General features: G+C 42.7%; 2 long non-coding RNA genes across 3 annotated transcripts; both read right to left on the minus strand.

The window, feature by feature from the left end:
• Positions 1 to 4,559: 4,559 nt before the first annotated feature.
• LOC133273474 (uncharacterized) lies at positions 4,560 to 66,424 on the minus strand. The gene is made up of 2 exons (XR_009744834.1): positions 65,926 to 66,424; positions 4,560 to 4,770 (listed from the first exon to the last, which is right to left on the minus strand). It is a non-coding gene; the product is annotated as an uncharacterized LOC133273474 (long non-coding RNA).
• A 26,824-nt stretch (positions 66,425 to 93,248) lies between these two features.
• On the minus strand, positions 93,249 to 108,423 carry LOC133269042 (uncharacterized). 2 transcript variants are annotated; one of them, XR_009743321.1, is made up of 4 exons: positions 108,277 to 108,423; positions 95,331 to 95,401; positions 94,369 to 94,565; positions 93,249 to 93,389 (listed from the first exon to the last, which is right to left on the minus strand). It is a non-coding gene; the product is annotated as an uncharacterized LOC133269042 (long non-coding RNA). The 2 variants fall into 2 exon arrangements; XR_009743287.1 differs by lacking the exon at positions 108,277 to 108,423 and having other exon boundaries at positions 95,331 to 95,586.
• Between the last annotated feature and the right edge of the window lie 35,756 nt (positions 108,424 to 144,179).

The following is a 144,179-nucleotide window of genomic DNA, read 5'->3' on the forward strand; positions in this document are numbered from 1 at the left end:
CCGAAAACATCGGCTTCACCAACGCTGTTCTCAAAACTAGAAGTCAAAACACAGCACTGCACCAGTTAACACAAAGGAAAAAACATGACTGCTACTGCTGAACCCAGGACAGCCCTGCAGAGAGGAACAAACTCAGACCAGACGTTTAAGTCACAGCCTGAGTAAGTATCCCAAAACCAGGCTTAGATGTAAGCTTAAGGCACGTCTTAGATGTAAGCTTCAGGAATGGCTTAGATGTATTTTGACTCACCCTCCATCTAACAGGCCATCATCAGACAGAAGACTATATGTAGTACACACAGTGAGCCCAGTCTTGTACAAGGCATGAGGTTGCTCAGTTTTACAGACATGATAATTGTGATTACTAAAACAAAATGGAGAAAAGATACATTTAAAAAACCTCAAACCTCAGCACCAGCAAGGAAAAGACTCCAATTCCCCGGTAACAGAGTAAATTAAAGCAATGCATTCTCAAAGAAAGCAAGATTTACAGCAATTTCAGAGTGTATTCTTTGCACAGCTAGACTGAAATGGGATTTCTGCTATTGATTTCAGGAATACCAGAACTTGAATTCTGAACTCAAATCATTTAAAAGGAGTAAAAAGTGTCTCACAGTAATTTTTATAAGGTCATGGAAGTGACAGATGAGCTCACCTTTCCTCTTTGATGTTAGAAAATGGAATCCTTTTTGGTCCAGTTTTCCATCCTGCATTAAGTTCTTCCAAATCCTTTTGCACCTTATGTAGGAACAGTGTTTCATTCCTGGGCTCTTTTAATAAGAATTATTTTATGGATTCCTACAAGACTGTATAAATTATCAAAAAGAATATCACAGAGAAAACATATTCTCAAATAGATGCTGTCCACAGTGGAGAAAGATACTCGAAATGGAAACCTTTTAAGTGCTACATACAAATGTCTTCAAAGAGGACACCCCAGAAATGTGCCTGGTTTTGAAAAACATGAACATCTTCAAAGCAGACACCTCTTTCTGTGAGGAATTCCTCAAAGGGGCATTCCTCCAGAGTGAGAATCTTTGAAATCTCTTAACTGATAGGAAAACTTTGAAAGCAATAAACCATTCCTAACGTTGAAGGCAATATTCCCTTGGCAGAGTATAGGGTGTTCTTAAAGGCAGAAATGACTGCAGCATTGTTAACTACATAGGTGATCAGGCCTTGCTTCTCTTACAAGAAGGAATAAAGAGTTTAAAACACTTTTATCATAATCACAAAGCTATTAAACTACATAATGACAGTCTTTTTTAGCAATAAAAAGCATTGGTGGCAGGATCTTTCAGCAGCAGACAAGCAGTTTCACGCACACTGCTGACTTGAAAACAGCTTCTTCAGTTTTAAAGATATAACTAAGAAAGGCCATGGACTGGAGCTTGTCGGGAGCATTTCTGTGAATTACATTCCCATGGAGTAATACTTTCTTGTAAAAGTAAGACTTTTAACAAAAGATGGCAGCTTCACAGTATATTTTCCAGTTCAGAATAGTATGTTGTCTGGAATCTGGACTGTATTTCCAGGATGGGAATCCCATTTCCAGTTTTTTTCTAACTAGCACAGTCCATGGAATCATTTCTAACTAAAAGCTTCGCAGGAAAGTGATGTAGAAGCATGGATGTGACAATAAAGAGCTTATATATGTCTATAGGTTAGAAAGGAAACAATGAAGAAACTATTTGTTCATTGTGCCATGCTGAAACATCATGGCCTTTAAAGAGGGCTGCTGTTGAGGAAGCAGCAATGCAAGGAGATGAATCTATAGTACCATTTAAAGAGGCTGACTGCTGTGCCACTAGTTATTCAACCGAGGGCAAGCCAGAATGATTTTTGGGTCAAGACATTAAAGTATGTAGCAGTGTGGAGAGATAGGCTCTTTTGAATTGAGACATTCAGAACTTAGAAGATAAAATACCTATATGACCACCTGAGTGGCCACCTTCTCTCCTACCTACGAGGGTCATGGAAGCCGTGTTCTAGTCAGCTTCTTTTCCTGGCTGTGTGAACCTACAGTGGTATCAAGCACCTTCACACAGTTTCTACACTCAGCAGTAAATGGGATATCAGACACCCTTAGGACAATGAAGCCAAGCTGATGCATTGTGACATTCTGGGTTTTAATTGCTATACATACTGTCCCCACTTTTCTGTTTTTTCTAGCAGCAGTTTAACTGGAGTATTAAATACTCTAGCTGAAATTATTCTTTCAGATCTACTCAAGGGAGTAGATCTGAAAGAATCTGGTTTAGCATATCAGTTTCACAGAACTGTGATTCCTCCAGCATGCAGGAGTGGGAAGTTCAGTATCTTTACATAGGAGGCAAATTTGACCCAAATGGCATTCCCTAAATAACAGAGTTCTTGAATAAGAACTGGGATCTAGAAAAACAGACAACCACAAAAAGTAGTTAAAGCCAAAGCTTTAAAACCCTCACTTATGGCAAAGTAGGGACAACAGTTCGTGGGCACCTAAGTAGTTTTCCTTGTCGAACCTAACTCTTCTTGGCTTTGTAATTTGGAAATGATAGAAAAATCCAAATGTTTCTGATGTTGCAAATACTCCTCTTTAGACTGAATGGTATCTTCTATTTGAAAATTGTAATTTGCCCTATCAGCCATGTAGCATAAACAGTTTATGTCATAATAAAAAGCACATCAACTCTGGAAATCTGAAATGGGTGCTGAACAGAAAAGCAACGTATTAGAGATGGAAGTCAGAAATAATCCTGTTCTTAAATTCATTATGTTTCCAGAATGGATATTATTTCCTCAAAACCCTTCAGTTCGAAGTCCCCCAAACTAATATACTTTATAATTTTGAGAGTAATCTTCTGCGTAGTCTGCTGTCCTTGAGTAGTGCTGATGTAGCTGAAGAACAAGAGCAGCTTGTCACACTGCATTTTGAAGTGTCTGCTTGCAAACTTCAGAGGGTTTCTGGCCACGTGTGACATAATATCTCATTAACCTTTTGCAATATCTGCATTGTGAGAATAAACAGCAGCTAGCATTTCAACTCCCCTCATGAACAGCAGCAACCTTTAACAAATGGCATCAACAGGATGAGATGCGCTCCGGTGCTGTGTTGACCCACCAAGACTTGGACCACAGCAATTGTCTTTATGTCAAATTTACATGTCTATGTTTTTTACTTATTTTTTAGTTCAGCTATCAGTCCAATATTGTGCTTGTGGTCTAACGTAGTGATTTAGCAGAGGTAAAATACCAGTTTTGTCCTTTTAAAATCATAATCTACAACCATTGTAGGCACAGAGCACGTAAAGTAGAAGTTATCATCCTGTATAAGCAATCAAAACACTGCCTTGCTGCAGTCCTGATGTGGGCTTTCAAAGGGATTGGAGTGTCAGGGTGGTCATGTCCCTCCTGCTTTCTGCACCAGGGCAGGCAGCCACGGGGCACAGGAACCTCGCTGGTGTGATTGAGAAGAGATCAAGGCCACTGATACATGTGAGTGCTCATCAGGATGAAGAGGGTATTTGGAGACACAAAATATCTCACAGCTCCAGCCCAACCTGAGGCAATGCAGCTCCTTCCAATTAAAGCCATGCACTGCTGAACAAAATATGGCTCTGCATAAGCATGCTCCCAAGAGCTGCACAGACTCTTTACATATCTCTAGACCCCCTTTTCAGCTGTGTATTGCTATTTGAGTTCAGACACGAATTGTCCTGCACTGATTTGCTTTCTTTATTGTGTTTCTAATTCAAAATATTGCTGAGATCATCCCAGACTTGAAGCTTAGGGACCACCAGACCTAAACCTTAAAATCTCTGACTTTTGATTGTCCAACAGTGCTAAAGGTGTGTTCCTAATGGTAGAGAAACAGCAGGTACACATGCTCAGTTGAAAAGGAAAAGGTTTAGTATACAACATATTCAGACAACACGTATTCTTAGTACTGGCAAACAGTAGATTAAAACACAAGGTTATCGTAATAGTGCCCAAGGTACATCTGCTCCTCAGTTTGCTCTTTACTTGCAGCGTGTCTCCTCAGCCTGTCACGGTTGGAATTAGATGCGACACCCTATACAATGCCCTGTTTAAAACTGTACTCAGCTGGACAATACATTTACAGTGCAGGTTGAGAGTAACAAAATCACAAAGCCAACAACAGCTTTAGAACCAATTTTCATACTCTTCAATTTCAGTTGGGTTTGCTGTATGTTTTTCTCACAAGGACACAAGGAAAACAAAGCAGGCTGTGGTTCCCCAGAATGAACAACTTAATAGCATTCATGTGTTAGGCTTACCCTTCTTGAGACAAACTAGTCTGAGTATTAGCTAAAGTTAAGGTGTTCAGGCACATACAGCTAAGGTTTAATTGGAGCACTATTTTGGAGAGGTTTGCAACAAGAAGAAGGTTGGACTTGATGATCTTAAAGGTCTTTTCCAACCTAGTTGATTCTCTAAGATATGAAGGTATAGTAACACACTGCACTTAGATGTCAGAAGCACCTTTCACCCAAAGATCATAAATTCTGTACCAGTATGAATTAAGTCTCACAAGTCCTCTATAAGACATAGGATAATTGTGATTACATGTTTTTATTGTTGGACAAACTGATTCATTTCAAAGCACAGAGCAGCAGCATGGTAGCAGAGGAAATAAAGGAGATTTAGAGTTGAGTCCCGTGCCTCTCATTTTAACCACAATGACACCTTCAAAACCGTGGTAATACTCACTGTGTAATACAGTGAGATTCTTTCGTAACAGGACAGTCATACCTCTGAATTTCGTATCTGCAACAATAAAAGATGCCAGAAAGAAGCAAGTTAAAAGTGCAGATTTTATGGGACTTACAAGAAGTACATTTTGAATCTCCAAGTATTCAAGAATGCTTAGATTCTGATCGGCTCCAGACTCCTTCCTTTGCAGTGGTATTACCCTCTATAAGCTCAGCTTCCAGTGAAAAATATGATGATCCCAACTGCCGTGGTCAGAAAGGTAATTTATAAAGCATTTCACTCCTGGAGGTACAGACAGCCTAACGTATTAGATGTCTGATGTGTGAGCTGCCTTCCTAAATTGAAGCTGAAATATCAGCTTAGCGATACAAGTCTCAAGATTTTTAACTGGTTTAGAGACTATCAGAGTATCTCTAAATCACAGGACATGAAGTCAAACACCCCAAATCTATTATGATCCTCAAATGGATGATTACTATCATGCGTAGTGTCTATCAAGAGCCAATAATAAGCCACAAGCATTAATCTCTGTTATAGGCTTGTATAAAGTATGACACATTTATAGATTCAGTGCAGATTTGGACATTGCCTTAACAAGAAAGTATATCACTTCTCAACAGTCAAGGATTTTTAAGTAGTCTCATTAAGTACAAGGGATTTTGATGCCAAGTCTCCTAAAGGGAAATAAGCATCTCCAAAAAAAAAGGTAGGAGCTCTTAATCATCCCAAAGAAATTTGAAATTACCTCCTAGATTAGCTAAGAATCAATAATACATGAGGCAAAGCAGAGGGGAGAGAAGATTTGATTTGGAATGACCTGCTGAGCACTCCACAAGGAAAAGAGGGAAGGAAAAGAAGCCAGTTGGTGGCTCTCCTGCAGCCTGGGGACCGAGGGAGGGCATTTCCTTACAGCTTGGCTTCGTTAGGCACTCACAGCCTACCAGCTGCATGTAGAGCAGAGAAGATAAGAAGGACAAGCTACTCAATTTGATTTTCAGGTACTGGCCATTGTAACTTGGTCTAATTTAGATTCTGTAAAGGAATATTTCACTTTAACGTGACTTCAGTTAGAAGTAATTTTTTCAAGGTTAGTGGACAAAATCACACCATCCCAGCTCCATAGCTTTAATAATCCATAAATCCAGGTTACTTGGAACTCTTCCACACTGCCCACTCTCCATTTCCCCCAGTATTGAAAGGCAACCTGCATAGTTTAGGCAACGGTGATGCCAAAACTACCTTTGGACGACCTGCATGAGCCGTGCAGGCAGCAGAATGTATAGTAAGGAGAGAGGAGTGTTGGAGAAGAGCTATGTTCTGGTTTATTCTCTACATTTGCAATTGTCATAGCTTGTTAATGAAAGCATGCAGATTTTAATGGAGCTGAAAGGACAGCGTAGTGTAGAATTTCCAGCAGAGCAGCACCAACTGCACAGATCTGACTGCAGAACTTAAGTTATTCTTAATTCTGGATACATAGGACCTTTGTTAAATGTCACAAGAGCGAATGTAGTTGGAAGACAGGGAAAGCTGCTCTTAGATCCTGGTTTTTATTTAATATAAGTGTAATTGGACTAGGAAAGATTCTAACATGGCTCATAACTGAAAAACATAATACACTGTATTAATTCAGCCTTCATTTAAATGTTAAGAACTAGAAAACGACACTGCTGGAAAGACCAAGAAGGAAAGCAACTACAGAAACTCTTCTGTGAAGCTGTTAAATGTATGCAATGGGATTTCTGATCAGATGAGGGGGAAAGCTGGGCAGGAGAAACTTTCCCCAGGTTTTTTCTTTCCCAGCCTGGTAAAGCTGCCAGAAGAAATTCCAGGCGAGTGGAATGCTGACCATAGCCGTGATGCAGCAAGCTTTTAGTTACATACCTATGCCCTGAGTCACACTCTGTGGCAGTCTTTCACATTACTGCCTTGCCCTGGCCTACAGCCTTATAAAGAAAGAAGCAGTGCTTAAGTAGATCACCAACAGAGGCATGACATTAAGAGGGTCAGTCCCTGGCTTCTTGTGTACCCAGACTACCACAGGTCTTTTTCTCTAAAAAAGAACAAAATAGCATGTATAAATACTGTATCAGAATCAACAGAATGAGTGCGCATGGATGAGGACATAAGCAAATAGAGAAACATTGCTTTTGCCTTTTTCTTCTATGTATTTTTAAACACATCAGTCCTGATAATGTATAAGAAGCCAGGGTATTAGAAGCATTAGAGGCAGTGTGTGTGACCCAGTCCAGGTCTGAGAGATGCAGCCACCCCTGCTCTATGGCCATGGTTTTGCATATCGAGCCAGCTTTAGTTTATTTCAATGTTCTGCCAAGACAGATGCTCCTCTCTCTCAACAAGCTGGAATTATGCATATTAGAAGCCTTTCAAATGTAGAAAGTGGGATTTACTGGTAGCACATGTGGCGTATTTCTTTAAACATCGTTTATTCCAGCTTCTATACCTAAAAATAAGGGTTTTTTTCCCCCTTTAACCAAATTAAAGGATGGCAATGTGTTGCTGACTGTTGAGGTGAGGCCTTCATTACCAAAGCTTCAGTCAGTTTACTCAGGACACCATACTGTTTGAAAGGGCAGCTTGCTGGAGCTGTGCTGTGGTACTTGTGGTACTGCTATGACAGATCTAGCTCGCAGACAACTACTCCTTCCTTTAAGTAGCAGCAACTTTCTCACCTGCCTCAAGCAATTCTTTCGGATGTCACACATCAGAACACAGCTTTTCTTTGTCTGCCCTAATAGGTAGCAAAGAGTTCAGAGTTTTGAGGTTCAGAAGCTGATGTAGTCTTATTCTGACCTTTCTCAACATGCTGAATGCCCTCCAGTGCTCCGCACTGGAGTATAGCAAGCACAGCAGAATCCCCATCAATCTCATGATGAGAGGCAGTACGGTTGAGCTACACTGCAGCTAAAGAACATTGCTACTGTATATTAAAATCTGCTGTTGCAGCCCATTTGCTGCAATGGTAGTTCCTCGAGAGCTGCAGTCAGCCTTGCTGAATATTCAGCAGCAGCTCCATGGTCCTCATCACTGCCAGTTCACTGGCAGCATTTAATATCTTTTAATTAAAGGCAAGCAGTAATAAAAATACGCCTTAACCAAATGTTAGCCATAAAATCCCATTTCATTTTCTTCCTTTTATTTGGGTTGAGAAAGCCATTGTCATCCCTGTGGCTTGACGTACCTTTTCTAGCTATTGTTTTCTCTGCTTAGGATGTAGATCTTGGAGAGTGACACATAGCATTACACTTGCAAGCCTGCATAGCTAGCAGCTCCTTGCTTCCCTGGGGTTAGAAACATCAACTAATGCTGGGTGCTAAATCCATGTCATAGATCATTGTAATGCTTTGGTTTTATTTATACTGCTGTTCTCCTAGCCCTTGACAGAGGTACATATCATTACCATCACTTGGTAGCTGAAGGAATTGAGACAGGATAAGCTATTGTGACTGCCCCACTGTCCCAGCACAGGGATTTAGAGGAATGGAGCTTTTATCGTACTATTTCAAGCTTCTTGGAGTCAAAATCAAGACAAAACATATGTTATACTTCCAAGTCACTGGGAGATTTTTCAGTGGCCTGCTGCTCAGAGGTATGACAAATCTCAGACAGAAGAATAAGATTAAGAAGGCGAATGAAGGGTATATGAAGTGAATAACAAACAGAAAATGTCCATAGATTTAGAAATGAGTTAGAAGACCTAAGAAAGTTATTCACATCATCTGTTTTAAACAACTTCCTGCATCCAAATTAGGTGTGATGCAGCTTGTTTCACCTTTCATCCACTGTTGGACTCTTATGGCCTCTTATGCAAACAGAGCAGCACCCCCCCATTCCCATGACCACCAGGTAATGAGAAATATTCCCATTATGAGAAAGACACATTTGGTCTTACTACCAGTAGATGGTAATGAAAGGGCAATCTAAGTTATACATCTAATGTCAGACACTTCAGTATTAATGACAGGCTGCAAAAATACTTCTGAAAAACTCTGACTTGCTGCCTGTATGCAGTCACATCAATCATTCTGGTTTACACGCGAGCTGCATAAGGTTAAGATGTGCTTTATCTGCTGTGCACTGGCCATGCAGACAGCAAAAGTGTGGAGACAGAGCCACAATTTCTTACTCTTAAGGAATCTCAGCTACAAGCAAAAGAGAGGGAACCTCAGAGCTGGCACTGGATAGAGAACTGATCTCAGCCCAGGATGGGTTGGTTGAGTGACTCATGCAGCAGGGCTCAGATATCCCAGACACAAACGTTACTAAATAGTCAACAAAATGGAACTTGCAGTGCACAATAGCTGATAGTTACTGCTTCAGAGCTGGATGCTGTTGCATGAAGAGAAGCTGAAATTACTCTTTGTGATAAAGGTAATGGTGTACAGTTCGTAACTTAGTTATAACAACACCTCAAGCATTTCTACAAAACTTAATTTAATATTCCATCTCATTAAAAACCTTATTATAGAAACCACTTACAGGCTTTACAAAAGCATTTTCGTATTATTAGGGAAGGATCTTTATAAAGAACAATTTGAATGCAAAACACACATGTAGAATAAGTTGCTTATAGTGAAACTAGCTAAATGAAATTGGCTGTCAGCAAACCTCCCAACAAGTTTCCTCATCTGAGTTACAAATGGACTGTGCTTTTGTGTACTCAGACCTTTTTCTAATAGAAAGAGTGTGCCAGAGAATTCAAGCAATTGAGATAATAATACAAGCATTGGCCATAATCCCTCTCTGAGGACCTAAATATCCCAGAGCAGGCAATGATGAGCATGTGCAGTTGATTAGAACAAGTGGTGTAACTCACATCCATAGAAATTTCTCTCTCAAGCTATAACAGTTCTTTAAGAGTGGAAATGAGAAACAATATTGAATCTTAGGGGAAGGCTGTACTGCAGTTGTGCTGGAAATGAAGTTTTGATCTAGTTAGAAAGCTATTTGTTATGTTTGGCTACTAAATAAGCTACTGTTTTATTATTTTTATTGACTACCATATTGTGACATTGGGTGGTGATAGACCAGTGGAATTATTCATTCAAAGAATGAGCTAAAAGTGATCTTGTTTCATCTATGCAACTGATTTTCAAATGAGGCAATAGACTAAAACAGTGATTAATGAATGGTTTATCATCAGAATAGAAACCAAGAAGGGTTTACATCATCAGGATTCTTCCCTGACATTATTTGTAGTTGCTGTTCATAGCACATCACTTTTAGAAGCCTGTAATACTTCCATCTTCTATAACATTTTTATACTGGTGTTTTAAATTTGGGGCAGGAACAGATTCAAGTAGGCAACATATGAAATCACAGTAAACGACAAAATTTGTTGTTTTCAATAATGCTTACAATGTTAATCTGCAGATCCCCCTCTTAATGAATTTGTAGTGTTTTCTACGGACAAAATAAATGCAAAAGGTCACATTATTATCCCCTAAAACTGCTGTGGAGTCATCAGAGAATACCACAGCCTGTATTTTACATTTGCTTGTGAACAGGCCACTTGGGCTGGAGAGAAGGAAGAGATCCTGCTCCATCTCCCAAGCATGTGTGCCAGGGAAGAGTTCAATGGAGCTGAGGAACAATTCCTTCCCCACAGGGTGCTCAGGCATTGGAACAGGCTGCCCAGGGCAGTGCTGCAGTCACCATCCCTGCAAGTGTTCACACACTGTGGAGACGAGGCCTCAGTGCCATGAGTCAGTGGTGGCCTTGGCAGGCCTGGAGTAAGGGTTGGTCTTAAAGGTCTTTCCAACCTGGCTGATTCTATGATTCAATGATATATGGTTATTAATGCCCACTGATGATGAAAACACCATACCAGAGCCAGGCAGTGCGATAGTCGCCCTTTCCCTAGGTAAACCCCAGGCAAAACCAGACCAGGCTGGGCTGCACTGGTTTGAAACCAGCTTTAGAAAGTCAAACTTTGTATTTCATACACTATGCTATTTCATCATCCTCTAGTGCATTTGCTCACAATCTTTCCTTTCGTCGCAGCAATAGGTCTCATTTACAAGCAGGGAGGACATAAAGAGAACAGGGTATTTTTCCTGTTCTTTTCAATATCTGTTCCATTGATGCTGCCCTTGTGGGCTTTCTACTGCTGTACCTCACTCCCAATGCAAATGTCATCATGAGGTAAAAATAAACTTTAAGACTACCTAACAAAGTAGTTTTGTTTGCCTTTAGCAATTTAATATAGCTTCAGCATAAAAGTTTGCCCACATGTGGATGAAAAAGCTTCAGTGCATCTGTGTGGGCACTACGGAGCTGACTTTTCTCTCTTCTGGGCCCATGGGCTGAAATGATTTAAAGGTGCCTGATCATCTTTTAAGTACATAGCCACAAAGTTCAGCTGGTGCTTTGTGATTACATCTTGGCTCGAAAGCCAGGAAGCCGAAGTGGTGACACTGAGCCTACAACTCAAGTGCCTTTAGCACTTCTTTTGTATGGAGACTGTTGACACAGAGACAACAAAAGATGGTAGAAAATTCATCGTAGTCACACACTTTCGTAATGTAATTTGGTCATTGTGGCCACGCTGCTCCATTTTTGGCAATGCTTGATAGTTCAGCAAAATAACAAATGGCAATTCATTATCAGGACTTAGCGATGTGAACCAAAAGCAGATTAACATGTTGGGTTTTTCAGGCAGTTGGGTTATCTCAGGAAGACAACAGCAGGTTCTGAGGCAGAGGCTGAACTTTTCCACCGTATCAGCTGTGCCATCAAATAGGCTGTCATGATCCTGGTTCTTACTGTTCCGTGCCAACAAAACTGGCTTTCTATCACTTCTAAGAGTTCCGTAACAGGATGTTATTCACTGCTAATGTATTTTGGTTCATCTAAATGCAGAAAGAACCTGTGACAGGTCATAGTGTATCACTCTTTTATTTTTAGTCCGTGTCCATAATTTACCGTATTCGTGGCTACAAGGGCTCCACAACTGATTCAGGGCTGTGATAGAGGCTCAAATCAACTTAGAAAAAGAGCATTAGCATTATGATCTGTCCAAAGTACAAACCAGAAAACTCAGATTCAATTTAGCAGCTGAGAGTAGGCTGGAGATGCTTCACCTGCTCCTAATAATGGCACGAGCGCAACACGACCAGATACGTTAGATAAGGGTTTCCTGGTTTAATGGTGAGCATAAATAAAGAGGAGCGGTGCTCTGCTGATGCAAAATGACATAGCTTGTTGCAATAATGGAGCTGCAATGATCTAGCAGAGTGTCTGGAGACAGTTTAAAGATACAGTTTTCATGGAACTTGGCAGGACCACTCCAATCCGTGAGATCAGACAGAGCTGGCAAATAGTCAGAAACAACATTTTGCCTGTCAAAATCCAAAGCTTCCATTTCTGGGGTTTCTGGAAAGCAAAGAGTGGGCAGATGGGTTCTGTTTGCTCCTCCTTTAATTCTACCAGCTAGAGAGCCAGCCAGTGGACTTAAGAGTTCCTGCATCTTGACATGACAGTTAATCTTTTCTTCTTTCATGACACTGATATATTAAATATTGGCGATTGGGTTTTATTTACTGCTCTCACTTCCTGCAATCCAATCAGATGAGTCTTCCCAGCTGCCCTTAAAGCAGAGCAAATCTCCTCTTCTAAACCATTCGTAAACAAATCCTCAGTGTTCACTGTCAGATCTAAGCTGGGAGGTCTTTTATGTGAGCACAAGCAGATCACTGTCAACAGACAAGTATCACTTGTCAAGAAACCCTAGGATAAAGTCCTACCATCCAGCAGTGCATTCCAGGTATGTAGATGAAATGGTGCAACAGGGAAGCTACAATATATAATTTATAATTACCACATTTCTCTCCTCCTCAAAATTGTCTTCTTTCCATAAAATCAGACCATTTCCTAATCAAGCTACTGTTCTGCTTCAAAAAATAAGATGCAAAGTATCCTAAACAGTAATGAATAGCTTAAAGTCTTGCTTTGCATATTCATAATGCTCTGGCTCTGAGGATATCAGATCATGCTTCATAAACTTTAATTGAGCTGCCTATATCCCTATGACATAGGAAAAGATTGCTTCCTGTGTTTTATAGCTAAGGAAATACAGAGGCAAATCCTGCCCGCGAGCAAATGGTCACAGAGAGGCTCCTCACTGCCTTACCAGCACAGTGCTACTCTAAAGCAGTACTCCAAACTTACGTTATAGGTAAGGAACAAGAGGAAGATACTCCAGCTTTCAATACCAAGGAGCCAGGTTCTTCTCCGGAGGAAGCAAACAGTACCATTGTGGTACCTGCCTCAGTCTGAAGGACAGGGGTTCCCTCCATGTTTCTCCATGTTCGTTACCAGGCAGCTTGCTCATGGCTACAGATGCACCTCTGGCCTTCAGTAACTTAAAAATTCCCATTCCATACTTTTCAAGTCATCCCCAGGGCAAGTGAAATAAGGAATATATATGGAAGCTAATTCTGCTGTCTGGAAATGAAGAGTTCTTGGGTGAGCCGATGACTACAGCTTTTACTTTACATAGCTTCACATTTCAGATGTTTAAAGTGTTTTCAGAGGCTGTTACCATAAGCACAGGCAAACGACATGTTCATGGTTTTCCAGTTTTCTAGGTTAACTCATGACCTCCATTGTTCTTATTGTGGTTGTTCTCATGGCTCTGCCTTGTGGCAACCTACAGACACCCACTCCAGAGCTCTGGCATTATGCACATGCAAACGTGCAGTAGACACCTCATATGTGAAATGCAGCCACTGCAAATAGAGAAATCATTTCCAAACAGCAGAAGGGAATACCACAATTAGCTGTTGACAGGCTTAAATGCACATGAAGTATCCCTCAGTGGTCACCCTGCTCTCTGCTCTCCAAGACATTATTATCAACCAAGTCCTACTTCCACATCATGAACCCTCATGTCATTTACAGGAGGACAGGACAAGGCTGTCTATGAAACAAGCTGCCCAAGTCACCATTCATCATTCACATTTTAGTACCACGTAAGCTGAGCACCGCACACAGAAAAGAATGATCATGCACCACATGATGGCATTAAGTGGCCATAAGAAACAAGTAATGGCTTCGGTGTGACAACAGCATTGTTCTATTTGAGTCAAAGCAGAAGTCTTGAACAGGTATAATCAAGAGTAACAAGACAAGTGTGACAAACAGCAGGACACAAAGCATTTTACTGGGGGAAAAAAAAGGGCATGATTTGATTAGTAGTCATTTTCAAGACAAATGACTGTCAGTGGTTGTAGCTGCCTCTCATGGAAAGGCATTTAAAACCGTTTTTACTAAATTAACATTGGTTTTGTTTCCCTGTTTTGTATTGCTGGCTCCAGACATGTGGGGCAGCATCCTCGCTTCTCCAGCAAGTACTTTTGTTCCCTTTTGGTTAAGCTATGGAGAAACAAAAGGTCCGAACCTCACAGGGGAAATTACCTGCCTTCCCATTCCATTCATTGCTAGCCTAGAGCTGCATTGAACTGTCTCCCTTTGGACCCTGGGAGTGTTCCCACAACAGAAACAGCAGCAATGTGACACATTTTTGTGCACATTATACCCAGTAGCACCCCCAAATTACTGTGTGACAGCCATAGCCCAGCCTCCCCACACCGAGGGGATAGAGGAAAGGATCTGAACAAGCATAAACTTGCCACATTTCCCCCATTCCTAAGGAAGAACTACATCTGAAACTGGCTTTCTAGGATTCTAGGACCTGTTTATTCTGCCATTATTAGAGATCTATACCTCTTCAATGGGGAAATGTCTATGAATGGGCAGAGTAATATTTTAGCTTCAAATAAATCACTTGGAATTCCAGTTTGTCCTGAGTTGGAATCAAACAATTGGAACTCAATCCAGAGTTCCCCAAGGCCACATACTGTCAGTCTGGAGCAGTATCTCTGACTGAAGAAGCGGAAGCCACCAGGTCAGGTATGGTCTCTAGGTCACTCATTGTGGCACAAGACTTCCTAACCTGCGGAGCCAGGTGCTTCTTGTTGCTACCGATCTCATTTTATCAGCATGTGCATGACAAGCAGCAAAGCAAATGAACTTTTAAGGAACAAAGATACTTTTTTAATGCAAATGCTCCCAGTCCCTCAGAATAAAGATAAGGAAATATGGAAAATATAGGCTATATAAGCAGAATTGTTCCGACACAAAGGAACATTTAGCAAGACTTTCCAGAAGGCAGCTGCAGCTTTGTGAAGTCAGCAGGCCTGAGATGACAACATCCACTGTTTATTACTTACAATTAGTGGTTTCTCTCTCCAACTTCAGTGGCCATATTACTATGTGGGAACCCAGCACGGTTATCCTCATTTATGGATAGCTGAAAACTATCTTCTCCTAGAGATTATAATCCAACATCAGTTTGTGTGTCTGTATATGTATAGTTAAAGATCACAGAAGCATAGAATGGCTTGGGTTGGAAAGGACCTGAAGATCATCTGGTCCAACACTCCTCCTGATGCATCCCAGGACACTCCACTCTTGTCCCTCCTGGCTCAAGGGCCAGCTCATGGTCAACTCATCATCCACCAATACACCCATGTCCTCTCCAGCTGAACTGCTCTCTAGTGGGTCACCCCTAAACTGTGCTGGTACTTGGGGTTCTTCCTCCCCAGGTGCACTTGCTCTCGTTGAAGCTCATTAGGTTTCTCTCCACCCAGTTCTCCAGCCTACATTGTTCCGTCTACAGGGAAATCTTTCCTGCTCTGATGACAAGCCAGGCTGGGACCAGGATGCCCCCAGTACTAGTGCAGTCTCTGCAGCTGACACTGAACACCATGAAACAGTTGTGCTCCTTTTTGACAGTGATTCCTGTGCTTAGTTAGAAAACATCAGAGATGGTGTGTGATGAAAGGCCACGATCTTGTGACAGGTAGATCATTATTGCAGCAGCTAATTACCCTTTGCTGATTCGTGGACGAGATTAGCATCAATGAAGCTGAGGAAATCTATCAGGAACAAAAAGGGACACAAAAGACAAACAATGGCAATTAAATCCCTTGGTTAAACAGAGCAGGGAGAAGCTGACAGAAGGCAGGGTGCTTCCTCTGCCCTGGGCAGAGAAGAGGAAAGATATCAGTAAATAACAGCTTCTTTGGATCTGGGTACTGCACAGACAAAATCCCTAAAAGGATTTGAACATATATGCTTAGAGATAATTCCATACGTACAGATTCAGGTTTGAAGACAGCAACATGGGGTGACATTGTTAGAAGCTCTCTGCAGTGATAAACTTCACTTGTATCGAGGTCAATGGGATTGCTTTCTACATGGCTTAAGTGGGAACTGAACTAGGTCAGTGCCAAAGTGCTTTTGGAAATCACCTGTGTGGTAAGCAATCAGGTACAGTGTGCTCCTTGCCTTTAGTGACAGCTTAGGGACATCGAACTCCATGAAGTCCCTCTTGATGACAAAGACACTATTATGTCTACAAAGCCAAGGGAATTGTGTGTGTGAGTACAAAAAAAACCCAAACCCAACCTAATAAAACCCCCATTTGAACTGTACTTAATAGGTTACAAAATTCCATATTGGAAATTTTACGAAGAGATGGAATATATCTATTTCAGTCTCCTCTTTAGGAATTCCCTGCCCAATTAGGAAAAAAGAGCACCTAAGGACAAGACTGAAACAGCCATCTTTCAGTAGAGCAATAATTCCCCATTTGCAGTGGGGAATTATTAACCACTAAAAAGTCAGGCAAGGTTTGGAATGGAAGAGTTCCCAAATCCTTCCCCCTAGCAATAACATCCCAGCAATGCTATATCAGAGTAACAGATAGGGAATGAGGAAAATCCTCAGGAAAAAAAGGATGATTTATGAAAAGATTAGACACACAAGTGTGTGTTGAATATGCATGCACAATTGCATGCTTAATTTGCACACCCAATTATTGCCATTGTGCATAAAATTGAATAATTACCCATGAAAATAACTGATTATGGTTATTTACTCCCATAATTACTTGATTTGCACATACAATCATGGTAATTAGGCACACAAATTAGTCATCACACAATTGCATGCCTAACCTTATTAAGAATCTGAATCAATGCGTTTAGTTTAAATTGCCTTTGTCCAATTCTGGTGTACTATGATTTTGGTTATAGCTGGGTTTGGAAGTGATGTATGGAGTGGAGAGCAGCTTCCCAGTGCGTCTCTACCCTGGTGCCACCCTTCAGGCACCTCAGCTCATACACAAATGATGAAGGAACTGACATAAAAAGGGGGGAAAATAAAAATGCAACAAGAATTTGGGAACAGCAGTTTTCAAGGAGTTACTCTGGATTCAGGAATGAAGTCAATGCAAACAAAAGTCTCAGGCATTTGCGGGGAGGAAATGAAAAGTAATAAAGAAGAAAGAATACTTGAAGGATGCTTGTCAACATTGGGAGTTGTAAGTACTGCGGTCAGTTAGCAGAATACATCTGAAAATCCAGAGAAACTATTCCTTTGCTTTTAGAGGAAAAGAGAACCAAGAATGGAGATGTAGAATGCTACTCTCCCAGAAAGAAAAGCCAATTTCAGCTCCCAGATTTGTGATTTCACTTATTAGCCTCAACGTCTTCCCCTTGTAGATGTCCTGTCTCCAGGTGCAGGAGGTGAGGATACCTTTATTAACTTTCCTATAAATCCCATTTTGCTAGGAAACATAATAAAAGCCTGGGGAATTAGTCAATAAAATAGTGCTGCTTCTCTATCACTTAATAAATGCCGGGGTCCTGCGGTTAGAACTTGGTATGCTCTAATTAAAAAGAACAAATATGAGAAGAATACCGGCAACTTGAAATATTGAACTGCTTCGGGTTGGTTTTGGAGCCTTCTCCAGTACAATTCCCTAATAATTGGACCAGATGGACAAGGAAAAAAAACACCTAAAAAACAGCATAAGGGTTTAAACTAAGTCTATTATTATACAGACAGACTCGTGCATGACAGATCTGTGAATTTCCCACCATAAATCACTAAAAGCCCTACTAGGTCTCTGCACATAAGCTATGTTTTTTCCCCCTACCAGTTTTGAGTTAATGCCAAGGTAGTTAATGCTGGAAGAAATATAGGGGTTAAACCATTTTATCCTGAATGTATCTTTTTCTTTGCTGTTCTTAATTATGTGTCTTAATTTAGTTCTTGCGTAATGCACTTTAGAATGAATTGTATTTCTTGTAATTGCTTTATTATTACTTGACATTAGACCTTATGTTAAGCAATCAAAATGGTATGGCAGGATGAAAAGGACGGAAGATCATCAAGATACAGTGAACATGAGTTTGCATCTTCAAAGCAAATCACACAGCCCCTGACTGCCAGGAATGTTATGGGATTCACAGTCTGCTTTTTCTAGATTGCATCCTATCGAAGAAAAGAAGAGAGAAAGAGGGGAGGAAAGAAGGAAAAGAGGAAAAAGGGAAAGAGAAAGGGAAAAGGAAAGAACCAAAAAGAAATGCCTGAGTGAGCAGCATTTGGGTCGTGTTACCTTGTGCCAGAGTTTTGCTCTGAGTAACTGCAGGTGGAATCTGTTGCCAGCTTGACCCTTCCCTGCTGCTTTGCAATGAACCCCACCACATCTGGGGAGACACGTGCTAACGCCAAAGCCACATGCTGCTGTGCGTGCACGTTTGAAATGCCCTCAGCAATCAATGGCAGAAATGCCTTAATAAAACTGGTTAATGCCATGATACAAGAGCTCACCCCAAATCCTTCAAATACCAGGTGTCCAGGAAAATATAGTACCTTTTCAACACAGGCCCATTAGTATCTTCCAGGCAGAAAGAACCTTAAGACTCCCCTATCTTAAATCCTAGGGACAGCCATTTAATAGAAATAATTCAGGACTTCCAAAGTACATGTTAACACCTTTTGCTACTTTAATTCTTTCACAAGGCTATTCTTATCCATCACAAATAAATGATGATTTATAATGTCATTGCAACCAGTCTGAAGTTAAGACACCAAAGACAAACCCAACCCCAGGAGGTGTTTTGACTTCCAGCCGTTCACTCTGCAGTGCGTGGTCCTGCAGTAGCCTGACCACATAGTAATCTGATGTGCTGATCAAGTGCTAGTCCCATGATTTATTTACATGCATAAGGCTACTTTATAGACATAAAAAAGCTGTATATTTCATGCTGCTAAGGGATATTTGTTTAGTTGATGTAATATTTTCCATAATGATTTCTGATTACCAAAATGCATAGTACAACTGGTAATCAGTGCCCCTTTCAAAGCAAATGCTGCTGCTGAGTACCTCCTATGAGTTTAATCACAGTGTGCAATTCACACCGTAATGTGTTATAATTGCCCCCTACAAAGTTGGTCCTGTTTCATTTTAATATCAGTGGACTAACTACTGAAACTCAACATGGGTTCCTTGAATGCTGCATTCTTCATTGAGAATTTTACATGCACAATTATGCTCAAATAAGGGTACTATTAAAAATGCGAGGACGTTTTGAGAAATGCATTGGGGTTTTTAATAGCTCTAAAATCATAGCGGTACCTTGAAAAGTTCACCCTGTTGGGACACTTCACTCTGAGATCCAGTCTGATTGCCATTTCCTTCTGGGAATTGTACTTACTCTTTTGGGGAATCAGGGAAAGGGACATACTGATGCAGTAGAAAGCTTTGTGTTTGGTCGTTTTCTAACATCAGGCAGTTCATCCTCATTTTCATGCACCTACGAACATCATTCCCACTGAGATGAGATGATAACTCTTATGTTATTGCTGGAAGTACCCAGGGATATAAGCTGCAGAAGAACAATGTATTTAGAGCCAAGGAGCTGAAAGAGCAACCGGAGATGGAGCACAAAACTTACTTGCTGCCACTGTCTATGGAATCCACCCCCAATGTTGATAGCAAATAGTGTCCTTCACATGGTAATGTAGTTAATGAAATTATTCATTATAAAGACCCTTTGGGCTACTTGTGACTTCTTTGTGAGCCAGGCTTTTCTGACTAAAGCTATGTGCTCCTCAGAAGCTTTCCCCCACCAGTTCCCATTGGCCAAAGTGGCTCCTCATCTGCCCACTTGGCCTGCCCATGACACAAGGCACTTTTGGGGTGAAAGGGGAGCCTCGCTTCATCACAGCCCACAGGGAGATGTTTCCAGGAGCCATCTCCTGGTCTAGTGTGAGGTGTCCCTACCCATGGCAGGGGGTTGGCACTACATGATCTTAAGGTCCTTTCCAACCCAAACCACTCTGTGGTCCCATAACCTTCCTGGCTGCTTGAGACTGGCCCTTTCACTGTTCCTTCACTGGGTGAGCAAAGGTTTTAACCTGATGAGAAGCAAAGGACAGAGCATCCTCATCAAGCCGGGTCACCAGAACACGAATTGCTGCCTATTTAACTGGCTTCATGACTGAAGCCCTGCATAAGAGGTTGCATCAGCTTCCCACCAGCTGCCAGTTCAGCTTGGGTGCTCAAAGACACCAGGAGACACAGGTCATCAGCGCTAGGAATGCCTCTTGCCCCACTGATACGAGGCCTGCTATGAGGGATATGGTCACCTTAATTACAGTGAGTGCATCAATCAGAGCTGCTGGTGACATTACCAAGGGGAGCCACGGCCGGGACTGAAGCATTCCTTAATACAACTGATGAACTGTTCCCTTACTTTATATCTGCCCCTGGCCTCCCAAAGGGAATCACCTGCATGCTGCCTTCTTCCACAGCAGCTGTGCTGCTGAGCCAGAGCTCCCATCTCCTCATGAACTGCAGCTCCTCATGCTCCCCTAATGAGGGTTCACGCCAGAGACACACCAGCCCCCAGCTGCTCATTGTTGCAACGTTGCCCACAAGCATTTGGGGTGTTTCCAGCCTCTCTTGGCTTCTGGAACCAGAACGTGGTTCCTTTTTCATGCACAAAGGTAACCTAGAACATGTAGAGAGAGGCACAACTGCCCCAAACTTTGGAGCAGGCAATGGCAATGGTTAGGAAGGAGAGAACAGAGGAACCACAGATGCTATCTTCTGCTTCCCTGCTACCTCCATTGTCTCTTGAAACCTACCACACCCCCAGGCATCTCTTGTGAGATGGGTTAGGGGTGCAGTCCCAGGGCAATGGTTGGACTTGATGATCTTAAAGGTCTTTTCCACCTGGTTGAGTCCATGATTCTTTGAGCCTTCATTGTTCAACTTCTAAGAGGCAAAATGACCAGATTCCAGGTACCAGGTGGTACCCAAAACAGGCTAACCCCAAATTCAGCCTGGGATGTGTGACATGAGTCCTTGCCCTGCCCCTCACATGATGTTTTCCTTCTATCTATTACGTCTCCTCTCTTCTCCTTTTGTCCTGTTGAGCCATGTCTCTTTATCTCCTTGCTCTGCAACACTGAGCAGCCAAACATAGTAGTTTGAAGCAGCAAACTCAACTCAAATTCCTTCTAGTAGTTTTTTTTCCCTGTTTCCTCTCTATTTTTGCTCAGGATTTTTGTTGTATAAAGAGGGAGAAGAAGACAGAACTTGTGCAACCAAACATTGCACTCCAAACCATTTCAATCAGTTACGGCTGCCTTGAAGTAGGATAGGGAACTAGATGTCCATTTATTCTTAAAGTTAAAAATCCATCTGGTATGTAAAACACCCCGTGCTTTTTCTAACCTGTAACAGAAGAGAACTGGATGGAACGGGATGATCTTAAGGTCCTTTCCAATCCAAACCATTCTGTGCTTCTTTGAGAATAGCATTAATCAAAAAAGAGGATGCAGCACTGATAAAGCACAGAACTGCCCTTGAGTGTATCAAGTTTTACTATTAGCAGGGTTTTCTCCTGGGCTGAATCTCAGCCCTTCATTGTACCAGCACACCATGCAGAGCGGATATGACTTCTTCTGTCATGGAAGGTGCTTTGCCACTTCAGGTGTGCTTGGGGTGGAAGGGAACTGAGCAGCACACTGTACACATACAAGGGAAATGCATAAAGAGGATGTTTACATGATCATTGACTCTAAGACCTTTCACCCTTGCAGCCTCTAATAAGGTGGAACCACACAAACACACTGCTGTTCTATGTTCAGAAAGCATTAATTCAAGATGAAACCGCAGATTTCAGACCCAGGGACCATTTCAGATGCGAACCTCATGACAGATCTCCCTGAGCTGCTCTAACCATTGTCAAGGAGCACTCGTGTTCTCACAAGTAATTAAGGTAGAAATTCTTAGGTATAACATGCCAAGGTCCCCTGAAGATTAATCCCTGAGCTGCATTGTTTGGAAGGGGGGAAGAACAGAGAGGGGCAAAGTCAACGTGAGTAGGAACTACTCAAAAGCAGTGCGGAGTAAAGCTACAGTGGATTCCTTCACAGTTGAACTCAACTGCTTGACACATGAAAACTCTAATTGACAATTCTGGAGCGAAGTGTAAATTTGTCAGGGAAGGAAAAAAGAAACGCAACAAGTTTTTGGGGGGCTTTGTTTCTTTTTTCTCTTTGCACATCATCGCGAGCGCTGTTGTGATTGGGATCTATTACTTCTGAATATTGCATGAAGCTGACAAGCACTTGTCATTTAAAGACCACATGGAGGCATTTAGTTTTCCATTTAGACATAATAACACATTATGCAAATCAGCTTGCCAAGGAAAGCTGGAGGCTTTACATGAAATAAACTGTCAAACACCAGTTGCTAATAAATGAACATTTCTTTATAGATTGTCTTAATTTGAGCAACTGGAAAACAAGCGTGGCCGTGCGGATAGGCAATCCTTCAGTAGGAAACGCTGTGGCTCGTGCAGAGCAGAAACATGCCAGAAAATTCATGTTCTTTGCCTTGATGAAGTGAAACAGAGAGAACTTTAATCAACCCTGTGAAATATTTACACTCTATTGCACAAAACAGGGAAGGTTTTGAGTTTGGTTCCCCGAATCATAAACGATGCAAGGACACTCCAGGCTAATGTGGTAATGAGGGAAGCAAAGTGGAGTAGTAGTCCCAGTCTTCCATATGCAGGGTAAGCAGACAGCTCAGATATGCTTTCTTAGAACCACAAAATCAAATAGGTTGAAAAAGACCTTTAAGACCCTCAAGTCCAACCATTACATGGCATTTCATGCCCATTCACCAAAGGCAGACATAGACAGACCTCTGCAAACAACTCTTATTGACAAATGGACCATTATGGCAGCAAAAGCAAATTAAGAACTTAAAACCTGAAGGTTGCCAGGATGAAATAAGGGGTTTTGGTCGAATGAATAGTTTCTCCTTGGCTTGATAACTTAATATACAAACTGTGTATTTATTATACAGTTATAATTTTATATATAACATATATATTATTTATAGATAAGGCCTTATATATAATATATAGATAATATGTAATAAATTATATATAAATATATAATATATAAATAAAATATATAATATAAATTATACAGGTGGGAGAAGGGCTCTAGCTTTGAGCTGTCCTGTGCCATGGTAAAATACTCCACCATTCAAGGAGAAAAAAGAGGCTCAGAATGCCAAAGCCTGCTGGGGAAGGATGTGCCAGGAGGAAAGGTTCACCCACCCCATCCATTCTCTAAGCAAACCTAGCAGGTCTTAAAACAGAGCAGTAAAAACAAGCCATCCATCCAAGCTACCCCAAACAAACCCAAATCCATGAGCGATCACGCTCTCCTCCTGCAAATCAAAAGCTTAATGAAGGATATTGATTTACCAATTCACTCTGTGTAAAAATAGCCTAATTGCTTTACATATTTAATATTGCTTTGAAGAGAAACTCAAGCCAAGGTGTAATTCCCAGTGGTTAATTTACTATGTCGCTCCTTGTTTCTATTTTTTAATGACACGAGTAGCAAAGTTGTTTCTAAATTGGCACCTTTTCATCCTTTAGGAAACTACACCCTAAAGTAATATTCTGTCAGAAATCCGCTCTTAATTGGGCTAATCAAGTAGTATTTCCACTTTCGGAAGGAAGGATTATAGTCTCATTTACTGAGAAGTTCATATGACAGTTGCAGACATTTATATTTGAGTAGCTGGTTTGGGATCTGTCCAAAGCTCTCCTTTTTTTTGCTTCTTTTAATTAATATTTCAGGCATCCAGGAGAGTTTCTTCTTTTTTGGAAGCTGAATGGAAGGGTTTGATTTGCACTGGGCATTTTGCCATTGTGAGGGAAAAAAAAAACAGTCAAACCCCTCAGAATGAATTAATAAAGTTTTGCTTTGCACCTAACCCAAAGTTTTCTCCATGTAAGGGATAATGCGAGTCAAAGGAGGTGATCCTGTCCCTTTACTCTACTCTTGTGAGACCTCAGTTGGAGTATTGTGTGCAGTGCTGGTGTCCTCAACATAAAAAGGACATGGAACTGCTGGAACAAGTCCAGAGGAGGCCACGAGGATGATCACGGGGCTGGAGCACCTCCCATATGGAGACAGGCTGAGAACATTGGAGCTTCTCAGCCTTGGAGAAGAGAAGCTGCATGAAGACCTCAGAGCAGCTTCCAGTGTCTGAAGGGGGCTACAAGGATGCGGGAGAGGGACTCTTCATCAGGGACTGTAGCAATAGGACAAGGGGTGCTGGGTTCACACTGAAACAGGGGCAGTTCAGGTTAGATCTAAGGCAGAAGCTCTTCCCTGTGAGGGTGCTGAGGCACTGGCACAGGGTGCCCAGAGAAGCTGTGGCTGCCCCATCCGTGGCAGTGTTCAAGGCCAGGTTGGACACAGGGCTTGGAGCAAGCTGCTCTAGTGTGAGGTGTCCCTGCCCATGGCAGGGGTTGGAACTGGATGAGCTTAAGGTCCTTTCCAATCAAAACCAGTCTGGGATTCTATGGTTCTATGAAACTTGAGAGAAGTGTACAGCACTGCTGGTGTTAGGAGTGAAACCAAAACCTAAACCCAAAGCAAACTCCCTTTCCTAGCAGATATTCCCCTGCTCGTTTTATTCATGCCACAGCTGATTTCAGACAACTGCCAGCGGCCTCAGTAACCCTAATTCTCTGTATTGTGCAAATACTGCAGTGTTGCTATGGGCTTATATGCAGAACAGAGCTAATGTTATCAACTCTGATCAATTAACAGAGAGCAGGTCCTAACAGTGAGCATCGTTTGGTACAGTCTTAGCACTACTCAACAAAACTGCTTTTGAATTTGGGAATTAGTAATGAAATGCGGTAACAGAACTGAACTCCTGATTCTCATACTGGAATCAGACAAGGGCACCAGGATAGATTCTTATTAGGGTATTATTTCCTTGCTCTCCTCTTGACACAGTCAATCTTTCTTGCAGGGTCTGCATTGATAAATAACTACCTGTGGCAAGAGATGCATAAAAAGGCTGCATGAGAGCTCTCATACAGCAGGCAGCCCTTTAAAAAACAAAGATGGAATCCCTAATCCAAGCCTTGCCATTCACAATGCTGCTGAAATAACCCCCGAAAGCACTGTCAAAAGGCACAAGAACTATGCGTCAAGCAAGAAGCATTCGACTTCCAGATGATCCTGTTTCAACTACGAGGGCGTCTCTGTAGCAAAGATTAAAGGGAGAGCACCTGTTCCTGAATACTGTTGACTTCTACAACTACCAGTCAGCAATTTGGCTTGTTTTTCATGGTCAAGAATGTATTCTTAAGGTGCAGCCCTTTAAAGAATGTGCCAAATTCCTCCTGTGTTTAGCCCTTAGAAAACATACGGGGAGGGGGAACCCCCAAACCCAAAACACCAATTTTTTTCACAGTCTAAACGATAACAAAGTGCCTCCAGGCTTCATTTTAATGAGAAACGCTAGCGTTGCACTGCAGAAGGCTTGAGATGGGCAACGCACCCCCCAGCAGGTTAATTATCATTTAGGGGGCAGAAACTATGTGTATTTTATAACACTGCTTGTAGACAATAAATATTCTGTTAATCAATGCAAGAGCTGCATTTCCTCCAAGGTACCATTAACCTATAAATACGTGTGCCACGTACACTTAGGAGGGATGGGAAATGAAAGAGCCCTTCCTCCCTCAACTACAAGCAAGATTCTCCTCCCTTAAAGCTAGCAGTGGCTGTTTGATTCCTGTTTTAGGCTAGGGTTTTGCTTTTAGATTGAGACTAGAAGAAGGGTTTATTTTAGGTTGAGATTAGCATAGGGGTTTCTTGTGCTAACAGAGACTTCAGCAGGCACAGAGTATGACACCCACTAGCCCTGCACGTGTCTGCAGGACAGATTTATCACCATTGGCATGCCATGTAAATGATGGCTTCAATCCCTGCCGGGACAGTCATTGACTTTCATGAAGGTTTTATGGATCACCAAGTCTAGGGGTGTCTCCCAGTATCTCTTCCCAGCTTCTGGCTGACATTTGCAAGGCAAAGCTCTCTCTTTGCCCTCAATGCAGCAGTTCTCTGCTGGAGAAGGCAGCACTTCCCTGCCTCCAGCAAACCCAGTTCGCAGCTGACACTCTGATGGCTGCAGCCTTCAGAATGGAGGTGATAAGAGACGGGGAATTTCAGCAATGCAGCAACTTGATTCATAACCTCACTGAGCGTATTTGATAACTACAGCCTAATTTCTGGTTGTAATTCAGAGGAGGACTGCACTGTTTTACAAGATAAATGTATTAATCCCTATTCTTGTGTGGTGGGGATCTAGGAGATTAACTACATTGCTGAATGCGTGAATTTGGCTGTGACCAAAACCTGATGTGAATACCAACTATATGAACAATTTCTAAGTATCTTTTGTTAGGGAATGAGCTCCAGATAGATGCCCACAATATCTGAACAGTCAGTGCCACATTGTTCACACCCCAAATAACACTGACTTTACTACAACTTCTTTCCTTTCTAACTCTTGCATATTTTAGCCAGTTCTATGTTCTAGCCTTCCCTGATTCACCGTGCTTGGAGCGCTAAGGCTCACGGTCAGATCCTTTGGAAACCACACACTCATGATGAAAAAGGCTTGGTACAGTCCTTTGAATAAGACAGCTTGTTTAAAGTAATACTTTGATAGCTTTCACCAGTGAAGTAGCTCTTGTGAAGGGGAAACATCTTCACTATAGCAGTCACAAGAGTGCAGAAGTGTACTGCTTCCTCCTACTATTTCAAATCAGCTGAAGGCCTGCCACCCAGGATACACTGCTTTTAATATCCCAGTATTATATACCAGACAAAGTATTTTATTCCCTGGAACCAGCAATATTTGATGCTACTGGAAAGTTGTTAATTCTATATTAAATTATATTGTGCACCTTCTGCATTTTTCATGTGTGCAGGTTGATACTGGTTCCTCTGAACAGATTAGCTACTTAGAAATGTTCAGGTAATCCATGCAAATAAATTGCAGTAAGGTTGTTTATTATACCTTCTTCTTCTTTTTTCCTCCCACCTGCTATGGGTACGTGGTGTGATTTTTCATTCCTAAGCAAGTTTTACAAGCAAGTGGAAAAAGGGAGTAAGTAATGCATGTTTAAATGAAATCATAGAATCATGGAATCAACCAGGTTGGAAAAGACCTTTAAGCTCATCCAGTCCACCCATTCCCAGCACTGCCAAGGCCACCACTAACCCATGGCACTGAGGCCTCGTCTCCACGGTGTGTGAACACTTGCAGGGACGGTGACTCCAGCCCTGCCCTGGGCAGCCTGTTCCAATGCCTGAGCACCCTCTGGGGAAGGAATTGTTCCTCAGCTCCATCTAAACCTGCCCTGGTGCAGCTTGAGGCCGTTTCCTCTTGTCCTATCTCTTCTTCCATACTGCTCTAGAGCCTCTGTCTCCACAGCAGAGTAACCACCTCCACCACTGAGCTTTTCAGGCAGGAACATGAAAAGCTGCTCTGTTCAAAGGAGGAGAACTTGAACCATTGTTATTATTAATTTTAGAATAATGAAGTGAGAGGCTGTGAGGCGATCATTTTCTCAGCAGGCCCCCAGAACCTTTCAGCTCTTTGAAATGGTTTACTATGCCCATATGTTTGGCTACAGCTGAGTCCGACTATAAAAGTATGACATCTTTTAATTACATTTTAATGAAAGCTGTAACTAATCCAATAGCTCATTTTTTGTACCTTGTGGGAGAAAGAAAAGCTTAACAAGAACCTTGGAATCCTTGCTTTTGGAGTGTGTGTGGATGCAGGATAGAGAAATAGAGATGCGGGATGCTGGTTATGCCAAATTCCCACCAAAAGTCTACAGCATGGGATTTCATTTGCCAATGACCACTAAGAACATCTACAATTAAGCATATATATATGCTGTGGTGCACTTCAGTAGTGCTTCCCTCCATTCACCAGCTTTCTCAAACAGTAAAGAAAGCAAAGACATGTAAAAGGGGCACACGGTCTAGAAGCGTGTCCAGCCTGATGGACTGCCCACTGACTGCATTGAGCTTTGAATCACATCTTTACAGAGCCATCTCCTGTTGAGAGCTTTTACAATTCCTTCCTCAACACAGGGAGCAGGATCATTTCGGCTATTACATACACGGAAAAAAAGGGGTTTAAGCCCTCAATAGCCATAATTTCCCCCATCTCTGAAAACTCACATCTCTTACGTTCATCAACACACTGACTTTTACATCTTGCTTGCCTGCCCTTACAGCAAATACAGTCGTAATATTCATAATTGCTGCACACAAATAAGTGAACTGTATCTTGTGGCTTCAGCCTGAGACTTGGAGAGCTCAAGCACTGTCTGCAATGGGATACATCAAGTAGCAGGATCCAAAAAAGAACCCTTCCCAAAAAAAAAACATCAACAAAGAAAAAAAAAAAAAGCATGCAATTTCAACTACTGGGGAAGAAAAAAAAAAAGAAAAAAAAAGTGCTTCAGAAGGGAAATCAAGCATTTGGTGGGCATAGTTTGGCCCCTAGTGGATAGTAATTCTCATTGTCATGTTGAATTGGTAGCCTTTGCTTAAGCAAAAGGCAGGGCAGAACAACCTGAGAAACTAAATTACTTCTCAGCTTTGGAGATGAAGCTTGCTTCAAGCCAGACCCAGGATGAATTTGCAATCTACTGACAGGGCTGGGAACTAAACAATGTTTGCCTCTTCAGCAGCACTGCCAATACATTCAAAAGCCACACTCAGAAAATGAATCCTCCTCTTTCCTGTTAAGCTACAACATATTCATCTGAAGGGAAAGGTCAGTGAATATTTTTCTCTTCTCTTGCTAATTAAGAGGCGAGTAATTAATTTGCCAAGAATCTGGGTCCTTGCATTTCTCATGTTGAGCAGAAGGCTCCAACAAATACACTTGATGGACCTACGATCATGGCACCTCTGTGGATGACTCCCATCGTTCACCCCAGTGAAAACAATGCAGTTTGCTTGCAATTATAGACTCCTATTGATCTCAAATTTTCACCAGACATACTTGAATCTCTTGGGATCTGAGCATTTGTAGATCCCTATCAGTCTTGCAGTGAAGAAACAGAAGTGGCAATATAATTGGCACACTGGAGCAATAAGACTCTCCCATTCTGCTTTCAGTTTAGTCCCTTGCTGCAATTTCTTGACAGTAGATTTCTTCTTAGTGTTAATGGCTTCATATAAGGTTCTCAAGGACCAGAATAAAAAGAAGTCTGTGTATATGGTCTTTTTAAACTTAATAACCACAGTTTTAATGGGAATACCATATCCAGAGTTGACTGTACTGCAAAACGTTGGCTTTGTTTGGTTTTGGTTTTCACTAGTGACACCCGCTAACGTTTTGTGTGTTTCTGCGCTGCTCAGTCATGGTATCTAGTGCACATTTGATCAAAGCATTTCACATCAGGAAAGCTTGCTCGTAACAACTGCATATTTGTACTATTAAAATACGGCGTACATAGCCTCAAGCCATTGCAAAGTGATATTTGTGCAGACTACAGTAAAACCAAGGTGATGCATATGTAATCTCCCCCTGTAAGGTGAAAAGGGAAAGTGCATCAGCAGTATTTCTGTTTAGAGCAGCTCTTTTTGCACAGAATTAATTCTGGCCCTCCTCTGCACTACCTGCTCTCCAATCTGAACCGCTAACACAGGGGAGGAAGGTTGAAATGCGTGAAATCATAGAAAACAAAGCATTTACACATGGAAATAGAAGCAAATCCATTCCTATTTGCAAGCAGAAAGTGGCATAATGTTGATTGTTGATGTAGGGGCTTCCCTACACATAGCAGGTAACCTGGTAGAACAAGACTGGTTTTACATGAGGTAAGCAAAGCCGTGCTTTTAGCATCTCTGCAGAGCAACACTATTTAATTCATGGTGAAGATTTACATCAGGAAAAGAAAGTCTGACTTCAAAGGACAAGCAAATGCTCATTCAGCTCAGACTATTTGGAGGCTTAGCAACTCAGAAACATCTTGGAGAGGAAATCCATATCCATAATCCATATCCAAAAAATAACATTTGAACTGCAGTGTAGTTGTACTTTGTTGCTTAACCAGGTAGTATCCGAACCGGACTACAACCTAAAGAGACTATGTTTAATCAAAGCATCTTTTCTTATAAAGCAAACCCATCTGAGCAAACATGCAAGAGATGCGTCTTATCTACTAGAGACAGAGGGAACACAGGTACCCTTTGAGATTGTGTGGTTCTCAGTGGACAGCAAGATGCCGATTCGTGTGAACAGATTATAAACTCAAGACTGCATTTAAGTATTTGGAAAGACTTAGCACCCATTGTGGGCACTACTACAACTGAAATAAATGTTAAGTGCTTAAATGTATCCATAGCAATGAGACTCATTACAAGTATAATGATCTAAAGGGACAAGCAAACCAAGTTTTTTAAGCTGAAGAAGTGCCTTACACTACACATGGGAATACAGAGAGAAAAGCAGTTCAGGCAGACATACCTTTCTTCAGACAAGAAATGCTTCCAAGTTTGCTTTCTCTCTGAAATGACATAAATACACCTCCTCCCAAACCTCATCTGGCTTAAGTGTGGCTGAGCACTTGAAGAAGAAGCTGGTCCAAAATAAAGGTGCAAGATAGTTAAAGTAAGTACAAAATAGTAAGTGAGCTCCTTCAGAATGCTCAGGATGGTGATAAAGAGCTGTAAGAGGAACACGTGCCTTGATTCTTTAATTTCATTGAAAAATTACAGGTACAGAAACTTCCCTGCAGTCACCTTGACAAACTGCTAATGACAGCCTTATTTACTGCTTGGGCTGGTACAGAAGCCATTCCAAGTTTCAAACAAGCAATGGATTAACAATTTGTTAAAGATACCATTCCAATGACTGGATTGAAACCCTCTAAAAAGTATTTCCTTGAAGCCCATATGTGAAAGCCCATCCAGGTCAGAAAAACAGGTTCAAAGGCTATGAGTTTAATGGTGATTTCCAAAATAGATCAGAAAAGTTTTCACATGAAAGCATAAGGAAACTTTCTCATTAGAAAGAGGAGCCATAAAAAAAAAAATCACAGAAACCAATATTAATGGTAATGTGTTATCAGAAGGAATACACAGGGCTACACCAAAGAACAGGATCAGATAGCTGTGTGTTTAACCTGTCCTGAACACCAAACTGGTATCACAGGCTTCATAGGAAAGAGCATCAACGTACATCATCCGCCAACCTTAGTTCATGCTCTCCTCACACAAGAAATACAAAATCATAGAATGGTTTGGGTTGGAAAGGAACTTAAGAGCATCCAGTTCCAACCCCCTGCCATGGAGGTCCACACTAGACCATGTCTCCCAAGGCTCTCCCCAGCCTGGCCTCAAACACTGCCAGGAATGGAGCATTTACCACTTCCTTGGGCAACCTGTAAAGATCAGAATCACAAAGGCACCTCTTACTGAAGCATCAAAGACCTTCAGAACAGTAACTGATTTATAGAAACAAAAGGATTTTTTATAAAAATCAAACTATTTTGGACTTGGTCTTTTTAAAGAGAGCCCATTTAGAATTTCCTTGCTACAGCCAAAAGTGAGGAAGGTACTTCCAGTAAAAGAGCCCAGTAGCAATCCTTGATTTCATCAAGTGACCCCTGCCTTAGGAAACGCAGGTAGTCGATACAAATGTTATTTTAAAACGAACCTTGTGATCACAACACAGCAAAATCATTGAAGTGCTTGGGCTAAGTGAGGACAATGTCCTACCAGCACACGGACATAGGTTCAAGACTCTTCAAAGGGAAACACTGTGGCTGAATGACCTACTGCAATGTGAGCCATGCCAAATCAGCAATGGGCGTGACGCGGCAGCAGAACCAGCAGCTCGCAGCTCAAAACTCAGATGAAAAATCTCAGTGATGAATCAGATGGAGAGTAAAGGCTCAGCATGGAGACAGATAGCGCAGGAGCTGGGAACAGGGTTCAGAGGAAGCAAGAGGCTAAAACCAGTCAATAGCAGATTTGTTTCATCTGCAATTATTCATCTCTGAAAAACAAGGATGAAAGAGTTGCTCCTTAAGAAATCCCAGCTACAATAGTCCATTAAGGCATGACTGTTACTTAATGCTGTAACTTACAACTTGGGTCAACCTCATTTGTAGCCAAACACAGAACAAGACCAAAGGATGCTGCAGGAATAGTAGCAAGCATCAAAAGCTGTAGCTATGCATCGTTACCAATATACATTTCCCTGCACACGTTTTGTGCTCAGGATACTGATCTAGAAACTTGTGTCTTTGGGGTCCTACAGCCAGCTATTTTCTCTCAGAAGTATAGCCCAGAGTAATAAACTATATTTCTCTCTATATAAGCCTGAGTGAATATCTGTTTTGAATGAAAAGCATGGCATGACCAACACCTTTGGTCAAGAGGTGCAACCAACCTCATGCTAAGTTTGAAATGACACACCACATTCAGCCCTTCTCCATAAAGATTAATCTCATCATGTAATGCCCTGAAGGTGAAACCTTGTTTAAAATATACTCAATCTTCAAGGCAAAGCATACTCAAACGGAGCTGCTTTCGTTGCAATAACGTTTGCGTGCAGGCAAAGAGATGCACTTGCCTGACTGGCGATAGGCAAAGCGCGACAGAATCCCAGGTTCTAATTCTAAGCACAACAGTACAGGGCAACAACATTGTCCTGACAACAACAGTACAGGACAACAACATTGTCAATCTGCAATCTGATTTAAAACAGAATAAAACATCCAATTGAAAGCCTTTCTGGGTGCTGTGCCCGACTGACTTCACATGGGCTCCTAAAAACTCATTTTACAGTCATATTTTCCTCTCCTAAAGATATTTCCCTGCTCTGGTGTGGTAATACACACACAGGAGAAAATGGAACTGCTTAGTTATAAGGATGCTGTTGTCACTGTACGAAGCACATACATTTTAAGAAGCAGAAGGTAAATATCCTCTAATCTCTTTCACTTACAGTTGCCTCACAGATTTAACTACAGTGTACTTCAGACAGAAGCCAATTTCACATTGTTTAGCCAACCTATTACATATATTAATCTGCATATTTGTATATGCAAGATATACATGTGTTTATACACAGAAATACATACACAGACCCTCAAGTTGCACACTAAAACAACGTGATGGGGTGTGTGCTATGTGGTCTTGGTGCTATAGCCTGAACTCTTGCTCAGGAATAAAGCTCATGATATTCCATTTTCATTCCTATCCTTAAGTGGTCTTACTTGTGCTTTACCTTTCAAAACCCAGTGAAATAAAGAATGTACCGTAGGACTCAGTTCCTACATTTGCTCTCAATTCTGCTTGTCTGTGATAACATGCTATTAAAGAACTGCAGCAGCAGCACTTTAACACAGCAAAGTTATAGGAGTTTGAATGGAGATCTTTATGAAGTACAAAAATGATCTGTATGAAAATTTCATCATTCTAAAAATGGTAGAAGCCAAATGATGGAACCATCTGAAATACAGGAGATCCGTTACTTCCCAACCCCCTCTCCCTCGTAAGCAATCACAGGATCTTCCCCATACAAAAGGTTTTGCCCATAAATGTTTCAATTTGATATCTCACATCTCTCTTTATGCAAAGACGACTCCCATGAAATTAACTCCTTTCCGTTTGCTGCCGCCGTGACAACTCCAGTAATTGCTTTCATGGGGTAAGCAAGACTCAGAAAGCATGAATATTCCTTTGTGAGATTGAGCAATTACACATCACTGGAAGGCTCGTGTCGCATGAGCACCAGCACCATGGGGATGGGCTTTGCGAAAGGCTGTTTGGAAGGCAACCGGCAGCCTTTCTAGCCAGGAATCCACCTTCTTCTTTGCTCGCGCTCCAGACTAGCAAGGAGGGCATGGTAACACACAGACACCAGGTAACTTAAGCACTCCAGATAGAAGAAGAATGGATTTGCATCACTGTATTAAAGAAAAGGCTTGAAAATCAGAACTGTTTTAATACCTCCAAGCCAAAAAGGCTACTGCCGCCTCTGATGTCTCTCCCAGTACGGCAATGCCTGGATCGCCTCAGAATTAAATATACCTTGATATTTGAACTGCTCAGGCTTCAGAGCTTCAGCCTCTGGCATTTCATAATACTTGGGTAATAGATGAACAATCTTCTTTTATGAAAGAAAAGAAGGTGTGTGGGGGAGAATGCAGAGGAAACAGTAGCTGTGAAATGGAATCCAGTTTCAGACACCAGCTCTCATTAATCTTGCTGATGAATAGGATCTTTATAGAAAGAGACCCTGCAGCCGAGGGAACCATAAAGGGAAAGAGTATGGAAAGTGAAGCAGCAGTTTCTTGTACGAGTTCTTCTGTGCTTTAAACGAAGTGTCTTTTGTGAAGGCCTGGGTCAAAAAAGAAAAGAATCCCAGCAATTCCTGCTTTCCAAGGAAAACACACATGGAAGGAACTGATGCTCCTTTTGCTGCAAGCCTTTTCTGGTGAAGGGATGAGATCAAGAATACAGCCAAAAAAGGAATGGAAACGCACTGTTCGGCAATTAGTTTGTGACATTCTACCCTATATATAGTGCCTATTTGGCAAGGCCTCCTGCAGTTCTCTGTTTTTCATTGCAAGTGGCTTATCTCAGCCCTGACATCTTGCAGATGTTAGTAGCTTTGATTCCCCCCCCACCCCCCCCATGTTGCAAATGAGTTGGCATGGAAACAACTCTTTTCTGGCAACATGACATATGATTCAAGGCAAAATGCATTTAACACAGATGAATAGTTCAGGAATATGCCTATAACAAAAAGTCATCTTGAAAGCTGCTTTGCATTTGTTGGTGTTTATGACAACTTTTTCAAGACAGTCTGAAAAAAGGGATGAAATCAACTGTTTAAGACTTAGGTACCAATGATGAATTTCCCACTGCTCAATGCTCCATCCTTTACTTCATCCTCAATAGATTTGTTTTAATAACAAGAGGAAGATATCAAGAAGGAAAACATTGTGAAAGGTTATTTTCGTATTCTTTTCAACAATCTTTGTTGCACTGGTTGTTACAGTTACAGATGGTTATGTTAGCCCTGAATTAACTCTGGACCCATCAGAGGCAATCAGAGAGTGCTGCTGCTCCCAGAGGGTGACCAGAACAGCACTTATTGGAAGCACATCCATGACTCAGCTTCACTTAGCCCTGCCTTCAAGACCCCTTGGCCAACCAAACGTGCTTGTGAGCACATTCAGGGCAGCAGCACTTGCTGGAGGCTGTTTATGGGGGCATGAGCAGGACCCCTCCATGTCCCTCCCCAGCCACTGTCATCACTGCAACTGGAGCAAGTTGGGATGAAGCAGCTCCCTTTAAGTCTGTCACTCCAGCTCCAAACTGATCTTGACCTTTGGAAAAGGGTCTGACTGTCCTTTCCATCACCTGAAAAAGGCTTGGGGAAGCTCTCCTCTTTGGAACAAGAGCAGAACCCACACTTCATATGGCTAGAGCCCAGGAAGGAAAAGCAAGGGGAGAAAGGATGCCATCAGCTGCTCCCTCCACCAGACCCTCTTGCTGCAGGTTTGCCTTCAAAGTTCAACAGAAGACCACACTTCTTAAGTCTCCAGCACAGTCCAAAGCCCCCACAGATACCTGCACACGAGTGCTAAATGCTGCTTGTGCCTGCTATGGAGCATTTGTGACATTTGTGCTGGTAACTACGCAGTGCCATCAGGTGTGCACTAAAACACAGTTCTCATGCCAAAAAGTTCTGTTTGTAAACCATAAAACTGGCTGTGAAGGGCTGCATAGCTCTCAGATAATGGGGAAGAAAGCAAGCTGTGAGAAGCTTCATGTTTTGCAGTCAGTGCTGGACATGAGAACAAACCTTCCAGTGCTCAGTGCTTGTCCAATTCCAATCTGAACTTCAAACCTCATCTGAAGTGTCCTTACTATTGAAGGAATACCTTGAGTTATTGTTACTTGCTTGTTCTACTGGCAAGAACTCACCTCAGTAATTTAGAGGAGCCTGCATTCAATAAAATTAGCATTTAAATGAATGCAATTAAGAAATGCCTCAAACTGAGCATGCAAGAAAGGGGGATAGTTGACTTGTCTGTTAGAAAGCTCCAGAGCGTTACTGCATGGAAAGGGAAACCCTCTGGGGATACTGTAGTGAGGGCAGCAAGAACCAGGTCCTGCAGGTCCCATTATCCAACTGGGATCTCTCAGCTTTCAGATCAGTTTGCATAGGTACACAACAAAACCATGTAACAAGCGTGGATTGGAGCACCTTTTGCGCACTTGACTTCCATAGTGTGGAATAACCCAAGAATAAGGAATCTGAACAGACTCCATTCATTGTACTGCTATGTGAAGATAACTCCTACCCCCTCAAATAAACGCCTCCATTTGGGATGATCAATTGTCCATTACAGAAAGCTCAAGTGGGTTTTTGTGTGCTGTTTTGATTATGTTGGCGTTAACATGGGGTTACATTTACTACTGGCATTTCAGCCTTATTCCTGCCATCGGCTGTGCAGTACAGGAAGAAATTCACTAGAGTGAGCTTATCATCACAAGTATTTTAATTTATTAAATAAATGACCTAATTGCTTGCCTGAGATCTATTTTTCTTCTATTTCTTGACCCTATTGAGAGTTAATCAGTTTCTTGGTGCTAATTAGATGTCAGCATTAGTAGCCTGCTAATACATAAGAGATAATGACACCATCATGCAAGACACAGTGTCCAACACACGACCCTGTTTCCTTAAATTATCCCCTAAGGATCCATTGGGAAGCCTAAAGGCTTTGTAGTTCTACAGCAGCAGTTTCCTTCTGCATGTGGATAGAGGTACAAATTTGACACCCAAGTGGAAAACCGGACACATGATACAGGGTTTGAAGGGGAACACTAGTGCCTGTTCTTGTCCCACCTTATACACATAGCGTGCAGCGTTTTCTCAGTGTGAAAACAAGGGCAAAAAGAAAGCTTAAATAACACTTCAGTATTTCAGTTTTATAGACTAACAAGCTGCTGGCAGGGAATTAAAACATGCAGCTTTACTTTACTGCTCAAATCCCACCTGTAGGCTGAGGGAGAGACAGAGAGCACCGAGTGCAAGCATCTCTTCCATCTGCAGAGCTGAGAAATTCTAGCCCAGCAAAGCCAGGTTTCACAGAGGCTTCCCATAAGACTACCTGCAACAGGCTGGTCACCTTCTCCCCGGGAGAAGGGAGGTTCTTACATGCAGGTAAGTTACAAGGAAGCTCCTCATTTACAGCCTTATACAATCACCCAAACTGGGTGCACCCTCTTGGCTCAGGGTCTGATGCATTTGCATGGATGCTTGCACTTTCCCAGCCTTTTCCCATCCCGGCTTTCACCCTGAGCTGTGTTCTCTCCCAGGTGGGTACAATGAACTCAGAGTTGCAGTGAGGCCATAGATGCAAGACATGCACTCAACTACAGTTTGGAAGTGCTCAGCAAGTGCAGTAGAAGTGTATTTCTGGGATCCTGGAACAAAAACATCACAAAGGTTAGCAAGCCTCCTAAAGAAAGTGGTAGGTGTAGACAAGTGGTCTGTGCAGTGGTGGGACTGACCACCCAGAGGGTGACCTGCCACCAATGGGGTCCCCCAGGGATCAATATGGGGCTCAACCCTGTTTAATATCTTCATAAATGATCTGGAAGATGGGATCAAGCATACCCTGACCAAGTCTACCAATGGCACCAAACTGAGAGGGAAAGTGGATACTTGAGAAGGGAGAGCCACGCTGCAGGATGATGGGTTATATCAGCAAGGGCATCACCAGCAGCCATAAGGAAATCATCATCCCACTCGGCTCATGTCAGGCAGCGCCTGGAACACTGTGATCAGTTTTGGTCCTTGCTATACAAAACAGATGTGAATGGGCTGGAGAGGGTCCACAGAAAGGCCCCAGGGATGATCAAAGGATGGGAAACTGTGAGGAAAGGCTGAGAGAGCTGGGCTTGGTCAGCCTGGAGAAAAGAAGGCTCAGGGGAGACCTTATCACCATGTTTCACTATTTAAAGGGTGGCTACAAAGAAGATGGAGACTCCCTTTTTACAGGGAGTCACATGGAAAAGACAAGGGGTGATCGGCACAAGTTATCCTGGGGAGATTCTGGTTGGACACAAGGAAAGTTTTTCTCAGTGAGAGCAATCAGCCATTGGAATGCTCTCCCCAGGGAAGTGGTGGATTCCCCAATACTGGACACTCTTAAGATTGGGCTGGACAGGGTGCTGAGTCATGCAACCTAGAAAGGCTGGACCAGACGATCCTTGAGGCCTCTTCCAACCTGGTTCCTCTGAAACATCCTCCACCATTAAACATCATCTGAGTTATTCAAACAGGCTCTCGTGTCTCTGCAAGTAGACTGAGGGGGAGTGAGAACAGAGCAGCTGCTAATCTTACTCTCTGCTGGGATTAGATTAGCTTTCCACAGTGAAGCTGGGTGCCATTCACTCATGGCACTAAAGGCACATTCATTCACGGCACTCAGCTTCACTGTGGAAAGCTAACCTAATCCCTTGGTGTCAGCACAAGTTACCTTATCCACTAGGAAATCCTTTCTGATGGAGAGGAAGACCTCCAGCCTTTCCAATATGAATGCAGTGAATACACCAGCAAGAATACCTGCCCGCATAGAGCTGGAGCTTCTGGATCAACACAAGCTCTTGACAAGTGTTAAGCACATCAACAAAACAAGTTCCTGCCATCTGGCAGTTCCAGGATGGCAAAAACCTTCCCAAGTAGAGTTGGCTTTAAACATAAATACATGGAAGGCAGGAAGCTGAGTGGGGGCAGGCAGGGAAATTGCCATCTTTCCATGCTGACTTGCTCTCGTGGCCAGTTCTGCACCTGGAAGTCACTAAATGCATTTGCTGTTTGATACTTTTAAATGGTGTTATGCCTGAGAGGTGTTAATGGCCCATCCATTAGTTGTGACCCAGACTTCACAACTTCACCCTGACTTCATTAGAGCAATTGTGGGGGTTAATGCGCTCTGCTTTTATCTGGCAGTTAAACCTCTGCGGTTCATTTGCGTCAAAGCTGCTGTGCAAAGGAAGGGTCGCCTTTGAAGGACCATGGTCCTAGAGAAGGATCTTTGAACTAGGGACAATTCCTGAGGGGAAGGCTGGAATAGGGAGAGTTCGGTGTGTGGAAAGCAGCAGAACTCCATAAGAATGCAGCTCCTGGATGTGGTTGCATCTATCAGAGAGCAACAGGGCCTCTGCAAGAGTCCTTCTGAAGAGTCAGGTTTGTCTGTTCGACAAACAAATAGCACAAAGACACTGCCACTGTCTCCTGCAGCGGTGAAGAAGGTCCAATGTCAGCATCAGGGCAGAAAGCTGGAAGGAATCTGGAATTTATGGGCTAAACCAACTGTAACCTCGAGGCACTATGCAGCTTTCAAAATTCAGAGTTCACGGCATGCAGAACATGAGGCTGGCCAGCACATCCCCTAGCAGACCGGTAACATTGTGAGGATCTCCTTGCACCACCCCTTATGATCCATGGGAAGATGCATTACAAATCACAGCATGATCCTTGGGGTGCAGAATGCTGAGCTTGCCTACCTCATAAAGGCAAACACCCCAAAATGGGAGAGGAAGGAAATGGGTCATCTGGCTCATTTATGGGTATCCAGGGAATCTGTGCCTACACACAGCCTCTCAAACATCCCTACTACAACAAACTGCACTATCGGAGGAAGAAAACTGTGCTCTTGATCACAGAATTTACGCGTGACTAACATAAAATTACCACTTAAAACATACCCAGATCCCAGCGTCCAGCCCACAGCTATTTTCATGGGGTGGGAAGCAGTGATTGAACCAATCACAATGTATCTGGATCTCCATCACACCCTGGGTATAGACAGATGTCACAGAATCACAGATGGGTTTGGCTTTAACCATGGGGAGCAAAGGGAGCAACGTATCCCTGTGAGAGGAGCCAGGAGCACATCCACACACTGGGGGCAGGCATGTGGCTGCAGCTTTGTAGGCTGACAAGGGGCCTGGAACTCCACTCACTTCACTCTTATCCCACACACACACATCAAGAGGGTACTTGAATATAACCAGATCAAGCTTTACTACTGCTGTGTATGCAAGACACTGATTTACACATGGCAGCGGTGGAAATATGTATACAACTTCCAGAACAATTCAAAGAATTCAATTCCACTTGCAAGACTAAAGCTGGGGGGCCAAGAATTAGATCATGGCCTAAAGTTGAACATCCCTCCAGAAAGGGACAGAAAAAGCAGTCCACATGCTTATTTATGTGCTCTTAAGTGAACTCTATCAACAGGTTTGGGGTTCAATAACCCAAAAGCAACTCGCCCATGGTAACTCAAAGCCCCTTGCTCAAGGGAGATCTCCTTGAGGCTGAGAGTTGGGGTCTGACTCTGCACAGATATCCCAAACTGCTCCCTGGGAGACTTACACCAGACTCCTGCTGCTCCAGTACAGCAAGAAAGAGATTTTCCATAGCAAAATGAGGGAGGGGGATTAAACCTAAACCTCTTCCTGCTTAGGGAGAAAGTTTTTGAGCTGTGCATGGAAACTTGCTGTTTGATATTGCTAGCAAGATGCCCAAAATGCAGCATTACCCTCAAGTACATCACAGGATTCCAGACCCTGCGTCGCTCTGCTATGAATTATTCTCTGTAAATAACTACTATATTTCACCAAAAGGAAAACCTGAAATAAAAAACCGTATTTGCCAAAAGCCATGGAAGGGGAAAAAAGCAACAAATATCCCAAAATTTAGATAGGTAAAATTAACCCAAATAGCAATAGATGAGTAATTAGCAAGCTCTTGTTCTTGCTAGTGGGCTGAATAGGTGATAAGCGAACCAATAAATGCCTGACCTTTTTAAGTCATATTTCTAGCCTAGGAAAGTCATGGCTATTAACTGCTACCAGGGTGCCACGGGATTCATGTTCAGAGGTATCCTTTTCACTTTGTTGTTGTAGCCTCTCATCTTTTACTGACATTACACACCACTCATCATGATCAGTGTCAGAAGCTATAATAGCATCTGCTGCAGTGGCAGCTTCTGCTGGATGAAGAGTCTCCCTCTTTACCTTAAGAAATGTCAATCATTCCCCACGCTCAGCATTCAGACTTGCTCATCAGTAACAAAGCTGAAGCTACACCAAACATCGGCTTGGAATAAACACCAGACTGAGATCACTGGAAATGAGTGACAGCTTATAAACCACGTGCCTGAGAACACATGAAGGAAGGGAACAGTCCCTGTCCTGCGCTGCTTCCAATGTCTCACTGTCATTTGAAATAGCTCCTACCAAAGGGGGACAAAAAACTTGATTTGTGACATGCAGAGACCTTACAGGTAGATTTGGGTAGGGAACCGTACAGGGTCCCCCAATCTCCTTTCTGCTTGTAAGGAGAGGAAGGATCAGAAGTTAAGGAAAATTCAGCTCATTTAACTATTAAACACCCAAGTAACCCATTAAGTTTTCCTCCTGGAATAGCTGATATTCATTATTCTCAGCATCCCTATCCCCTTAAGAGCTTTATTTGTTTGCTCTCTGTGGAGTGTGCCCAATAGCATCAGTCTGAGATGTGCCTGTATAACTACTATTTGGGTAGGTACAGCTCACCTCACTGCTGAGGAGTGACAAGCAAGGGACCTGAGGGTGATAAGCCACATGCATATAATAGTTATTTCTAAAAGCAAACCAAGTGGAACAGATCAATACGGGCACAAGAGAAAACAGCATCTGCAGAAGTGAAAAATGGGGCAATCTGTTATTTCAAGGGAAATACAACTTGCCTCTGTGGGATGGTGCCTATTACTCTGCGCTAGTGGCAGGCGGTGTGCTCCATCTTGCAGCTTTGCCTGCTGCTCTCATGCCATCACATACTCCTGGACCAAGGGTACCAGTTTGGACTGCCATCCCCTCCAGCTCTTGGGGGACGTAAGCACAGCTCAGCTGCACCAGCACTTCCTCCTGCCCAGGGACACGGCCCTGCTGTCACACTGGGTCTCTCTCTTCAGAGAGAAGAGTATGAACATACGAATCACAGCTTGAAAAAGGAAGAAATCTCAGGCAGTTAAGTGAGGAGGAAAACGGAAAGTATTTACATGTTTCTGCCTCTCGTGCCCGAACTTTTCAATCAAAAGCTTACCATTGTTATCAAATGTTTTCCTTCACCTCTGCTGGGTATCAAGATCTGTTGTCTCACAGGCAAGCCTGGAGAGGGACACGCTTCCTTAAAGCTGTGTTCAATTTACATCCTCTTTTGCTCTGATACGGATTAATCAGGCACTTCCTCAGTGGCTGCCTTCACTTCCCGTTAATTAGCATTCGTTATGCCATCCTGAAGCACATGTTGATGCCACCTCAGCCACCTCAGCAAGGAGGGTTTTGCTCAGGGCTGGGTGGCAGCCCAGTGGGAGAGGAACCCATCTACTGAGCCTGGAGGACCTGGAGCTTTCAGCACAAAGCTTTTCTGCTTGGTGGCATCCAGGACCCAAGTACCCAGCTGAGCCCAAGTGCCCATCAGGGACCTGCCTAATGCAGTCCCACTGCCACGAGGCTCTAACAGCATCTTAGAGCACAGGAGCTGGGCCCAAGGAGATGCCTCTTCCAGGCACACCAGACCTTAGCAGCAACAACAGGATAAGAGATCGTCTTTGCTTGGCTTTGTTTTTAAGAGAGGTGTACTTCATGATAATATTTCCTGTAATAACCATTTATTTCAAAGCTTCCCGAGCTATTCATGTGCTATGCTCAATGCTTCTTTCCCCTTTACTTTTAGCATCAAGCCTGATAAAAATGCTTTGGAGCTCACTGTGAAGTATCATTTCTCTTCAATAATAAAAAGAAAACTGATTTTTTTTTTGCCCTTTGTAAGAAAAAAAAGCATAGGCCTCTTTCCAAATAGAGAAGGCAAGAAATCTCTAGAAAGTATTTCTTATAGCATCCTCCACAAGGAAAGCTTATCTCTCATTCCTCTGCAAACACCAGCAGGACCATAGCTTACTAGTGCCGAATCAGCTTCACTGGAGTTCTAGTTCCTTATGCATTCCTCCCAAGAGGGAATAAGATACCTCCAAATACAGAGCAGAGATATACACCAGGCTCTCAGACAGGCTTAGATGACAATGTTTTTTAATGGGAAAGAAAGGGGATGCTTCTCACTTTCACAAAGATACTTCTTCTATTTCAAACAGCAGCTTTTGAGAAAAAATACCAAACTATACCCATAGATCTTTTCATCCTATTTGAAGACTGTTTCACCTTTCACTCATTAAGCACATTAACTACAGTACTTGCACAGGTGAAAAGTGTCAATATTAGCCCCTAACAGAGGTACTTACTTGCTGCATGGGTAGGAAGAGCTGCTCTTTCCCAGCTCTCTCAGCTCAGAAACAGCATGTTGAATTACAGTCACATCTCCCAAACTTGCCTTGACCTTTTTTGCCTCCAGAAACATCCTTACCCATTCCTAGCTCATAGCAGGGGAGGAAGAAGAGGAAAGGTTGAGTGGGGCAGGGCAGGAGGTCAGTAGCTCAGCGGCTCCAGCTGTGCATAATTCTTTGCTCTTCCTACACAGCTGTTTCTGGATCATTTCTTCACCCCCCCTACTCCATTTTCCTTTGAACAGGGCTCCTGGTAGGTATCTTATTGACAAACTGATCACATCCATTGCTTATCCAAGCCCTAAGGTCTGGAGGGAGCAGGAGACAGGGCTAGAAGGACAGCCTCATTTAAAGTTCCGCTCCTCTGCTTGACAAAAGTCAGCCTTGACACAATGGGAAGAACATTAATCCACAAAACGGATCAAGAAAAGCTCCATGTCAAAGCCAGCAGATGCCACGTAACCTACTGCTACCTCTTGGGAATGTCATTCCCAGGAAAACCTAGTGCAGAAAAGGCTCAGGAGTCCACAGACAGAAGCTGATGTCACGCTAAAATGCAATGCTGGGTTTTATTGATAGGGGGATTCAGTGAGTGTTTTCTGCTTTCAACAAAAAGCCTAGCTTTTAAAATGTTCCTGCTTTTGAGTGGCAACTGGACTGGATGTGCTCTGAAGGGCTCTGAATGTCTGATGCAGGGCAGGCTGAAATCTGTGCCATTCATTAAAGTGGAAATCTGTGCAATTCATTAAAGTGGATGGAAATTCCAAATCACCATTTTTCAGTTGTTGTCTGGAAGGAGGATTTGGACAGGAAGGCTTGCCTCCAGGGCCATGACTCAAACTCAGGGTGCTCAGCCCTTTACATCAGTGATACAGGATTACATTGTCTACTGATCTTCATTGAGCTCTTGAAAAACATGTGCAAACACTCCATTTCTCCTACAGAAGTTGCCAAGGATCAAACTAACCCTCAGCAGCTTCTCTATGGAACTCACCTAGTCCCACAGCTGTAGATTGTCCTGGTTTGGGTGCCTGTGGAATGCTTGGTGTTCTCAGCTGAGCTTGCGGCCAGGAGTAAGGAAGTGGTGAAAATCCTTGTTTCCTAAAGGTTAGCACTGTAGTTTTGAGAATGACTGCATGGAGAAGTGCTGCTTTTAGCAAATAAATGGCAAGATTGGGGGTGATACAGACAAGGCTGGCACAGAGCAAGTTGTGTGTTATCACTACCTGTGATTTGTTGCATCTCTTTAACTAAGCAATGGAGAGACATGAAAAGCAGTGTTGCTCAAAACAAGGGGTACAGATGAAGATAGTCAAATGTGAGATCATCTTAAAATAAAAAGGGAAGCAAAATCCAAACCAGTGTAGAATGGCAATATAGTTTATGAACAAAGAAAAGCGTAAGTTAGTCAATTCTGTGTTTTCTCCTTTTTGCTTGCCAGTACATCACTTTGCACTTCCGAATCCAGAGTTCTGGGGTAACAAATTGAAGTTTTGCTTTGTGAAAATTTTCATTGTCTATTTTCTATTTATGTTTTAGCAATATTGGAAAGTATAAAATAAGTCTTTTAGGCTATATTAGACAGAAGAACATAGTCACAGCAAAAAAATAACATTAGCAAAATTAGTCATTTTCAGTGAAAGAGATTTCCAGGTCAGGGATTACTTGCTGAAGAAATGCTAGTTGAAGATGCAGCATTATAAATGGTCTTCTCTCAGGCACGGGTACCAGTGGTCAAATAATTAATTTCTTAGCAAGAAATATAATGGTCTATTTTAGCAAAAAGAAAGATTAGATGCACATTAATCAAACATTTCAGAGACATATAAACATGCATATAGCATCCAGGAGTATCCCATTACCCTCATTCGGAAGATATATGTAATCAATATTTCAAATAGACCTACTTAGTTTCCTATCATTGACATTTAAGTATTCCCCCCATACATAAAATAGGCAGGGCTTTCAAAGGCAGCATCAGTAATGTTCTGAAGTGCTGCTTGACCAAATAGAGTCAGGTTTTCTGTACTCTTCAAGCCAACCAGGCCAAAGATGAAACCAATGTGATCTCCCACCAAAAGGTAGAAGACAGTAAGACGAACTAACTTGTTATCAGAGCTCTGTTTGAAGAGCATTGACTTGAAATAGCATTAATTATTCACCTTTTTGTGGCTGAGGAGAACTTCTAAAGCACTGGTTTTCCCCTTCCCCAGCAGCTCACCCTTGAAAAAGGTTAAAATCTATTTGGTGGAAACCAGTCTATTAGAGGCAATGATTTGTGCTGTGCTTGGAAACAGCAAGAGGCATTTGCAAACATCAGTCTTTTCACTCTGTTTGCATCAAGTAAATATGTTTTCATTTGATACCCATTTGCTTGTTTCCAAAAGAGCTCTAGGGAAAAGGAGAGCTCATGGCAACGTTTACCTGGTGCTCTGAGAGCTGCCTCCTGTTATCCCATCCTTCTTGCAGGAGGAGGACTGGTTTAAGGTAGAAGATGAGCTCATCTCTGGATATCAATGAATGCAACCCCAGTGGTCTCTGAGCTTCAGGATGTATTATATTCCTTTCATACAAAGCCATAGGCTGAAACTCAAATATTCATTATTTTTGCAAAACCTCACATCAAATGGTGCATCTTTCAAGAACAGCACTGGAAGCGGTATGTAAGGGAAAAAAATGTGCTTTTGAAACCAGTCCCTTCTAACCATTTCTAATAGCCACCAGTTGCAAGTGTAAAGAAGATACCCTACTATGAAGCTGTCTCACCAGGGTCAGAGTGCTTTCACTTATTTATTTATTAGGATATATGAAATCAGGGTTTGCACAGCTGTCACAAAAAAGAAGCGTGTGAAGAAATCCAGACATCCTTCCATTAATTCCATGCATTCCCTCAGGCTTACACAACCTGTACCTCAACGCCTTTAATATGGTGGCTCTGTGTCAAGGAGCACATTTCTAAGCTCAGTCTATGGGCTTATTCGTAGAAGGATGGAAGCTGGCTTCAGCCCAGCCTTGGCAGGGGGGGTGACTTCATGCAGCCGTAGAAGGGATGAGTCACCTAATTTCCTTGAAGCAAATGTAGATTCCTCCTGACAGCACTTGGACGTTTCTGAGCCCAGAGTTTACCAATGGACAGCTTGTGTTTGCATAGAAACAGAAAAACAGAGGAGCAACTGCCCTGGAAGTAGTGAAATTGTTCTAAGGCCTGGAGACAAAGGGGTGCTCTGGAGGGACTCTTCATCAGGGACTGTAGCGACTGGACAAGGGGTGCTGGGTTCACACTGAAACAGGGGAAGTTCAGGTTAGATCTAAGGCAGAAGCTCTTCCCTGTGAGGGTGCTGAGGCGCTGGCACAGGGTGCCCAGAGAAGCTGTGGCTGCCCCATCCCTGGCAGTGTTCAAGGCCAGGTTGGACACAGGGGCTTGGAGCAACCTGCTCTAGTGTGAGGTGTCCCTGCCCGTGGTAGGGGTTGGAACTGGACGATCTTAAGGTCATTTCCAACCATTCTATGATTCTAAGCTTGTGTGACAACCTTTGCACATACAGAGAGGACAGGCAGGAAAAGCTTCTTTCAGTCCAGTTGCTTCTCTTGGATGCCCTCAGTAACAAAACCACCCAAATGAGAGGCAGTGGGCTGCTTACCTGACTTGTTTGTGTGGAACAGGCAATCTTTTGGGATCAAAAGAATTCTTTGGCCCCTTGCAGATGCAGGCAGTCAATGGACGCTGCATTTTGCCTCTGGATGATCTTCACCCCACACATTAGCTCTGAAAGGGCCAATAAACAAGGGAGAATAAGCTGAGACTTCTCAGTTGCTAAGGCAATGAATTAATCAGCATGTATGTGTTCAGCATATTCACATGATCCTGCCAAGGCCTACAGTTTTAGGTCTCCTGCTATATTTTTGCCAGCATGAGAGAAGGGAGCAGAGGAATTGGCAGAGAACAAAGTGTCAGTGGTTAGTGCTGTAATAAAAATCCTGGAAGGAGAAAGCAGCACCTACTGCATGCACCGCATTCATGGATGATGTGGTGTTACAGCATGCCAGCAAAACATGGCTCTTTGCCACCGTTCTTTGTAAGGGCTTCATTTAGCCTAATTATTGGGTATAAAATCCTCTTGTCCAGAAAGAGACGATTTCCCCTCCCAGAGGTGTGAATCCAGCCTTAAACTGCATTCAGCGCATTTGATCAGATTGACAGAGCCTGAACCAACTCCGCAGCTGACAAGACATTGCTTCACTTAAATCACTGCATTTCCATCCACCTCAGGGTTCTTTAACACCTTCTCGGAGTAAGATGCGAACCAGCCAAGCAGCACCAACACCAAACCCAACAGCACCACTGCACGCTTTAGAGGGCTGAGGCTAGGTGCAGCAGAGCTGATGTGCTTAGGTGAACCCTTGGGCTGTAACCGTTTTTGATGCTGATCAGGCAGTCCCACTTAATGGCTGTAAATTCAATACTGGGTTTTGGGGTTTAGTTCAGCATCCATTCCCACTTACCCACTTAAACACCAGAGACAGGCTCTTTCTTATAGTCCTCTATGACATGTCTGCAGTAAGTCCCTGCGCTTTCCTTAGGACCACAGTCTCAGGAACACTTAATGGACAGCAGTTTGCACTGTTCCCTTCCTAAGCCATCGTGCTTCCTCTTCTTTGCTCCTCCTCTCTCTCATGTATAGACACATCACTGTGCAGAGGCACCCAGCAAAACCCGTAGTACATACTGCTGGGTGCTTTTACACAGGCAGCTGCTGCATTGGCTATTGGCACATCTGGAGCTGTGAGCCCGGTTTTTACCCCAGTTGCAGCCTGGCTTTGTGTGAATTTAAATCTCCTTATCAATAAAGTGAAGGTAATGCCACTCCAGCACACTGCACACTGCAGGAGAATGAAGTGGATAAAGTGTCTGAGATGTCAGACAAAACATATATAAACCCAAAACATCCTTATAGAAAGCTCTGATAGCTGAGTGTCAGAAAACCAACAGGGAGAAAGGTATTACAGACCTATCAGAGAGACCGGGTCTGATCCTGAACACCAGTGCTTATGGAAAATCTGTTTAATCCCAGAGGAGAGCCCTGGGAGGGAGGTGCTCCCCAGGTTGATCCTGCTCACCCCTGCATTACCCACTTGAGAAGACCATGTGCCTGGGGGATGTGATTAAAAACTAATTGCAGTTTATTTGCCAGTCCCCATAATAATAAATTTTTATTATATTATTAGCCATATTTATTATATTATTTAAATAGATGACAATAAATATTTATTAATTACTAGCCAGACCCCATAGCATGCAGGCCTGGTCTGCACCCACAGCCATTCTTAGCATTCATGGTCACACCAAAGATGCTCCACGGCCAGCCCCGCACACCTCCAACCGCAGCAGTGATGGGATGCACAGCCACAGCTCTGCTGCCCTCCCTCTGCTCGCCTTCAGTTCATACAGCCCTCCCTCTGCTCACACCCTGGCTGCAAGAGCACGGGGACAGGGACAAGGGTGTTAATTTAAACCTGAAAGTCGTTCAGCTTTAGCAGGTTGAAGCAAAGGAACAGCAGGGCTGTGCCTGACACATAGCTGAAGCTGTAGCTCTCTCTACAGGCTTCACGTACAGTAGCTGTGCAGTCACAGCCAGACCAGCATCACCACAAAGCACACCCTGCAGGGTTGGTTACGAGTGTCTGCTGGGTGCATGAGCTCCATGCCAGGCCTGTGGAGGATGTGACCATCCTATGGGGAAAGTGGGCGAGCATGAGTGGGGTTGCCCATTGCAGAAGACCTCATCCTTGCTGCAGCCCTGCTTAAGGTACCATTGAGCTCAGACTTGGCCAGCATCACAGCACAAGCACCAGGGAGCTCCAAGCTGAGGGGCTTGAGCACATTCCTAAGTCCCAAGCACATACATGTGCTCGTGCCTGTACATGGTTCAGGGCCACTATTCCCAGGGCATGGAGCTGCACAGGAGCTCTGCATCCTCCAGATGTCCATGGCTGCATCTGGAATGATGCAGCCTTTTGATTGTAATAACCATTTTGATTCCCTTTTCCTAATAATTTCTTGATAACAACGCAATTGGATCATTCCTTAAGGTCATTTCACATAGATTTATTTGCAACATTACCTGCATATTTGGACTTAGGGGGAACAAATATTTTATTTCCTCGGGTTTTATTGCCCCATTATTTATACATTTCTCTTTAAATCCTGTAAACACTTCTTTTTTTTTTCCCCATTTCCCTGCAGAGTTTCTCTTTCTCTTTGGCAAACATTGATTTTTTTTTTTTCTTCTTCATGTTTTTTCCAGTGAACCTTGAAATTAAAATGTCCCTTTTTTTTTGATGTTTAATTTCGGGGGTTTTTTGTGCACCGGCCTCATTGTCAGCACAGCAAGAGCAAGGTGCTTTGTTAGATTACCGATGCTTCAAAGCTACTGAAAGGAAGAGTTGACCACATTTTGGCACGCGCGCATAGCTCCTTCATGAGCTGCAATCCTCTTTAAAACACAAACCCAATCCAGAGTTCTCAGCATTTTCCGGAAGCATTTTGGTTTTTTTAGTATTTCAGAATCGATTTTTACCAAATTATCCCATTTTTAAGAAGTGTGGAATTCTTTGTCCTCTTAGTGGACAAATCGCATGTACAGAATCAGCTCTTTACAGCACCAGCAAGGTTTGCAGCAGGGAGAATAGCTTTTATTAAACCAGCTGATATAGCTGGGGAAAAAGGAAAAGCTTTCAGACAGCCCTAAAAGCATTTGGGGTGTTTTTTCCTTCCAACTATATCAATTGTTCTAATAAGAAATACCAGCGCCCCCTGCAAACCTTGCCTCTCTCCTACCCTTCTACCGTCAGCTACAGTAACACTATCGCCAGCAGAAAAATCACTGCATTTGTATAGCAAAGAAACCATATTGCTGTTTTTCCAAGGGTTTTTCATCAGAACTACTGCCTGTTCCCCTTCCTGCAGCACAGACCTTGTTTCTTAGGAGTATTTTTAGGAAAGAATCTTTTTTATGACAATTACTTTGTCACTGTCATTTTATCTGCTGTAGCAGAAGAATTCTCTCCTGCACACTCTTGACTAACAATGCTTTTGCCTTTTGCTAAGTAGCCAGGGCACTACAGGTGATGAAATCAAAGCTTAAATGATAGTAGGGTAAAGTGTTTGGACCTAGGAACATGGGTGTGTTTGTATGCTTGGTGGGCCTGATGTGGCATCAGAAAGTTAGGGAAACCTTCCAAATACTCAACTAAAATGAGATCCTTGCTTTAGCAAGGGTTTGCTTCAGCTTTGTGGCCTAGGGTTATACATTATGCTAAGCAAGTGTGACTGTTCAGAGGCTAAAGAGCAAGCAGTGTTTAAAACAGCAGGAGTCACTTTTTCATAAAAAAAAGGGTTGGGGAAGTCTTTAAAAATGGATTGTTCTAGGCCATAAGAAACTATGAACTGCAAAAGTTTAATAGATGAAATGATACTCGTCTACTGCCACCCTTGTAATAACAATCGTTGCTGAATCCATTATTCAGGGGTCTTGCTATATTGACAATTCCATTTCCTCAAAAAGACTTCAGTTATTTCCCCCGTCTGTTTAACTTATGGTAATTAATTATAGATTTACAAGTGGTACACAGCCAGAGGTACCTGCAACCACTGTGCTGCTGGTGAGAGGGAAAAGTGCCTGTCTGCAGCCCCAAGTATGAGCAGGAAAAGTCATGCCATGAACTGACTCAGGGTCCACGTCAGAGTGCAGGTGATGGTAACCAACCTCATTGCACAACTGGCATTCAAGGAAGGGCAACCTTGCCTCCAGGTTGCTGCACTTAGGTCCAAATCCGGTTCTTGCGGAGCCTCTGACCTGCAAATCTGATCTATTTACCTCCAAACTGTGTTTCTTATTCAATGAATAGCAGTGAACAGACAAGATTTTAAGTATAGTAACAAACATTCAAGCATCCATGTGCCAGAGATACCCTCCGTGTGATAAAAAAAAAGACTTCTTTGTGACTTATTCCCCCCCGCAAAAGGTATTATGCTAAAAGAGAGCTGGTTTGTTTGTTTGCTTGTTTCACAAGCATCAGTTCCCCAACAGGAAGACAAATGGATTCAGTGATACTGTGGTTCTGCAAAAGGACTCATCTTGCACTGCCTACGTCAGCAGCTTCTGTGAGCAGAATGAAGGGCTGCACATTCACTCCTATCCACGCCTGCCACAGCTGGTACCCAAAAAGGCACAGACGTGCTAAGAAGGGGCTGTTACGCTGCTTTAATTACAATTTATTCCTTTTTTTAACAGTACAAACTTATCAGCTCTAACAAAAGATGTTTAAGAAACAAACCTTGTCAAAATAACATGAATTAAGAGCATTCACCCTTTTGTAGAGTGTGAAGAAGAAGTGTGTAATGTGATAATGAATTCTGTAATGCATTAGCCACGCTTCAAACGTGAGTACCACTTCCTCCATAACTTGCTGAAGTTTTGTCATTCTCGTTGAATCCCCAGTTTGATTGCCATTTCAGCAATTCGGCTATTATCCTGCAGGATGTTTTCTCTGTGCAGAAGCCTGTTAAAGCTGCATGAAATCCATATGAAACCCACAGGTGTGCTACCATAGGGCTTTGCTCTATTACTTGGCACAGCCTTGTGCTGGAGAAGGTGTGGAGCACCTTCTGCTCACCAGGATCCTGCTGTGGCTTGGGCTGTCCCTATGCATTATAAGTCCTGTCCCAGGAGCTGGGGTTAAATCAGTTTGTGCTCCCAAGTCAGCACAAGCTGGGACTCCCTGAGAGCTCACCAAAGGCCGTGATGTGGGCTTTGCTCCCAATGACCCGTTATCTGCATTCCCAAGCCGTTGCTTGCTTTCCACATATCAGACACCTTCCACAGTGCCAGAAAATTCAGTCCAGGCAGAAATATTACCAAATCCACCCATACACACATTGATAGTTGGACCCAGCTTCCTCCTTGCCCTTTATGATCTGGGCACCAGCTCAATCCCAGCATCCCTCTAGAAGTTCAACCTTGCAGCTCATTGCCTTTGTTTTCACAACTACCTCACCCTCTGCCTGACAACCCACTCCACACCCATCATTTTGGCCCCTCACAATCACATCCATGACTTGCTCCCCTGAAGGAACAGCTGACACAACAGTTCTTTCCTTTTCCCCAGGACAGCCTTCCCATTTACCCCCAGTTCACAACCTTACGCTTGCCCCTAGTGATTGCAGCACCAATCTCAATATTCCTTTCAAATATAAGAGCTGCAGAAGACAGCCACAAATCCAACAAATTTGGGATTTCTTCTTGCAGCAAATGAGCACCCAGCACTTCCTCCATGGAGCGAAATCTTTCCTTGGGGATCTCAACTCACAGACCCAGCTTGAGAGCTCAGGTCCTCATGGCTGAGCGCATGCATGTCCGAGGGATGCTCTGGAACACAAGAAGTGTTTGCTGCATTCACCACAGTCAAACCCAACTGAAGTGTGAAGGAGCTGAGCTGTTTGCAATCCAGCTCATACAGGGCTACCGGCATCTTCAACCTGTGTGCGTTCTGATTCTGATCGAAATTCCCCCCCGCTATTTAGGAACAGAGAGAGGCACAAGGAGGTCAGTACCACTGTGGAGGGCTGGCTTTAGAGTTTTGGCATCAGAAACATGAATGAGGAGGGAAACAAAGGCTGGAGGAGACGTATGGGGAAGATATATCTGAGGTAAGGAAGGAAAAGGGTTGGACAGATATCCAGGGGAACATTGGCCTCTGCCCCACTCTCCCATCAAGATGAAGGAGTACAGCACACACAAGAAGAATTTTTCCTAAAGCAATACAACCCTGTTATCACTGGAGCATGTCAGTGTGGGATACAGAGATTCAGGCTACTCAAAAAGAAGGGAAATGAGGCTCTTTCCCAGCCCCACAAGCCTATTCCTGGTACCCTACTTCAATGTGTCATGCACACGGGTATGCCTCACCTGCAGTGGGAACCAGCAGAAGGGAGGAGGGCTGCAGTCTTTAGTTAAGGGGGATGATAGAACACACGGATCTGTGGAGGCTGGAGCTCCAAATCCTGTTTTCTTATTTCCAAGCAGGATTTGGAGCTCCAGCCTCCACAGCTAACTTGCACCGCAGCCATCCCCATCCCCACAGCAGCCAAATTCAAGGAAATGCAACAGCAGAATCACACCACTTGTGTTCATTCATGGGGAGCAGAACCAAAATGTAAGCTCCAAACTCAAGATTAAAGAATGTTTTTAGAGTGACAAAGAGACAGGAGCACTTGTGCCCAGAAAACACTAAGCTGTTTGAATACCAGTGTTTGTGGGGGATCCACTATGCCATTGGAAGAGCTGTTCAGGAATGGCAAGAGTAATACCAGCACCGAAACAGTCCAATCTGCCATCATATTTCCTATCAGAGGTCTCACTGGAACTGCCAGCATTTTAATAAAGCATATGGTAAATTTTTAGTTAATAATAGAAAAAGCATTTCTTAAAGTTAGGAACACAGCTGCCCATTTCTTCATCTCATCTCTGGGTGCAGTGAGCATTTCATCCACGTTCTCACTGACCTTCTCAATGGAACGTGGCATTCTTCACTAGCAACACATGTCCCCAGTTTACCGTGCTGTTTAGTGGCAATTAAAGCAGTAATTGCTTGGAGGTTGAGGTGTGTTTTCTAAAGGTTCAGTATTGATAGCTATGGTATGTTTTGATTTGCTGGTGTAGAGATGCTACAATTGGTAGCTACCATTGTGCTACCATAGCTACAATGGTGCTACCATTGTGCTTCATATACCAACGTGAAAAGACAGATCTATTACCTATAGTATGAGTTAGGTGAACATTCAACCATCTCCGCAGCTCTGCTGCTCACAGAAGAAAACTTTCCCTACCTCATATGTGAAAACTGGTATTCAGCTTCCCTGAAAATCACAGCACAAAAAGTGCTGGTCTGTTATTTGTACGCTTTATAAACTGACTATAGGAAGAACTGAGATGACTGTCACTAGTGACATGTGTGATTTAGTACCACTAGTGAAAAACAGCTGGAATGGCCGGGATAAACTCCTCAATTCTCGTGTTTTGGACAGAACCAGAATGGGAGCAAAGCAGAACTCCTGCAGCATCTCTGCAATGATCACGGTGGGGGGGGGAAACAAAGGAGCAGAAAGAAAGGAAACACTCCCCCACTCCCCTCCTATCAAACTTCTGAATGGATCCATTTCTCAGCCCAGTCTTAGAGAAACCAGCCATGTGTGTAGCATGCCTGTGAAGAGTCACAAGACACCCTTATATTCCCCATTCCATCACCGACTCTCACTCTGCATAAGGCAGCTTCTGGGATCTCACTCCACACCAGCCCCTTCTCTGCTCACAAGGTCATAATGCACTGACCTCACATCCCACAAACCCCCAAGCATCCCAAAGCTCAGCACTGAATCTTCTTCCTTGCAAACTCCAGCCTAGGGGGAAGCACTGGGAGTGCATGACTCCTGCTGACCTTTAGAAAAGCTCCCCCCACATTGCTGCTGCTTGCACTGAAAATAGTCATTCCCCTCTCCCTGATTTATGCTTCCCTCTGCCAGAGCAGCAGATGCATCCCAGAGTACTGAAGAAAGGACAAGCCTGAAAAGCACAATAAACTTCCACGATGTGACATCCATAGGCTCAGAAGGGCTCCTCTCTTTGAGTGTGCAGCGTGCCAGCATCTTCACATCCTTTTGAGAAGCAAACAATGATTAAGCTTTGCTCACAGTGCATCTCCAACACTGAATTTACACCTGGGTGAAAAGGAAGCTGCTGGGTTTATGAAGGGGTCCTGTGTGTTATCATTTCTCCTGCAGCAGTGTGGTTTGGATTGAGGGTCCCCAGTGCTGGGGAGGATCAGACGTGAAAGCAGGCTGCCAGAGGAGAGACAGAGGAGAGCTGAAGCATAAGCCAAGAGATATCAGAACGCAGCGAGAAAGGAACAAGGTGACAGTAGCTCGGAGTGTAAATCAGTGACTGTAACTCAGCCAACAGCATGCAGGTCACCTGCTCCGGGCACCAGCACAGCCATTCCCTCTTTTCCCAGGCACAGGGATGTGCAATGCTGTCTGCTTCGGTTGTTCCTCATGGGGCCCTTAAAAGCTGAGTTAAGTCTCACATACAGCCCTCTGCTTCCTTTAAATAGTCAATGGGATCTGATTTGCCAGGGATACATCTGTATAAAGCAAAGTTTAGCACAGCCCATGTTAATAACTACCATTACGATCACACTGTAGTACCCAAATGCTGTACAAGTGAAAGGCTATTTCCGTAAGAGCCTGCAAGTTAGATACATGTATTTTCTCATTAACAATTAGACATTAGTCTCAACCCCATCCCTGGCAGTGTTCAAGGCCAGGTTGGACACAGGGGCTTGGAGCAACCTGCTCTAGTGTGAGGTGTCCCTGCCTGTGGCAGGGGATTGGAACTGGATGAGCTTTAAGGTCCCTTCTGACCCAAACCACTCTGGGGTTCTATAATGTTAAAGCTGATGCAGACAGAGCAGAGCAGCGGTGACCCTGTGCTTGGGGAGGGCTCCCAAAGTCGGCACACTTGGGAAGGTGAGCTCTGTACCCCTGACCCTGGAACAGGCCACTTCTTAGACACTGCCTTTGTCACGTTAACAGAGAGACGTGGCCAGCCAACCCGATGCTCAGTGTGACAAGGGCAGGCTGGGTCTGGTGCTGTGCCAGGTATTTCAGTCCCAGCCCATCTCCATTTAAAAACAGAAATAAGAACCACTGTTCATGACTTTACATTCATAAATACTCTCACAATGTCAAGGGATGGGGGGGGGGGGGGGGGGGGGCAGTGTTCATCAATTCATTAGATCTGCTCCCATGAATTATTTATATGCAGTGCTAAAAATGGTTCTGAAACATTACAAGAATTCAATATCAGTTTTCACAGTGGGATTTCATCATTTTAGCACTGGAGCATAATAGCCTAATGCGCTACTAATACGCTATGGTGCTAATAGGCTACAATGAGAGTTCTCTCTAATATGCAAACATTCCATGTTGCATTATTATTTCTTTTAAGTTAATATGATCTGGTGATAATATGATGAAATGAATTAGCTTCCTAGCATTGTTTGCATGAGTTGCACATATTAAAAGAATATTTCCCCCCACTTCCCCCTTGAATTCACTTGGAATGAGCTTGAAAATTTAGCCTGTAGTTATTCTTATGCTAATGAGGCTGTTTAGTAGGAAACACTCCCGCTGTTGCTTAGCCAGCTGAAGAAAGAATGTCACCTCTTGCTGGATAAGACTTTTCCTGTCCTGTTTTGAAAGACTCTGTCCTCATAAATACGTTTGCTTTCACATTTCCCACCAGCTCATGGACTCATTGCATATTTATGATAAATCCCCATGTCACTTCTACATAGAAATACAGAATCACCTTGGTTGGAAAAGCCCTTTAAGCTCATCCAGCCCAACCCTTACCCCAGCACTGCCAAGGCCACCACTAACCCATGGCACTGAGGCCTCGTCTCCACGGTGTGTGAGCACTTGCAGGGACGGTGACTCCAGCCCTGCCCTGGGCAGCCTGTTCCAATGCCTGAGCACCCTCTGGGGAAGGAATTGTTCCTCAGCTCTATCCAAACCTCCCCTGGTGCAGCCTGAGGCCGTTTCCTCTTGTCCTTTTATAAGGGGACACAGCTTCCAGGGAGGTGGAATCATGTGCTAGCAGCCCTGATGACCACCAGCTGTGGAGGTGACCACAGAGACAGTTATCACTGCTTTCCTGCTCTGGGACATGCAGGGAAGAGCTTGATAGCAAGCCCATACCCAAGGTCCAGAATAAATCACAGTACTCTCCTCCCAGCCTTGTGACATCTTCCCAAAGCCAAATTGAACACTGGATGTGCAAGCTGGGATGGCTGGCATGGGACTTGACTTGGCCCTTTTCAGAGGGACTCCCAGGACTCCCAGTGCTCCTTAATAAATAGGCACTGAAATGCTGAGCTTTTCTATTTGGGGATGTTGTAGGATTCCCATACAGGATGACGCAGGAAGGCATTAAAGCAGCTAACATTTGCTACTCTCCCCCCAACTTCCCTATGGAAAAGGAGAACATCCCACGAGATGGCTGAGAGCAAAATCCCCACATCCACTTTACCCTCAACGCAGATCCAGCTTGACTGCATCTGAATTCAGATCCTATGACCTTTAATTCGCATGAAGTTACCCAAGAACTTTCTACCCGTGAGGTTAAGCAGCACATGTACAGCACTGAAAATGTCTCAAATGTTACAGGGCTTTAAAATGTCATAAATAAGAGTCCAAAATTTCTTTAATTATCAGATTTCCAAAGCTACTCTACATAATTCCCTGTATAATCCAATCTGAAACTCAGGAGACACTCATGCAGATGACATTTCCTCTCTGTTTTGAATGGGGATTATTCTTTAAGAGGATACAGAACCTGGAAATATTTCAATAGGTCTGATATTTAAAGCATTTTTAATGGCATTTATGTTTTAATCTTCTTACTGAAGAACTTTAAAGAGAGCTGCAAGGAATTCAACAGTGGAAAAAAATAATTACGCATTAGTTAATAAAATAAAACGCAGAAGCAATGGGTCAGTTGATTCATGAAGAGGATGAAAACAGGAATGAATGTCAGGGCACCCTGGGGCACCGTGCCTTCTATTCTCTGGGATTAAGGAGCTGCAGTGCTCACACCATCCCGACGCCTTGAATGCTTTCTACTGCTTATGGACTTTGATTTCACTGCTGGCAACGGGGTGATGGGAAAGCAATGAGCCAAGCTCACTAGATACCTTCTGAATGACCAGATTAAAGGAGTTTCTGTCTGGCAGAGAGCAGAGGCAGCTGAATAATTCTCCCACCTTTCATTCTGTGCTTTCTAGCGCAATGCAGCGCGGTCCAAGTCCTCTCCGGGGATGACCACTCACATGAAACAAATCTCACAGGAGAATACACTGAAGAAACACACAAACCTGTTTGTTTTCCCATCTTTGGAGTTTTAGAAACAAAGCCTGAGTTTGTTTGCCCAAGCTGAGCCCTGCTGCCTTGGTCCTGCCCAGAGCCGGGTACTCAAATGCTGGTGCTTGGCTTCCTAAACTCTACGTACATTCATTTGCTTCTTCAGTCCCGAAAGAGCCTGCAAACAGCCCCCTGCTTGTTTTTCTTCTCACACTCTGCCTACCCTCAGGAACAAGGGGCTACTTCGTTAGGAGTGAAGTTATTAATTAGCAGTGAACCTGTTTAACCCACATGTTCTTTCATGCAGCTTCATAATGAATCCCAAACAACCTCAGGTTGCAACATGACTACTGGTTTCCTAGATTAGAACAGATACTAGTTCTGCTGAAATCAGAAGCAATATCTAGCAAAAACATCTTTCCAAAGGACCCATACATCTGCTGCAACATCCCACCGAGGGCTGGGTGTACTCCACAGTAAGGAATACCACGTACAGCATTTCTGCAGCTTTCCTGTGTGGTCCAGTCAAACTGACACGACTACTTTTATCTGCCAGTGGGAACAAATAGGTTTTATACAATTTAAGCACAGTAAGCCTGGCCATTATTTTACTCTGAAAAAAAAAAAACAAAACACAAAGATTTCTTAGTGTTACCATTACCATTGCTCCATTGCTTGTGGAAAACAATTCCAACTATCAGGAAATAATTATGAACAAAGCCCACTTAATTATACAAGACACCTCAGCTGCCCTAATTAAGGACCAGTTCAATACTGTTCACTTAGTAATTTTTGCTTTAATTGTGAATAGATTTAGAAGCCTAGCTGATCAACAAATAATGAGAATTGGGGAACCAGAAGGAATCTGATTAATACAATTATTCACCAATTATTTATTTCCTCTCCTTTATATCAGTCTTCCTTCTGCCTTAGAACAGGATTAGGAGAATAAGGATTGCACTGACTGGTTTCAGCACGAGTGTCCCTTCCTCTTACAAACACCCTATAGTCCCAAGACTGTGGATTAAAGCTTTATTCATGCAATCATGATAAAATGGGGGAACGATTCAAAGTCAAGAAAACACCAAGTCCCTGATGCAGCAACAAGTCACATGCAGGTAGATTCCTGGACCTATACAAGTTTTACGGACTTTGCTGCAAATACCCACCTTGCACAAATACGATGTTTATGGACTTTGTGCTCAGAGGAGAGAAACGGCCAAGGCTGGAAGAAGACAAAGAGACAAGAGTGACACTGGCAGAAGAAGAGTCTCAGGTTTGAATGCCTACAGGTGAGCCCCAGCAAATCCTAGTGCGTCACCACCAGGTCAACAATGGATGAGTGCCATCCACCAGGAAAATAACTTTACATGTGCTTTAAATTACAGCCTGCTCGCCCCATGTTTTAATATGAAACTGAAGCAATTTACTTCCTTTTTAATGGATTATAGAAGGAACTCAACCACAATGCTTCCACCCTCGGAGGATCAATAACTTTAACATGCTTATAAATTATTAATACTCTGCTCACAAAATTAACCACCTCCAAATAGACATAATTGCTCAACACAGCACAGAAGAAAACACGTGTAAGGAAGTAGAATGTTCCTTTGCATTTTTAGAAGGTTTTAGTAGCTTGCTAGTGTAGCTGAAAAGCTACACTGTTTATTATTCAATATAGTACATTAATTGCAATTTACTTATTAATTTTTCTTCTTTTGGCAGCACCATAAAGAGACTTGGCGTATGACTGTTTAATCAGTCAAAAGTCCATACCATGAGGACTGTCTCATTATATTCCTCCTAGAAATGAGTCTCTTTTCTAGACGGGAAGGCTTTAGATAAGAAGAAGGGGCTGAGCTGATTTAGGAGTCAGCATAAATCAGTACTATTCAAAATGGGTGCAGGCAACATCACACAATATTCCCAGTGCTAACACCACAGTGCTCCTGCTGACATCTCTTCACCAGTGTTGCTAAGTATCATGAAGAGGACATACGTCTTGCTGCTAATTAATATCGTGGGCTATATTCACTTAGCTGCGTTTCATTAGCTGAATTAACAAATTAGATGATGATCTTCCAAAATGTGTCTCGTTTTTAAAAGTTGGTTCTCATTTTCTGAAGGAAGAGGAAATACAGAGATCTCAAATCTCTGCCTGGGGACCACAAACTTTCACTGTAGCTATGAATCCCATTTTCTTTTTCCACGTGCTGTTCCATTGTGTTCTGATAAGCCTGAATTAGGATCCCTTCACTGAAAAAACGACAGCATCAAACTGTAAAGCCTAGATATTCCTTTTAAAACTTCAACTAACCCAGAACAAATGTGCTCCCACCGAGAGAACAGTAGCTCAGAGCATCACTTTGTGTCTTGGAGGCTCAAGTGATACTCCAGGCAGTGCTCTCCTTTCTACCTTCTAGCTCTATAGGAGGAAAAGGACTAGTGAGGGGCAGACGCACTCATAAAACATTGTCTTATGAAAACTAATGTTTGATAAATACATTCTTATCTACATAATAGGCCAATTATTTGATCAAATATATTTAAGCCAAAATTACTGTATTTATTGGCACTGGTAAAACCAAAACACAATGAAAATCTTACTTGGTCTTTTACATGGCTAATCAAGGGCTGAGCAGATCCACAGTTGCTACCAGTGGTTGAGTTCTGTTTGGAAGCTGTTTGTACTGAACCAGCAGCAGCCTCATTTCTAACTTCCATAAGGATATGAACACCTTTGCTGAAGCTAACCCTGAGAAGTTCAAGCCAGATACACTGACCTGGAGTTTTGCTTGGTTTTGGTTTTTGTGGGTTTGTTTCTCTGTTTATTTTGGCATTTTTTTGTTGATGTTGGTTTTGTGGTGATGGTTTTGTTGTTGGTTTTTTTTATCAGAAGTACCAGAAAGGTTTAAACTATGGCACCACAAAATTACTTCCAGGTTTTCCCATTGCCTACTACAAGCTATCCTTAAAGAGAGACTCTGTCCTTTCACGGATCCCTTCAGCTTCCCTTTACTTCCTTACTTTGTGCCAGTGCTGGAAAATCTTAGACCAAGCTAACTTCAAAGTGTTCTCTGTCTCTTTAAAACCATTTAATTAAGAAGGATGAATGTATATATGAAAACAAACGCTGGATTTCAGCAACCTCTTGTGTAGCCTAGGAAAATAGCAGGAAGAATAACGTATAATTAACCAGATTTATTTCTCCAACTCAAATACGTTAACAATCTTCCTCATTACAAATTTCAATAGATGCTGCAATGCTACAGTGTGTAAACTTATACATTTATGGTTTCAAAGTCTGGAGGCAGAATAAACAGGCAGATAGTGCAGGCAGACTTACAAGCAAGAAACTCGTGTGAATGCTAAGAAAGTAGCTGCCTTCATACAATTAAAGTTCAAGGTTGCATCTATAATGGGTTTTTCAGCTGTATTTGGAAGTAGACTTAAATTGTTACTCACCTCTAACCTTGTTGGAGATCCGTGGTATCAAGTATGTAAAGCAGAACATATTGCAAGAACAGACTGAAAGGGTTAGAATACATTTACTGAAGGAAAAGAGTCTTGTAGCTAGAGAGAATATTGTGCAGGAAACCTCAGGGGTTTGGAAAAGCTGCTTTTTGGAGAGGTACATTGCTCTTGCACCATCTGAATTCTCCTTTGGAGATGTAGTAACGGTCATCTACCAGCTTTATAAAGATATTTATTTTCCATCCAGCCAAGAAATTAAGCAGGAAGGAGGCTGAATTTTCAGACTTGGTTAGTTATGAAATGGGTCCTTGTGTTTCCATCCAACCCTGGTAAGTGTACGGGAAAGATTTTCCTTCTGTAATTCAGAGACTTGGTTTGGTTTTTGCTGTGATTACCAATGGGTGTTCTCAGTAACAGCCTCTGGGCCCAGAAATGCAGCAAATTCATCCAGGCATCTTTAGGAGCTCCTGTGGAACAGGGATATGATTGGAGTTGTTTTTGCTTTGATTACAGGATGTTTCTCCCACTGTTCATCAAATAGAAAACATGTGGGAGTTCTAAGTGGAGAGGAGAGAGCGATCAAGATCCTGCCCTCTTTCAGCACTCACAGAAAAGGAGGTAGAAAAGAGGAAAAGCAGCAGGAAAAAGGCAAATGCCAGCAGGCCAAACTAGTCATTTAGAATGGCACAAACTAAACAAGAAAAGAGAAAGAGGGTAATATTAAGTAATGGCATAATGTCCAAATATTTGCAAAGTTTGCTTCCAAGTCCCTGGCAAAGTCTTGTTTCCCATTACAGAATAATGCCAGGGCACGACACAATGATTCAGCCATGGTCCTCTCTGTCTCTTTTCACTCATGAAATGCTTCTGGGGCAGCTCTGCAAATTCCACTGCCCAAGTATTCCCTTCCAGGAGAGGCTGAAATGGCAGCTCTTGAGATTTGCAAAATGTCATTTAAAAACCACATTTCCACCCTACTCTGCTCTTTTCATGTAGAGGCTCTGAAAAGGGATGGAGATACTGAAATCTCCTAAAGGGCTCTCCTCACAACGTTCCCAAGAAAGCCAGCCTAATGCTACCCCTCTGGACCTTTCACACCGTACCCATCACATTGCTTTTAAACACTTCCAAAGCTCTTGAGTACTTCATGACCACAGATCTTTATAAGCCTTACTGGATGCTGATCTTTTGAAAGTAAGAGGTCAAACCTTTTGAGAGGCTCTTCTTCCTAAGGAAGCTCTGGTCACGCAAATCACAGACCTGGCAGAGCCAGTCAGATGGAAGTTCACCAAAGAAACCCTGCAGCTTTAAGTACTTTAGTGATATGACAGTGTTATCATTGTGAACTGATAGTTGACTGCAACCCTTATTGGCTTAAGAGTTTCATCACAAAGAATAGTGTTTGGCTTTATATATATATGCACACACACACATGAAGCTTCAGGTTCCTGAATTCACAAACTGTAAACTACATTAAATACACAGTAAATTGACTGATGATGAGCGGTGCTCTTCTAGGCTAATTTCTTTTCTAAACCATGATATGAAAATTCCTGCTAATGGGCTCGTGACAAGACTAAACAGGGGTAACAGCAGATTTAATCAAGAAAACAAATGGGATTCATTAAAAGCTGGCAATTGGCAGATAATCTTTGGAGAGTTCTCACCTCAATCTACATGTCCCCATCGAAAAGAAAAGAAACAAATTAGAAATCTTCAGCTGTTTTTATCTCAGGTTGTTGAGACAATTCAAAGGAAATTCAGAGTGCAAAAATAATAGACACAGTCAACTTGGAACTCCCTGTTCCATGGGTTAGAATATATATCCTCTTCCCAACTCCTTTTATACTCTCTACCACAGCATTCAGAGTAAAACGTTAACTAGAGTTTTCTTCTCACAGTTGAGAAGGCAAATGAGCTATAGGTTTCACATCTAACTGGACCACATAGCTTAAGATGATGCTGTGGTGTTAAAAGTATTTCTCAGCAAATAATACCGAGGAAATATATATTCCTTATATAGATCCTTTACATACAAAGAGGTATATATACATACATGTATCTAATATGTTTATATACATATATGTATATAATATGTTTATATACATATTATATACAAAACCTCCAAAGCCTATCTATATATATAGAAGTTGACTACAGAGACATCCACACACCTACCCTGCTTTGCACTTTTGCAAGCTGAAAAGGGTAGAAATGAAAGTAAATGCCATTTCAATTTTCAGAAATGATCTATCTACAGTGAATGAAGCCAATTCCCTAAACACAAACATCTCCAAAATTCGGTTTCAATCCTGCAGTTCAGCCTTCCATTAGAAGGAGGAAAACTTAGAACTTGATTATCGCTTTCCTCCAAAAGCTCCTACTTTATTAAGCTACACATACAGTTACCAGCTAAGCAGATAACTACCCCAAACCAGTAACTAATATTCCTTTAGTCAATGTCAAATGAACAAACAAAGCCGTAAAGCAACTTTTGATACACAGCACACACATGTCCAGCCTTGAAACACACATCATCTGGTGTCCCTGAAACGTATGTAACCTACCTGTGCTCTCAATGACGAGCTCCCTGATGCCAATGAAAGACTTCTGATGACTTGGCTATGTTTAGCATCACAAGTTAAGTATATTCAACCCATTCTACAATTCCCCCTCTTTGCAGACACTTCTGCTTTTTGCCAACATCTCAAGCACAACTATTCTAACCCGGGATTATCTACCTTCTCTTTTCTGCACTTGCAGAAAACCCTGCTCCTGGTTTATTTGCTCTCATTTAGTCCACTAGCACTTTGCTCTGCAGAAGCTTATTTACTTTCCCCACCATCTCCTAATTAGGGAAGTCATATTGTTTTCTCATTATGTTCTTCTAGCTCTGGTCTGAGCAAGGCATATTATCTGTTCAAGTGGCCAAATTCTTTTCAGGTGGCTGCACCCTCTACAGTGTAGCCTTACACAGCATCTAAGGCAATTTGAGCATTATCTGACTGCTAATTAATGTCCTATAATAATTCTGACCTTTAAAAATTGTCTTCTAGCACTGCTGTTTCAGAAGCCTGCTGTGCACTTGCTTTCTCTGTGTTTATGTGAAGTGTTTCCACCTACAACTTCTGCTGTCAGAGAAGCCCCAGCTCACTTAAGCATTGCTGACGGAGGTTGGAAATAGACCTGGCTGCCATTCTGAAGTTTGGGTTGAGTGTTGTTTTGTTCCACTGTTTGCTTTTAAGGCTTGATTATCTGAGTTACTCGTGCAGAAAATATGCAGAGAGGAGCTGTTTGCAGTATCAATGTGCCACATCCACACGAGCCTGTCCCCTCCAAGCTACTAAATCCAAATGTGTGGATCAAGAGCAGGAAAGGTAATGCCCATCTGAAGGCAACGGGTGAGTGACAGAGGGTCCCTGCCTGAGTTCATGCAGTGCATGAGAACCACCATGAACATCCCCACCTTTCAGGGATAGATAGCCTTGATGCACAAATTCAGGACACATCTATGGGACATACATAGTCCTCAAATGCTAAGAGACAGCCCTTCTGCTTCATGTGACAACATACATAATCCTTCTGTGGAGTCTATTATTGACTCTCCATCTAGTCAGTGTCCTTCCCTGATGAATATTAACAATATGATGGCTGTAGGTGTATTACTTGAGTATAAAATGAGAAGCTTCCTTTGCAGTAGTCATTTGGGAAGCACAGGTGTGCATGCAGCAGCTCATGCTCCTGTAATCACAAAGACACCCAATAAACTAACCAGCTTTATCAGAAACCTGCTTTGATTTTTGAGATGAACCCAGAAAAGGGAAACCTGCCAAATCAGAAACCCCGTATACCAGTGCTCACTGGGATCCCAGCCTGAAGGACAGGCTGTGTTTACTCCTTACTTTGCATTCTCAATACTCTAAAATAGGTTCCAGAATAAGAAGTTGCAGTATCTCAGTAGGTTTTGCATGTAGCCCATTTAGCTGAGTGCTGAATAGCTCATAGCATGAACAGATTTACCCCACCCCTTGTTTACACATGGGCAACACTAAACAGAAGAGTGAAGTCCCTTACTGAAGCTGGGAGCTCGTATGTGGCTGGGAGCTGGGAGAAGGCAGCAGGCATCAGCGTTGCTGTACCCTGAGGCAGGTCCAGAGAGGACATTGCATGTGGCCTCTCAGCTGACCAAAGAGCTGCTGGCAGCTGTCAGGTCCTTTTAAGCCCATCAGATAACATTTCCCCTTATAATCACCAGCTGTGGGGAGGTCTTTCCAGACAATATAACAGCTGGAGCCAACGTTTTCACACATTGCAGAAAAGAAGCACAGAAGACTGGCATAAGGGATGGCTGCAGGGGAAAAATGACTGCTTGCAAGAAACTGTGACAAGAGACCATCCCAGTGATGAAGTTTTAATGCATTTGTATTGTCAAGGTCATAAACTTGGAAAGAGATGTAAACTTTGCTTGCAGTTACACAAAAAATAGCAGAGGTTTTACTTCTCTCTTAAGACTTCCATAAGCACAGTGAGGATTTTCCTGTAGTCCTGCAAAGGCAGCTTTTATGAACTCGACATCGGTGTTTCCTGTTGTGCAGTGGGGCTTTCCAAAGGTTTTCTTGTCACATCACTAGCATTTAGTGAATAATCTGAGGCATGTTCTGCACTTGTCAAAAATCTACCTGTATGATGCAGCACGAGACTGAATAAAGGTGTCCATAAGAGAGCAGCTACAACTGTATTCACCTGAAAACAGAGAGGGCACATGAGCAGAAAGAGAAATATTCCAAACCGTACCACTCGAAAAGATGGCAAAGGATGTTGACCCTTTCTGTAATTTCATTATCAAAGCTGAAGGAACAGAAATAGTCCCTTTATACTGCCAAGGTGTTTCTGTGTTTTACATGAACACAGTTATCTGAACCCACAATGAAAGAGAACATGCATACACATGGCACACATCAAGCATTACCTGGATACCTTTCACAGCTGCTGGGTTTTGTAAAGACTTTCTTTCTTCAGAATTCTTTACTGTAGGTGCAAAATGCTTTTATCAGATAAAGCACATAAACCTCACTAACATAATATAGAATAGGAAAAACCTCTTTCCACAGAAACATGAAATACAGCACTGACAGAGAGAGATTGTGTCGGGCAAAACTACCTTAGCTTGATCCCGATGGATGCACACCATTCCCATTTTAATCAGTTTGCACTACACGGATGCACAGATAGCTGTGAGCCCCAGCTAGTGCTCACAAAGAGGAGCCAGAATGATCAGCCACATGGAGGGACCCTACTGCTGCACAATGCTGCTGAGTAGGAATGATGTAGAGTGCACTCAGCTTTCAGGAGTTCCTCATCTAAGGTGCAGGGGGGATTGCTTGCACAGGTCGAGACTGTGAAGTACAGAACACATCAAGCTTTTGACTGCTGGCTTCATGGAAATCTGACATAACCAGAAGAGAAATCACGGCCAAAGACTGCAGCCAAGCTTGATCATAATGTCCACTGCCGCTTCTCCATCCTGCAAACACATTAGAAATGGGCATGTCAATAACAAACACCTAGATCAATCTGGAGACTGAATGTTGATCTTAGAAGCATGAAGAGACTTTCTTCCTTACTGCTGTCAAGAGAGGTGGGATATGGCCTAGACTGATCCTGCATCTCTTCCATGAGTGATTGGATCTCATGCATCAGTCTCCCACACACATGAATGTTAGCAGTTAACAAACAGAAGTTTTTAACATCTCAGTGTGCTGTTATCTGTTTCAAATGAAAGGCTTTGGTATAACAAAACTGCTTGAATGGGAAACTTAAAGTTGCTCTGCAGCATCTTGTTATATTCTCCTGTGTGTCTGTTCCCCTCCACACAGGCATCGTGTAGCTCTCAGAGACCTCTTGGTCTTGCTGTCAAGTCGTCCTTCAGGTGACGGAGGCAGACATCAAGCTCTTCTGTCAGACTGTTCTCCAGCAAAGTTCTAGTGAATTATTGATGCTCTCTGCCTTCAGTGTTCTACCTTCAGATCACCCATTAGCTGCAATAAAATGCATCCCAAGGCTCTCCTGAGGGTGGAAGGAAGCAGACTCCTGTCTGTCTGACAGCTATGCAAAAGCTCTCCCAGTTTTCCTGCCTGTAGCTGGGGTGAAGAAGAGGAAAGAGATGAAGTTGTCCTTTGACATTTTACATCCAAGCCTTACTGCAATAACCTTTGCAGATAATTTTCCCAGCAGGTGTTAGATATTTCTTGTGAGCAGTTTAACAGTGAAACATCATTAAGTGCTCCTGACAAAAGCAATTTGTTACCAAAGTTTTGGAGGGGTGGAACCAAGACAAATTAGCCTCAGCATTTCAGGTACAAAGACGACGTGTTCTTTTTGTACTAATCCTATTACTGTGGATATCCTTCCTAGCACATCTGAAAGCAGCTTCGCTTGCGAGCTTACTGTCATCCATCCAAGATTCCCTTTCTCCAACTTTCAGGGAGAGTTAAGTGTAGAAAATCACCATTAAAAATATTGCAAGGGTTTTGCAACCATTCCTGCCTGTTTCAAAAGATACTTTTCCAGCAAGATTAAACGATTTATTTTCCATTTCTTACTAAAAAAATAAATCCAGATAGTAGAATTAATGCTATCATTTAAAAAATAACAGCATCATAAAGAACAAATACATTTTCCTTATTTTCAGGGTCTACCTGTTGATCTCAGAAGGCTGCAACCTTAAAAACATTGGGGTTTTGTTGTTTCTTGATGTTGGTTTGTTGGTTTTGTTGGCTTGGGCATGCTTTAACAAAACAAAAAGGGTCACTGAAGAGGCAAACTTGCACATCTGTGCAGCTGCTGAATCACCCTTCACACTCACCCCCTGACTGCCCAGCTTTTCTTTCCCTTCCCTTCTCTTCCTATTGCACTAACTCTCTCTCATCACCTCCTTTCCTGTCCCTCCTTTCCCACACCGTGCTTTGCCTCTCCTGCTGCTCTTTCTGAGCAGGAGCTGTGCTGAGCAGCAGAGCCTTGCCATGGTCAGTGCTAATCCAACACATGAACAGCTCTCCCCCAAGTGCATCCCCTCTGCAATGCCAGGGAAGTCTGGCAGTATCACTGTAAGGCTGCAGAGCTCCCAAGATGCTGCTGTACAGTGTTTCGCTTCATAATCTGCAGTCCTGTGTCCAGTGCTGAGCTCCTCAGTACAAGAAAGACAAAGAGCTGATGGACAGGATCCAGTAGAGCCCACAAGGATGCTCAGGGATCTGGAGCATCTCTCTCATAAGCAGAGATTGCAGGAGCTGGGCCTGGTTAGCCTGGAGAAGAGCAGCCTGAGAGGGGATCTTATCAGTGTAGATCAATAGCTCAAAGGTGAGTGCCAGGAGGATGATGCCAGACTCTTTCCAGTGGTGCCCAGTGACAGGACAAGGAGCAGTGGCCATAAACTAACACACAACAAGTGTCACCTCAACATGAGGAAGAGCTGCTTTACATGAGGGTGTCAGAGCCCCGGCACAGGCTGCCCAGGGGGTTGTGGAGTCTCCCTCTCCGGAGCCATCCCAAACCCACCATGGACATGTTCCTGTGTGCCCTGCTCTGGGTGGCCCTGCCTTGGAATGGGTGGCCTCCAGAGGCCCCTTCCAACCCTGATGGCTCTGGGATAATGGCTCCATTTTGCACTCCAGTGCAGCTGACTTAACTTAGTGAATTTACCTTTTATGAATCAGATTTTGCTCATCATTCCTGAGCAGCTCCGAAAGCCGGAGCGACACCACACTCCTCAAGCAGCCCCAGGGGCTGGGGTGCCAGGCAGAAGCATGCACTGGACTTATGGGTCTCCATCCTCCTTCCACAAGCCAGGTACCCCACTCCTGCCTCTGCTCTCAGCACACCTCCTCTTCTCTCTTCCTGTTCTCCACCTGCTCTGAACAGTTGTTGGAAAAGTGATTTACCTGATAGTTATCTCTGACTCCAAGGCCTGGAGGTGCAATATCCAGCTCCTGAAGCCCCTGGACCTGTAGGAATTTATAGCAGCAGATTGACAGCCAGGTTTTTCTGCAGGTTGTTTATATGATTGTAAGCTGCTTAGGAGGGAAGCTTTAACCCAACACAAGATAAAAAGAAAATGGGTTTTAAAACCTCCAGTAACTCTTTTTTTCCTTAACTTGTTCTTGAACAAAACAAAAACGGGAGCCCTGGAAAAGCACCTGAAGGCACTTGCAGAAGGAGAACCAGCTCAGAACACAGTGGGTGCAATGGGCAAAACATCCTCTGCTTGGCTTTTGGCAACAAAAAACGTACTGCAAACCTGGGGGAAGAGCAGGACACAGGCACTGAGGTCTCATAACGAATGCTGGCATTCGGGAGTGTGAATAAATAAATGGTCTTCACTTTTTCTACCAGTAGTATCCCATATCCCGCAGTATCACTTATCTTTATCACGTATCAATAGAGCTATTGATTCTTTCTCTATTCTGCCCACAGCTAGAAAGAAATCCCATTCAAATGAAAAGCTCACAAATGTGCTGGCACTTACCATGGGGGAAGGAAAGACAAAGGGCTGGGAAAAAGAGTATTAAACAGAACGTTCCCTTTAGCATTATGCTGAAGTCCCATTCAGCAAAGAGGGACCATCAACAACCCTAATGAAAATTGTTCCAGCATAAGGACACAAATACAGCAGTTATCTCTCATCTACAGTAACAAAGAACTGACACCTTCTGGGGGACAATTGCATGTCTACCAGTCATTTAATCCATCCTTACCTGCAGTAAAAGGTTGCCCTGTTGCAAGAAGTACAGCAAACTGAAAGAGGGAAGATGTAGATTATATATATAAGAAATACAGACAGATATAAGAAGCTCTTCCCTGTGAGGGTGCTGAGGCGCTGGCATAGGATGCCCAGAGAAGCTGTGGCTGCCCCATCCCTGGCAGTGTTCAAGGCCAGGTTGGACACAGGGGCTTGGAGCACCCTGCTCTAGTGTGAGGTGTCCATGCCCATGGCAGGGGTTGGAACTGGGTGATCAGGAGAACAGCAGGGCCATTGCTATGGACCTATGGGAATCCAAGAGAAATGCAACCTTGACCTGGAAGAGAAATGAGAATCAAGTGGTGACTTAGCCTGCCCCATTGGATGATACCAAAGAAGAAAGTGACCTAAATAAACAGTCCCAATCCTGTACAAGTGGTGAACACATGTAAAGGGCAATTTTCTCCTTCAGCCCTGCTGGCTAACAGGGACAGACCAAGCAGGTTTCCTTTTAAATGCCTGCCATCAGCAGAGGTTCTCTCCAGGCAGGGAGGAGACATCAGTTGGCCTAAGCCGAGTCCCAGCAGGAAGTTTTCCCTGCAAAACACAGAATTTAAATCAGTTATTTGCATTTCTTGTAGCTAAAGGGGATAGTAAGAGGGAGAGAGAAAGAGAAACCTGGGAACAGCAGGCAGCTTCCTTGGAAGGGAACTACAAACACAACAGTGAAAGGGCAGCTGAGTTCTTGTGCAAAACATGCTATAAAGCCTCGCAATTCTCAACTGGTAAAAATAACTCAGAGCAAATTCACAACTTGGAGCAAATCGAGCAGCAGCAGTTCAGAGTGTACTCAATCAAAAGAGTGCATTTCTTCAGTATAGCCTCTAATAAGTTACCATAGAAGCTGCTGTATAATAGCAGCCTATTTCCTTGTTGGCAACATGCTTAGTCACTGTAGGTAATTCAGATTAACTAATCAAGCTCTTGGTCATTCGTCTAGGGGAAAAACGATAGGTATGAGATAGCTTTTAGTACGACCCTGTTAATCCATATAATAGGGATGAGCACTAAGCTAACCTGTAATGTTATGCCAGCAGTGACCATTCTTCATCCCCATACACAAGGCAGCTGAGCATGTAATTAGAATGGTCTTTGGGACACATTGTGCTGTGCTGCCAAAGGGAAAGGCAGGAAACTGTGAAGATGCAGAAGTACGGGGAGAGACGTGAGAGGGAAAAAGAGCACAAAATGGATGTTGAAGATATACAGGAAGCCAGACAGGGCTGGAAAGAGAAAGCTATTGAAAACTTAGGAGAAGGCAAAGCTTTCAGTCCTGCTATGCTGCCTTGCTCAGCTGGAGAACTGGAGGCTGAGTATTTACAGTGCTAATGCCTATGTCTTCCAGGTAGAGAGACAAGCAGGACAAGGAGCCTCAAGAAAAGGGAAGTGATCCAGTGATGCTGGAACTTGGAGCAACAGACATAGCCCCACAAATACAGAACCCAGCAGGATGCTGGCTACTGCTCCACGCTGACATAGGGATGTGGATGATAAGGATGGTTGAACAGGAGGGTAAAACAGAAGCAGCTGTCTGTTGGAAGTTCCTACTGGAAGTTTTGATCTCTGCAGAAAAAGTAAGTAAACTTCAAAGAGCCATTGATCCCCATCATACTGTCACCTGTCCGCTTTAGATCTATCAGTCTAGCTGTCAGTGTTTGTGGAAGGATGAGAGTCCCCTTCCTTCAAAGCAACAGCATAAAGAATTGAACCTCTGCTTCTGGGCACGTGCGAGGTGAATCAGTTGTGTCCTGGCATGGGTGTCTTCAGAGGCCTTCTCCAGCATCCATGATCAAACAATAGGCATCAGGGGAGTCAATGGCTGTTTTCCCTGGCATTGCCTTATGTGGGATCTGTGAGAACTAACTTTTGACACCTGTATGGGTACTGATGGCTCCCTGCTTTCTTCAGCAGTGGCCCCAAACAAGCACCTGAAAATAGACTCTGACCTTCTTATTATACATGGCAACTTGCCTACTCTTTTAGCTGCTGCCATTGAGCTTTTCCCAAGCAGTCTCTAAACATAAAATAGGAGTGATTTGGAAAGAAACTGGGTTCATCAGGTCAGTGGTAGTGTAGTTCTGGAAAGGGTATGAAAGTAAGGAAGTAATGATAATGCACAGATTGAAGGGCTGATATCATTTGCTACAGCTACACTGAAGGAAGCAACTGTAAATAAAACTTCATGTCTGGCTGGAACATAATGAGGTCCCTACCTTTGAACAGTGCCTGCAAGAGGAATTAAAAGAAAACACATACTGCCTTTCTTCTCTTGCAGATAGCATCTATTTATTAAGGTAAAAGGAACAGAGAATACTGCTTCTGCACAACAATATCTGCATTAGCTCCCAAGTCCTGGCCACTGCCCAGAGATGAAGAAAGAAGGGGGAACAATGCTGGCATGGGAATAAAGTGATCTGAAATCGCCACTGAGTAAAATAGGGAGATTAATGGGCAGTAAAGGCTTGTCCCTGCCCATCTCATAGCCTTTCTTGTGCTGGAAGGAACAGTGATTTCAGGGAGGGAGAGGATATCTAAGGCAATCATTGTTTCTGTGGAAGAGGTATCATTATCAATGTTTAACTGCAGCCACTGCTTTTATGACTTCTTAGTGCTTAGGTAAAGATACTGACCTTGCTGCCTTGAAAGTTTAGAGCAGACCTCCTGCAAGTGCAGGAAGTCCAAGAAAGGAAGGGGAACAGCAGTGAAAAGAGTGATGAGAACAGGACACCCAAGAAAAATGCCCATAGCCAAAAGGGATCAAGCTCAGTAAAGGGCATGCAACACCTGAGTTTCTGGAATATGCAGTAATTAGACAATAATGCTCATAAAGCTGTGCTGAAGAAAGCCATTACCTATCTGGTGACACTGACGTAATCACACCAAGCTTCCAAGAACAGGGGGATGGCTAAAAGCCAGCAAAGAAAGGAAGAGACTGCTTTTTACCTACACACAACAGGCCTCTGTATAGTTACTTCTCATTCCCTTAAACCTCACCATAGGCAGGGACCCTATGTCAACCGACTGATCAAGGCCTCTGTGAACTACACACTGAGATGCTTCTATTTCTTGTCTAGAGAACAAAATGGGAACTATGGTAACAGAGACACACCTGGTAAAGCCCATCAAAGCCTGAGAAGGTAACTCAGTCTTCTACATAGAGCCCTTGACCTCTCTGCTAAGGCTACCACTCAGAGGGGTACTCCTTGTGACAGTACCTTATGGGGGTACAAATAACTCTTAATATAACCATAATTATAATCACAATTCTTGCTGATTTTCACCCCTGCTGCACTTGTTCTCCTGGTTTGAAAACGTATGGATCTCTCATTTCAGGATGTAACTCTAAAAAGCATGTATAACTTAAGCTGTTAGTCAGAGATTGAGTTATGTAAGAGCCTCAAGGTAAAAAATAGGCTATCTCTTTCAATGAGAAAAGGATGTGTTTTGGCTTCTTTTGTTTTCCCAGGGCTAGTAACAAACTACATCCTGAGCTTAAAAGCAGAGCCACGCTGCAAACATTCATGCTTACCTTTCCAAAGCCTTTCTTTAAACAGAAGGCTATCCTGGAGAAGGTGAACAGCAAAGATAGATACATCTTGTTGTTATTAACCCAATTAATGGATGTAAAAACATTAAAGAGAATGGAAACCAAGGCAAAGTAAGGTACAGCAACCTATCTATATTATACCATTGCCATGGATTTGGGAACTGCTCTTGAGCCCCCATTCACACCCTCAAGGTATCTGATGAATCATTCTATGATCTGGCCTTCAAGCCACTCAGCTCTGCTTAAGGCGCATCCCATAACACCTACTGCCCCATGGTCACTGAGGAGCATTTGCATTGGAAAAACAGAACAGAGAATAATGCTTAAAAGTTAAAGGTTCAAACAATACCTACATTTTGTTGGTTTAGATACATATAATGGGATACTGGAATATGCATGATCAGAGCCTAGGAAACAATATCCAGACCCATTACAAAGGAATTTGGCTTGAGGTATCTGAATTTTGAATTGGCTACATAAAAATCTCCCAAAATTTAATCCTTTTTGGTATCAGCATGGCAGATGTTCTACATGTAACAAAGGCTGAGAGAAACAACTTTCAGAGCAAAACTAGCATCATCTCTTGGGAGATTTATGTAAATGACAGACTGAAATGAAAGGAAAAATCTAACTTATTTTAGGGTAGCAAACACAATCGTAAACGATGGTTTCGTCACACACATTGCTGATTAGCCACGGCACTGGAATCTTAAGAAAAGAAGCAATCGGCCAGTTACAATCTGAAGTTTCCAATTACTCCAGAACCTGTCCTCTGGTAAATCAGGCCACTAATACACTAATAGATGTCTTTATCATAGCAGCAGAGAGATCAGCCTTAGGCCAGATATTTTTCTGAGGAGCTTTCATAAAATTAGCTTTATTCTAGAGATACCAGTATCCTGTTAATTCTGGACCACAGTGGACTTCTAAAACCACCATGCAAAGTGAACATATGGATTAGTAGCAGAAAGAATAGATACTATCACTTACCTCTGAGAAATAATCCATATTGCAGAAAAGGCTTGTAAGCAGAATTAAGAGGAGCGGTGATTTTCTTTAATGGCTTTTGAGCTATTACGCAGTATCAGCTTTCCAGGTCCTAGAACATATAGTGATAGGTTAATACCAGAATTACATGCTCAACCTTTCCTAGCTTACCTATAGACACAGGAGTTTGTGTTTTACAGCTCTCAGATAGGTTTGTTAAACTTCTTTCCTTTCTTGTCCCTTGACTATCATCATGTCTTTCCCACCCGCTGTGCTGGGCTGTGTCATTTTGGCAGGGCTTGGCCACAAACACAACAGTCCACAGCCTCAGATACACAGCTGTATAGAAACTCTCCAACACATCTGACTGCTAATAAGATGGAGGCTTCCAGTGCCTCGCAGAGTGTGTGGACTATGCCACATTTCCATCTACACGTGTCTGTCTATACACATACAATGGCTCTCAAGCCCTTGACAGAACAGCAGATTCTCCATACAGATGCATATAAGGGGGGATCTGTATAACCTAGCTTAGAAAATGATCCCATTTTAGATGCTTTAGATGCTTTGCCTATGCTTTTCTTTGTTTGGTTTTTTGTTTTTTTTTTGTGTACTTTTCAGCTTTCCCACATTTTTAAATGATTTGGTAGTACATCAATTATAACTGAATGGTAAAAAGATGTCATTTCTCTCTTTGCTAGATATATGGTATGCGTGAGTCAAAGCAAAGATCTGTAGGCTGTGAAGAGAGAATTTCAAAGCATAATGGCTGTTAGAGCTTGCTTATGTTACCAACTTTGTTTTCTTTTCCCTTTTTGTATTTGTCACCTCATTTTTCCTGTGTGTTTTTCTCCTCCGAAAGCATCCCAAAAGACATTTTAATCTACCACCTTGTCTTATAAAAGGTCATTAGTCACGTGAATACATGTCACTTAAGTCAAACTTTAAATGCTATGGATTTCCTATTGCAGTCTGTAAGAAATGAGACTGAAGGTGGAAGTAAGAACCACTGTTTGGCCAACACCTGAGCGAACTGTGAGGTACAGCACAATGTGTGTGCAGCTGGAAGGATGCTCAAACACATAGGGTCAGGGAGAGGTGTCCACCATGCCATGCCATTGCTGCACCCTCCACAGCTAACTTTTGCAAGGCTTCAGTATCCCATCAAAGGCTATTTTATAAAGTAACATAACACACATAAACAGTTTGAAAAGTGAAGATGAAGAGTGTAAAAGGGCAGACTAAGCACATAAGAGCAGTGCAGGGATCTTCCAGTGTGCACTGCTGCCTTGGTAAATCAGATAACATGGTTAACGATACTTGGATTTTAGGAAGGAGAATGATACTCACATTGTTTCCAGCTGTTATGGTCTCTTGTAAGAAGATTCTTTCCTGCTTCCCTGAAGTAGCAGTGACAGGCAGATCTGGAACGCAGAGAAACCAGCCTACACTGTTTTCAGAGCTATTATTAAACCCACACAAAAAATCCCCCCCCCCCCCCCCCCCCCACTTTACCAGCAGACGTTCCAAATTACAGATTTGGGGGTTAAGGAGCCCTTTCATTTTCCCCTTTCTCCTCATTTGGCATCACTCAGCAGGTCCCCACAGTGGAGGGGGGAAAAGAGGGAAATGTGCAGTGTTATGAGGATGCTGCTGTGTGGGTCCTGGGGCACAGGAAGCCTGAGTCCCCACTCTCAGCCTGCACTCCCCAGGGCACTTCTCATTACTAGGGCCATCTCTCACCCAGTTTTGATGCTTCAGTATTACTCTCCATCTACAGAGCTCTGCTCCATCCTGACTGGTGTTTATTCATACTCTGGTGCTGCAGTTTTCCATGTCTGGAGGCCATTTTTTGTGGCTGGAATCCCCTGTTTCACTCAGAGACTTCCCATCTTGTTGCTTGTGTACGAGTCAGTATAAAAAATGCTTGCTGGGCAATTAAACCATACATAGAATGATTTAGATCCTGGTTTTATCAGTGCAGACCAACACAGCACTTAATTGCAAAACTGACCTGGTCCCAAAGAAAAGGTCAGATGTGCCTAATCATCCAGGGGATGGACCAGAACACACCACATAAAGGGAATGGAAAGGAATGCCAAAATGTTTTCAGATGTAAAAATGACACAACGTTCAGTGAACGCTTGCCAACATCATCTCTAATTACCACAGTGATTAAGTAGTAAAGAATTTGGTCCCCAGGGACTTGCAGTTCTGAAGGAAAGACAGTGCCATGTGTTCCAAAAGTCTTTCTTGCAAATCATTATGGAAATGCTGCTTTCTGTGCTGCTCCTAACAAACTCTTTCTTTGCAGAAGCCAGGCTTCATCTGTGAAGTGCGGAGGGAGTGTAGCTTGCCTGCTTCTGAAGATGTAAGTCTTTATTGCCATATATTCAACATGCCTTTTAAAACAAATCCTTTTATGCCTCTAAAGAAAGAAGCAGAGAAAGCATTCCATATTTGCATACTGTAAGGGTTCCTATCATCCTCGCTGATGAACAAACAGAGAATAGGGGAGGGCTAGATAAAAGCATCGAGACCTTACCGCAGCATGGCAATGGCCTAACAAACACACAGAGAAGCTGCAATTAATGCACAACCAGTTTAAAAACACAGTCCCAGGGGACACCTTAGAAGACCTTGTTCAGAAATACTTATATTTCTTTTCTTCATTGCCCTCTTAACAACATCAGATTTTTTTCCCAGCTTTAAAAAACCCCAAAGCCCAACAATGAACAGAAACAACCCCAACCCTGAGGTTGAATAACAAAAGCATTTGAATTTGGTTTAATTTCTGGCTTACGTTTAAACTTTTTGTAACTCTGGATCAAAACCTAGGACACCATTGTACAAGCAAAACTATCACCGTAGCATGTTCGTGTTTACTGTATTTTATCCTCTCAGCAGGTGTCCCTAGATATCTGCTCTCTTGTCATCTTTTCATTGAGCAAAGGAAGAGAAAAAACCCTCACCCTCTTGCAGAGCTGGTACAGGAGACAAAGAACAGGGAGGGAATATCCACAGGCCTCCTTCTCTGTTATGTCCTCACTGTTTTTCATCAGACCCATGTCTCACTCTTCCTCCTATCCCTATACAGAGCTTCTAAACATGCTCTGGCATGTTCCACAAAGAAATATTTAGCTCTCACAAAGCACTTTTATCAGTACATGAAAGCGACACAATTATCCCTGTTTTGCTGGTGCGAAAACCAAGGCTCAAACATCATCTGTAGAGAATATGCACAGTAGGAAAACAGCACTGGAAGTTCCCAAGTTATGAATGCCATGCCTATACATCAGAAATGAGGTAGTAAAGAACAACGTATTTCTGTCCGCAATGCACAAAGAGGTTAAGAGAAAGAAGAAGAAAGAAGAGGCATCAATCCTTAGTACCCTGGGTTATACATTCTGTTGTCCTAAGACACCCTGACTACAGTAGTAGATAAAAATGCTTCCTCTTGCTTCTCAGTAGATACGAAGTTTTGAGCTGGAAAGGCAACAGATGCTCTGAATTTCAGTGTTTAAAATGAGATATTGAGACTCTTCCTTTTTAGCAAAGTTGTTACAAGTATGGGAGAAGATGCTCTTTTTTTCCCCTCAGCATTGAGTAAGATGTTAAACTTAGTTTTCTAAGCTTATTTCATGAATCATTCATGATCAAGTCCAAATCCTCACAAACTCACAAGCTTCCTGGTCGAGAGCACTGAACCAGCAAGAACAATACTTAGGAAGATTTAAAGGGAATGCCAAAACAGTTAAAAACACGACTGGAGGGATCATAAACAGTAAGTGAATTTATTGGACCAAAGCACTTATCAGTTGGTTCAGTCCCATTGGTACTATCGGCAATGCTGATGATAGAAGTGTCACAGATTTTGCAAAGAATTACAGATCCTCAAATTCTCTCTATTGCCTTTCCATGCATCTGTAGTTGTTATTTCTGTGAAGGGCATCATGCCATCCTGCTGCACTCGTGACTCACTGCAAAGCTTTCCTGGAGACTTAGCAGGATGATGTTCTCAGGCAGTCACGCTAAGAAAAACACTCATTTAGGATAAAGTAGATCAAATTGGGTTTGCAGTGACCAAAAAAGCTTCCAACAAATGTTGTCTCCACATAAGTCTGAGAAGATAACCAGATTTAGAGAGAAATAGCTTAGCTGACCAGCAAAGGTGTTGAACTAAGACCAGCTGTTTGGGAGGCACTGAACACAAAAATCTCCATGCATTGTTTTCCATCCCATTATGTCTTCAGTCAATTAGAAGGTGCAGGCATTTCCACAGCATCTGCTCCCATTGCTCATTATCTTGCTGGGGATGGGGGCATTCGGGGGAAAAAGGGGCCTGGGGAAAAGGGGTGCTAAGGGAAAAGAAGATTAAAAAGCCTTAATGGTTGTAAAGGAAACAAAGAAGATGTGCCCTGCTTGTGAAACGGCCAGGTGAGGGTTAGGTTATGATGATACCACCTTCAACAGCATGGCCAACACCAAAACGATGGTCACCTTCAGCGCCCAGTGGCAAGCAGAGCTGCAAGTCCAAGAAGGGATGCTCTCACTCTCCTTGCATCAAATCCATTAATGCATAACTCCCCAATAGGTCTAGCTCTTTTTCATTTTAATGGCTACTGCAATTGAATGTAAACCATGGGCAAATACACTGGTAATTCTTAGCTAATGATTAGGAAACGCTCATGCACCTTTACAGGCTCCAAATTCCTCAAGGCTGGAATCCTTTAACACCCCAACTCTGCCACATCAGTCTAATGTCTTGGCTACTTCCAAACTACATCAGTGCTTTCTGGTGACCCTTTGCAATTATCTGTCAGCAATATGACAGAAGGGACCAGAGCATCAAGGCTGCCGCCTCTGTCCCCCACCCCAAAGGAGATTGGGAAGAGCCATTCTGTCATCATTTTCAGATCCTGTATCAAACCAAGGGAACTATTCTAATCAGATACCTCATCTATGGCAATTTTGTACATCCAAAATGCAATGAGAAATTAGTTTCATCAACAGCTTCCCAGGCCATGTATCTGCTTGAAACTTAGGTGTACTGGAAAGAAATGAGCTTCAAATTATAATGGGCTAAGCATTTTTTTGTTAAAGAAAATACCTATGCTTTAAAAAAAAGTCTTAAAATTAGTCATTTATGTTAAACATCAATTGTTTCTATTAAAGAGCTCTGGCTTTCTTATTAACTAACTATATTAAAAGGAAACCAAGAGGTTTTCACACTTCAGGCTTGCGCAGGTGCAAAGACAAAAATCACACGGCTCATAAACTGTTCTAAATTGCATCTGTACAGAAATGTAGGTAAATTTTCACCTTTTTGAACGAGTAAAATCTATGTATTGCTTTGAAAAGGGCAGTAAATGGCTCCTGCATTTAGGCCACCATGGCAAACTCCTTCTGCTGCAATGTCTGAGCTGCTGCGGCTGGCCTTTGCTATGATGTCAAGCACTGGCCTTTGTGGCATTGCAATTTCCCTTCTAGACAAGACGTTGGTGTTTGTGGAGCAGATTGCACTGAATGAAATTTGCAGTCTCTGATGCCTGCTAGTGGGGCATTTGTTACATACTCTGTTCTGAATGTAGTAATCCATATTTCAGTGTGGCACTGCCTCTTCGAAAGATTAAAAACCTCTTGGTCCTTTGAGACTTGTGTCAGCATCTGATTTCATGTGCACGGTAATCTTTAAATATTAATACGGGGCAAGGTCACGCTCTCTTTAACCCTCCAAATGGAGTTAGTAAATCATGATCTGGCAGTAAAAATATACAGGACACATCAAGCTTTGTTTAGGGAAAAAAAGCTGAATTTATATTAAACTAAGTTGGCTCCTGTTATTTTTATAATCACGTATACTTGCTATGTTTTTGGTGGGTGGGGGAGAAGCATGGACATCCTATGAAGCTGTAGTTGAAAAGCATTTATTAGGAGGATATTAACAAAATGCCCCCATGGAAAGCAGGGAAAGTGGTATCTGAAATAGCACTTAGATAAATCTAAAGTGGGAATTCAGAAGCTCTGGGGGCAAATCTGCTTGTCAGATCTCTGTTGACCGTAGCAGAATGAGTCAGTTTACACCAGATGAGCAGGAGCCTTTTGGGCTCCCGTCTGAGCTGAACCACTGATTTATGGCATGACACTGGTAGTCTCTTTGACCTCTTTATATGCCATTCATCCTACTAAGGAATAGGGGAAGGGGGAGTGCTGGACCTTCCCGGAAACTAGATGATAGACCCCAAATAGACTTTCCCCAGGCAAAATAAAGCATTTCATAGTTAAATTTCTTGAGAGAGGCTGATGGGTTAGCTTTGTAATTCTAGGTACATTACCATTACATGTTATCCAGAGCTCAGCTCCCAGTGCAGCTGAGGTTCATGCCACACATAACTAACCACATTTGTTTTGCTGCCAGGAGACCTCCCTTGCAGTGGAGATGGGGAATGGCTTTATCCTACAAAAGAGAGCCAACTCAACTCTGCAAGGAGTGAGGATTGTGAGACTGTGACCTTTCCTATGAAATACCTGGGAGGGCGAATGAGAGGTAGCAGAGTCTGGGGAGGGAAAGTGTCTTCATCTGAGCATTGGGAAATAAAGGAAGACAAATCATTTAAATTTTAAAGAATACAGCAAATGTGCTTGTTAAATAGACAGTGAACGTGTGCTCCTCATCCAGAGCAGGGAAAAGAGTGCTTTAGCTTTGGCACTAATGATCCGAACCACCGAACGGATGAGACTTCCCTTACAGAAGCATCGGAGACAAAACACAATCGTAAATAATTGCCCAAAGTAGCTCCACTCTGCTCTTTGCTTTGCTTCCTAAAGTTGCCAATTATTGCAAATTATGTATATAAATTTTGTGATGTGGACTGCTATGTCCATTGGGAAATGCGCTCAGGCTTTTAAACTCATTTCCTCTGGCTCTTTTACTTTGGTCTGAGCCCAAAAGTGTTTTATGGGCCTCATCTGTAGAGGTAATGGGTGTCTCTGGATCAGGTCACACAGGCTGCATTACACCAGACACAAGTCAGTCACTTAGAAGGCTGCAGAACAGACTTGGAGTCTCTGAGATGCAATAGCTACACGTCAGTCTCTAACCCTACAGAGTAGTAAAACAGTGCTTAAACCAGCCTAAGGATCACAGAATCAACCAGGTTGGAAAAGACCTTTAAGCTCATTCAGTCCAACCATTCCCTTACTGGAGTTATATTGTAATGTTTACAATATATGGAAACCAAACCCTGTGTGGCATTGCTTCATACGAATCAAACTCTGAACAACAAAAAAACACCCTCCGAGGAGGATGTGGGAGCAAAAAAGCCAGTGGGCAATGAGGATACTGAGGAAGAAACAGCAGATTATCTGACAAGAGACAAGACTGAGGAAAGAGAAGGAAGGGGAAGAAAAGGAGGACAGAAAAGAAGCAAAGCTAGAAATCAGCCTGTTCAGAAAACCATGCTGAATTTCACTGCAACATCTTCCTTTGGCCTGGAAGACAGGGATGCAGTGGCTGCGCTCAACTGGCACCCACTGGTCCTCTCCTCCAAAATGCCAACCATGTTTCTGTTGTCCCATAAATTCCTAGTAACAGCAATACCATCATATAAACACCAGCAAAAAACGTGCCAGCATTTAAAGCATGCAAGAGCCCTACTCAGAAAAGGGTCACAAATGCCTCAGGAATCCAAAACATATCTTTCAGCACAAACTGCCTTAGAAGGGTTGTACTAAGGAACTTGTCACCTGTGTCAGCGCATGTTTACCAGCATCTGAGGATGGAGCCTACCTTGCAGCCTCTCGGAAGGATGGAGGAGTCAAAGATGGAGGGAACCTGGCAAAGCCTGGTTTTCCAAGTAGGATATAGCAGAAGAGCAGTTTCAGGGGGCTCATCTGAGCCAAAGAAGCTACTCTACAGCAGGCAAGTAATTCAATAGAAGAGCCCTTTCTTGAGAGTGAATAGGATGTCAGCAGCACAAGGAGCGCCTTTCTGAGGGCTGCTGCAATACCCTGGTGCTTTTAGGTGAGAAAAGGAGCTCTGAGACATCAGGAAGGGAGATAGCCAGGACAGGAGGCAGGATGCAGACAGCCAGGCTGGGGCTGCCATCATGAAGCCCTCAGAAGCAAAACCTTGTTGAAGGAGAAAGGCTCTGGCTTGTCAGGAACAGAATCACTGACAAAGAGACAGCAGTGAGCGTGATTTTAAATACCCCTCTAAGCTACACCAGAGACTGTTTTACCCTTGAGAGAGCCAGCACAAGAGACAAGCATCAAACTGCAGGCAAAAGGCACACATCTCCATCTCCCTGTGCAGGCAGATGGAGGTGTTCAGTAAATCCTTGTCTGGGCTATCAGGAAAGGAGGGAAAAAAGAAAGGCACCCAAAGTTTCAGTCACTATTTACCTCTTGAGCTAATAAATTGTTATCCTGACCTCCACTAAAGTCAGTATCTGCTGATTAGTAAAAGCAGGCACCTTTTTATTTGTCCTCACTCATTGTTTAACGAGTCGCCCGTTTCCATTGGCAACTTCACTCTAATTTTGAACGTCTGAATTGAACAATCATTTATACTGCAAAGGCATGAGAAAAAATTACTCTAAACCAGAGCTGTAAAATGTGGATTTAGGTTGCTATTTCCAGTGAATAAGCAAGCTTCGGCGGGGGGCAGAAGGGATCAAGGATTAAGCACAAAAAATAGCCGTTTTAAATCCTCTTTTAAATACCTCTGAGTGACAAGGAGCAGAGAGAGAAAAACCCTGAACTGTGCCATTAAATACAGTAAGGCTGCAACTGTGGGAGGAAAGAAAAGACAAAAATCTGGCCTGACAAGTGAACTTGTTTTAATGGAACATTATTAGTCTTCCTCCTCAAAACAACCAAGAGCAACACCAGAATATATATGCCAAGGGCAACAGGTATAGATTTCCACACACTTGCAAGCCAAGCCACAAAGAGCTGAATGAAAGCCATCACACACTCGCTGCTTCATTAGACATGGGTTGGACCAGAGCTAAAGGGGGAAAATTCAGGGTCTTATTCTCATTATGATGTAGTGTTTTATGTAATACCACAGGTGTGCACTGTGCTTTCGCAGCAGAAATCAAAGCACAGCCTCCCCCAGCAAGATCAAGAATCAGCGAGAATCCCACTTTTGCTCTTCAACTTCTCGTTTTTCAATCATCCGCCACTGACTATAATAGAAAGGTTCCTTGCACTTACAAGGCTTATGATGCTGGAAGGATTTTTACCCCCACAACCCACTATGCCCATCCCTTTTTAAAGAACTAAGTCACTTTTTACCAGTTTAAGTTGGTCTGGCTTGACATTATTCCCTATTAATCCCACTTTGGCAAACCATGGGGAGAGCAGCACATCTCTAATTTGAACACTGGAAAACCAGGAGGAGCAAACTGTGATCTCAACAATCGTGGTTGCCTTTGTGATGCACCAATAAACCCTGTATAAACCATCTTAGCATATCTCTTCTATAAGCCACATTTATCTGCACGGCACTGCTCTGATACCTTGCTACCTTGTATTATAAAGACAAAACAGCTCATTAAGACCAAAATAGGTAATGTTGTACTTCTGGGAAAATGAGTACAGAAATGCTGTTTTTGAACTAGATGATGTAATTTTCAGATGGGACATGCATCCCAGCATTTGGCAATTCAATAATTATGTTTGTATTACCTGTTAACACTGTGCTTAAATTCTCTCTTATTCAAAACGGGGTGTCTCAGTCAGAAGGAGTAGAGTTGGCCTGCCTGAGGTTCAGAAAAAGGATGTCACCATAAGTAGATTTTCCCTTCTACTTCACAAATCCAGCTTACAGTTCACTTGCTACAAGCACATTTTACATTGAGGCCGGCACACATAAAGGCATTCAGGCAGCTCACACCAAAAATACATACAACCAGAATCTACACAAATCTCCCCACGTAAAGAAGCCACAGCTCAGAACCTGACAATGCCGAAGCTCGAAACATTAAATCATCATGTGATATCCTCAGCCCTGCTCCTACTATATTCAGATGTTTTTCAGCATTGACTTAGCTGAAATCCTTTATTTCTATCTAATGACCTATATCAGCAACTGCCACCATGATCACATCAGTACCAAGTAGCCATGTTAATTCATGTGTCATCAAACAGCATACATATCCATAGAGGAAGGCTGGAATCTGTCTTGTGGCAGACATGGATGAAGTTTCAGTAGGTTTGGATAAATCTGTGGGCACTTTATAGCTACCGAAGATTTGAATCAACAGCCTTTACAATAGCTTGGAAATGGCAATTGATTTATACTCATCAGCAGACAGCAAATGCAATAAGGTGGGCCAAACACAGCTGGATGACTTTAAACACTGGTCAGCTTTGTGGACAGCGGAGGCCTCCAGGTCACATCATTTATATCAAAGTGCTAATATGCATGTTTCTTATGCAGCAAAACTAGGGATGAAACAATTGCCCTTCCCTCCTGTATTTTCGAGAGCAGAACATGCATAAATAGAGAGAGGAAATAGTTTTCAATTCAGAATAAGCTTTTTATTTTTTTTCAGTGAATTTGCAAATACTGCTTTTGTGGGACATACAATTCCCAAGGTCTCTTTCCAGATGCTGAGGTCAGTAGGTAATTGAATGATGATACCTGTTTCTGAGGTTATCCAGAGTCAGGAAGAGAACTTCTCCAAGCCCATTACCCACCAGGAGAATGACTAAGAGATTTGAAATCAGTCCTATGCCATTCTGTGCTGCAGGAGAGATAAGGAGGTGCATGGCAGGGAAAAGGTCCCAGCCGTGGGCCACAGTGGAGCTGTTCATGGCTCTGAATGCCATTGCAAGGAAAGCCACCAATGTGGAAGATATTAAATGTTATAAACCAGTAATTCAACAGTGATTTTTTCACACAGTCGCTCTCAATATGGGAAGCATGTGATTTTAATTAATAAGCTTAATATCTTCAGCTGGATGGATTCCTGTTTTCTTCTGCGCTCTGACTCCTCTATTATTCCAAGTAATAATCTAAAATGTAATGCACTGACCAGAGCATATAATGGAAGGGACTGAAACATAAGAATTATAAAAATACAACTTGAGGATTAATATTAGCAAATGTTTGAATGCATAGAAAGAGCATTTGCTGTCTCAACCTTTATGAACAAGTAAATCCTTGCTTTGTGAAGAAAATACTATTCAATAAGGAATACAATCTAAATCCTGAATGATATAAAAATCACAACACGTCTTTTTTGTGCTCTTCTAAAATTCAATAAATAGTTCAATAGATCTTTAAAAACAAACCCCCCAAAACCATAGGCATTCTCTAGCCTTTGACGAAATAATAGACGCTGGATGCTATCGTGGCCATGTAAATCTAAAGTCTTCAACCACTCCGCCCTCATTATCTCTTCCAAAAGAAAAATGTTTATAATAATACATATATTGACTTTAGCTTTTTGTTCAATAACAAGATTTACTGCCCCACTCTTCAGTCAATTGTAACCTCTTTGGGTCAACAAATCTCGATCCTGATCTCAACAGAAGTCAATACGTGCTTATTACTTACCTCTGCATTTAGACGCCCACCACTAATTCTTACGGGCATCCCCTTGACAGGAAGAAATGAATACTTTCTCTTTAGGTTCTATACAAAATAGGCTTTCTGTGGTTTTTCAAACAGGAAGTTTTAAAGCCAGGAGATTATGCTGAATTTTAGGAGAACAATATTATACCTTAATTTCTGGAATTGTTGAGCTACTCTGGCTTGTTTTCTTAAAAAAGTCACAGAATGACCTTCTCGCAATTCCTATTTTCTTCCCACATCAAATGCAATCAAACCATCTGATATGTCACTAAGAAAGGCAAATAACAGTAAAAGTTAAAGAGCTAGCTGTAAGGAAAAATACACAAACCAACATCCCAGAAGAGAAAGACAACAACCGCTTTCTCACTTGCATTTGTATAAGGCTAACATAAAAAAAGCCTTGAAAATCACTATCACACCTGAATTTTTATATGAATTGATTCTGTACTTACATGGAGTCAATCTTCAGCTAATCTATTTGATACCTAAAGTGTGAAACATTTGTTATGAGAGGATAATCAAATCCGGATTTTGTGTTTTATATGTAAACAGATTAAATGGGTATTTATTTACCATACAATCCAAAGGATTGGGTAAGAACCTTGTTAGAGAGCTGGATAACGAGGAATGTATTTTAAAACACTGTCTCATTGGACTTGATTTGAAAACTGGATTACTTACATTATGCATTGTGGTCAGAATGGAAACAGAGAAAACACGGGTGCACAAGTCTGAAATACATGGTAAGGAAATGCCAACAGGTTGCAGACATTAGGTTCAAAAGCATCTGAAACACCTGCAAGGAACATCACTGTACTTGTGCTTCCTATTTGCACATGCAGTATAATAGCTGTGTCAAACACAGCAGACAACAGATGGAGCAATGACCCTAACCTTGCATATAGTTATTTGGGTATCTTCAGATCTGCATTTCAGAACATCACAAATGGCAATCAGAGTACTTGTAGTTCCAGCAATGGAAGGATAGAAGGATAATAATTACCACGAAAAGGGTCTATTCAAGATGTATATGAACATAAAATTTTGTTAATTTCCTCTGTTCAGCCTAGACACTGCAATTCATATAACACTATTTAAGGCTTGCTTAACGCTGCATATGCCTATCGCTGTCCCATAACGTCTGCATCACCTGAGGTAACATGAGGCTGCGCAATCTGCTCTGAATGCTTTCCTGTATCTGTCGGTTAAATCCCAGAGACTGAAAACCGTCCATAAAGTGAAAATTTAGATGCAGTTTATGTGCAGGAGATCCCATTCTCAACTTACTGACATCAGATTTCCATATATCACAGGGGAAAAAAGCCGTGTGATGCATGAGAATCATGCCTGGACACCTAAGAACTGTGTTTGACTAACAAGGTGAGCCAATTCAGAACTAGATAGTTTTTCAGGCTAAACAAAATCAATATTATTTATAGGATGTGATAGTGAGCCTAAAAAACATTTCTGGCTTTTTAAAAATAGATAAAGCTGCATTGATTTACAGAACGTGAGGCATTAGGCTGCTCAGATACACAGAACTGCCATGTAAAAGATCTGGGTCAGAAACACCAATAAAACTCCCATTCATCTAATTAGCTGAAGAGCGCAGCAGAAGGTCAAGCAAGGTTAAAGTGCTCTGTCTCGTATCTGATATTCCTGCAGGATGACAAGTTATTCCTTATGACCAGTTTTAATGATCATCTCCAACAGTTCGGTGGGGGCTCTGTGCCCATTCCCTCTGACTGCAGATCTCCATGAGGAAGAGGAGGAATGCAAGTTGAAGGGCAGACATGGCGGGATGCAGGCAGGAGTTATAAACTAAGATGTGCATGACCCAGAGCTGCTGTGTGCAAGCTCCCCATACATACCAAGAGATACAGCAAAGATCCATCTAATAGGGAGAAAAGGCTAAAATTGAATTACGGTAGCTGCCACAGAAAAGAAGAATCCAGGATTTGGTTTCTATTCTAGCCAATGGTGAAGATTATATTTATTGAACCTGATAATTATTTCCTTCACAAAGACTGATATTAGCAAAACCATCTCCAAATTAAAACATTAGTGTGCTTGATACTGGATGGACTTTGCATACTGTGACATAAAGAATGAAAATAATAAACACAGATGAAGTGATGATAGAAACACAGCAGAAACTCAACCAAGATCAAGTGCCAGAGTAAGGGAAAGTGAAGGAAAAGAGGAAGATAATAGAAAAGATTACTTGAGGGCAAAAATAAGGTTACAGGATGATACTACTGATAGAGTTATTATGATGACTGTGCAAACAAATTATTATTATTATTAATAATAATAATAATAATAATAAGGTAGCACCAGCTAGATGGGAAGATTTCCTGAAGGTCCTAGAAGATGAAACCTAACTTTGAAATGGGAAGAGCTTAAGTGTAAGTGGTGCTTTACTTTCCGAAGGAGGTAGTGGTCTGTCTGTGGAGAAGCTTTGCAGCACTGTTGCCATGCCATGGTCCCAGCTCTGACATCCCACCTTTCCCAAGAATCTCTTGTGCATTTTAATACATCACTTATGTCTCAACACTTCAGGTTCTAGGTTCAAAGTATCTTCACATTAGATGATTGACCAAAACCAGGACTCAGTGACTGTCTTTATAGAGTAGAGAAGAACAAAGTGATGATGGGAGGAGAAAACACTGACATGTTTGGGTTTGCTCCATGCCAACATGGGCACCTCTTATTCCCTGAAACACAGTTCAGTTAGGATATAAACCACTGTCACTATTTGCAAAACCTGAGCTCCCTCATTCACTAATTCCTATAGCTGCAAAATTAATGGGATTGATTACAGACAGCATTCAACTTGATTATATTTTAATTAAATACGTTCAGGTGTGGTAAAGATTCCTACCCTCAGCTTTTCAGGTGACGAGAGATGATGAGGCTGATGGAGCTACCAATTCAGCCAACTTTTCAGTGGGGTTTTGACTGCAAGGGTTATCATTACAGGCACTTCTCGAGTTCCAGAATGTATTTCACTGGCAGAAAGCAAAAAGTACTATTGTGTTATGTATTCTGTTCAAGTTTCTCACTTGGAAATAGTTATGATTGTCATCCTTGGCCAGGTTTAAATTGACATTTTTATCACAACTTTCCTGGTGCGGTACCACAAGTTACTTGCGAGTAGTTATCAACTGGCAAAAATACACGAAAGAAGGCTGGCTGACGAAAATTATATGCCAAGAGCTTTGCAGAGACAAGAAAATAACCAAAAGCAGCCAGAGGTAGCAAAGATGCTTCATAAAACATAATGTTTTCACAGAAAGGAAACTTCTACATGCAAAGAGTCATAAATCACATGTCTTCTTTTAATGTTGGATCATCAAAAAGCTAATAATTAAAATGGGGAGGGTGAGGTTGGTCAGGTTTCACAGCAGAGCGCACTCCCTGAGCATGCTCAAATCCACACTTTAGAGATTAATTTATAAGCTCTTCAACTTTTGAATCTCCGAGGCTGATGCTGCCTCTGCATTGTTTGCATAATGCAGTTTTATACCACTAAAGCTCTACCTATAAAGGGATTATTTTCATATTCAGCGCATTAAAGATACAGCACAACTCACAGATCCTGCACTGTGTTTATGCCTGAGATAGCAGGTAAAGTGTCTCGTTCTGATTATCCATGCAGCAAACGCAGGAACGTGGATGTTTTGGGAGCGAGTGTCCCCTTAGCGAAATTAATTCCCCAATGGTTTTATTAAAGTCTGCAAATTGCATTATTTTCCCATCATATTTGAAATATTGCACGTCCTTAATGCTTGCTCTAACCCATGGCATGCCATCTTCCCTGGGGTGTCTAGACATGGTGCCTTAGATTTATGTGTATGATCTCAGTGTGTTACAACATCACTCCTGACTAATGCATTATTACAATACTTACATATATTCCCAAGCGTCACTGTATTGATTAGAAAATCACCAATCTGCATATGCACACCATCTGTGCTTCAGAGAAGCAAAACACGCAGGATAACGTTCGCCTCACTCAAAGGGAAATTCAGATTTCTACTACTAAAAGAACAAATGGGAATCGTGTGTTACGTTTTGTTTTGCGAAATAACAAAGAAAATGAATTGTGTTTCTGCCAAACAGCAGCCCATGCCTCTGATGGTTTAAAACACAAGCCTTTCCCTTTCTACACAGCGAGGAGATTTACCTTCAGTAACAACATGCAAACAATCTGCCCTTTTGGAGATAGCAAGTAACATGGGAAGGGAGCACACTGCTGCAATGAGTTTAAAAAGCCTCAGCTCAGATGCAAGCCTTCTGAGCAGAAGGGGCTGTAGTCAGCAGCAAGCCCTTTCTAAGCTGAAAGCTGCAAGAGCGGTTGTAAAAGATGAATGAGGCGCTTGCTTACCGGGGTGAAATGCTTTTAAAGGACAAGAATCTGCTTATCTTTGATTGATTGCTTGGCCTGATACTTTCCTTTATAAAGTTTATTGACTACAAGCCCATAAATCAAACAAAAACAAATCACGGGTTCAATTTTGGGGGCACTGACATCCTGCCATCTTGCAGCAATAGCTTAGAAGTCACAGGGCAGGGAAGAGGAGGGATACAGGGGATCACGGAGACAAAAGCACCTATTTCAGGTATTACTCCTTCAAATGTTTGTAAATGATTATTCCCTTTGTGCCCTATAAAACCTCTTAAGCCAAGAGGAAAAGGCAGGCAACCAAGCAACCCAAAGAAAGAAAGGTCCTTAAATGCAGAATCCACAATGAACAGACATACTTTTCATCGCGATGCTGTGTGTCTCTCCAGTGCTGCGAGATCACAGTTACATTCCCACACATCAAGTACCCTCTTTACGGATGTTCCATTTACGATTTAAACTGTCAAAGCAAGAATCAGTTTTCTTTCAGGGGTATTTGAGGGCTTGGGAAGCTCAAAATCTCTATTCTGAAACACCCATTGAGTTGCATGTAAGGAAAGCACTAGCCATAGATCTTGCTCATATGGGGCATACGGTATAATATGACAGCATGATAATACAGATTAATTTGTGCTGTTGACCTTGACGCACTACTCTATTGTGTCTTCTTTTAAAGTCAGCACTTGGGTCAGTAGAACATCTGGTGTTTAACAAGAAAAATCCCATTCTGAAGCGCTAAATGTGTTGAAACAAATGGTACTGTACTACCATTATACAGCACAACCTCCCTGCTAGGGGTCTTGTTTCAAGGCCACCCTGCCTGAACTACATTATTCTTAGTGGTTTGATAATTCACATCTTGCCACAGTACACAAAATACGTAATTATCAAAAGCAGCCTTTGAAAAGCTGGACTGCGCTCCATGTAACCGGGACTGACTGTGGCTTGTCTTGCAGTTTGTCTTTGGAGACATCTGCACATTGTTGAATGTCCTGGCCTCAACCCAGCAGAGCACTTTAACATGCACATGTATTTATACACACAAATACCCCCCCCCCCCCCCCATTTTAACAGGCCATGCTTTGAAGTTATGTGCATGTTAGACCACCTTGCTGAACGTATAAACGGGGGTCACCGCACACCGCATCAATTGTACAGCACTCAGGGTTGTGTGCTCCCCATCTTACACCCTGTTATTTTCAGCTTGCCCTCAAATCTACTGCTCAGTACAGGGAAAGGCTGATGCAGCCTTTTAGGAGACTGAAGATCAGGGAAATGATCAGTAGCACAGAGTAAGCAGCTTTGTTTCATGGTGTTTAATATGAAAAAGAAACAGAAAAGGGTGATGGCTCTGTACTGGAAGGTATCCCAGCACCTTTCCAGTCCCTTAACAGGACTGCTGTCCCCACACTTCTATCACTGTTTCCCAGCAGAGGTTCTCCATGTAACCAAACACACAAGGTGTCCCTGCAGCATCCTAGGGAATCTCACAAACCCTCTGAGGAGAGGACAGTCTCCAGCAGTCTGATGACCCAAAGCAGATCATCACGTATATCAGCATGTCATCTTAGAAGGGAGGCACAACACCCAAGCTGGGCCTTTCCAACCATGTTGTGTTTGTGCTCTCAATCACAGTGGGCTGATTCTTCACTGCTTCACAAATCCGGTGGTCATTTATGCCAGAGCAAACCAAGTATGAATTGTTGCTACTCTACTTTTTCACCTGATTTGCCCTCACTCTGCCTGCACAGGCAGAAAGGAATTAGCCCTGAGAAATGCACCAGTAGCTGAGTAGCACGTACATAACATATTAACCTTTTATATATATATATATAGAAAAGGTGGAAAAAATCCCCAGCTGGAAAATTACTATAGGCATATATGAACTAAAACATGCGAGTCTCAATGCCCGAGAAGGGACCAGTACCTCCAGCTGGTTGAGAAAAAGGAATAGTGCTAAGATGAGCATGCAGGTATATTTACAAAGAGCAAGGGATGCACATGCTGAGCCAAGCAAAGAAGGGGCAACAGGAAGAGGCTCGAGGTCATTCAGCCCAGAAAATGCCTTTGACTCCCAGCAGGGCTGGAGGAGGAGGAGGAGGTGGCTGCTGTGCTGTGACTTGGCCCAAGGTGAAGTCATTAGCGGTTGTTTTAAATGAGGTTTCTGCCATGAGGTCCCAGCTGATCTCCATGAGAAGTTTATATGTGGTTACTGAAAAGAGGAAAAGAGACTGACACCGCTGAATACGAAGACAGCATCGAGCAATCAGCTGCCAAAGAACTAATCTCATTAACTCCTCCTGAGATTGCAGCCTTCAATCTGCAGCCATCAGCCAGTGGAGGACTGAGCACAATGAGCCATCTTTTAAACCTTATTTTGCTCAGGCCCTCTTCCTGATCTTTTCTACATGTTTGTTCTGCAGCTCCTTAGAAGTTACAACTGCTGAAGGAAGAAGTGAAAATCCCCCAGGAAAAAAAACTGGGAACCTGCTCTCCTATGCAGCTTCATGCCGCTGGGTCAGTGATTAACAAAGCCAAGGTCCTACTGCAGGGAAGCTAAATGGAGTTCATTATGGACATGAAAGTTAGCAGGGCCAGAAAGGTGAGACTATAGGAAAGAGGATGAAATGAGAGCCTAACAAGTGTGGATTTTACTTCCTCGGTGCAATAAGGACAGCTTTTAACTACCAACTCCTCTAAAAAATACATATATAGTTAATAGTGCCTTTAAGAGAGGTACTGTCCTGTATACTATACTGGTTTTTATACATAGTCTGGAATATTAAAGTTATAATGCGTTACTAAAAGAACTCAGTGTTGTGCTGTAATGAGTAATCTTTGTCTTGCAGACTGAGTATTTGGTTTTGTACTTTTTCCTGGAAAAAAATAGGAAAATGGAAAGAAAGAATAGCATTGAAGTGATGTTCCTAAACTTGGATTGAGATATTTACCCCAAAACCCCACTAAACCACAAGTTTGAGTACCCTGGAGATGATAAAAGAGGATTTGCTTGGCCCTGAGGTCTGTAAGCAATAGCCTGTGTCTCACTTGCAGATGATATTTGGACACACACTGCAGCAGTGCACACATGAAGAGGGTCAGCTTTTACAGTGTGTCCTATTTTCTCCCCCAAATTGACAGTGAGTAATTGTTCTTTCAGGAATACTTCTGATTAGGCCATTTCCACTTACCTGATTTCACACTGGCATTATCCCCCTGTTCCTGTCATTTGTTAAGAGAACCCGGTTTTCTGCTACAGCTGCCAATGTCCTGTATTACCAAAGAGCCCAGGTTGCTCCAACACAATCCTCCCAAGGTGATGCTCGAGTAGGTGTCAATCCATTGGTGACCATGGCCACTGTAGAAGTTGCTTAGAAGTAAAGCTTACCTGCAAAAGGTGTATGTGATGGTGAGGCTAGAAAATCAAGTACTTTTTAAAGCAACTTATTTGATTAGCCTAGAAAAATCAGGCGCAAAGGAGTCATGAGAAGTAGCAAAGAGAAGACCCAACGAAGCTTTAGCCCATAAGAAATCAAAGGCTCCTTGAGAAGGAGTGAGTAGGCAAACGCCTTTATCAGCACATACATCCAGTAGCTTAAACGTGTAAATAGATGTTTTCAGGGAAACTACAGGATGAAACGTGACTTGACATGCCTGATTCCTGACACCCAGAAAACTGCATAGAAAAAGGAGAGTGGAAAGGAGCTGTTGAATTGAAAATGTATTACTTGGTCCCTGTAAGTAACAGCCTCAAGGATCTCTGTGAAGATTAGCTCTGTCAATAATTTTAACCATATATAGCATGCTAACATCTTTCACTTTATTCCTTTTGTGGCCAACATTTTAGTGTCACGTAAGTTATTCTTCTGAATTAATAATCACAGTTGCACCAGTCTGGGGGGAAGGGGACTTCAGGCCCTTTATGAGATACCGTTTAGGAGATGATTTGTTGTCTAAGCAACCCTTAGAATAGGCAGGAAGGATCAGATGTTAGAGTAAATTAATGTGGCATTAACTTGCTTCCAACAGCTTGTTAATGGAAGCGAATTCAAAGAACAGCACATCCTAGAAGGGGGAAACTGTTCCCGTTTGCACTGTTGCGCAAAACCCACCCCAGAATAAAGCCAGAGGATGGACACAAAGAGCTACTTACCATGAACATCCCTGAACAACTGCAGTCTCAGCAGAAAAAAAGAGGGAGGGAACAATGCAAGTCCAAGTAAACTGGGCAAGAAAACAGACAGAAATATTAACATTGATCACTTTTTAAAAGAATAATGTTGACAAAACTCCCTCAAACCTTACAGCCACGTTGTTCTTCAGAAGGTAAAGGGCAGTTTAAAATAGGGTTCTGTGACAGAAAATCAAGTATTTAGGTGAAAATCTGTCTTGCAACAGCAAAAAATACCCCCTAATAATACCAAAATAATAGCAAAACACAACATAGTGAGTGGCAATCAGTGTAAGAACATTGCTAAACCATGTAAGGTCCTAAAAATACCATGCTTTTGACTTTGTTCCCACTGTTACCATCCTCAGACTCGAAGAGAAAATAAAGAACAGAGTTTGTTATTTTGCTCAGATAATAACAGTTATAAAACCAGATTAACTGTCAGTATCATGAATTAATATCACCAAAGTAGAGAGGCTCAAATAACAGGCTTGGGCCATAAGCAAAGCAGCAAGCTTACGCTTTGACCTGCGAAAGGATAGCCGCATCGCTCGGGCGGAAAAATGCTGACATAAAATGGAATAGCTGTTTAATAAATCTGTGTGCTTTTACAATCATCCACATTTTGTTTTGTTCTACACACAGAGGCAGCGTTTGATGTTAAAACATAACACCCTCGCTACAAAAGCTGACAGTCATGTTCAAAATCTACAGCTTTTAGTTCATGCTTTCAATTCCCCTCTTTTTTCTCCTCCTTTCTGACGGTATAAATGATAACACGGTTTCAAGTCGCTGCTCCTTCCCTGGAGTTGAGCAGAATTGAAAAGATCAAAGTTAGTGCAATCTTGTTCAAAGGTGAAGAGGTGAGATCTGATGTGTGCTGGAGGATCAGAGCAAAGAGAAACGCACAATGCTTAGTGCGCGACACCTGAAGCCCACTTTCATCGAGGTACCTCATTTTCATCTCAATGCATTTGATGGTAAAATCTGGAAGAGCACGGGATTAGTTTGATTACAAAGAGAAGAAACCCAATACTGAAAAGTAAACATCGGTAAAAGGTGAAAACTACTGCATTTTTGCAGTTCATCACGTTAAATTCTATGTTCCTTAAGCAGCATTTACATAATCAAGACAAAGCCACTACACCCATGAAGTTCCAAGTATAGTAATGCTGCTGATAGTAGAAGAGTTCCTTGAAAAACACACTTGTGTTTTCAAGGGGGCTGCAGGCAGGGTCATCTAAAAGGGTGGGGGTTTTCTTCCCATAAAATGGTCGTGTAACTGATGTGCCCTGACATAATGCATCACGATGAAACACAGGTGCCAAAAAAGAACTTCAAATGATGCCCTTTTTCTGGAGAGGGAAAAAAAGAAGTGATAAGAAAATAGGTACCTTTTCAGCAAAAGCTTTTAAAGGTTTAAAAGCACAGCACTAAAAAGGTTCTCAGATAAGGCTTCTTCCCTCAATTTTGTCTAAGTACCTAGAAGCTAAATGGGGGAAAAAGGGTATGGAAAATAATGCTCCAGCCTCTGTGAGAACTGGAGACATCCTAAACCCAAGAGACCATGACAATGGAAGAAAAGATTTTAATGTCCTTGTCCTACCATGGCATTTTCAAGCACACAAGAAGATCCATTTCCTAATTACTGGGAATTGTGCTACATTACACTAATAATGCTGATCTGAGAATGCTTTGGCACAAACCTGGAGTTCAACTTGGCAAAGTGGTCACAAACATGCATGCATTCAGGAATTGAACAGAGATCCACATTGTAATTTTCCCTTCTTGAATATGTATAGTTTCTTTTGCATATGACCTAGGGCTGTTGCTATAGGACCCTCCTAAAATTCCAAACTGGACTTCCCTGCCTAAAAGCAGTATTATTGTATAAATGGTCTATTACAGGCCAAACCTTGACCTGCAAATCAGGTCTGATCAATAGTACTATAAAAGACTTATATACAGCCCTCCTAGGAGCAATCCCACACAGCTACCTGCCAAAGCCTATTTCTCAAGGATTCACTCAGCATATCCACACCCAAATTCCCACTTTTGTTTCCTTTCCAACTTCAACCCTGCCAGAAAATCTGCTAAACAGGGTGGCTTTGTCTTCCAGTGGTAGCTCCAGAAAACAGAGCATGTGGAGATGCTGAGGTTTGCAGGCTGGGGTTCAGGGACAGGATGGAGACAAAGATAACAAGACACCCAAAGGACAGATTAAGAAAGCACATGCAGAGAGTGGCTACCTCCAGCATAACGTATGTGCACAATTAGACTGGATGCAACTGAATCTTTCATCAAATTATTACCTTATCCTAGGTCAAAAATGATGTTCAACCTTCAATACTTTGTGGACTGTCAACTGACACACATTTCTACTAGTTTTCCTCTTGGCTACAGAAACATCTAAGTCCATCTATCACAAAGCATAACCTAAACCACACATAAGCAGGTCCCAAAGGGGTAACATAATCTGCTGGTTCACACATGTTAGCACAGGGCTTAGAGGAGAGAAATCAAGTCCTCGTCACTCCCTCTTTATACGCATTTTAGGTCACCATTTCTTATTTTACCTTAGGAGTACAGAAAGAATTGATCTATTGTTCTGTGTCCATTGCCAGCCTCCTGAGCAGATAAAAGTGCTGTACATAGACTAAATGTCTTCCCAACAGGGAATCTCTTTGTCTTTCATAAGAAATGTTGTATTGGCATAAAATATCTACGGATCAGTCATGTTGTGCAGCACAAAGCAGCTGACTTGCAAGCAGAGGTTGTACTGACCGCATGTCATGATGCTTGAATTCACTCTTGCATTTGGGTAGCAGCAGACAGTTGTGCTTGCTGCTTTGGAAGGGGTGACCAGCTGGGATTTCAGGCTGCTTCTGAAGAGCTCTGCAGAACTGGCTCCAGGCATTTCTTTAACCAAACATTTCTGCAGTACTCAGATGCTCTCAGCAAACCTCCTATGCTCCCTTCTACACTGGTGTTTTACATACATCATGCATAATGTACTGTGAGCATAAAGAACGCATTTAGTCACTGAAGACTCCACCAGCAGCGCCGTGTTTTGAGGTTTGGCTTCTCTTTCCTTTCCAGTTTTAACGAACTGTCCCATTTGCACAACCACAAACAGGCAGTCGCTATTCTGGTACCCATGACAAAGTCTTGCAAGGTGGGAGAATAGGTCAGATGCACACCACTGTTATTGTTCCTTCCTGTATTTGTGTTTGTTCTGGGCTGATGATCCCATGAAGGGCTGTGCCCATGAATCCCAACTGGCTGAGCAGTGCTATTTCATAGTGGGGCAAGTCCAGCGGTAGGGAATTCAGGCAACATAGTGATTTCAGTTTCACTGCACTGCTCTGCTTCCTGGGAACCTGCAGGAGATGGGCGCCTGTGTCACGATCATAAATCCAGGCACATACAATGCTGGAAATTCTTACAGAGCTTTAAGTCTCCGGGAAATGTCAGCCTAATAAATATGGGGATCGTATTTGCTATTTGGCAAAAGATATTAATTAAGCAGGAAAAGTTAATAAAAAAAAGATATTCCCCAAAATGATGCAATAGGAAAAAAGAATCTCTTTTTTCTTATTCATGGCTCTATGAATGCAAAATGCCATGGATTCTTCATCTTTAATACCTAAGGGATTTATAAGCATATTGCATCCATAAAGCTTGTTTCATCAGTACAGTATACAGCCCAGATATGCATATTTAATTACTCTGAAAGTAATTTACTTGTACAGATAGTGGTATTAGAAGGTCTTACTTGATTGAAATTACTTCTATTTGAAAAAGAATGTTATTTTGCTATGAAACTTGAGTGAAAAATTCACTCTCATTACAGGTGAATAACACTTGACAACTGTAATTCATTGGTGACTAATCGAATACTTCCTCAAGAAACCTTTTGCTTCAGATCTTAAAAATCAGAGCATCCTCTTTGAGGTAGATCTACTAGCATTTTGTATCCAAACCTGCTTACCGTAAGGGACCCTGACATGTTCTTGGGGTAAGGGAATAAAAACCCACAGATTTATTGAGCATCCCCCAGACTTCCCAAGCAAAGAGACACTGCATCTTTCTATAAGATTTAGGGGGATTAAAGCAAAAAGGTGCATTTCAGGGCAACACCAGCCAGGCATAAGATTTCAGGAAAGCAGTGATTTGATGTGCATGTGGGGAGTTTGGGACAAGCTCTAACAGCTTACACCATTAAATAACACCTGGCTCCAACCACTTAGATACCTGCAGCTTCCAGGAGCGAGCACGCAGCAGAGGCAGGGAAAGCTGGCAGCATCCTACATTAGCTCTTACACCCTTCCCAGGAAAACATGACTTCTTCAAGGTGATTGTTTGCTTGGACTGCACCACAAAGCTCTACATGTGTTTGTTAAGACTTTCTCCAGCCAACATCTGTCTTTATTAAAGCAATGGCTAACTCAGAGGAGGCTACCCTGGTTGCTATGGAAAGCATTCGCCTTTTATTGAAGACTAAATGGCTACAACCCACATAAAGGGTCCTGAGTGGCCCTAAGATGTGTCCTGCCTTCCCCTTCCCCACTTCTCTCCTCCAGACAACTTGTTGACAGACGATCTGATTTTGAAGGCCTACCTGGAATAAAGTGCTTTGTCCCTTCCGTCTATGTCACTTTAACCTTGTGGTCTTGATTTAATGTAACAAACCAACCCCTGTGGACCTGATTCAGAGGGCTATATGTTTGGAGAAGGTGGAGGTGATGGGTGAGCTGCACCTCTCTAAGACTGCTAGCACCTGTCGTGGTTTAAACCCAGTCAGGTAATTCGTTTGCTCACTTCCCCCCCTTTCTTGCCCTCCCCCTGCTCTCGGAGGGACGGAGAGGAGAATCAAAAGAATGCAACTCCCACGGGTTGAGATAAGAACAGTTTAGTAACTAAGGTATAACACAAATCACTACTGCTACCACCAATGATAATAATGATAAAGGAAATAACAAGGGAAGAGAATACAACACCTCACCACCCGCTGACCGATAACTCGCCCCCCAAGCCCGACCAAGCTCCGACCGATACCTCCTCCAACCCTGCAGTCTCCCAGCCCTTCCGGCTAACTCCCAGTTACATCCTGGGCATGACGTGCTGTGGTATGGAATACCTCTTTGGTCAGTTTGGGTCAGGTGTCCTGTCTCTGCTTCCTCCCAGCTTCCCCTCCTCCCTGGCAGAGCATGAGGCTCACAAAGTCCTTGGCCAAACCAAAACATCTCTATCAGCTCTGTTCCCGAGCCGAAAGTCAAAACACTGCACTGCACCAGCTACCAAGGAGGAGAAACATGACTGCTACTGCTGAACCCAGGACAGCACCACACACCTTTGTCACATTACAGTCAGGAGGGCAGAATAAAACTGCAGTGGCTGGATTGGCAACACTATGGCAGGGAGCTAGAACTGGATGATCTTAAGGTCTTTTCCAATCCAAACCATTCTATGGTTCTACATATGAAGGGCTGTACGATCCAAGCTAGATTGCACATCTTAGTGTAAACATTTCACCCAGCCAGAGCAACCTGGCTGCCAGTGAAAAGAAGGACTGGACATGTCCTCCCCTTAGCAAATCTGCTCCTGCTATAGCGAAGGAGCCATGGTGTTCTGCCTGTGCCTGGTATTCCATTTCCAGGCTGCTTTGCTTTCTAATCTTCCTAATTAAGAGAAACCTTTACCTCCTTTGGTTTTCATGCATTTACAGCATTCCACTGTTCCCATTCCAGAATTTCCAATAGCAGCTTTCCTGGGAAATGCAAACACTTTCGCTCCCACTGAGTTTAAAAGGGATCAAGGTCTTGCGGTTGCTGCATCTCCAAGTGGCTGCCCAGCATTCACATGCTCATACTCATCACTTCAGTCTCCTGGCTGGCTGAGCGCACAGAGCAGTGCTGCAGCCACCCCTCGCACTGCTGCACAAATCCGTGCTCCTGATCCTCATTCCCAACCCTTCAGCATGGTTTTTCTCCAGGGCATTTTCTATGGGGTGACCCCATAGGCTCCCCAACGTCACTATTATCCTGCTCTTCCAACACTGGCTTTAACCTTTCAAAGCCCTGTGACAGTGATGAGAGAAGCTGAGTTAGGAATTTGGAGGAGTAAATAGATGCAAAGCACAGAATGGCTGTGGCTGAGCTCTCTCAATCACAAAATGTCTCTTTGTAAGTATGTCATTTTACAGCATGCAAATTCAAAACTATGTTTTGTATTTCATAACACAGAGTCAAAAGCCCAAAATAGAAGAAGCATCTTAACAGTTTTGTCCCTTATTTTCATACAAATTCACACACACATGCTTATACACATTTAAACACAAGACTCACAGTAAGTTTTTCAACAATATCATACTTTAGACACTGATAAAACAAGCAAAAATGATAGGGGGATGTCATAGCATCACTAAAAATGTCACCACAGTTAGCAAGCCTGCTTGCTTCAACAAAAAATATTGGTGAATAATCATTTGTCAGTTAGCACATTAAAAAAAAGCCATGCCTGGTGTTCCTTGCCTAACAAACGATGGGAATGGAAACCCTGTTTTCTTGCCAGGTTATTTTCATTTCAGGAAGAGAAATAACCAAGGGAAACATGGAGAGAAGAGAAGAATAAATAACAAGAGGCAGAATGGGGGGGGGGGGGGAAATCCTTCCTAATGATGCCGCTGCCTTTGCCTTTCTCGCTCTCAGACTCCTCTCCTGTACCATACCGTGCCAAACCACACACACGCAGGGCATCCTCAGATGAATCAGCACAGTGGCACGTGGACTGGCACGTACATCAGAGGCACGGAGGAGGTGTTTGAAGTTGCATTGATGAACAAATCAGAGACAAGAGCTTGCTGGGGTGGTTTTCTCTTTGGAGGAGGAGTTAAGAGAAATAAGATTGTGTGGCAGCTTCGGAGAAAAGATGTTTCATCTTTCTGGTTTACATTTACATTAACCACAGGCTCTGTTTAGCTTCACCCTCCAAGTGATAAATTAAAGCAGCACACACATAAGCTGTAGATGGTTTTTCCTTTATCTATCACTCAGAAAATACAATCTGAAAGATGGCACATACCAATACAGGCTCCTGCATCCATCATAACACTACACACCAGGGGAGAGGGGCCATGCTGGGGTACGGATGGGTACTGCACCAGGAGAGCATGGCCAAGCACCATGATCCTAGCCTTGCACATGGCTTCTCCTACCATAAGGAAATCTCAGTTTGGGGCAATCCCACCACAGTAATTCACTTTGCTAAATTAAAACTGACTATGTCCACAGGCCATCAGGTATCTGCTGCCTGGGGACTTCTCTGAAACCAGCCAGCAAAGACTTCACTTGCCGTGACAGTGGAAGGACCTCTAGAAAGCCTGACATCAAAAGCTGCCATAAAGAGAGCTGGAAGGCTCAAGTCCGATGCCCAAGAATGTAATTCATCTACTGTGTGTTCAGACTCTTCCTGCAGAAGTTATCAACACAACTCTATGCTACCTGTGAGATGTCAGGCCAACTTATGAGTAGAAGTTATACCCATTTGTGGGCAGGGCCTTGTATTTGGCTTGCTCCTGTCTGCAAAGTCTCTCCTCTAAACCTTTTCTTGTTTGTTTGTTTCTCTTTTCTCTCTTTTCCTCTTCAAAACAGGAAAACCAGATATGGGAACCATTAATCAAGCAAGTAATAAACTTAATGTCAGCCAAGGGGAAAGATGGAAGCAGAAGAGAGGCAGACAAGACACTCTGGCACATCTCCTGAGGAACGAATGAGAGCACTTCTGCAACTGAACTGTAGATCATACGAGATCCTCATAAAGAATGAAAATACTTCTGCTTCATGTATTTCACTGGTAAAACAGTTTAACCATCAGGCATTTAAAACGCTAATATTTGTATATGTGCTGTTGCGTCCATCACTAAGAGAAGTTTTTATACTGAGGGAGCTCCAGAGGTGGAATGAATCTCTCCAGCCTGCCCTTTGTAGCGCTTGTTTTCCAGCCTACACCCTTGACTGAGAGCTGAAAACAACACTAGAGCATCCTCCTAAGGTAAACAGTGTCTGAAATGCAAGCACTTCCCTATGACAGACTCGGAAGAACACCACTAATAGACTCTTACATGGAAAAATCTCCCAGTGCTCCAAGTGGATATTTTCCCCAGGAAAGACTTCAGAGGTTGGCTGTGCACTTTCTGAGGATTTAAGGCCTGGATGGACTTAAACATGGACAATGAAACAGAACTGAGCATCAGTCCCCCAGTTGAGTGGAAATATCCTCGGAAAGCCATGGAGTTTCGACAGGAAATTCACCAGTCCCAACGGGAACCCTTCCAGTGCCTAATCACCTCCACTCTCCAAACTGCATGAGTGGAAAACTTACTAAAGTCTTCATTTTCCTGGCTTTCATCTCAGTTATTTGATCTGTTTTGTGTTTGGTTTTGCTACAGCTTTGGCCACATTATAAGCCTTCAGGTAACTTCCTCACTACACCAAGTATTTGACAAGTTAATAAACTGACCTGGCTCCCATTGTTAAAAACCATTATTTCCCAGACCTCAGCTCATCCCTTCAAGTCTTTTGAACCCACTTGAATTTCTCTCCATCTTTTCACTGGACAGAGCACTCCAGCACAAGGCTCACCAAGAAAATACATGGAGGTCATCCCAATTGCTTGTAGTTTAACACATCCTTTAGTAGGGATTCAAGTACGCTCTGTGTGGCCTCCTCAGAGGAACAAAACACTTCTTGTTTTGTTTTGGTTTGGTTTGAGGGGGGGGTTGGTTTGTTTTTTAGCTTTTTAATTAAAAAGCCCCACTCAAACTCCAGTGTTGTTGGTGATGGGAAAATGAATCACTGCTGATATTATTCCCTTTGTGCTGCTTGAATGAGTAAAAGTGCTTGCAGCAAGAGAAGGATGAGTTGAGGGGAAGTAAATGAATGCACAATCCAGAGAATGGATGTGTGTGCATATGTGTGCACAGGGGGAGGCTCCTGGGGGATATTTGTCTTGTCTGTGCATATATGGACTTCCGGAATATCCAAGTCCTATAGACAAACTATACAAGCCCCTGATTATTCCCTAAACTAACTTGGAAAACTTAAACCCGAGTCAATTATGGGGTTTGCAAAACCAGCAGATCAGCTGAGATTGGGTTTAGTGAAGTGCTGAATCCAAATATAAAATCAATCACCTGTTGGTTTATTACATTATTTATTGCCCCTCTATATTACAGGTGCCAGGCTGAGAAATTAGCTATTATTTGTAGGTGTTATACATATCTAAATTAAACTGGGTATTATATAAAGCTCTGTACACAACATGTCTGTGACACTGCTATTTTTCTTGGACAGAATGCCTGCAAAATGCCTAGCCCAAGACTACTTGAGTTGGCAAGAAAACAATTAGTTGCAGCAAGTTGAAACTTCTGTCAGCTCTATGGAATTAGAAGGCAGAAGGCTGTGCCCCTCAGTATTTCTATTACATGGATTAGAGGGGGAAAGGAATCGAGAATTAACACTGGAAATGTTTAAATATGCCAGATGCACGGTGATTGTAAAGTGCTGTTATGAGTTACAGCAAGGGAAAGGTGTTGCTTTCAGATTTAGAAATGCTTACTACAGCCTAACCTCTTTGTCAACACATTTGCAACATCCATTTCTAAATGAATTACCTTATGGAGGAAACCAAAAGGCAGAAAACTAAAGAAATAGGGGTCAAATTCCTCCTGTGAGATCTACCTTGTAAAATTATCCAGAATGTAATAATACCATGTTATTGACTTAAGCACAGTTCCCTGTGACATGCTGCAGCTGACCTGTAATTTTTATCCTACATGTTGCCAGCACTATTAAAATGACACTTGTGAATGTAAATTAAGCTCACAAAGGGGACAGATTGTATGATTCTGGTTTCTCTCAGATGCCTGTAGGCTATCACAGGTTCCATATGTGAAGTAATTATGTTCACTGAAGGAAAGAATAAATGCTGTCAAATTGTGTACTGAGAGAGAAAGCAGCTATTATATTGCAGTAGTCACTGGAGCATTGCCTCAGAAAGTGGAAAGATGTATAAGAAAATAATAAAAAAGAAAAACTGGAGCAGAGCTATATTAAATATAACCTTTAAATGAGTATCTGCTTTTGAATATATCTTACACAAAGTTAATATATCACAAATAAAAGCGTTTCAGCCCTTTCATCCTATTTTTCTTCCTCACATCTAGAGGGAACAAGGCAGACTACTTATCGGGGGGTAAAGGACAGATAAAGCAACACCTTCTGCAAACTCTGAGTAAGGGCAATGAGGCTGGGCAAGGGCACTGCCAACGACTGTGCAACCCAAGCACCAGGCTGCAGCAGCACTGCAGAAGATGTGGCTTCAGTCATGGAAGCCAACAGAGCTGCTAAAAGGAAAAGCAACGTTCCCATCACCTCCACGGTGCTGTTCTGCTCTCCTGGAGGAGGTGAGCCTAGATGTAGACCAGCAAGATCATCAAAGAGTGCTGTTCTGCTTTGACTAACACCTCTCCCTGGAGTCTATGTTCACGGGAGGACTACCAACCAAATCCCTGAGTCCACATCAGCAGTAACAAGAGATTAGGTACTAGCACTGCTATGTCCCATCAAAGCCACAGCTTGTAGAAGACCATTCCATTTACAGACTATATCTGCTTTTGTGAAAATAGAAACTATGAGATTTTGGGGGGGGGGGGGGTTGCTTAGGTTAAAAGATCAGCCAAGAGGCTTCTGCAGTCTTTGCATGTAACTGCACACTGCACTGAAGAAAAGGGCCCCCACTTGCACCATCAGATACAATTCACATCTCTTTACCTAAACTCTCTATAGGTTAAACTAGGGCAGTTACATCTGAATTGCCCATCAGGAACAGGGCTTGGCACATACTGCCCCTGCTTATCCTCTGTGTGCCCGGAAGCAAGGATCAGCCTGCTCCAGCCCTGCCTGATTGAAAGGGCTCCCAAATCGCTTTGGTTTCTCCACCCCCAGCACTGCGAAGAAAGTAAGGCCTCACCTCATGTCCTTATTTCAGCCACTGCTTTCCCACCTCCGTTTCTAAGGTAAGAGCAAACAGCACGTGGATCCCAGCAGGGATGCACAGGGTACACAATTCCTATTCCAACCCCACCACAGCCCCAACCCTGCTCACTCCCCAGCCACTTACCTCCGCAGTGCCAAACCTGGCAGGGAATTCCCACTAACAGTCCTCAGGAAAAACAACTCATCACCTCTTTGTTCAAGGCTGGCTTGGTAAGGAGAAGACTGTGAGCACAGCACAGAGCTGTGTTCAGACATAGACACAAGTGCAGACCCAACTCTGCCATCCCTTGCACTAGCCCTCCTCTCTCCTTCCCCACCCTTACAGCTCATACTGGCTCCTGCAGGCTTCAAAAGTAGATTATGGCTAGCTGCTCTTTTATTCCTACCCATGTATTTCTATTCCTAGCCTACTATTGCTATCCATGTATTCCTATCGATTCAAGTACTGGGCCAAGCTGCAAAGGGGACTGAAATCCTCCTCAAGACCCCATAGCCATGCCATGCTCCCCACTGGATGTCACCCAGTGGTTCAGACCCCTTGTCCTGCCATGCACTTCCAGCCTGCAGTACGCTTCCACAAATCCCCTCAGGATCCTAGGGATGCATGCACCCTGCCGAAGTCCTTCCCAGGCAACTTCTGGGGTGCGTGAGGGTGCCTGTGCATAAATGAAACACTGCATCGCACAGACTATTAATACCAATTGGTCCCAGATGGGTGGGCAGTTAGATGGGCAGACAGGCAGCCTGCCTGTTTTCAATCAAACACAGTAGCAGTTGTACAACACACTACAGCTTCTTCTTCCTTAAATAAAAAGCGGAAATCCACTGCCATTTCCTAAGCAGCTCCAAACTATTCAACGACTGTTTGCAGGGTAGCGTGTGTCATATGTGGGAGGCTGAAATGGAATGTAGTAATGTGAGGGTGTTTTCCAGTTGGCAGCATTGACAGCACCTATAATGTATGACTCTCTTGGATGCAGTGTGGCAGAAGCAGGGTGAGAAGCATCCAGTGCTATTCACTAGAGAAACTGTTACACATAAAAATAGAAGGCAGAATCAATGAGCTCAGGATCATGGCAGGAAGGAGGGAGAAAAAAGGGAAAGGCGGGGTTTGCTCTTGCGGTTTTAATAAGGATTTGTGGGGTAATGTTGTGCAAAGGTAATAGAGCTGGATCTTTAATAACAATAACTAGAACCAACTCTCTATGTTAACTGACCTTTAAATATTATTGTCCCTTTCAGTTTACCAAAAAGACATTTACTTCATGAAAGATGTTATTCAACTCTGCTTAAAGATCCAATAGGCTAAAATATGCTAAAGTGACACTTAGAATTATCTCATAACCCCTTTTTAGGATAACTTGCATTATTTCCATGTGATTTGAATGTGATTTTTTTTTCTTTGTTTTTAAATGTGTTTTGAAACCATTTCAAATAATAGGCAGATATTGCCTGGACATTCAGGTTATCTGTAATGATACTAGGGTCTTTCTCAACAGCTGAGTAATTAGTTCCTTATTACGCTCAAGGTAAGTTGCTTACACCCTGCTCAAGATTTAAACCTCCATCGCACAGGCAAAGGCAGCATTCAGACTGACATTTTACATACCTAACTGCATTTCTTATAGTAAGGACAGCATCCATGGTATGGTATACTGCCTTGATAAGTTGTGAAATGAAGACAACCTGGAGCACCAGAGAATAAATACTACTAATAAAGAAGGTCTGTTGTGGAGGGAGGAGAAAGGCAGCACTTTTAAATGCTACATTTTCTCATCCTGCAGCACCACTTTCCACCCCAGGGGCCTGCCTGCCCCTGGCTAATGTCTGTTATAGCCCAGCTACCTCAGCATCTGGTGGGAGAAATGTACCTTTTCCCAGGCATTCTTCAGCTCCAAAAGGAAGGAAAAGCGGCACAGATTGCGGACGTGCTGAGAATGTGGATAAGTGGAGACGTGGTAAAGTAACACATGATAATAAACATCATCCAGCAATCCACTTCTGGTTATAGTCTTCTGGCACTCCTGGTTATAGTCCTTCATAATGAAAGAGAAATTAATGGTCATTTACGTGACAAAACACTGTTAAATGATTAAAAGAAACACACACACAATCAGCAAAGAACTGAAGTGGAAGCTATAAATAAAACCAACAACCTCTTGTGAGAGTTTGAGCATTCTGTGATTTCAGCAAAACCAAAAGCAGCAAAGACAGAAGGGACAAATTAAGTAGGAAGAGGAAGGAGGTTAATTTCATAAATAAAGCCTGTAATATTGTCTAAAAACAAATGCTAGTTACAATGCGCTCATTGGCTGTGCTTTGGTTTAAGTCGGCTCTTATTTCACCCCCACTATTTTTAACGTTAGGAATCTAAAGCAGACAAACCTCATTTTTAATTAACTAGTACAGCTCATTTCAATGGAGCTAGCAGCAAAGTAGATGCAAAATCTAAGCAGAAGACTTCAGTAAAATGCTTGAGATAATCAGAGCATACCTAGCTGATGCATAGCTCCTACAGAAAGACACACTACTTGCTTACCGGTTTTGCATCTTCCAGTGAATTAACAACAAGAAGCATTATTTCTTTCCTGATTCCAACAACTGTTCAGTGAGCTTTGGTAAATTCTAGGTCAGATATTACACACTTGACAACAGAAACAGCGCATTACGTTAGAAATCTGCAGCGATAAGAAAACCACACAGTAAATACATTATATCCAGGCAACAGCAGAAGGTAAGTTTGCATTTCATTTGCTGTGGGTTGCATAAGTTGGTAAGTGTTTTCTGGCAAGTGTCCTTCAAATCCCCAAAATAATGCATCTATTTTATGGCATTATCTCATTCTCTATTATATTTGTTTGTAGCTCTGCAGTGAAACCATATTGTTATTAAGGGTATCATTACACTAGAAAATTGCACTACCTTTTAAAACCCTGCTCTATTTTATGTGTATATAAATAGGAACATTATGACCATGTGAGATTCCTGTTTGTCCTTGCCATACTCTTGACACTGCTATAAATGCAAGCAGAGCACCAGGCCCGAAATATTGCCCCTTTGATTAGCTACACAGATGTCTTTTTTTTTGTTCTCAGCATGCAAAACCTAGTCCTGCTGGTTATGTCCTCAAAACAGTGCCAACATTGTGTTTCCTTTACCTTTGACCACCAAGATGGGCCTCTGTGCATCTGTATTTGTACAGTATGGTGATGGCAAATCACTCAACAGAGTGACCGGGGTTAGAAGATACTGAAGTGGGTAATGGCAGAGAGAGGGGTCCACAGGGGAAAGGTGAGGAATGCTGTCACTCTCAGGCAGGATCCTGAAAGGGCTGGGTGATACACGATGCTCTCCTAGGATGCAGGTTGTGCAACTGTTTCTCAAAGTGAGTGCAGAAACCCACTGTGAGCACCAAAATGCCTCCCTAAGAGCCTATCCACCTGTAAATCCAGCCCTCTCACCCATAGCTCAGGAGCAACCAGCCAGGTTGAGGATGGATGCATGGATCAAGGCAGCTCTGGCAAGGTGATGCAGATGCAGCGCAGGAAGGGGCACTGCTGTGGTAGTGTCTGCATGGCCACATGCATGTAACACTGTGATGCTCTGACATGGGTGTACCATGTAATCAGGCTGAAGTCTAGTGCTATGCTCTGAGAAAGCCCAGAAAGGCCTGGTCTAAAAAGTTCTCTGAATCAGTGCAATTACAATATTAAGCACAATCTATGGAACTAATGTGGAATGAAATACAAATTCTCTGTTTATATAGGAAGCACTGAATGACAGTAAGTCAGCAACAGCCACTTTGCTCTGGTTTAACTACCTAACATCTGGAGAACATTATTAGGGCCATCAGCCATTTGGCCAGTGCCCAATATCGAAGCAATTTTACCTTCTTCCCTCTAAACATCAGCACAGCCTTAACAAAACATGTGTATTTCTCTTTCCTCTTTTTGAAACGTTCTCTGAAGTTGTTCCAATACTGCAGAATTTAGCTGGGATAAGCCACTCATTTCTGGTTAGAAAGCAAACAGAATTGGAGCAAAATAAGAGGCCAATTTGAAACATTTAATTTAAAGCAAAGACAGTGCTGCTTATGAGAGTCCATGGTAAAGGCAGTTGTTCCAGCTATTTAAACCATATGATGATGTGGCATTTCACAGTATAGAAGAGACAGACTACTAGAAAGCCGAAAACAGTATTCCCCTTGTTCCTATATAAATATGTACACGTAACCTATCACTGGCTACTACCAAACTTATATGAAGTGTAATTTGGTTGTTATTGCAGTCGCTGCGCTTGAAAAGAACCTTTCTTACTTATGAAGAATCCTCTTTTTTTCCTTCTTTCTTTTTTTTCCTATTGTAATGAAAAAACACAGTTGTCAGCATAATATCCTGACATTCCGGATGCCAGCCTGTCTCCACTGGAGTCAGATGTGAAAATAAATAGATATTAAACTGTCAGTCAATGAAATTACAAAGTCAAGAGCGGCTCTAGCTGTGATCCTGGGTGTTCTGTTTGATGGACACAGGTGTTTAAGTGTTATGAAATCCAGCAGAGCCTCTGAGTGAATAATGCACCTTCCAGCAGCCCTGCCTTAGCCGAAAGAGCTCCCCTCTCACCCTGAGGCCCCCAAGCAATTGATGTGCCCTAAGAAAGGGGACAGAAAGGCCTTCAAGGTTTATCAGAGCTAAAATCTGAGAAGCCTTAAAGCCTGTGTTGTGGCATATGTTGAGGAATTGAAGCTGCGCTCCTCTGAAACTGTGAAGGTTAGTCCCACCGGCTTTGCATACAAATCTAAGGCAGATGCCCAAAATCCACATCGTTTATTTATTATTCATACGGCACTTAAAGTCAATCATCTGTCACTAATAAACATTAACACCATTAAAAATTAATGATCATCCTACAGCATGCTGAGACAGATTCTTCTTTCTGTTTGATGAGTATTGGAGCAAAGTGTATCGCTTTCATTTACTGACTCTTAAAAGTGTTTATGCTTTGTATAATGCTGCTGCTTCAGCTCCTCCTCCAAACACCAGTGACCCCATTCTCTTGGGATGCCAAGAAATGATCGGTCTCGTGAGAGGAGCCTGAAAGGATGGGTTTAGGTATAAATATGGATCTGCAGAGGAGAAAAATAAGTCATGGATTCGAGGCTATCACACAGCAAAAAGCCTTTATGATTACAAGGCTTTTTCTCTCCCTTCCCATTCCCTGCTAAATAGTCCGATGATGGGGGACGTGTGTCCCTGTGCTCTCTGCTGTATCAGGTACATAACTTAAGTGGACAATGAGGTTAGAAGTAACAGCTCTGACGAGACTATCTGAGAGCCTCACAAGCTAGAACAAGAAAAGGCTTCCTGAAGAGCAACTCAAAAAGGCAACTTCACCAAAGGTCCACACAGTGTCGCAGGGCACTTTCTTCTCTTAGTGGGTGGGAGGCAAAGCCCACTGCTAGAGATGAAGAAACAGCTTGCACCTTAACCCACAACGGGACATTCCCTCTAAAAGCAGAAATGATCCTAGAGCCTTCATCTCTTGTGTTCACGTTTTCAAACATAGATCTTGGGGAATACGTTTTCCCCTCGCCTTGATCACATTTCTGTCTTGCAGAGGCAGAGCTCCTAACTCAACGCTGTTTCCTAACACGCACACAGTGTGTTTTGCCCTGCTCCTCATTTTAGCAATTACTTAATTGTGGGACTGCTGTAAGTATATCATAAATAATTGCTTGATACACAGGTGATTCTGCTAAAATCCAGGCAAATTAATTAAACCTGTATTACAGACCAGTAGAAAAGAAGAGCCAGTATGTCTGTATGCATCAAATCAAACCAACCTCAAATCTCTTTGAGTCACATCAAATCTCTAAAAACAAGCTAAATTTAAGGCCTCAGTACTAATGATGTAATGGGAAAACATGACAAGATGGGAGACATCGACCTTCCTCTTCCAATTTACACTCTAATATTTTAGTGCCAAACTGTTTTACACAGAAAAACAGTGACTGTTAAGAAATAGATCTGTAAGTAGAAATTAGCAACTGCAATCACCCTGATTTCTTTCCTTACTCATGTTTCACATGAAATAACTAATGGGGATTTGCAAAGAGCAGCTTTGTCAGAGCTAGAAACAGAAAAACCGACTGGAAAAGCATGATGCCCCAGCACCACACTCCCTCCACTGAGGACTTCAAAGAGTTCATATTATATATGTACTCACTGCCTTTGTACCAGCTGGCAAGGCGTGGAACTAGATCATCTTTGAGGTCCCTTCCAACTTTAGGGCACCAAATCCTGGTCCTGCAGTCGCACACACCAAGAAGTCCCACTGAACCTGGAATTACACAGATTTGAGCAGAATTAAGGTACACAACCTTCTAACTGCCAGGCTCAAGACTGATGTGAACAGTAAGTTTAAGTCATACCACCCTGCCCTGCTGCCCGTTCTTCACTGCCAACAGCCTGCTTCCTGATTTGTCTCATTTTTATCTTAAGATTCATGCACTGTCAAGCCAAGTTCCTTTCATAAGGAAAGCAGGAATTACAGGCAAGCAAAAATACATTAAAGCATCATTATTCAAACCTAAAAATGCAATGAAAATGTTAACCGGTTTTTCCCTAAGGTGAAGGTGTTTATGGCTAAGTTTTTGGAGCACAATTACATTCAAACAGACAAATGCCAGCTTAAAATAGAGCATTTCTTTTTCTGACTCTACGTGGGAAAAATGGAAAAGCACCTTCAAAGTACATTATCTCATATCAAATGTTTACCCTAAAAACCTTAAAAACGTTAGGGTTTGGGGATAATTCTAGGAAAAACAGGCAGCTAAAATACAGTGCCTTATTTTCCCTTCTTACACTGAATACCTTGCACTGGCTTTCTTCAGTGGGTAAGTTCGGAATCCCACAAGGCCTGGGAACTGCAGGACCAGTGAAGCTGAACCGTGTTTGAGATGGGGCAATGGTAAGCGTGACACAGGCTTGTGCAGTACCATCAGCAGCAGTGCAAGCCAATCTGGAGGCCCATACAGGTTATATATAGCCAGAGACCTCCTGTGGGCTTCTGGCATGAATGACACTGTGAAAAACCTAGGTCACATCAGCAGGAGGTGATGTGGTCCATACTGGGCCACAAGAAACAGCAACTCTGCAGCCCCAGCATTTATAAATGCGACTGAGGGCTGTTATCTGTCTCTTTCATATGACTGCTGGACCACAGACTTCAGGCCATCTGCCTGCAGTCTATTATCACAGTCTGCAGGGGAATAAAAGCCAGAAAACAAGCAAAAAGCAAACAACAAAAATGTGGTCAACCATTGCACGGGAGATGAAGCTTCTTGGGTGGTGGGCTTGCTGTTGCTGAGCAGAGAGTGGCAATGTGCGGTTTGTCAGTGCTGCCTGGCATCTGTAGACCAGGGATGCAGCAAGGGACTATCCCTCTCACAGAACGCTGCTGAATCCCTTCTGGGCTCATGCTGTTACCATGAAGCTGGGGAAAGGTTAGGTCTTGGGGTTTTACCCTCTCTTTACCCCTGCTTCCATTACATGGTCATCATTTTGGAGCTGAGCTTCTCTACACGCAGCCCACCCATTGACTTAGGACAGCTCGGATCCAGACTGAGCAGGCTCTGCTACTGGGATGTCACCTTTGGAGAGCCATGCTTCACTCCACTAACCAAGGGTCAGGTAGGGAATGGGCTGGAGTCCTGTGTACTGAATGGCCCAAGGAGAGCAGGAGGCAACCACCTCCCAGTGCTGGGTAGTGTGAGGGTGAGAAGTGATGCTGCTGCTTCCACTGTGGGACAGTCCCAGTTTAACCAGTGCTGTGGTCCCTAAGAGTCCTGCTTTCCCCAGGTTCCTGTATCATGCTCCAGGTGGGATTCTCCAAGGATCTCCCCAGATGGGATGGAGGAGCTGCACAGCGCGGGACAGCATTGCTGGGCTGAGCCAGCACAATTCAACACTTGAAGAGCAATAAAAACCCTGCACATACAAACACCCTGCATAAGGCTTCAGCTTCGTCTGACTAATTAGTGGCTTCTTACAACAGGGAAACAGTACAGAAAGTAAAAACCCCACTGCCTTAAAACAACAGCTACTCTCAACTCATTTCTAATTTATGCATTCTTGTCATATGAAAGCCACTTGCTTAAGCTGCTTTCCTATCTATTTGCAGTCTATTCAGACACACAATGCTCCGTGGGGGTCTGTCTCCATGATTCATTGGCTCAGATTTCCTATGGAGTTTACATGATGTCTACTAAGCCCCATACAGTTTTGTATCCATTATAAGCAGGGACAAGCAAGCAGGGCTCAGGAGGCTGAGCATCCATCTAAGAATAGCTTCCTGTCTCCCAGCTCTCTTCACAACAAATGAACAATGCTTACATTTCACAGGCTAGCACTGCACAGTGAAGGGAAATTATAGGAACTTGTCTGAGTTAAATAAGGGAAGAAGCATTTAGAGTGAAGCTCCTTAAATGAGCAGGTCAATAACTAGTTTACTGAGACCAAGGCACATAGCTAATGAGAGAATAAAGAATTATTCTTGTCAAGAGAGAAAAAGATGCTGCCCTGGTTTTGTGCTAAATAATTACATTCATTATGTTTAGGACAGCCCTGCAAGTGGTCTTTTGCACTAGTAAATTCATTAGCAAAGCTAATAGGCAAACTACTATTGGGGCAAATTTAAACGATTGCAGTAGGATGGATGGTAAAGATGGGGAAAGGCAGTATGAGAGCTAAGAGCCAAAGTTAGCTGCAAGTATAATTGAATTTATCTTCTCATCAACTTTAAGGCCTCCTCCTGGGCTTGAAACAAGGAGAGGAAAAGCCATTGAAACGAAAGGATATTCACTTGATTGGATTTGTTGCTGTTTTCCAGCTTACCAAGCTATCTAAACTGACCTCTTGACACATGACAACAATTATAAATCCAACGAAAATTAACGCATTAACTAAATTGGCTCAATGTTTCCAAATGACAAAGGATCTCCAATGTGTCAGGAAGCCATCTCCCCAGCAGAAACACTGAACAAGTGAATCTGTGGCTTTGAATTTACCCACAAGTTCATGGTACTCAGCTGGGCAGCATGAAGCATCTCCAGGCAACAGTCTAGGCAAGAGTGACTGCAGCACTGCCCTGGGCAGCCTGTTCCAATGCCTGAGCACCCTCTGGGGAAGGAATTGTTCCTCAGCTCCATCTAAACCTCCCCTGGTGCAGCTTGAGGCCATTTCCCCTCATCCCATCCTTCATTCCTTGGTAGCAGAGACTGACCCCACCTCACTACAACCTCAATGTCCCTCTTGTAGTGAGGGCCCCAGAGCTGAACACAGGATTCAAAGTGCAGCCTCACCCGTGTCCAGTGCAAGGGGATGACCATGTACAGCCATGCGGCCTCTCTGGTACCCCGATTCAGGCTGGCTATGTATTCATGCAGAAACCACTGGTGTTAGGTATGGTTAACTAAGGGTTTCCTCACAGGGTTTCCTCCTTAAACAAGGAGGTTAGAGTCTGATAAACTCACTGAATGAGCTGTGGGCACAAGTACTTCTTTAATCATGCCCTGCCTAAACCGTAACCACAGGCGCTTCATAGATACAAATGGAGCACATCGAGGTGAGGTAGAAAATGATGGAAATTAATTTAGCGAGCCTGCGGAGCACAGTATTAACACGTGTAGGACAGAGCAGACCACTGATGGTGCTTAGAGCAGTGTTGGCACCGAGCACCATTTCCAGGCAGGACTACACAGACCTCTGCCCCATAGGGTTGCCTTCGCCTTATGTTACAGGGGAATGGAGATGACTCACATTGTTGGGCTCACTACAGGACACAGCTTTGGCTGAAAGAGTGAAAGGGATTTCTTTCTTTTAGTGTTAAAATAGTCTTTAAAAGTAAGATTCCAAAATGTTGTGGTTTTCTCTTCTAAAAGTAACTTTACCCCTATGAAACGAAAATGTGTTTTGATTGGCAAATATACTTACTAAAAAAAAAAGAATGGGGAAAAAATCATCCAATATTTAAGCTCTTTGCTTTGGATGTAGAATAAAAATACCTTTTTTACCTTTTTCTTTTGTTAACCTGGCAAAAAACTTCTTAAACTCTCTGACTGAACTGCATTGGGTTTGGTTTTGCTGCTGAACCAGACAGCTATTACATATCAAACTGTGCTGAGCTGTTCTAAATGGACACTCAGCGTATTAGCTAAAGGCATCCAAAAAGTAGCTTTTCAGTAATAGAATTTGGGAAAGACAGCAATGAAGTAGCTGCAAAGAAGCCTGTATTTGAAAGAATAAGGAAAAGGGGAAAAAAAAAAATAAGAAAAAAATATCTCCTTTGCCAAGTGGAAATGGGAATAAATGTTCTTGGCTACTGCTGCAGCCTGAAAAGCCAGAAGGAGCCTGAGGCTCCCCAGCAAACCTAGTCTAGAAACTTCCTCAGCTGATCTCTTATTTCTGCTGGCTAGTTGCCTTATCCAGCCAAGTTAGAAATTCAGGATCTAAGCCTCTGTGGGAAATGGGAAAGACAGATCTATTGTATGTCTGCAGGAAGACATCCAGGGAATTAAGTGTCTTTACCTAAATGAAAGACTGGGGAAATGCTTGCCACCCTTGTCATTTCAGCAAGAGCTGATCCCTTCCTTCTGGCCATCATGGTCCACCCCCTCTGACAGCAGGTCTGGGCTGTGACATGAAAGGCTGGAGATCCCGAAGAGCCACAACACCTCTGTCCATTGCCAAAAGAACATCAGTGACCGTCAGCCTTCTCCCCCCGCCCCCTTCTTTCATGCATCTACAGCCTTCAAAAACCAGACTGAAAAGGGGGAAAAAAACAATCCTGAGGTCTCCAGAGAATGACAAAGATTCCTTCTGAATGGATTTCTGAATAATCATGTCCACAGGGAAGATGAAAACTGCTACATCCCATCCCTGGCAGTGCTCAAGGCCAGGCTGGATGGGGCTTGGAGCAACCTGCTCTAGTGGAAGGCGTCCATGCCCGAGGCAGGGGTTTGAACTGGATGAGCTTTAAGCTCCTTTCCAACCCAAACCATTCTAGGATACCTGGAAGAGAACTGTTAAGAGTATGAGAAGGGTGTCAAGAGGTGTTTTACTGAGGACAGGCCTTAAGCATGGGCTTGGGAGAAGTTGTCACCTTGTTCTCTCAAAGGTCAAGACCAGGCCAGGTCTTCCTCCCTAGATGTTTGCAGTTATTAAGTAGTACAAAGACATGATGCAATCTTTCTCTTTTTAAAGTCTAAGAAGTTTAATTATATGGCTGTTCTAGAGTTGTGATGGTCAGAAATGTGACTATATAGAAATGTCATCACGTTCTGCACTTACCTGCTTCCTCAAGTGCCTGCTCTGCTGTCAATGCATGTCTGCATTAGTCATGAAGGTTAATGGAAACCAGGTATGCCAGTCAAAGAAGACTAGCCTCTATAGCTGCCCCTGTTTTGCCAGCCAAGCTTTATCCTCATTCCAGAACTATGCACACTTGCTGAAGGTTAGGGATGAAGCACAGTGAGGTCATGAACATGTTCCACAAGTAGACAGAGCAGCAGGCACTTAGGAAAAATAAATATATAGAGAGAGATATACACCAAATGGAACAATTTAATATGGAAGTATCTGATGGCAAATAAACACAAAATGCCAAGGCAACCTCTCTGTCACTAGCTGTATTCTGATCCTTCCATTTCTTTGAGAATCAAAGCTAGTGAACTCGAATTGATTCAATCTTACCAAATAAATCAATTTAGAATGTGAAATACACCCTTAAGAAGGGAAAACACAGCGTTCCTTGACAAAAGGAGTACTGTATCCTAGGCTGCATCAAAAGAGGCGTAACTAGCAGGTAAGGGAGGTGATTCTCCCCCTCTACTCCACTCTCATGAGACCCCATCTGGAGTTCAGCTCTGCAGCCCCCAACATAAGAAGGATGTGGATCTGTAGGAGTGAGTCCAGAGGAGGTGACAGAGATGCTGTGCGGGCTGGAGCAGCTCTGCTCTGGATCCAGACTGAGAGAGCTGGGCTGGTTCAGCCTGGAGAAGAGAAAGCTCCTTAAGGGGAGACCTTAGAGCAGCTCCAGTGCCTAAAGGGGCTGCAGGAAACCGGGAGAGGGGCTTTGGACAAGGGCCTGCAGGGACAGGACAAGGGGAGTGGCTTTAACCTGAAAGTAGGTTTAGATTAGATATTGGGCAGAAGTTCTGGCACAGGGTGCCCAGAGAAGCTGTGGCTGCCCCATCCCTGGCAGTGTTCAAGGCCAGGTTGGACACCGGGGCTTGGAGCAACCTGCTCTAGCGTGAGGTGTCCCTGCCCGTGGCAGGGGTTGGATTTGGGTGAGCTTTAAGGTCCCTTCCAACCTGAACCAGTCTGTGATTCTACTGAAAACCTTTCCTACAGAAAGTGTACTGGGAAGGTCTAAATACATGCAGCTATAGCTAAGATCTTCCAGCCACATAGCTGGAAGCACTCTACACTGCCATCCTTTGACAAAGTCATTTGTGTGACAAAACCTCCTCAATACAGCAGAGCCTAAATGATAAAACATCTCCTTGTCTCATTTCTTCAGCTAATTCCCAAGTTCAGATATCATTTCTCCAAACATGCCATTCTTTCAGACATGCTCTGACCAACTACCTCTTCCTTTTTAAATGACATGATCACTGTTACCTGCTGCAGCTCGTGGTGCTTGAACCTGGTCTCTTCTAGCAGCCAAGACTTCATTTCCTGCCTTCCCGTAATGAGAAGCATTGATTGCTGATGGACTCCCATTGACAGGCGAACACAGACTCAGTGCTACATCAGTAGCAGATTTTTTATCAACAGATTTAGCCATAGAAATCTGTGTGCAGCCCTGAGAGGCACTGGCTCCAAACAAAATCACGTTGGAACTGAAGAAACTGCCGAAAAGACACATTTAACCTATAAGTGTGATTTCTGGACAGGGGAACAGCAGTGGAGCAGGGTCCCAGGGAGGCTGCTTCATCTCCAACCTGGAGGTTCACAAGAGAGTTCTGAAGGGAACAGCAACAGACCTCTCATCTTTGTTCCAAACCGCTCAGGTTAGGATTCTGCATTCACTGCTGTTTATACCCTCTAACTTCTTGATAACTATGGCTGAGTGAACTTGTCCAAAACCACTCCTTCCTTTATGAGCATGGATTTAGCTTTTATGTTCACTGACTGCTAATGAGGCATCTTCCTGCCATAATCCTACATAAAATTAGGTACCTACTGCAAAATTCTCCTCCCCACTGCTTGCCATTGATTGCACAGGGAATTAGGATCTGGCAACCATCAATAACAGCTCACTGCTCTCTTGATCTTATAAAGTGAACTTAGTTATAGCAAGTGGTTAAAGCACAAGAAAGAAACTCTTATGAGTCAAAACATACCAGTAAGGATCCTTGTGATCTGCACAGAGCTGGACTTCAGCAGACCTGAGCAAAGTGCCAGCTAGCATCAGTGCCCAGACACATCACGACACTGCCCCCACTCACTGTCCTCTGCCCACTATTGCCAGCTTATGAATGCACCTTGTGAAAATACAACAAGTGTTATTATAGCATCCATGGTGCAACACCTCCAGTTTAAGCTTTGCCACGTAGCCAATGAGCAGCTCCCCAGACATATCTCAGTTGACTCAGTCTGCTTCGGAAAGAGGACTACAGCACTCACACGTTTTCGTATCTGCTGAGCCAGGCTATGGGCTTGGAGGAGGTACAGGACTCAAGGAAGGAGCTTTAGCTCCTTCTTACTCTGCTGTGCAGGTTGAAAAGACCAAACTCCCGTTCAGCTTCCCACTATTGCATGTCTACGGGAAGAGCAAAACACAGCAAATGAGATTTGACGTAACAGTCCTAAATTGGCGATGGAAAAGCCAGCTAGCACATCTGGGGCAGAATTTAGTCATTTTGTTTGATGTGACAAATTATACAATTGTATGTGATCTATATTCTTGGCCTTTAAAACAAAGGGAAATCTACGGCTTTTAAGATTCCACTTTATCCTTAAACAATGGATACTGACTGTCCGCAGCAGACAAAGCTTTACTGGGGGGAGGACATTGGAAATTTGAGGAAGAACATCTCCATCTAATTGCCTACCTGTAACTGAGAAATCAGCCTTCTTCCCAAGAGAAAAAAGGCTGAGGTTAATTAGGTGATCACTGAACAATGCACACAAAGTTCCTATTGAGAAATGTGACTTCATAAAGAATTACAGACACATTCCCACCTTGCCAGTGTGCTAGAAAATGAAGGAGAACACAGCACAAATGGCCAAATGGATGATGACTTCATAGAACTTGCTCGCAAAGAAAGCAGCCTGTTGTTTACTGCAGTTATCGACAATCTGTGAAAGTAGACCAGAAATCAGTCTAATTACCACAGTGCCAGTTGTGCTTGTTAACACCAGCTTTGTGACCAAATGTTATTCCACAGTTGTCACATCACAAGAAGGTTTCATTACTAACATAATAGTGAACAAGATCACATGCCTGGCTATTGATTGATCTGCCACACAAAGGAAGGACGTTGTTGTCTCTATTATAACCAGTTACATCTTTGTCTGCCTGGATAATATGCACAGGAATGTATCATGAGCAGTTGCTGCAGTGTTTCCTAATTCCTGCCTGTTAGCCCATTAACAGCCCATTAGGATGTGCAGACTTTACCACCAGAGAAGAAATGACCTTGCCATAATTCCGTCTCATACAAGCTTCAAAAAGAACGTTTTCATCAGCCTTCCTGCAATGGAACTTACGAGGACTGAGACTTACTCAACATTTGCTTTATAAATACATCATTTCTGCCAAATCAAAAGAGAGTTTAATTCGTTCCAGACACAATTAGGTAACACTGCGGGAACAGTGGAAATATTCATCATTACTGCAGGCGAACGGCCCTGAAAGAACTATATCTTAGACCAGAGGAATATTCTGCTAACAAGCACCTCAGACAAAATGAACTAAAATTGACCCTCAGACCGTCAAGATACTGCTTTCCATTCACGGACCAGTCATAAACACCAACAACAGCTTTCAGGCCTGTTGTTAATACTAAAAGTGAACAGTCCTGTTTATTTTGCTAGGAACTCAATAAATATTTTAGTATAAAAGTGGATTTGTTTATCATTGTGAGTCTACAGAAAAACAAGCACGCCTCATCATCTTATCTGATGATGAATGATTTATCAGGCAGAACGTGAATCTGCTTCTAACTGAGTCTATTTTCCTGTTTATGCTTGTTGAACAGATACAATTTAATGAAGAATATAAAGTACTTAAAAATCTGTCTACCATTAATAGTTTAATTAAACTGACATGTACTTCAAAAACAGAGAGACAGAAAACATTCATTTTGGTTAGAAAGGGCATGGCATTATTAAAGTGCAATTAAAACCAACATTCACTTACAATTAATAGCTGAGACAATTTAATTATTAACATCTGATTGTCAGCTCTGGCTAACTTTGCCACCCCAGGGTAGGTATGTTCTTAGGTCCTCTTGTAAAGTATATTACACAGCTGCTGTCCCACTACAAAGACTCATGCACAAGATGCTTCTGAGCAATATCACACTGTAAATCCCCTCACAAACACCTCACTGTGCTATTATCCCTTCCCATGTCCTTGAGGTTCCAGTTCCCAAAGGATCCCTTCCCTAAGCTCTCCTCTAGGGCAGGTAACAGCGTCTGTTGAGGCTGGTTCAAAGTCTAGGGACTGACTGGTGAACTGGCTCCTGGCTTTTGGATCACTTTTCCCAGGTAAAAGCACTAATTTGGATCCCTTGGACAGACTCCAACACCAGGTTTCTTCCTAAACTTCATGTCTCTTCCAGCTACCTCTGTCCATCAGACTCGATGGAAATTGGTCAGCTGGCTCAGCAGTGATTTGAGGGAAGGCACTGGAAAAGAGGTGCAAAGAAGAGCAGCTCAGCCACACAGGGGGCTCATTTTGTTTGGGAACAGGGGGGGAAAAACCCATCTCCTGCCAAATCTGAAGTTAAAATCTGAAGCTGCAAAGTGAGAGTTAGCCAAAGAACTGTTGTGGACTGCTTCCCAGAAGCATAAATCTTTCTCGAACAACGTAACAATGGAAACATCCCTGAAATTCAGCCTATGTTTCTGAAGAGCATAGCAACAAACACATTCAGCAATCTCTTCAGAATTTTGGGGTCAGAAGACAATACAGACTTAAAACACATGAAGAGGCAAAAGAAAAAGCAACCAGAAATGCTGCTCAAAAGGATATTTCAATAGATAGAGAGGAGAAATCAGAACCCTACTGCAAAGCCATCTACCTGGTGTCCGGATTAAACCATTATCCAATACAGAGGCCACCAAGCATCTGGCTTATCTGGGATCGATGTGGGAGGAAGTCTGCTTTCCATGGTTTTCTTTTGAACAACTATTTCACTGAACAAGCCTCAAGAAACATTGCTTTGATCGCAATTAAAGCAAACCAGATACTGCAGGTTGTTCCATGTGGGCAGAATGTCATGGCAAGTTCCACGGTTCTCAGAAGGACTTCACAGATCTCAGAAGTTCACTCTTTCAAGGGAATTGCAGCATTAATATCCTAGTAACCAAGCACACGTATTCCTGAACATGGCCTGAAGCAGAAGTTGTTTCAGGGCTATTTAACTACTTCCTATAAATTTGGTTTACTCCTTTCCTCATTACTTGAGGTGAGTGGAGTGGTTGCAACTGCTCCTGTATATCAACAGATACAATCCTCTGTTCCACCCCAGGGGGAACAGAGGGAAAGACAACTGATAAAATTAGGGGGAGAAGCATCCAACTGCACAGTTAAAATGTTCACAGAAGCTTTCTTTCGTGCCTGTATCATAGCTCTTGTCATGTCACCTAAAGGGTGCTGACTGGCGTAAAGGTTGGACATGATGAACTTAAAGGTCTCTTCCAACCTGGTTTGATTCTATGATCCTATGACTGACTGCTGAAGCTCACACATCCTTCTGCCCATACTGCTGGTGGCTGAGCGAAGCTGGAGCCTCTGGGATTAGACAGAGCAGTGCACTGAGCTTTTCAAGGACAGCTTTCACATCTGGGACTTAGACCTGGTCTCCTATTGTCCTGCAATTTGACAGGACAAGGGGTGATGGGTTCACACTGAAACAGGGGAAGTTCAGGTTAGATCTAAGGCAGAAACTCTTCCCTGTGAGGGTGCTGAGGCACTGGCACAGGGTGCCCAGAGAAGCTGTGGCTGCCCCATCCCTGGCAGTGTTCAAGGCCAGGTTGGACACAGGGGCTTGGAGCAACCTGCTCTAGTGTGGGGTGTCCATGCCCGTGGCAGGGGTTGGAGCTGGATGATCTCAATGTCCTTTTCAACACAAACCATTCTGTGCTCCTATGATTCTGTAACTTGGACAAACAGACAGTGAAGGACAGCACCTTGGCTTCCACTGGTAGATGAATTTACCAGAAAGCTGCTTAGGGAAAAAAAATGTTTTATCCATGTTTTTATAGAGAGAATTTTAATGACACAATACTTTTTACACCGTGCCTGTAAATTATGTATAAAACTCAGTATAAAACAATGTATTCCTCCTCTGAAATTTCTCCATGGAAAAGGAATTTATCTTTAATTTTAATCTCTGTTAAATTTCACACTTAAATATCCCTGTGAAGAAATTGAAAGGAAGAGCGAAATGGTAAAGGGTGGGAATTAGTAGGATTCATTATAAAACCCCCAACAAAACCAAGCAGAACAAAACCAGTGTCTTTACCTCGTTTCCTCTAACGAGTGTTTTAATAATAGACTTATTTCCAATGCAGTCATTAAGCCTGCCACCTTCACATAACAGCACCTGCACTGACACAGCTACGGCTTTGAAGGTAAGTCATCCCCAAAAGAGTATATGTATACATAAAGGGTCAGAACTAAAGCATTTCAGCCCACCAGAAGAAATGGTTATGGGAATGGAGGTTCACTTGAAGACCTTGTGAGGAATTCAGCAACTGAAGCATTGAGGAGTATTCACTGAGGAGGTACCAGATACCCTCACCATAAAGTTAAGAGCTGATTTTTGCATCAAGCCAAGCAGGGAATGGTGGCTCTTCAGGGTTTTAAGGCTTTGAAGGGTTTAGGCTCTGCAATCTCTAACCAAATTAAAACCTTGTTCACATTCCTTTCAAGATCTGTAACTACGAGATGTGGTTGAATTCTGTTATAGACCACCAGAGTAGGCAGAATAGAGGATAAAATCTGGAAAAACATTTAAAAGTAAACCAAGAGATATGGACAGCCTATATATCATTGAATAGAAGCTAGAAGGAAAATCCCTTGTGCCTGAACCAAGCTTCTTTGCTTGCACGTGAATCTCTATCAAATTGCTAGCCACACCAGTAATCAGATGGTTGCATATACAGAACAAAACACCAGGCAATTACTGACCTTTCTTTTCTTCATCTTCTCTATTCACTATTATGTGACCAGTGCAGCCTGGAAAGTCTTATGAAACACTATATTAACTGACCACAGGTTTTGCTTTTAACTTCTCTTACAAGTCTTACGAATCATCAGAAATACATTTTTAAACTGCCATTGATGAAATTCTAGTTTGAATTCTATTTCTTTTGGTTTTAAACAGTGCAAAATCACAGTCAAATAGTATGACCTTCTAATGATGGCTTTTTCCCCCTCATAAGACTTGGGCAAAGCATGTCTAAAGTATTCTCTGCCACAAAACCTTTACAAAGAAACCTCCTAAAGTCTGTGGCTGTCTAGGTGGCTTTGCAAGTGAAACCAAGGCACCGGATGTAGATCTTGCTGTTGTTATTGTGTTTAAATTAGGCTTACGACACCATGCCACTGAAATAAAAACCAGAAGCAGAGCAGGGTATTGTTTGGTTTCTGAATATTAAATTCAATCAGAAGGTAATAGTACTTATGAGATTTTGTCATATACAAACAGATTTATGGAACTGATTAAACCCATTTTCTCATCGAGCTTCAAAAGTCTGGATAGTTTCATCTGTGACTGATAAAGAAGTTAACTCAGGCAGCTTCTTTGGTGCAGTGCTATGCATATACAGGCTTTCTGTTTAAAGGACTACTATTGCTTAGACTGCATCTGTTTTAAAACCCAAAGAACTTTATCATATATGTCACTTAAGATAATGAGACAAAACATAGTGTAAGTATTAAACTAGGTTGATAGTATTCACAGCTGATAAAAACGCCAAGTCAGCAAGTTTCATTGTTGTTGCTAATCCATTTTGCTTTCAGGTTTGCTTCCTTGAGAAGCAAGTTGCAACATCTGCAGGCAAACATCATTTACTGTCACAAATTTGTTTCTACAGAGTTCATTCTGATCATTTTACAAAGATGCTTCTGTTCATTGCAAGTTCCTGGAGAGCTTTTTTCAGGTCAGAGACATCTCTCTGTTGTTTTTCAGCATCTCTGATTATTTTCAGCAACCTGCACTCTCAGTAAGGAAAAGGCAGTTTATTGACCCAGAATGTTTCTCAAAAATTAGTGTTTTACCAATAGTAGTAAAATTAGCATTAGTATTTATGTAGTTTTTATGCTAAAATAAGCCAAAATGTACTGCAAAGTTTAGGGGCCCTTGTGTCTTTTCAAGATGCAGGATGCCTCTTCCCTGCTCCAGTGTCACAAGGATGCTAAATATGGAGAGAGAAATCCCTTCTTTCAGAAATGAATCCCAACAAAAAAAACCAGCATCCTTAAAATACTGGAACACATCAAAACTCTAGGAAGAGGCTTCTGAATCTATCGGCTGTGGTTTTTATATTTATGTTCTGTTTGCCACTATTTTGGGTACTATTCCGAAGCTGTGTTTTGAGCCCTTAAGGACCTCCTATCCCCGTGGCTCAGGTTTGACTCAATCTGGGAAATGCCAGGACAGCAACTGTCACAAAAGCATCTTTTCCTGTAAGATTTTCAACTAATCTTTGTTGAGAAAAGCGAGGGGGCAATCAAATAAAGATAAACATAGGAATCTGAGAGAGTAAAACCTGGAAGGTCGAATGGCGAAAGCAGAACGGGAGCGAGGGAATACATGCGTGTGGAAGGACTCAGGAGCCAAATAGGGAAACTGAGAGAAACACTTGGAAAAAGAGCTGAGGAGCAGAAGGCTGACAAGAGGAGGCAAAACCGGGAGGGGGAAGGTGAAGGGAAGTAACACACAAACACAGAAAGGAGGCTAAACTATAGCACTGAGAGGAGGCAGAGGAAGGACAGAGGGCACAGAGAGAGGAACTAGCAGTGTGAAACCAAAATAGCAGGGGCAGAGAGGTGGTGGAGAAAGTCGTTTGAATGCAGGGATCAAAACTGAAGGCCCAACTTATAAAGCATCACAAAGTTTATAGGGAGTTTGTTCTGGGGAAAGTCTGACACACTTCTTTACCTTCTCAACCTGCGTTCAGGTTAACAGAGTCTCTCTTTATAGCAACCCCAGCCTACTGCAACAGGACATGGCACAGTTACTGCCTTCTCTCCACAAGCAATGCAGGCTCCTCCTACACGAGGAAGAAACAGGCAAAACATAATTTACAGTCGTGGTTTATCTGTATCCACAGCCCATCTGCTAAGTCAAACCGCAGCAGAACGCGTATGCGTGCATTCCGAGAGATAGCTGTCATTAGACCAATGAAGTTAAGCTACGTATAAAAGCCAGGATCAGATCAGTAATAAAGTTTACACTTCATTAAGGATGTCAAAATCCTTGCTACATCTTAGCTTATTGAATTTCACAAGCAAAAGCATCCAGCAAGCAGTCAGGAACCGGTTACTTGGAAGCACCCAGGACTGAAACCTGAAAATGGATATTCCCTTAATAAATTTACAGAATTAGGAAAACTGGACATATTAACATACATCTCTGTATTCAGGGCTGTACAATGACTGGATTCTTGTCTCATCAAATTTACATTGTGGAATCTGAATATAGTATGATTAGGCATTATTTTAACAACTACATCACAATACAATTTCAAATAAAATGGCCCTTCATATTGCACTAAGATCAGTGTTTTAAATAACAAAGGGGATTTTTTTCTTGGTTAAATAAAGGAAAGGATTAGCATTTAGTTTCAATCAGTATAAGCAATGCTGTACCAGTTGGTGTCTCAAAGATTCAGGATTTTATTAATATTCCAGAGATGCATTTGTGTTGCCTCTGGGTACACTGAAAAGCCACTTAAACTGCACTTAAAGCAGCACTACAGGATCAAATTGATGTGCATCAACCATTTACAATAAAACTTGATTATTATAAAGGCATACATATTTGCATAATTACATGTTTGATTTTTTGATCATGCAGCATACACTACAAAACGTTGCTTCATGGAGAAAGGCATCGTCAAAAAGCACCATCTGCTGTAGTGTTTCATGCACTGCAATGCCTGAAACATTCTGAAGGTAGATGTGTGTGGATCAAAGGGGAAAGCAAAGGAGGTTTTGCTAGAACAAGAGGCTCAGGCCTGGAGGAGAGGACGTGGTACGATGTGGACTTTTCGCTAGGCTACCATCTCTTTCTCTCTGGCTGTTTTTAAATAGGATTGTGAGGGGGAAAGGTAAAAGAGAACAGAGCAGCATATCCTGTGGTCCACAGAACACAGGATTCAGCGCTTGAGAGCATTTGGCATAAACACAGTTTTGATATTTTCACTCAAAACAGAACCAGTACCCAATATACGCAATGAAGGAATCGTTTCGGGGAAGAAGGCAAACAGAACGGATAGATTCTGATTACTTTGACAAGAATGAGTAGTTTTAGGGGAATGTCTATGAAGCAACACAACAGCTTAAAAAGACACAGAACTTGAAAGGAAAAACATCTCCATATTTGATCAATTCAAAAGGCAAAGCCATCTGTTCTTCAGTACTATCTGACCATCAATCCTAACGAGAGCCCAATGTGTGCAGACAGCCCAATGTTGAGACTGCAGAAGTAAAAAGCACTTGGAGCACAAGAGAAAGCAAGCAAGCACTTCTAGACTCAGCACACTCAGCCCTGAGTTTTTGTATCCTAAAAACATGCATCATTTTGATAAGCACTGCGTGTCCATCATTTTAATACCCGAGGCTGTTTTTCAAAGTGGATTTGGAGAAAGACATTAATCAAATGCAATTGTAACTGCTTCTAACATTCTGCCATCACAAGGATTTGCATGCCTGCATCCAGAAACACACACACATACACAAAAGGGTCATCTCTGGCTTTTTCTTAGTCTGCTGCTACCTCTGAGCTACACTGTGAACACTTTTGGACTTTGTTCTGAGTGGTAAAGTGCAGCGCAGAGCCAAGACAGGGAAGATCTGGCAGGGATGTCAATAGGCATGTACCAGCCTGTTGCTTCCCAGTAGGAGCTCATTCCTTCACAAATTGGCCTTTGGTAAGCAGTTGTGATTCATTGCTCAGGGACTGGATTACAAGCTGGAAACCAGCTGCCAGAACTTGGGCAACTCATTTCACTTCCCCATGCTTTCCATTTTCCTTCCTCCTGTTTTTCACACCATTATATTCACACACAAAACACTTCAGGGCAAGGACTTTTTCCTAGTACAACTTTCCAACACACTAGGCATTAAACAAGCTTTTATCTCCATGGACATCTCAAGGTACGCCAGGATACAAACAACAGTTGGATTATTTGCTGTCTGTGGGGCAAATACCAAGTCAGTTAAAACCACCTTTAACAACATAATCTGACTATAAACCCCAGCAGTCAAGAAACATATTCTACAGTCCAGTGGCACAAAAAAGCTTTGGGAACAGGCAAGCTTTTGGCCAGACACCTGAAGGAAGAACATGATGGTGCATGTATGAATGTAAGTATCTCAAACCTTCCGTGCCCAAACCATAACAGCTTGTATGTAGATTCACTGAAAACCAAGTGATGGCCGTGGAGCTTCATGCCCAAAAGATGCATTGGTGGCCTGTCAGCTTATACTACATCTGGACCATAATGAATTTATATTCCCACCAAGAAAATAGCCACTGCTGTATAGTTATAAGACAGATTTTTTTTTCACATTATGAGGCAGGATGTGCTGGAGTCCTCTATTATGCACAAGAGTTTTAAACACGTAGGTTCCTTACCCTATCTTATCAAGTCCAATTATAGCTTGGCATCAGAGACGCTGAACACCCACACTGTCATTGAGTTAGATTAGTGCTGTGAAATCCAGTGCTTCTGAAAAATCAAACCTTTCGTGTGTTCACAAACCCTCAGAGATACTTATCTGTTGGTATTTCCCCATAGCTATCATTTTCTGAGTTGAATCGTGTTTCAGTATGACAGCGCCATTCCCTCTGCCTGCACTTGAAACAGAACGTGCATGGTTTCTTGCTCTTCAGGTACCCATAATGAAAAGACAATTACCTATTTATAGCATAATATTGAAAATAGCCCCAAACTATAACTAAGCCTTAAATACATCTTTTCTTTCCCATTTGCGAAAGTGCATTTCTTTTCCCACTTAAGACCCTAAGTGCATTTGGTCATAGCGCTCAAACAGGAAACAAAACCAGCCAGGCAGAGGCAAACCTTCACAAACAATGAGTTTCCCTTTTGTGCCTTAATATTCAGTTCTTGGTGAGCTCCCCTAACAAAGTCTGTGCTAATCGTTGCTGGAATCAGCACAACAGCCACTGCTAAACACAGTCTTTTCCCCCACCCTCTCTGCACTAGGCAGACAGTGTTTTTCATTACATATATCACTTCTAACTTGCTGCAGTGATTCCACAAAGACAGGAGGATTTAGAAAGCTAATGAATGGGGGTGGGGAGCAGGCTAGTACTGGAGCTTCAGTTCTAATGTCTAAAGCTAGATACCATGAGTGGCTTCACACACGGGGCACTGCCACCAATTTCATTTTCATTGCATAGCACTGACAGGCTTTGACAGGCAAATCATTCATCTCAAGTTAATAAATCAAAGTAAGGAGTGAGGGTAGGGGGATTTGTGTGTTTGGACATTTAGTGCTACAGGATTTAGGACAACACTCACTGGGCATTGCCTTGCCCTGACTGTTATTGTGCCGCAATCACAGCAAAATTATTTATCTTTTAGGTACTAATTAAGGACAGAAGAGAAGAAGAATAGGTTTGGTCTGAATATACCTTAGCATCTAGGGACCATTTGCTACATCATAATGAGGTGCCATAGATGCCATAGCTCAGTATGTCTACAAGTCTCTTGCCGCTTTACTGTTAGGCAAAAATCTCATCTTGCCAGTTAACTAACATGAAGTTAATAGTTTATAAGTAAGATTCACCTGAAAGAGAGAAAAACCATCTCCCCCCACACCCCTTCCCAAGCTCCCTCCTAGCACAGAACGCTCTGTTTCACTGGTATCAGTACCTTGGTATTCAGCACTTTGGTACATCTAACCCTCCTTTTGCAGACATGTCATCAATACTGCCTGCCACTGGGGAGAACAGGCTATTCTGATTACAAAATGCTGGTTCTATAGATCTGATCATTTTCATGATAAACCAGGATATTTTAGGCTTTCTTGTCCCTGAAGAACCAAGAACAATTGCAGATTGATTGGGAACCAATTAAGGACCTTAGAGCTGCAAGTTGCAAAAATCATTTCTTAGGAAAAAGAAAACAAACACAAAAAAGGGGGAATTTTCTGGTTCTTAACTTTCTGAAAAATAACTTAAGATGTGGGTGAAGCCAATAATTCAGATCTGAGTGATTAACTGGGACTTCAACTTTCTCCAACCATAGCAATCAGATCCTGCTCAGCTGCCTCTCATGACCCCTGTCATCAGCACATCATGAGGAGGGGCAAGAAAATGCTACCTGCATGAACATCAGCATACAACAAAGCACAAGCACCTCTGGTCCTTGGTGGAGGCTCTCTGCAATAGCTTAACACAAGTTAATAAATGCTAGTTACAGCCAGTGGCTCTATTTCAGTCCCAACCGCATCAATTCCCCTTTAATGCAAGAACTGGGATAGTGGGGAAGCCCCAGGGTCTGGTACAGACTTTGAGAAGGTGTTGGCCAGCAATCTGCTCCCATAGTGGCAGGTGAACACTGCCCTAAGAGCTGAATGGATATACACAGGTTAGTTGATGCCGTTTGCTTTATGTTTAAGGACAGGCTAATCCCTGCAGCTGTATGCTGCTGCCAGCGCTCACTTAACAGGCTCCTGTAGTGAATAACATCATGTGCTCTGTCAATTATTAATAATGAGACAAGCGTTTTCACATCAGAATGCCACCCTGTAACGTGACGAGCCTGTATCATATTAGTGTATCAAAGCTCCGGCTCGTAACATTACCAGTTTACTAAGCGAACTTTGAACAAGATTTATTCCCCAAACACTCGGCTGAGTCCTCATTTTCATGAATTTTGTAAACAGAAAAGGTCCTTTTCTTGGCAAGATTCTTAGAATATGGTCTGTATTTTCAGTGGTTGATTTACTGCTACATTGCATTTATTCTAACACACCATTGATCCCCTGTCTCATACATCAGATTTAGTTACTTTTCTATTGTATAATTTCTAGGCGACAGTGGCTATCCAGGACAGAAAGAGCTGATGGATCTAATTTGATTTTGCCCTTATACCAGCAGAAGTTCACTTACTAGTTCACTTACTCAGAATTCATTGATCACTGCAAGGTCTACTGGGATTGTGAAATCTCATTCTCAGTGTCTTTTCCAATTGTCAAAGCACAGACTCAATACTGCATCTGACATCCTTGCAGCCTGCCTCGTTCTGTGTAACACAGCAGTCAGCCATGGGGTTACAGTCAATGATGGGGCTCTCATAAAGGATGACAAGGCTAACTCTGACTGACTTCAGACATGGCAAAAAGGTAGATCTTTCTGAAAGGTGGGTTCGCTGATGATAAGCAAGGAGCAGCTCAGTGACAACCGTATCTTTAAATAAGGGAAAGGAAGAACCAGGAAAGGGCAATGGGGGACAGAAAAGGCAATAGTAAAGGAAGAAGAAATGTCAGGAGGAGTTTTACACTAAGATCCACATGTCTAAAATCAAAGAAACTGTACTACTTAGCATAGCGAGATGACTGAGGTTCTCAATGACTTCTTTGCCTCAGTCCTCACTGGCAAATGCTCTGACCACGCTGCTCAAGTCTTTGGAAGGCAGATGCAGGGACTGTGAGAATGAAGACCTTAGGCCCACTGTAAGAGAGGATCAGGTTCAAGATCATCTTAGGAACCTGAACGTGCACCAGGGCAAGTGTCCTATACCTGGGCTTGGATCAACCTGCTCTAGCGTGAGGCATCCCTGCCCATGGGAGGGGGTTGGAACCCGATGATCTTAAGGTCCTTTCCAACTCAAACCATTCTATGATTCTATGAATTCTTTTATCTCTGCTGTTCCTAGATAATATGCCAGATAACATCCTGTGCACAGCCTATTCAAAGGCAAGACAGCAAGCCTCACAGAGGATACTGTCAGAACAATAATCACTTTTAAAGTGGTTGTAAAGATCTCCTAGTCACTAAGCACGCAAGAAGAGGCAAAAGGAGGTTAATGAAACTTCAAGAACTGTTTGTGTTCAGTGAGGTTACTTTCACTTGAGTTCCTGAGAGCAGATAAGGTGGAAAAGAAGATATTGGGAAGGCAGATGACATTTAAAAGAAGCAGTATTAAATTTCTCCATTACAAGAATAAAGACTATTTTGTCAACAGTAAACACATTCATCTTCATCTGGGAGAAACAACTGATAGTTCCTGTTACCCAAGAGAATTCTAAACCTCAGCTACTCTGTGCACCTACAGAACAATTCGCGACCATGCATCAATATTTAGGTTACCGGTTTGGGAACAAATGCATCACCAAATATGAGTTTCAGAAACAACTGTTAGAATGGGAACAGAGCTGCTTTAATCACAAATTGCTTTCTGAACACGTTCACCAGTCTCATTTCAAACTGTTTGAGCACCTGAGCTTCCATTTCCCCTTCTTGGATAATATTCACCAACCTAAAGGCAGCCAGCTATGCTGGGTAACTTTCCTCTGCTGTGCATTGTTCTTTTTCTCCTTTTCTGCTCCTTCTTTAGACAACATGAGGGTATTTTTCTCTCTACATGCTTGAAACCCATCCACAGTCCTCAGCTGCCACATCCTTTCATAATCTTATTAATATTCAAACAGGCACTAATGTTGCTGTGCTCCATTAAGAGACTTGGTCAATAGTTCCAAAAAAGCAAGAGTACCAGGGGAAAATGATGGGGAATTACAGAGCCAGTAACACAGTGCTGAAAACCCCTCGCTTGGTTTGCAGACCATAATACTTACATTTACAACTGTTGCTTTATTTTCAATGGTATTTTACTTAAGCAAAGTGGAAGTGTAGCTTCCGAAGCAAGAGCTGAAGCCTCAGAACAGAGGGTGAGTGATCCCGTGCTTAACATCACTACTCAGAGCTATGATCACTCACTATTTTACTACAAACACCTTGTGCAACCTCAGTCAAGTTGCTTAGGGGGAGGTTTTGTGGCTTAATCCCCCATCTCTGAGATAAGCATGACTTAGCCTCCCTATCTCACCAGCGCACAGTGAGGATAAATACATTAAAGAAGAATTCATGTATCACAATATAGTGATAGGAGTTCAATACCCTGAATAGGGAGTAATTTATCTTTTTGTCTCCTGGATCAAGTACAGTTTCTAGGTGCATGCAACAGGAAAAGCCTAATCTATTAATACATAAAGAAAGCAAACCATCTCCAGCCCTACGTTCCTGTATACGAAACCATGAACAGAAACACACATGTGGAGGTGTAGAGTGGAAACACTGGAGTAGAAAAGAACAGAGTTTTCCTTTACTGCAACAGGCTTAGGACAGGGAGAGAAATCACGAGCTAGACAAAGAAATCAGTTCATTCCAGCAGAGTAAAGCAGAAAGCACAACAAACCCAAACAAATGTACATCAGGTTCATACATAAACTAGATATAGAAGTATTTAGACATACACATTTTTACAACCCTCCTTCAAGTTATCTTGTATAAGGAATACACTGTAATTTACTAGCATATGAATTATATACTGTTCCCAGGATGAAACCTCCATATTTCTCACTCCAGGCTATCCTCCCCATAAAATAGCTTTATTAGAGTTTAACAATGTTAGGGGACAAAGTGAAGGTAATGTCTATAGTGTGAGGTGTCCCTGTCTACGGCAGGGGGGTTGAAACTGGGTGATCTTAAGGTCCTTTCCAAACCATTCTATGACTCTATAGCTCCCATTAAAAAGCCAGTCATACCTTTCCTAGTGATTACAGAGCAACATACTTATAAAAAATGAGTTTTCACCAGATATTCAAAATTATAGATTTATTCAGAGTCCCAGAGTAAAAAAATCAAACTTGTAAATTGTGCAGATTATACATCCAATAAAATATTTATTGGTGCACAATGTGTATCGTTAACTGTGTTGACTACTTTTCACGAAGGTGCCAGAGGAATGAGGAATTAACCCGTGCAGAATATAAAACAGGCTTTCTCCAAGTCCTAGAGCTAGTTCATGAGCATACAAAACAGATTGTATGCAGAGCTGTAATATAGAAATTCTTCAGTGAAGAAGACACTGGAGCTGAATACCTGACAGCAGAACAAAACAGAGAACAGCATTAAAGCCATGTAGCTGAGGTGCAGCATGCAAATGCAGAAAGACCTGAATTAGTAATGGTGGAGATCTAGCTACAACAGACAGTGGCTGTGTCAAGGAACGTCTTAATGCCATCTTGCTAGTCTAAGGACTACCAAGTAACTCAGCCGGATGTGTCGTGGTTTAAACCCAGTCAGGTAACTCGTTCGCTCACTTCCCCCCCCCTTTCTTGCCCTCCCCCTGCTCCCGGAGGGACGGAGAGGAGAATCAAAAAGAATGCAACTCCCACGGGTTGAGATAAGAACAGTTTAGTAACTAAGGTATAACACAAATCACTACTGCTACCACCAATGATAATAATGATAAAGGAAATAACAAGGGAAGAGAATACAACACCTCAGCACCAGCTGACCGATAACTCGCCCCCCCAAGCCCGACCAAGCTCCGACCGATACCTCCTCCAACCCTGCAGTCTCCCAGCCCTTCCAGCTAACTCCCAGTTACCTCCTGGGCATGACGTGCTGTGGTATGGAATACCTCTTTGGTCAGTTTGGGTCAGGTGTCCTGTCTCTGCTTCCTCCTGGCTTCCCCTCCCCCCTGGCAGAGCATGAGGCTCACAAAGTCCTTGGCCAAACCAAAACATCATTGTTATCAGCTCTGTTCCCGAGCTGAAAGTCAAAACACTGCACTGCACCAGCTACCAAGAAGGAGAAAAATGACTGCTGCTGCTGAACCCAGGACAGGATGGAATTCTGGAAGTTCAGGGAATATATGGTCTAAAAATCTCTTTGGCTTTCTACAAGCAAGTGAATATTTGAATAGCCTCCTTCTCTGCAAACTCCATCAACCGGCATGTGAAAATCACACATGTGGCTTGAGGTGCACGTTCTTGTTTTCAGCGTTAATCAGAATCACAGCCAACCCCCCACTGTCTATCATCTATTCTTTCTCAAAATGCACATGAATATTCATCTCAACTGCAGCTACAGGGCACCAGACAGAGGTAATGCTATAAAAGGGAAAATTGAGAACAAATTCAATGTGAAAAAATCCTCTAGTTACTTTGCACCTTAATGCTGTGACTTCAAATGCACCTCATTGGCACCATACTCCTTGTCCTCCCCATTTTGAGATGACCTTTACCACTTTCTAATGGACTTAGGCTATCAGTCGGGCTGTGCAAAGCTCCACATAGAAGATATTTCTGCCCTGCCCATTCCCAAATTACCATGGTTAAAAGAATAAATACACCAATAATATGGAGTGAGGGGGTTCATAGAATCACAGAATAATTAGGGTTGGAAAGGACCTTAAGATCATCTAGTTCCAACCCCCCTGCTATTCACCTTTCTCTCTTTTAGCTTTTTCCTTTCCAGTCCTTCGCACAGACCACACCAGGTTTAGGAATGTGATTACAGCCAAAATACGTTCTGCCTCACTCTCCATAGTCCATCTCCTTAAAGCACCATGGTGCTGAAGACTGGGCATGGAAAGCAGCTCTCTCACAGGGCTTGGGATTTAACAGCTTACCATCTTTCTCCTCTCACCCTAACTGGTTGCACTGCTTGATATTGAATACCACAGATTCGATATTGAATACCACAGATTTTGATATTAAATATCACAGATTTTACTATTAAATACCACAGATTTGCCAATAAAAGTATGCCGAATATTTCAGGATTAAGCAATCCTAAAGAAACTGGTCCCTAAATTACACTGATTCATGTTGAAAGAATGATTACACCAGGTAATGTCAGAAAGCCCCTGGAGAAACGTGCTTGCTTTCTTACCACAGCCACTTTCTGAAGGAGAGGACAAAATGGGTGGGATTGACTGACAAACTCAGGTTAGGTGCTCTCTTTGGCTCTTACAGTCGCTGTGGTTTTAAATGCTCGCTCTGACAGCACTCGGTACCTGCTCATTTCAGAATCCTTTTTGATTTACACTGAAGCAGCAGGATTATGCCATCAGCCAGCACGAACTCAATACCAAACACTGCTATTGCCTGCGTGCTCCTGGTGTGCGAGGCAGGAGAGGGGAGTACACGTACACCTGGATGAGAAGAGCTCTATTCCAACATCTTTCTGCTTAGAGAGACTAACAGCTTGGAATCCCACCAAGGACTGCAGGGCTGGATCCAAAAGAGTGGAAGTCTCAAAGTTTAGGTTCCTAAATCAATGTTTGAGATGCCTAAAAAACAACCATCTTGTGAAATATAGACTGTGAGGAAGCTTTCCTGAGGCCAGTCAGAACTCCAGTGCGTTCAGTATTTCTGGATGCACTTTGGCACCTAACACCCAAGTTCCTGGTTTTAGAAATCCTGGACTAGAACCAAACCCATCTTGACATTTCAATGCAGTGCGAAGCAGAAGAAGGTTACTGCTGTGGAAGGAGATGGGGATAAAGATGGGCAAAGCGTAGGAAATATACAGCTTGTTCCACACGCAAAGCAGAAGGCTTAAAAATACCATCTAGAACAAAGATCAAAGATTCATGATGGCTCAGCCATGCATGGCTGTGGAAGAAACAAAGGGTTTATAAAAGAATAAATGAAATATTAGGCAGCTGGAGCCTAAAGGGTATGGAGCTCCCCAGAGAAAGACTTTGTTGTTGCTGTCTTTGGTTTTGAGCATGTTTCCTTCATAAGGATTGGTCAGAGGCTCCATTATGTTTTCCAGGTAGAGATTTTATTTCTGAGGAATGAGTGATATTTTCTTTATTCCCCTGACTTGAAGGGCAAAAACCTGATGTTCAGTTAAACCATGGCCAGACCTGTGCTAGCAAACAACACTCCACAACTCTTGTCTTTAACAAACTAATCCAGGCCACCAGCCGGAAGAGCTTTCATTGCCACCCTCCATAAAATTATAAAATCTTTCTTTCACCCCACTCATTTCCCAGTGGAAAGGAAACCAAAAGCTGACTTATTCTTTTTTTTTTCACCTTTCCTCTATATTCTTTCTAGCTTAGATTTTACTCTCTGAAGATCAAAGCTTACTCCCCATTTCCATATAAAAGTGCAGTGAGGTGGAGCTTTACAGAATAGATGCTCATTGACACAAAACAATTTACCATCGATAAATGCCTTTACCAAGCTGTTTTCTTCCTCAACTCCTGCACAGCTTCCTTCCTAGCCACAAACAGTACTTAAGTGTGTGGCACCTCATCTTCTCATCCACATGGCACTGGTGCAGCCATGTGAGCTCAGCTGGTCTCAGTAAGTGCTTTAGCATGTGGTGTGATTTTACTTGTCTGTTTTGTTTCTGTCTCTCATGAAGTGGTAATAGAAAAGAGTTATCCAAATAAAACCAATAATCAAATCAATATTTGGAGTCAAATTCTCATACTTACTTATTTTAGGCTGCTTATCTGAAGCTGTGGGAATGGTTGTATGGACTGAAGTCCGTACGCACCCAGAAACACAGTTCACTTTTGAGACCATGTTCTCCAGGGAGCACTAGCAGTAGATGTCAGAGATCTGTGGTAAAGAGAAGCTCATTAGTTTAAAGCCTGAGAAAAAAACTCATGTGGGAATATGTAAGGAAATGCAAAGCCAGAAGATAAGGCTTCCTTTATTAGGAAAACAGACAACTTACCACCATAAAAACACCCCTCTCTTCATGGGAATGCAGCCAGGAAGCTCTCTGCCACAGCTTCCAGTGAGGTTCAGAGCTCCCTACTGGGGACATCGCTACCAGAAGCAACAGTTCATTCCCCATGGTTTATTCAGTGCAGCAAAAGCCTATTACTTTTATCATTATCCCGTTTGTTCTTTAAAGCAGCATAAACCTGCAGAGATTAGTGTGAAAGTTGTTACAGTATTATATAAAATGTTCTTCTTCGGAAAAACAAGCATCTGGCCTCAGGGAAGACCTGAGTGAGAAGCAATGGAAACAAACGCCTACCAGGCTTGCATATAGCTTTCTTTAAAGATCTATCCAAAGAACTATAAGAATAATCTTTAAATTACTATTAAATACAGCAGAATTGCTTCTATTCTCAAATAACTATTTTTCATGATGTTAAACAGTACAATAACCTGGATAGCTCTTACCTGTCTAACTGATGAGATGACGATATGTCATTTATTATTTGAGAACATATGCTGTTGGTTTTAGAAGCTCCAGCTTTCCAGTTAATCCCAGTTCAGGATACCATTCTCCATTCAGTTCCTACCATATGAACACAAAACAGCTATTAGGACAGATTTTACATCTGCAACATACTGAATTGCAACATACTTGGTATATTCAAGTTCTTGTTAAGAGAAGTTTTTCATAGTGATGCAGAAAGGACGTATTTTTTCCAGAAAGGACGGCGATACACACATATATATACATAGATTACATATCTATTTATATATTTAGATATATGTATATATATATAAATATCTATTTATATATTTCTACATTAAAAAACAATATAAAAGAGCTCCATTACGGGCAATGATACATTTACACCTCAGGAGTCTAACAAACATCCTACTAGAACTCAGGACAGGGCTCAAAATGAAAACAAAGGATAAATGATGTACAAGAACTGAAAAACAGCTAATGAGAGGTAGATAATTCTCACTTTCTACAGAAGATATGGAGTTCCTTTTTCCATGCAACTGACTCAGAATAGGTGACTTCAGGTATCTTGTTAAAAAGAGAAAAACACTGCATGTTGTTGACACATGCAAATACTGAATCTGATTCAAGCAGATGATGATACTCCAACAGGGTAAATTAGCACAAGGAGTTATTTTCCTATAATTTAAAGAAGGTCTGTTATTTCTTGCTAAATTTACCATGAAATAGGCAGGCACATATATACAAATGTAAATGCATCTGCCAACACCAAGAGCAAGGTTCTACCACTACTATAGCGAGGTTCAGAGCGGATGACCTGGTACTCCAGCTGCTTGCCCATATTCAAATAGCAGTTTAAAGCATGTAAATAGCTAAAAGTACACATTCTCACTACTCTGTACAGATCCTGGTCATGCATGTGCATACTCAGCACCACCAACTGAAAAGCAACCATGGTTCACCCTCAGTTCTGACTTTGCCGCGTACGGTTTCATCTACCGCTCTGAGACACAAGACAGATGGGATAGAGAGATCTGAAGTGTTACAAATAAAACCTAAAACTGAACTTTTAAATATTCATTCTGAACTATAAAGAGAGCCGTGGCTTTTGTGTGCTACAGATGGCTTGGAAATTCAGTGCAAACAAAGGACCAATTTCTGAATACTCATAGCTGCTGTACTAGAATAGCTGGAGGCCCAAAACTCCAGGGGTTTGAGATGATTCAACTAGATCCTCTTACCTGCCAAATTTCATCAAAGCAACATTGCTTTTACCATCTTATAGGGATGAAAGTAGTATGAATAGTGCAGGTTTTTTTAATGAAATGTGGCCTGCCTAAGCTTGAACAAAAAATTACAATATGAATGCAAAGTGCATGGTAAAGGGAAAGCTGTCTTTTTTGCATCGTATAAGGTGAAATCTGTACTTTTTATAGATTGAAAGATTAAACAGAAATATTTTGTGTATATGGATAAATGAAGGAAATAAAACAAAAAATAAGCATAATAAAAAATCCCTGCAGTCATAATCAATGAAGAACTGCTGACTGATTGCCAAGTATGGCCTTAGGTTTAAATCTAAGAGAGACACATGTTTCTTTGTAAGGTAGCAGGGCATGACCTCATCAATCAGAGATTATCCTCTGCATAATAGTTTATGGAAAGATACCACTAACGCCAGCTCCTCATCTGCCTTGACACAGAGGGAAGCTGATGCAAATACAGCTGGAAAGGGACTGATCCCAAGTTATACTGCTGCTAAGGCCATTCACTGCTGCATTTACATAGCAGTACAACGAGCATTGTCTGATGCTATTAGGCATTAGTCTGCTCTAGACTCTAAGGCTTTTGGTTTATACTCTGGGATGCATACAGAGAGGCAGCCTGGCTCACCATTGCCGTGATGCTCCATGATGCTCAGGAACTAGCTGCTGACTTTGTCAAGATTAGAGAGCAGGATGTTGTGAATAAGATGATGGGAGTTGGGGCAAGCATCTGAATTGCTTCCAAGAGAGGAAGAGCGGCAACTTATGGCAGGGAACCTGCCTGCTGGTTTTGGGAATGGCCCAGGTAAGACCTGCAGACCCACAGCCTTGCTGGAGAGACACGGCATCCTGCACCACTAGCAAGACTTGAGGACCAGGGCCTCCCATTCAGCTGCTGGATCCATATCCATCCAAGTGCAAGCAGGGATTGCAGTCTGAAAGTGTGGCCTGGCCTCTGTTTGAAGATAGGGCAAAACAGCAGCACATGATCAGAGGAGAAAAGGCAGGATCCTGCAGTGCCCCAGCAGAAAGGAGAGCTTTGCCAATGACCTCCCTGTCCTTTTGAGAGTAACTGCTTTCCAAGATGGAGCATCCCAACAGGATACTTGAATGCTTCGGCATAGTACAATATTCAGAGATAAAACCAAACAACTTTTGACGAAATCTGCCTCCAAAAAAAACATCTTTATTGCCCTGGGCTAATGTGTATGTTAGCAAGAGATCACAGTTCAGCTTCTAGAGCCACTTTATGTGATATAGAAAAAAAGCTACAATCCATAGGGACCTTGTCTGTTAGTCCTCTAAAACATAAAATTTAGTTTTAAGCTACACTTCATCATGGTAATAGGCTATCAGCTATTCTCTTAAACCCTCAGATTCACTGCTGTCAGTCTAGGCAGAACCAGACAACCTGACTTAATCACCTCCTGGTGACTCGCTACACTGTGCCCCTTCATTTTGAACCTATAGAGATCCTAATTACCTTTTAATCCTTTACTAGAACACTGGCAAAATGACTGCTGCTCCTATGGCATACACATGTGAATGCTGATAGGCACAGTGCCACGGGGCCTCTTCCCCTGAGGCTCCGCACTGTGCGCAGGGCTTGGCAGAAGGTACCACCATCTCTCTTAGCTTCTCCTGCTCCTCTTTGGGAGCAGCAGCAAGTGTTATAGCCAGGTTATAGTCTCATTTTATAAGGCAGCTTGTGTTCTAATAGCTTAAACCTAGCCCCAGGGTGAGTTTGGTTGTCCCTACAGCTGTGCTTTTGAATGCTTACACAAACTGCCAGCCCTCCTCCAGGAGGTTGTTTCCTTAGGGATACCCTGATCTGTCCCCACACCACCCCATGCCCACTTCTGGACTGCGTCTGCCCATCTCATCTGATGGAAATGGGGTTTCATTGTGTCTCGCTTCTCTTCAGGGTACTACCACCCCCAGCCTAAATGTGCATCCCCAGGCCTGCCCATGCTGTGCATTACTGAGAAGAAAGTCCCCAAAATGAGAAGACTAGCTTTAAAAAGATGAGCTGATTGCAGCCATCCAAATACTGCTCAGACTGCAGTTTTGGCTCTGTTGCTCATTCCTCTGCTGTGGAGAGGGGAAGCCTGGCTTTTCATACAACACAAAGTGTTCAGTGAGAACCAGGGTGAAGGATGAGTTATTTCTGTTGGTCTGTTGCCTTCTCTCAAGTCTGCAATATAACAATTCACACATTCACATCAGAAGAGGTGGCAGGACTGTCACCAGTCTGCTGCCTAATGCCTCATGTTCACAGTAAAAAAGACCTGTCCCCTGCCAGCTCCTGCAGTGAGGCAGGATGGGACCAGGGATCCCACAGGGATAAGTGCTGTCCTGTCTCCTTATCTTCATCTAGAGACAGAGTCATAGAATGATAGTATCACAGAATGGTTCAGGTAGCAAGGGACCTTCAAAGCTCATCCAGTCCAACCCCCTGCAATAAGCAGTGGCATCTTCAACTAAATCAGGTTGCCCAGAACCACTTCCAGCCACATTCCAGTGGTGCAACACGCACCCTGTGCTGCCATGGCTGCAAAAGCACTGCCTGTGCCCAGGCTTCTTTGTTTCTGATGATACACTGGGAACTGGCACATAGTGCCGTAAGTGGCAGATACACACAGAGGGTGGGCTCACTCCGTATTCATGGAGCACTCCCAAAGGATGCTCCAGTTGCTCAACTTGTCTTAACATGGGGGTCTAAGCTTATAAAGAGTTTGGGGGCTCTCTGGAAGTCAGATCACTAGATAAAGTATAACTATGCCCTAATGGCATTATCATTCTCTTCCATTCCCATACAGAAGCTAGGACTACCAGCATCCCACTACTCTTCATTCCCAGCTCTGCTCCATATGCAGTTTTCATTTCTGTCATGAAATAAACAAACTGGGGACAACTCATCCCACTTCCTTTAACATCCCAATTCCCTGGCCTATGAAAGACTGCCTACATTGCCGTATATTTCTGTCCAAGCCTTAACACTTAACTCTCCCCCAGGAATTCCATGTAATTGGGGAAGGAAGTGCCGCACAGGCAAGCCCCTCACTGTGGTCAATCATAGCTGTATCACTGATGCTGGGAGACCAAGGGGATAAACACGCCCCAAGCTGCTTCATAGGGCATCATGGCCAACTTGAACTGCCACAATCTACTTTAACTGGAGGAACTCACTTTTGAATTTGCCATTTTCAATGTGAGCGTGTTACAAACTTGTGGCTGAGCATTTCTACGAAGATAATTACAGATGGCAAGACAGAAAAACTTTCTGAAACATTCTCTCTTGAATGCGTGCCTGAATCCATTTACAACTGTTGCTGCTTTAAACACTTCAGGCAGAATAAGTGGATGGCACTAAACAGCTTAGCTGCAATTATTATGGAATGTCTGAGGTATAATTTCCCCTGCGGTTTTGTTAGGCGTACAAAATTCATAATTCTGATTTGTGGCAGGTACTTATTACCCATCGCAGGTGGAGATATGCAAATATTATTCTAGTAGGGGTGAGCAGCCTTTATTTCAGTATTCAGCTATTAACAAGATTTGTGAGCCTGGTACTCTGGGGCCATTTAATTAATTAGATGGTACAGATAAAATAGAAATTGTTTTGTAGGCTACAGCATTCCAGTTCGAGAAGGTGTAAAATGGGACTAAATGAACTTAGCAGGGATGGATTTGTTGTTTCATGTATGGCGCAGGGTACAGGCAAATGCCCCTTGTTATTCTTGCCTGTAGTGATTTTGCCTATAGTAAAACACAGAACCCTCGCACTGTGGGGAAGAGATGTTATTTATTTGTCATTATTATTAAGACT

The sequence above is a fragment of the Pezoporus flaviventris genome, unplaced genomic scaffold (genome assembly GCF_033815535.1).
Source record: "Pezoporus flaviventris isolate CSIRO_AGI_PZ_B2104156 unplaced genomic scaffold, CSIRO_AGI_Pfla_v1 ptg000001l, whole genome shotgun sequence".
Lineage (NCBI taxonomy): Eukaryota > Metazoa > Chordata > Aves > Psittaciformes > Psittacidae > Pezoporus > Pezoporus flaviventris.